General features: G+C 43.9%; 1 protein-coding gene across 1 annotated transcript; it reads right to left on the bottom strand.

The window, feature by feature from the left end:
- Positions 1-2,464: 2,464 nt before the first annotated feature.
- LOC134380991 (peroxisomal membrane protein 2-like) lies at positions 2,465-81,580 on the bottom strand. The gene is made up of 2 exons (XM_063101091.1): positions 81,272-81,580; positions 2,465-3,040 (listed from the first exon to the last, which is right to left on the bottom strand). Exons 1-2 carry the CDS (start codon positions 81,578-81,580, stop codon positions 2,468-2,470), a joined length of 882 nt encoding a protein of 293 aa, XP_062957161.1. The 3' UTR covers positions 2,465-2,467.
- Between the last annotated feature and the right edge of the window lie 62,599 nt (positions 81,581-144,179).

A 144,179-nucleotide genomic window follows, 5' to 3' on the forward strand; every position in this document is an offset into this window, starting at 1 on the left:
CCCCCACCAGATGACTAAACTGTTGATGAGTTTGGGAACCAAGGATCTAGGGCACACTTGAATCAGGGGAGCAGAGAGGTGGGGCGGGGGTAGACAGTGTGCCAGAGGCTGATGTGGGGGAGGTGGGGACCAGCTTTGCAGAGGCCATTAAGGATGTGGGCACAGTGTTGAGGGTCCGTAACAGTGCTTAGACCTGAAAAAACTCAATGGCTTCTCCTGCAGATTGGATGCCCCCCCACCGCCAACCTCACTGAGGCTTAAATCCCCACTGTAACTGTTGAGGGTGGGAAATCCTGTTATGGTAATTGAAAGGTGAGCCTTGAAGAGGTGATTGGATTGTAGGACCATGCAGTAGAGAATGGATTAAAAGTGGTGGTCATGGGTGGTTTGGAGAGCTTTAAAAAGAGAGTGAATGAGGAGGTTAGTCTCTGCACTCTCTGCTCTGCCATTTCGCAATGTGATAACCCTGTCGTCACTGAAGTCACCACCAAAGAAAGCCTTCACCAAATGTGTACTTTGGACTTCCTAGCCTCTGAAACTGTAAGCAATAAATTTCCTTTTCTTTATAAATCACTCAGTTCCATGTATTTTGTTATAAGCAACAGAAATGGACTAATATAGCTTCTAAATGTGAAAATTGCAACATTGAAAGTAATGCATATTAAATACATTGCAATGTTGTGAACTAGTCAGGTGCAACTTGACTCTGAGAGCCTTACAGTCCAGTTATACCTGTAACATGGGAACATTTTACTGAGTTTATATGATGTAAGGTGGAGCCTTCAAAAGTTGAAATACCAGCTGGGAGTTGGATTGGGGGGTATGTGGACAAAGGCCTTAAAACCCCACGGTGGGCAGATGTCCAATCCGAAGAGCCCCAATCCTAAAACAGGGCCTGTTTGTCAACAGGCTTTTTGAAAATAGCTCCTATTTTGGGGGAGGAACCCTGGCAGGAGTGGGTTGGAGCCAAGACCTGCTGAGAGGGGTGGGTGGGTGGATGGCTGGGTCTGCCTGGTCCTCGATGGAGCTTGCTACTCGGAATGAGGTTCCTGGACCAGTGCAGAATCCCAGGCCCCCCAAACCCACCAAATGGGACTCTGCATTTCAATAAGGTTCACAGCACAGGAAAGCTTGAGAAATACCAGGATAGGAGACCCAGAAGAGCCCAAGATTCTCTCATAACTAAGGAAAACAATCCAGATCAGAGATAAATTCTATCTCTCCCCCTGCTCTCTCTCTCTCCCTCCCTTCCTCTCTCTCTGTTATCCTTATAAACTTATGAGTTTGTATTTATACTACAGTTTTACAATCAATTGTAGTCACTTTTATTTTTGATGTTCAAATTATCTCTAATATGGCCAGTGACAGCCCTACGGGCTAACCCCTGTGAGATCATACATTATTATTTTTTTCACTTAATACATTTTAGTTTTTATTTTAAACTTTTATTATTGAAAAGATTCAGTTCTTTTCCCTTGTTTATATTTGATAACGAACTTCTCTGTACCTCTCACCAGCTTCAACAACTATCAACTCATTATCAAGCTGGGTTATTTTGAAGCAAATATCTTCTAATATTCAGCCTGTGTTGAAATTTCCTTATCTCAAATGAGTTTTTCAAATAGTTGGTTCATTTGAATCAAGGTCAAAACAAGTACATCATAGATTTGTAACCTAGCCTTGAAAGTCAGTGGAAAACTCTGTGAACTTAGACACCTTACTTGCCAGCTTGCACGTATAAGAGCCCAACTTAAGTAAGCCACCGAAGTTCGCAGGAAATCTAAGCAACTCAAAGCAACTTTCATGGCATCTTTCAGTTTGGCCCAGGATAAATCTTCACTCACTCTGCGTATGTGGGCAGAAGCCTGTTCACCAAAGTCGGGAGCTCCTTGACTCAAACCTCACTTCGTTAAAAGCAGAAATGGGTTCTGCTCTTCCTCATGTCCTGTGAAGCTGCAGAGTCTGTGGTCTTGGCAGAAAAGACAGGTCACTCAATGACAGGGAGACAGAGCGTGAAGAACCCAGAGCTGTTTGTCCTCTCAAAAGTGCATCGGATGGGGATTTCAAGCCAACAAAGATTTGCTGTGATAAAAGGGCCTCCAGAAGACAGTCTCATTTAAAACACGTTTGGATGACTTTTATTTATTTATTAATTTTTTTATTTTTGAAGCTACATTATAGTTTATTGTGATGCTAATTCGGTCCAAAGTGAGAAATGAAATCGTATGTACTATATTTTAAGTTTCTAGGGCAGCACCATCTGAAGTCAGCTACTGCCTTTTTAAAACACAAGAATCTGACCTTAAGAGATTTACGTTCCTCCATCCATTATTTTACGGCATCTTGAATCACATGATTTAGAGTTAAATGAAGTCCTGACTGGGCTGGTTCTGCTCGCTCACTCTGGGCAGGTGGGGGTCCGCAGACCCATGTCCATAGTGCTTCAGATGCTCTCCCCGGGCCGTCTTCACTTCCCCAGAGAGGCCAGGTAGACATACCAGAACAGAGCCACCCGGTTGCCAAAAAGCACCCGGAACTGCACGGGGACGTAGTTGACGTTAATGAATTGCACGGGCGTCCAGACCCTCCAGTTCATCCACAGCGCCGGCCAGAAGCCGCTCCGCATCCTGGCGGCGACGGCAGACGTGTCCTTCCCCTCCAGAAAGTTCATGATGAGGAAGAACAGCAACAGGAAGGCCGGTGCAAAGAGCAGACGGTCCAAGAGGAGCCTCTTGATCCCTGCCGAGGGAACCGCAGAAGGGATCCAGCTTTCCATGAGGAGGTAGAAGAAACGGCTCAGCGGCCCTGTGAAGAAGAACCCATAAATCGCATATCTGAGAGGCCCACTGATGTCTAGATTTTCAGAGTTTTCTTTTTTCCGTTTCTTCTCAATTGTCTGGGCCAGTAAGTTCCCAAGTGCTAACAAAATGCCACTGGTGGTTGCCTTGGTGAGCACCGGGTAGAGCCGCAGAAGGAGCAGGTACTGCGCTAGCGCCCGCCGCGGGAGCCTCCGCCGCGCCGCCCCGGGTGCCGACCCCACCTCGGGTTGGATGACTTTTAGTTGTCAGGCATTCAATTTCCTTAGTCATACGGCCTGAAAGATGTGCAAACTGTACCTGGGGAAAACTCCAGGAGACGTGTCCAGTGGATTCTTAAGCCCATCATTATCCTGTTCTCTTTGGCTTTTCTGAGGAATGTCAACTTTGGAATGCAGTGAAGGACCACTGGAAATGGGAATCAGTAGGTCCCTGAAGGACGGGGAAGACAGGAGACTCCCCAGGGAAAGGAGGGGCTTTGATGAGGAATTTATGGTTAGTGGTTGGGGAAGAGGAGGATAATTCCAGGCTAATGTCCTTGGAGTTAGGTGCCTTAGAGGAAGAGGTCTTAGAGAGCAAAGATCATTGTATTAGCTACCTATTGCTATGTAACAACTCATTGCAAAACGTAGAGGCTTAAAATAAATTACTTATTATCACACAGGCTCTGTGGGTCTGGAATCTAGGAGTAGCTTAGCTGTGTGGTTCCAGCTCAGTACTTCTAACAAGGCTGTTGTCCAGCTGTTGGCTGGGGCTGAAGTCATGTGAAGGCTGGTCTGGGGCTCGAGGCTCTGTTTCCCAGCTCACGCACATGACTCTTGCCTGGCTGTTGGCCAGAGACCTCATTCACTTTGTGGGGCTCTCTCTGGGCCACCTGAGTGTTCCTACAACATGGCTGCTAAATTACCCCAGAGCAAGTGATCAGGGAGTGCTATGGGTCAAATGTGTCCCCCCACATTTCATGTATTGGAAACAATCTCCATTCTAACTGTGCTAAGAAGTTCTAACCCAATGATGGTAATTGAAAGGTGGGGCTTTAAGAGGTGATTAGATTGTAAGAAACATGCCCTTGTGAATGAATTGATCCATTCATGGACCACTGGACATGGTCCCGATGGCTAGCTCTCTCTTGCTCAGCCCATTCTCACTGTGTAATATTCTGGTTGCCACAAGACACTGTAGAAAGGCCCCACTCAGAAGAAAGTCCTCACCAGATGTGTTCCCTGGACTTTGGACTTTCCAGCCTCCAAAACTATAAGAAATAAATTTTGTTTCTTTATAAATTACCCAGTTTCAGGTACTCTGTTATAAGCAACAGAAACAGACTAATCTGGGGGTGGGGGGTGGGGGCAAAGAGAGAGAGAGAGAGAGAAAGGGAAGAGAGAGAGAGAGAAAGAGAGAGAGCGCACGTCAAGATGGAAGCTGTGGTAATTTTGGAAGTGACATATCATCACTTCTGCTGAAATCTATTGGTCACACAGACCAATGCTGGCACAACGTGGGAGGGGACCTCACAACGAATGCCAGCAGGTGGTACCATTAGGGGTCATCCTGGAGCTTGGCTACAACAATCATTTAATCAAGTAGTTCTCAACTCTGACTGCATTTGGGAGAGATTTAAAAAAATACTTGTGCCCACACACTGCCTAGACCAACTAAATCAGAATCGGATATAGTGAAGTCATTAATCATTTTGCTCCTGGGTCTTTATAATAATTTTGCTCCTGGGATGCTTCTGTGAATGTAGGAGACAGAGAGAAAGAGATGTGAAAAGAAGATTTTAGGAAATGTCGCTGTGAATTTTGAAAATAATTTTTCTTTAGTGTTTGTCTGGAAGGACTATAGTAAACATTTCCATTGCCTTTAATTATTTGGATCTGGACTGATGTTTCCTCAAATGCAGCACTGAATCAAGACAGGGCCATGTGGTAGCACCACTTTTTATGCCACATTTATAAAAAAATGAATGTCATGAGTCTACCCTCAGGGACCTCACAATTTGGAGGGTTGGGGCAGTTCCACAAACAACTTCTACAAAGCTCATGGTAGAGGGAGGCTGGAGTGTGGTGGGAGGTGGTGTGATATAGATAATACGTTGCATGATCAATACTTCTCAGCAGCACTAAACTTCCCAACTCCCTCCTTGTGTCATAAAGTTGTGTACTATAGGTGCGGCCCCAGCATCCATTTTTAGGCTTGACATAAGTTGTTTGAAATCCAGTTGTAAACCCACCACACCAACCTGACAAAGTGGCACTTTGAGATACAGCCTGCTAGTTCTTCATCTCATTGACCCCAAACCCAACACACCCCACAGCTGCTGACCACGAGAAAACCAGAGTCATGTAAATAAGTCCCCTCTTTGCACATTTTTTCTTTAAACCCCTTGACAACCCCACCCACACCCCCTGTCATGGGAAAGCCTAAGGGATAATGCCCTGGACCTCAACAAAGGCCCATACCTGAAGGTCCTCTCTCTTTCCTCCTCCTCCTGCTGCTCCTCCTCCTCTCTCTCTCCTCCCTCCACTCCCCACCCACTGGTCGAGTTCCCTCCTGTCCCTGGGCTTCCCTGCAGCCCTCGTGGTCCCCCCTCTTCTCTCGTGGATCTGTGAGTAATAAACTGCTTCTCTTATTTCTTATGTTTTGTTGATCTGCCTCCTCTGTGGCTCACCTGACCCATACACCTGAACCTAACTCTCTTCCTGGTCATGGCTCTCCTGGAGAATGGCTGTCTATACCTGTAGGAACAAACTGGACACAAGTCAGACAAGAGCCATGGTTCCTGCCAGTATAAACACGTTTCCTGTGAGAGGGACACCTGGTCACAGGCCGAAGACTTAGGCATTAGGCCATCTATCAGGATGAAGTATCCCGTGAGAGGGACACTGTGAACCCACAGGGCCACCTCTCCTGCAGCCCGATCAGGGCAGGGCTAGAGAGAGTTCTCAAGACCAGATCAGAGGAAATCCACAACACCTTGTAAGGACTGGAGACAGATTTAGGCTGAGGAGTACGACTCAGCTTCTGTGGCTTTGGAATTTCTACAGAGCAAACTCTGGATCTTCAGAACACCTCCCCCACATCCTCCTGGTTGGCTTACTTTCCTCCAGGGGGTGGTCACTCTGGGAATCCATGCCAGGCTTTGGACTTGTTCTTCTGGAGGTGCAGACATGGGTAGCCACAATGGCAGAGCTGATCACATCTCAACCTGCCATCTTGGACCTGCTCCCTAGAACAGACCTCACAGCCTGGGGAAAGCTGGTGTTGGCTGGGGAGGCTGGTCAGGGAGGAGGGAAAGCTGGAAGCCAGGAGGCTAAGCCCCTTGGGTCATCCTGTGTCCAGAAGCTGAAGACTGGAGCCTCTATGCCTGTGCTCTTAGTCTGTCTGCCAAGCGCCTCTCAGGAGGTGGCAGGGGCGGGGGATTGAATGCCATGAGTGAGAGTTCTTTGTTCGGGGTAGGTAGAGGCCCAAATGAGCAAGAACCTTTTGTGCCTCATGAATGAAGGAGGGAAGGCTTCTGAAAGCCTGGGATTTGGGCCCAACTCTCGGCAAACATCCCAGGGTTTTTCCTAGGACTCCCATGGGATACCATGGGTTCAGCATGAGTCTCCAGACATAGATGGGTGTATACTTATTACTCTCTCCTTAAGGAAGGAAGGTGGGTGTTGGGAAATATGAATAAGCTGTGCAATATGTTCCTGAAACCATAGGGATTGGGACATGTATAGGAAAAATCCTATGATTTTACATTGTACCGGTAGAAAGGGGCGGGCCACGTGGGGTCTTATAAAGTGTGAGCTGCTGTTCACTCCCTCCCTCCTCCTGGGAGATGAAGCCTCTGGGTGACCCGACTAATCATCATAAGGTAGTGGTGATTTCTCACTATGTCCAAGGTAAACTGAGGCAGGACATTCTGGTTATGGGAACAGAGGAGCGAAAAGGTCTCCACTGGGTCAGAGCAGCCACTAGGCTGCTGGTGGGTTGGGTCTCCCTAGAGTGGCCATGGCTTTTGACTGGAAAGAAGCAGAGATAGTTTTTGCTCTCTGGTTTCTGCCTTGCAGGTGGACCAGCCACGTGTGGGCCCCCTGGGGGGGGCTGTGCTGCTGCCCGTGAGTGGGGCCTTTGGGTGTCAAGATTCCTGGTCAAGGATCAAGTCAGATGGTTGACGGGGGAAGAACATGGACCCGAGTCCAAATAATTGGCTTCTGAACTTGCTGTGTGAACTAGAACATGCCTGAAAGCGTTTGTATAGTGAAATAATGGCAAATTTATTTACAGCCAGGCTGTATTCCACCACCTCTTCCAAGTGCTTTAGAGACATTAGCTCATTTAATTTTTCAACAGTGAGCAAGGTGGGTAGCATTATAATCCGCCTTTATAGAGTTCCCCCTTTACAGGAAACTGACGCATAGAGAGTTTACCTCAGGTCAAGTGGCAGAGCTGGGCTTTGAACCCTGGAGGTTTGGTTACAGCCTATGCTTTGCTTTTATTCAGGTAACATTCACATAACACAAAATTAGCTATTCACATTTTAAAGTGAACAATTCAGTGGCAATTAGCCCACTTAGTCCATTCACAGTGTTGTGCAATCATCATTTCTATCTAGTTTCAAGACATTTGTTTCTCCCCAAAAGGAGACGCGGTACCCATTAGCAGTCGCTCCTCGTTGCTCCATACCCTGTCCCCCCATCCAGCAACCATTGATCTGCTCTGTCTCTATAAATTTACCTACTCTAGATATTTCGTATAATGGAATCATACAATCTGTGACCTTTTATGTCTGGCTTCTTTCACTTGGCATCATGTTTTCAGGGTTTATCTGTGTTGTAGCGTGGGTCAGTATTTCATTCCCTTTTGTGGCTGAATAATATTCCACTGTATGGATAGACCACATTTGGTTTATCTACTCATGCCCTGATGGATATTTGGGTTGTTTCTACCTTTTGGCTATTGTGAACAATGCTGCTATGAACATCAGTGTACAAGTATCTGATCAGGTTCCTGTTTTTAATTCTTTTGGGTATGTCTAGGAATGGAATTTCTGGGTCACATGGCAACTCTACGTGTAACTTTTTGAGGGACTGCCAAACCATTTTCCTCATTGGCTGTACCGTTTTGCATTCCCATAAGTAATGTAAGAAGGTTCCAGTTTCTCCGCATCCTCACCAACATTTGTTATTTTCTTTCTAAATAGCCAACCTAGTGCATGTGAAGTGATATTTCATTGTGGTTTTGTTTGCGTTGTTTCCCTGATGACTAATGATGTTGAGCATCTATCTTTAGTTGTGCTCTTAGACTCTGCTGTACTGCCTTTCTGGAGATGGGGGAGACTGAATAGCACAAGTGAAAGTACTTTGCGAAAGGCAAGGACCCCCCCCCTTTTTTTTTTTGCAACTGGCCGGTACAGGGATCCAAACTCTTGATCTTGCTGTTATAACACCGTGCTCTGACCAACTGAGGTAACTGGCCATCTCCGGCAGGAAACTTTCGAGCCTCATTAATGAATAATGGAAACCTTGTGAAATCTGCAGCAAGCCTTCTTATTGTGATAGCGCCTGAGCTTTCTGCTGGCTAAGCTGGGCCACATCACAGCCGATGAAATGAAAGCACAGACATAATTCACCCAGGGAACGGCTTGCCTTTACCTTTTAAAAATTTTTTAAATAACCTGCAATATCCTGGATTCTGTTCTATGTGACTCTTCCTGTCCAGTAAAGATAAAATCACTCTGGAATTACAAACACCTGCCATGTCACCTGTTCTAGTATTTCTCAATAGCATTTCTACCCCCGGCCTTAGAATTGGTTGAGTCGTTTCTTAAAAACACTGACTCCCCAGTCTCCACTCCAGGCCTTGCTGAATCTGCACCTCTAGGGTGGGGGCTGGGAGTCTACCTTTTAACAAGCCCTCCTGATGGTGTTAGTGCCACTGAAATGGCAGAACCATGGGTTCAGGGGCTGTTAGTCACTCACACCTGCATGGGGCTCAGTCTAGCAGATTGTCCAGTACAAATTTGGGTTGACAGCAGACCCCTTGAGGGACTGGGGCGAGGGGAAGCAGTTATCCAAACCTGGATAGGGAGGAATGGGGGTCCAGAGCCACTACAGCCCTGGGGAGGGAGGGATTGGAGCAGGTGAAGAATGCCGCAGGCACATAAACGTCCTTTCCTGTATCTTTTCTTTTCTTTTTTGGCAGCTGGCTGGTACAGGGATCGAACCCTGGACCTTGGTGTTACCAGCACCACACTCTAACCAACTGAATTAACCAGCTAGCTCCCCCTCCTGTATCTGAAGGATGCTGGCTTCTATGCGCTGGGACTCGATGTCAGTTATAATATTAGTGAAGTAGACTAACCCGGGAAATAATCATAGAATCCATTTCGTCCTCAAAGCCGCATTTCAAGCACCAAACCTAAAACGAGCTCTGGGAACATGACCCTTCCATTCTGCAGTACTGCCAGTCCCAGTAATTGCATGTAGGATTATTTTCACCTGACACTTAAAGGATGTTCTAAATCCAGCCAGTGGCTGGGGACCACTAATGACCCAGCAGAGGTTTCTACTGTCTCTTCTGTCCCTCCTTGCTGCTCAGCACTCTTTATTCCCGTCAAGAGCCAGTGGGCAAAACAACTGAGTGACAAGGAAGAGCTAAAAATGATCAGCTGCAGGGAGCAGCAATCACAGTTTTACTATCTGCTTTTTCTATCTGGAGATAATCAGAGACCTGACTCGAAAAGCTATGGGAAGGTGGCACTTTTGGCTGTGCCTGGAGTTCCAGTAACTGCACAGGGACTGGTGTCACTTGTGTGTCAGGTGATGCTGTCCTTGCTGCTGCATGGTGCTGTGGAAAGGAGGCTGGACTTGGAGGCAGGATACCTGGGTTTGGTCATGGCTCTTGTAAATCCTTGCTTTTTTTCTAGGCCTCAGTTTCCTCCTTTGTAAAACAAGAGGGGCGAATGATTTTTCAAGGGCCTTTCTGGCTCGATCATTCTGGGAGTCTGTCATCCTTGTCACTTTAGTGTTTTGCGACATGGGTAATTCTGCACGTTAACCAGAAGCAGGGTGAGCTTTCCTAGTGGTCTGACTCCTGCTGCTTGCTAATTAGGCAGGGTACAGTGCACACTCCCACAGCATATCAGTCATGGCAAGGTGCAGTACTTTAATCTTGAGCAGATGAGCTCATTCAGAACCACAGCCAAGACACTGATGGAAAAACAGCTCCCACTGGGGGTCAAACCATACTCATCCCAAATCGACATGCCAGAGTGCCCTCCACTGATAATCTGCTGGACCCATAACAAACAAAAGTGCTTGGAATGAGAATAGGCATCTCAGGGCACCAACTGAAATCTAATGCTTTATCAACTCCTGCTATAGAAATGAGGTCTGTCCCCAATGCTAGCATGGCATGATGGCGGTGTTTTTCTAGACAGAGAAAGAAAACCCCAAAGCACCTGTTTTACTAAACTGTTCTTGCGCATGTGTAAGTACAAATGAAAAATGCTGACCCTGCTACTTTTTGACATTGCTTTTTAATTATGGCCATCAATAAATCATTTATCCTTGAACAAGACTTGAGAATGGCCTTAAGGCAGAGGAGTGATTCCTTAGGAACTAGGCCAACAGCATGGACTTTCTCTCTCCCCATCACTTCTCTTAATCTGCTGTCAGAAACAGAAATGTTTTCTCTTTGAGTAGCTGGAAGCAGATGACTGCACTTGAATTCCATCTGGAAACTCTATTAACACACAGTTTTACCCTCGCCTGCCTTAATGGTGACTGTCACAGAACTTGGATCTGTCCCTTTCTTTGCATCTTTTCTCACTTTGTTCCTTTTACCAGTGTACTAGTCTGCTTCTGTTGCTTATAACAGAATACCTGAAACTGGTTAATTTATGAAGAAATGAAATTTATTTCTTACAGTTTGGAGGCTGGGAAGTCCATAGTCCAGGGGGCACATCTGGTGAGGGCCTGCCTCTTCAGCAACTCAGGATATCACATGGCGAGAATGGGCTGAGCAAGAGAGAGCTAAACTTCTCACTCGCTCACCTTACAAAGCCATCAGAACCACACCCATTGTTTCATGAATGGATCATTAGGGCACAGTCCTCACAATCTAATCACCTCTTTAAGGCCCCACCTTTTAATTACCATAATAGGATTTCCCACACTCTTAACACTATTACAGTGGGGGTCAAGTTTTCAATACATGAACTTTTGGGGTATATATTTAACCCATAGAAACCAGTGCAGTGGGGCTGAATAGTGGCTTCCCCCAAAGGTATGTCCCTATCCTTATCCCCAGAATCCATGCATATTGCCTAGTTAGGAAAAGCAGTCTTCTGCAGATATAATCTCAAGGGGAGATTATTCTGGATCATCTGGTGGGCTCTAAATCCAAAAATGAGTGTCCTTACCAGAGGCAGAAGAGGAGAAGACACAGACAGAAGAGGAGGAGGCCATGTGACCACAGAGGCAGAGATTGGAGTGATATGGCCATAAGCTAAGGAATTCGGGAAGCCACTAAAAGCTGGAAGAGGCAAGGAATGGATATTCTCCCCTAGAACCTCTGGAAGGAGCATGGCCCTCCTGACACCTTGATTTTGGACTTCTGGCCTCCAGACTTTCTGTTGTTTTAAGCCACTCAGCTTGTGATACTTTCCAGGGGTCACAGGAAACTAATACACCGGTGCAGTCAATTGAACATTGCTGACCTCATGTCTGTATTCCTTGGCAGCCCTGTAAGGCCTAGGGCTGGTACGAAAAGCCTTCCTCCTTTCTCAAGTGTTCCCCAGCTTTTCCTCTCACTGAAGGCCTTGAATCAGGAGCCATCATGATTTTTTGTTCAGTTGTTGTGGGGTTTTGGGCTGACCCTTCCTCTTGTGTGATCCATGGACTAGCAGCATCGCATCCACTGAGAGCCTGTTGGAACTGCAGACTCCACTGCCTCACCCAGACCTGCTGAACCAGAGTCTGCATTTGAACAGGATGCCCAAGTGATTCCTGTGCACGTTCAAATTTGAGAAGCACTAGTAGGAGAAACTCTAGGGTGGTAATTTAATCTTTTCCCCAGCTGCCAGAATCCCGGTTTCTTTATGTTAAATCTGTTAAATGTGGCAATGGCAGTGATGTTAGGCAAAAACAAAACAAAACAAAATCCTTAGTTTAGTAATGCATACTGATGTGTTACGGATGGAATGACACGGTGTCTTGCATTTGCTTTAAAATATTATAAAATGGGCCGACCCCGTGGCGCACTCGGGAGAGTGCGGCGCTGGGAGCGCAGCAGTGCTCCCGCCCGCGGGTTCGGATCCTATATAAGGATGGCCGGTGCGCTGCTCACTGGCTGAGCGCAGTGTGGCCAGTCACAAAAAGACAAAAAAAAAAAAAAAAAAAAAATATATATATATATATATATATTATAAAATAAATTGCAAGAAAGAAAAGAAAAAGGGTGTCAGGTGGGAACAATGAAACTAGATTGGCAAGATGTCGACAAGTTCTTGCAGCTGGTGATGGGCACATGGGGGTTGGTAGTGCAATTCTCTCCATCTTTGTGCATGCTGGAAATTTCCATAATGAAAAGTTGGGAAATATCCTGGTTTCCCAGACTTCCTTATTTTGTATATTTTTTTCATGACTTCGTTTCTTCCATCCACCCCTTGAAAATGACTGGTCTTTGAGAAATGTCTTTTTTGTCTCAATCTAATGGGTTTTTTTTGCTCAGTTTGCCTGTGTTTGGGGCTCTGTTGACTTTCAGGGTGTTTTGAGCAGTTGTTGCTGGGGGAGCAGGATGAAAGGGGATAGCTCTCCAGCATCTTCTCACTAGGTTTCCAAGAACATCTGCTGGGCTTCCACTGTTCCCAGCAGCAGGAATTTAATTTCCTTTCTCTTTCCCTCCCTGTCTTTGTCATTGGACAGAGTGTCTCATGCAGGAGCTTTAGGATCTCTGATTGACACGCAATTTGCATGTTATATATCTAGTCAAGGGGTTCTCAATCAGGGGACTATTTTGCCCCCCTAGGAGATTCTGGAGACATTTTTGGTTGTCACACCTGGAGGAGGAGGTGGTGCTCCTGGCATCTAGTGGGTGAAGGCCAGGGAGGCTGCTAAATATCCTACAATGCACAGGACAGCCCCGCTAAGGCAAAGCATGATCTGGCCCCAAATGTCAACAGTATTAAGGTTGAGAGACCCTAATCTAGTCTTAAAGGTCATCCAAGCACGTTTGGCCAACTTCCTTCCCTTTGTCTCATGGAGGAGAGGTAGGCTCATGACTGATGACAACGTCTGTGGGAAATTTTTACCCCTCACAGTTTGATTTTGGGATAGAATGAAAGTGATGTCATTTGTGCAAGTTGTATATTGCACACAAAAACCCACATGGTATTTGTAAAAATGACACCCCCGGAATTGTACCGTGCAGAGTCTACATGGCTATAAGTCGTTTCTCTGGTTTGAGGGTTTCCCTGGGGGGTTCTGGAACTGGGAGAGACTTTATTTCTGGCCACCAGAGGCCCTGAGCATGACTGTCCTACTGAGAAAGAAGAAAATGTTGAACAGAGAGGAACTCACTTTTACTGCTAGTTATGGAGCATCCACTTTTAACCCCTAGGCCATATCCATTTGGCTAAATCTAAAATTGTGAAACTGTATTATCATGGTTTACACTTTTGGTAGATTTTGTCTGAAGCACGGCGGTGATAACTTCTTATTTTCAATTGATTTATTGGGGGAGAAAACATAGGCCACTGCACTGAGACTTTCTATCCACACACCATTTGCTTGACGGGATTTTCTTAGTTTCAGTAGCATAACTTATTCTTATTGGTCCTCAATCACTTTGCAATAAAAACTGAGATTGCAAAAATGTTCATTGTCATTATCAGTGATGGAGCAGTAAGTATAGGCTCCCGGAGAGAGAGGGAATCAAGTGATTTAAACTAACAGAATGAGCTGCTAACCCTCAGAGAATTGCTTTTCATTTCAGCAAGATCTGAGACAGAGTTCAGGGAGACTGGAGGGACTGTGTTGGAAGATGGCTGTTTGCACGTGTGGTCACCAAGACCACTGAAAGCCCATGCACTGTGGACGGCCTCATGGATGGAGTTTTGATTTCTTGGGACTGAGTGCTGGGTTGCTGGCCTGCAAACCCCATCCCCCACCATCAGGGCCCAGGCTGGTGTGCTGGACACACAGGTGCAGTGGGAACACTCTGCAGTCTCCACCAGTCCTTCTTCCATCACTCCTTCTCTGATAACAGTCCCTGATTTTCCAGTGGGGAGTCACTAGTGCCCCATTCTCAGTCCACTGGTTCGTGTGGAACTGGCCACTCCCCACCCTGACCTGGGGGTGGACATACGGTCCCAGCTGGGTGTTCAGCATCACTCCACCACCCTGGCCACTGAGATAGGATCTGAGAAACAAATTAGCCCAATGAGAGTCAATCTTGGGGATTTATGATCACTCTTAAGAGAGAGAAATGGAAGTAGAAGGAGAGTGAGAGGAAGAGGAGGTCAGAGAGGACAAAGAGGGAGAGAGATCATTCCGATGACATAATTTGAGGACCTGGATGTAGCCATGCCTGAAGCTATCAATTGAGTGCTATAGTACTGTTATGGGTTGAGTTGCTTCTCCCCAAAAGGGTATGTTGAAATCCTAAACCACAGTACCTGACAATGTGACCTTATTTGGAAATAGTTCATTGCAGATGTCATTAGTTCATATGAAGTCATACTGGAGTAGAGTGGGCCCCAATCTGATGACGGGTATCCTTATAAGAAGAGTCGAGGACACACTGAGTCACAGAGATGCAGGGAAGAGGACCATGGATTGGCCGGAGGATTGGAGTGATGAGTCTACAAGCCGAGGGACACCAAAGGTTGCTGGCAAGAAGCTAGGAAGAGGCGAGGAAAGATCCTTCTACAGCTTCAGAGGGAGTGTGGCCCTGCAGACACCTTCGTCTCAGATTTCCAGCCTCCAAAACTGTGAGACAATAAATTTCTCTCGTTTTAAGCCACCCAGTTTGTAGTGCTTTGTTATGGCAGCCCTAGGAAATGAATTTAAGTACTTTTAGGTGAATTCTCCTCTTCTTTCTCCTCTCTCCTTCTTCTTCTAAATCATCATCAGCAGCAGCATTTTTGCTTAAGCACTGGAAAGGGTCTAATACTGACATTGTGACTATCTTTGAAGTGGGGAGCCCAGCCCCCATGGGCACCCACCCCTCCTCTTGCATCAGTCTCTGGGGCCCATGGATTGGACCATAATTCTGGGGGTTTTCTGGAGATCCGAGCCGGGGCACCATTCCATTACCTGTTGCCTTTAAACAAAGGCTGATGCTCACCCCATGGGCCCTTGATGGGTCAAGGACATATTTGTGGAAGGCAGGGTTCCAATACAGCCCCTAGATTCCTGGCCCCATATATGTGCTTTGTGTAATCTCCTCTCCCCTGGAGTGTGGATGGGACCTGTGGCTTGCTTCTAACCAATAGAATACAGAAAAATTAGAGGGGTTTTGCAGAGGTAATAAGTTTCCTACTCAGTTTGCTCTGAGTTAATCAAAAGGGAGATTATCCACGGTGGGCCTGACATAATCAGGTGAGATCCTCAAAGAGAGTCTGGAGGAGGGAGACTGTCCTGCTGGTTTCAAAGAAGACAGCAGCCATGAGTTCCACAGCTTCACAGAAATAAATTCTGCGAAAAACCAGGACCTCAAGCCTGAACTGAGAACCCAGCCCCAGCCGACACCTTGATTACAGCCTCATGAAACCCTGAGTAGGACCCAGCTAAAGCTATGCCTGACTCCTGACCCACAGAAACAGAGAGCTAACACATGGGTGCCTTAAGCTTCTAAGTTTTTGGTGATTTGTTATACAGCATAGAAAATTCATACATCATTTCATTTTAAGGAACTTCCAGGGGCTGTAGCCATCCCCCCCCACCTGCCAAGTATGTGTGTGGCAAGGGGGGATGCAGCCATGCCTGAAGTTATCTGGGTGGGGAATATGGAGCCAAGTGGGGAGAAGAAAACTGTCTTAGAGGAAGCAAAGCCCTTCAGATGAGGGAGGAGAAACTGGATCAATGTGCAGACTTGCCCAGTCCCTCTGGTGCCCACAGCCAGGTCTTGCCTTGCATTTGGGAATTATGATCCTAGACAGAGACCCCACTTCTGCCTTCTTGCTGGCTTTGCTTCCTGCTTGAGGCCATCTGGCCCCTGGCCCCTTGTACTCTATCACTCCACTTCCTCACCACTGTCCCTTCTTTTACACTGTGAAGAGGTGTTCGTAAGAGCACCAGTTAATAAGTCATTGAGCCAAGAGGGCACCCTTTATCACACTTTGTGTCGGAATCTGATGAGGACTTTGGGTGCTGGCAGTACCAATTTTTATCCATTATTTTTTCTATTACAGATGATTTTTTTCCACACTGGAGTCAGACAGAGGTCGGCTTGAGCCCAGCTCATGAAGACAAATGCCAGCGGTTTTGCAGGGTCCCAGGATGTCCTCTGTTTCATTAACACAACATATTTGGGATATATATCCATTGCCTGGAAGTTGTCAGGTGGGCAAAACTCAGAGGGGTTTGGAATGATGACTTAATTAGAATCAAAGACAGCAGAGGGCCACAGGCATGCTGGAGGGCAGGGATTGATCACTCAGTTTCTGGAACCTTCCAGGGCTGAGTTCAAATACTCCTTCTGCCCCTCAGCAGCTGTGCGGCCTCAGACTCTGATTTTTCACCTGTAAAGAGGGAAATTGTGCTGACTTGATATCCATGTTAAGAGGATAGAAGGATATGATGGTTGTGGTACCTGATGAGCATTTTGTTAAGCCAGGTACTAGGTTGCACACAGTGAGATAACATGGGTTATCTTAAGGCAGTATTTCTCAGATGAGGGTGAGTTTGCCCTCCAGCGGGCATTTGACAGTGTCTGGAGACATATTTGGTTGTCACAATGGGAGGAGGGGGTGCTACTGGCATCTAGTGGATAGAGGGTGGGGATGTGACTAAACATCCCACAGTGCACAGGACAGCCCTGCACAGCAGAGAATAATCCGGCCCCAAAAGTCAATAGTGCTGAGATGAAGAAATCTGTTTTAATGTTGAAGCAGGGTGAATGTTTACCAGCTCAATAAATGGTATATCTGGTTATAAATAAGGACAAAGGAGCATGTTTCCACAATGGGTGAATGAAAAAGATTATTTTATATTATAACATTTTGTTGTGTGCAGGCAACACATCTACATGGCCCAAGATTCAAAAGATACACAAGACTGTACAGTCCAAAGTCTCCCTCCCACTCTATCTTCTGGATACCCAAGTCCCCTCCCTGGAGGAAGCAGTGTTACCAATTTCTTGTTTATTTATCCAGGGGTCCTCTATGCATCTATAAGTAATTGTATGCATGTATGCACATATATACATTATATGCATGTGTATGCATTCTACACACGTTCTTTGCATCTTGTTTTTGTTACTTAAGCCATCTTGGAGAGCATTTTGTATCAGGACACAAACAACTTCCTCATTACTTCTTTTAAAGATGACAGACTGCCATATTTTATTTAACCACTCCCCTCTGGGTGATTATTTAGGTTGCTTCTATTTTTGTTTGCTGTTACAAACGCTAACGCAATGAATAGCTTTGCATGTACATCATTTTCCACTGAGCAAATATTTCTGTAGGACCAAGTCCTACAAGTGGAATTGTCAAATAAGAAAGTTTGTGCATTTGTATTTTTATCGGATGTTGCCAAATTACTGTCCATTGAAGCTTTACCCGTTTCCATCCCCATTAGCAGTGAACGTAGCAGAGCAGTTGGGTGATTTTATAATTTCTAAAATTTGCTCTCACTGTTTATATCTTCTCATCAAGAACCTTCTGGGAATAAATAAAAGGTTGTTGTGTTTTATAATATCTTGGGCCCAGCTTATTCTCAGCAGTCAGGAATCCAGAATCTGCCCGTGGGAGATCTTTTAAGTGTTATGAAGTTAATGCCTCTGGGAAGTGGCATTCAGTTTCTCTAGAAAAGGGCTATTTAGTTCCTGCTTCCTGGTGCTAATAGCTCCCAAATGACTTTCTTATCAAAGAGTTTACTTGTAGGAAAATGTGGCTCAGCAAATCTCCCTCTGAGTGGTTTTTGGCTTTATTTTTTAAGTTTCTGATTCGAGGACCTTTTTGAGAGTCTGATGGAAGTGATAAAACCCTCTCCCAAGAAAAAGGCACCTGCAATTGTCATATAATTTCAGAAGTTCCAGGAGCCATTTTTGGACCCCCAAGAAGTGGCTGTCTGGATAGGGGTGAGGCTCAGGCTGCCCAGCACCCTTTTCTGCCTTGTCTTGCTCTGTTTGGGGGGCACTGCCGTGGTTTGAAGGCTCAGAATCCTGCAGAACCAGTTCTGTGTGGCCAGAGACTCTCCACTTCCAGGTCTGGCTTCTCCATTTCCTGGCTGAGCAACTGGCCAGTTATTCAGCCTTCTCTGAACCTTAGTTTTCTTATCTGTAGAATGGGCCAATACCTGCTTTGCAGCATTGAGTAATAGAGATAATGATGGAGAAGCACCTAGCACAGTGCTGGGCTTGAAGACCATTGTGAGAAATGAATGCTACTGCTTTTGTTATACTAGAGTCCTTTGCTTTCTGGCAGCCTCCTTTTCAGGCTGGAATCCCTCTACTTGAGTGGCAACTGGGATTCTAAAATGACCATGTTCTTGTTGCAGAGACTTCACACATGCTGTTCCTTCTACCTGGAACACTATTCCCTTCTCTGGTCTCCCGAGATCTCTTTCAGCTCAATTCACCTTCTTGAGAGCCCTTCCCCGCCTCCCCAATTTAAAGTCAATTTGCCTCTGCCGTCTTCTCCTGGTGCCTCCTGAGTTGTAATGAGATGTGTGAGTGTGTTTGGCTGTCTAATGTCTGTCTCCCCACTGGACTACACACTCCCAGTGAGCTGTGGGGACCAACACAAGCAAAGGCCCTGGGGCCAGTGGGAGCTTGGCAGGGGGCACAGGCAGGAGGCCTTTGTGATCTGGAGGGATCACAGGTGAGGAGAGATGAGAGAGGCCAGTAGGAGGCGGGTCAGGGGTCCCAGGAAGACAAAATCTGAATTCTCTTCCAAGAGCATTGAGACATTATTGAAGGGCATGATGCAGGAGAATTACCCTACCTAATTGAGTACTTTAAACTGTAATGTTTGATTATTTTTATAAAATTATTTCAAAATTGTTCTATTTACTTTAAGAACAGATCACCGGCCACTGTGTAGAAGGCAGGGTGGAGGCAGGGGATGGGTTTGCAGAGCAGGGAGACCTATCAGGAGGCTGCAGCCCTGGTCCCAACTCTGCCTGCACGCTGGAGCTGTGTGGCTGGTGGCATCCAAGTAACATCCCTGAGCATCCTGGTATATTCTAGGGGGACACTTTGTCTAAGGGTTGACCCTAGGTTGCATGAGCTGCCTCAGCGCCCCCAGAGCTGACTGAGCGATCCCCCTATTCCAGGGAATGACAGACATCAGGGCTCCAATCAGCATCAGCCTGGGAGAACAAACTAGATTGGTGCTTTCCTTTGCTTATTATAGGGAGAATAAATTATTATTATTGCTATAGGATTATTAAAATAGCCACCATGCATTGAGTGACCATGAGGGCCAGGCACTGTATGTACATGATCCCATTTAATATTTTTTTTTGAAATCCTAGAAATTTATTAGTTGACAATTACCCATAAGAATTTTTATAAAAATGATTGTGGTAAAGTACATATGACAGTTACCATTTTATCAATTTGAAAGTGTACAATTCAGTGACATCTAGTACATTCACAATGTTGTGAAACTATCACCTCTGTCTAGTTCCAGAAACTTTTCATCACCTTAAATGGAAATCCCATACCCATTCAGCAGTAACTCCCCTTTACCCCCTCCCCAGTCCCTGGACACCACTTCTCTACTTTCTGTCTCTATGGATTTGCCTATTCTGGACATTTCATCTAAATGGAATCATACAGTTTGTGACCTTTTGTGTCTGCTACTTTCAATGGGCATCATGTTTTCAACGTTTATCCATGTTGGAGTGTGTGTCAGTACTTCATTCCTTTTTATGGCTGCATAATATTCCATTGTATGGGTAGATCACATCTTGATAATCCATTCATCTGTTGGTGGGTATTTATCTCCAGTCCTTTATTCACACCATTCCCTCTGCCTAAAATGACTGTTCCCATTTCTATTTAGTGGCATTATCCTGCAAAGGCAACCTTGCCTGTAGGTCTTCTCCTGAATTCTCAGGAAATGCTTCCTTGCTTGTGTTCCCATGGCTCTAGCTCCTGGATCCTTGCAGAGCCATCTGCAGACCAGCAGCATCAGCATCAGCATCAGCATCACCCAGGAGCTAGCTAAAGATGCGGAACTTCAGCCAAAAGGAGCCAAATCAGACTCTGCATTTAACAAAAATCCAGCTGATTCTCATGCATCTTGAAATTTGAAAAGCCCTGGGTAGCCCTCCTTTTAATCTGTTCTGAAGTGGCTAAGCGTCATTCTGCTCAGTTGGAGCTCTGCTGGGCCAGGGTGTCTTGGAGTGTGGAGAAGCGGGTAAGAGTGAATCCCAGATCTACCATACACTAGCTGTCTGACCTTGGGCAAGTTACTTAACCCTTCTGTACCACAGTCTTCCCCTCTGTAAGAAGGGGTTGAGGATAGATTCCACTTCATGGGGATTAATTGAGTTAAGGACTAAGTGTTCTGTAAGTGTTAACTTTCATTATTGTTATTATCAGTCATTTTCAAATTTACAGGGTCTACTCCATTTGTTGCATGCAGGAAATGCCCAAAAGTGTTTGTAATGTAAACATGTGACAACATATTAGGGAAGATGTCTTTTGGTTGTGAGTAATAGGAACTCGATTTAAACATAGGAAGTCTGAATTGGGGTGGAACTGGCTTTAAATCTAGGGTTAAAATCTAGGGTTTAATCTAGGGCTCCAATCATATTACAAATTTTATTTCTCTCTCCATTTTTGGCTCTGCTTGCCTCTGCATGTCCTTCATCCTCAGGCAGCCTCTTTTTTTTGTGGGAGGCTTCTGGCAGTTCTAGACAGAGGAAAGGGTGAGTGTATTTCCTGAAAGCACAAGCAGAAGTCCCAGGGAAGACTCTGATTGGACAATCTGAGTCAGGTGCCCATCCCTGAATCTGTCATGAGATTGGAATCTGGCCAGGTGATTGAAATGTTCCATTTGGTGAGGCCTGGGTCATGTGTTCATATCTGAGTAGAGGGAGTCAACCCTACCAAAACCATGTGACCCCACCAAAACCACAGAATTGGTTTATAAAGTCCCAGAGATGTCAGGCAGACAAAAACATGTGTCCTTTATATGAGTAGTGAAGAAGGATTTTCAGGCATCCTACTGAATGATTATATATCATTAATATGGTTAATGTTTAATTAGTGTAATTTTAGGTAATGGCATATTTTTGTAAGTAACAACTTAGCATTTCTTATTTTTTTCAGATTATAAAGATAATACACATTCAGGATAATACATTTCAGGAAAATTTTTGTGGAAGATATAGAAAATCATGAAGAAAAAATCTGCCCAAATCTCACTATGGGGATTATACCAAATTGAGTTCTTTTCTCTTATTAGAGATGTGGTATTTCCCTATTCCGATAGTCTTAAAAACCATGGTTTTTAATGTCTTCACACTGGCATTTATTTTTGAGTTTTCAAGAATTCAGACATTCTGTCAATTTAGACCAGCTGCCTCCTTAAGGAAGTTTGGACTTGATCAAGAGGAAAGATACACCTGGAGCCTGAGAACCTGGGTTTGATATAGTCGTAATTCAGGAGTCAGCAAACTATCGCCTGTAAATCAAATCCTGCCTATGATCGGTTTTTATATGGCCCTAGAGATACAAATGGTTTTTATGTATTTAAAAATTGTGGAAACAGTAAAAGAATATGTGACCAAATGCAGATGTGCTCTGCAAAGCCTAAAATATTTATGATCTTGCACATCACATAAAAAGTTTGCCTACCTCTGATCTATATGTGGGTACATGGATGACATTTACCGTCGCACTTTAGAAAGACCCGTGAATTGTGTAAAGGTGTCATCAATAGCTTTCCAGTGACAGGAGGTGACAGTCTGCCCAGGTGTTCAGGTGAAGTTTTTGGAAAGTTTCATCTTGATGTGGGTGGGTGGACTGAAGACAGGATACAAGGCCAAAATGAGATGATCCCATTCCCACCTTGCTGAAATTGCCTGAGAATTCTGTTCCAGGTATTGCTTAGGTTGAATCTTTGGGGTGAGGAGGTGAAGTGTCGGGGGAGTCCATTTTGTATTTGTATAACTTGGCTTCTCCTGTTAATTAGTGTGGTGTTCTGCTATATGAGGCAGTTTCATAAAATTTTGTGATGAGTTTGCAGCTCAGCAGGTGAAAGCGTTGTGAAGCCTGCCAGGCCTAGGTTCACATCTCGGCTCCGCGTCTTACTATCTGTGACGCCTTTAGGGCAAGCGTCATAACCCCTCTCGGGCTCTGTTATGTATTTCATGGGATTTCGAAGCTTGGATGAGGCGGTTTCAAGGCTCAAATGAGGCAGTGCACATTGGCAGGAACATTTACTGTTCATTGCATTTCCATGTGCCTCCCACATTTCCCAGCCCCCTGGTAGTTAGATGAGCCCTTGGCCAGGAGGGTCCAATGCTTTGTGAGTGGAAGTCACATACATCACTTCCAGCCTCAAGCTTTCAAGGACTGGGTGCATAATGGTTCCATTCTCACATCTCATTCTCACATCTCATTGCTGCAGTACCTGTGGAAGCCTTGTGTTGAAATGGAAGAACTTCCGTCATCCTGGGTCTTTGAGTGACCACATGGAGCGTGGTCCCTTGCCAACTCATGGTGGACATGGAATGCGAGAAATCAACCTCAGTGCTGAGCATAAACTTCCATCCTAACTAATGCAGCATGTAAAGCACTTATATTGGTCCCTAGTAATGGTAAGTGCTCAACAGATGTTAGTTACTTTTGGTAGGATGATAAATTGCCACAGGAAGTTTTGTGATCTGATTGTATGATGTCAATTGCTATTCTGCAATTGGACAAATTAACCTTGGCATTCCTTCCAGCACATGGGGGGTGGGGGGGAACAGATGACTGAAGGACAATAAAGCTTCATTATCTTTAGTTTGTGTCCCTGGATATCCTTGGGGGCAATGAACCATGTTTGCAGCTCTGAGGAAGCCAGGCCCAAAGGAGAATAGCTGGTCATACCAGGATTTGGACTGTCCAAGGCCAGACATTCCCTGGTCTGGAGAGAACCTTGTCTTTGGTGGGGATATTCTCCAAGGGAACATGAATGCTTTTACTAAGTGGTTTGGCCCTCTGAGAATTGCATACTAATCTGCTAGGCCCCTTTATGGACCATCCATATGTATCACTATATTCCAGTAACACAGTAAAAACAGCCAGCAGTCATGCAGCAATTTTACATGACCACTAAAACTTCCCCCAAATGAAACATTTGGTGTAATCAGCAGGGTTTAGTGGAGATGGCTGAGAGAGTTCATTATTTTCATTATAGCCACTGCAATGCTTATGGTCACAACACTGGGATGAGTCTTGCTCTCTCTTTGGTGAGTTGTGATTTGGAAGGAATAAATCCATCATTCATTTAACAAATATTTATTGAGCACATTGGATGATGATGAGGAGGAAATACTGGGGAAGAAAGAAAATCTCTTTCTGCCACTATTTTTTTAAGCTATCCTAGTACTCAGCTGTGTGGCACACAGGCTCAAGGGTTCCAGAGTTCTAGAAGCATCTCCCAACCATGCCACCTTGATCCAGATTTTACCTTGTAAGTCCAGTAGGGCCATCTCTGACTCTTAACCTTCTTGTGAATGGCTGATATGTCAGTCATGAGGAACTGTTATGGAAGTACAATGCATTTTGTGAAACTTAAAGTTGATCAAAAAATAACATTAAACTTTCAGAAATCTGTATATTTATGACATAGTCACTGGGGTGGAGGTGAGAAAATTCCAAAACACATTTGAGGACTTATCTCAGAAAAAGGTAATAGTCAAAACTCTTGGTTGCAAGTGACAGAAACTCCTCTTTCTACTGTAGGTAAGAAAAGGGATCATGTTTTAATCTGGTCCTCTCCACCTCCCAGCCCCAAACAGATCTTGAAACAAGGATGGAATTCCAAGTGGTTAATCTGGGAGGTGATCCCAGGGAGCACCAACAGGGGAATGGGGAAGTGATTCAAGAAAGGGGAGGAGGCCACTCAGGGGCCTTCAATGAGCAGATTAATATTCTGGGCAACTACGTCTCAGTCCCACTGGGGACCTTTGGGAGATGAGGTAGAATATACTTCAAAGTTGTTTCATTCAAGGGGCAAAGACAGTGAACCATTTCTGCTCTAATTCCCATTCGTCACTGGCTGAGGACAGCTCTGAGGGCATCAACTCTCTGGCTTTTCTGACATAACCCATGTCTGACTTTGAGAAAGTCCTCAGGGAGACAGTCGTGGGTGCATGCAGCTGGAAGCATGTACTAGAATGAAAGGTACCAAGGGGCTATGAGCAGGACATCTGCTAAAGGCCTTTTTGGGGATGATTTCCTGTGTTACTGAAGTCATTCTGAAGAAAGGCAGGGGTTCAGCTGGGTATCAGGAATCAGGGATCAACACACCATCAGATCTCTCTCTCCATTTCTGTGTCTGCCTATGTCTACATATCAGCTTAATTTTCTCTCACTCAGGACTGGTTTTCCCCATAAAGTGAGGAATGTGGCCACAAAAGCTCCTGTATGTATTTCTCACTCCACAGTGCCTGTCATCCCAGACAATGACAATCTTCCAGTTCCACTTTGGAAACAAACACAAGAGAAGAATTCTGATTGGCCTGTTTGGGTCAGATGCTTATCCCTGAACCAATCAACTGTGGCCAGTGGGGGGGTCATGTAAAAACATGGCAGCCCCCACTAGATCCTCATGGCTGAAGTAGGAAGAGGTACAAGTCTCCACAGAAGGGAGGGGGTGGTAGGCTGAAGAAACAATAGATGTCTATGATAAAAAGAAAGGATTAGGAGATGCATCCTGTTAAAGCTGTTAATTATTGGGGATAAAAAATTGAATATAAAGTTTTAGTGTGGTTTTCTCAACATGATTTAGCAGAAAGGAAAAAACCTACCATGAGGTAAATATTTCCTATGCACAGGCTGCTGCTATGGATTCAAATTTTTGTGTTTCAAAGATCGATTACAAAGTTTCTCAATAGACATAAACTCAGTTAGTATATGCTTATGATGAGGCTGAAGTTAAGCAGGAAGAGAAGAGAACATTTAGGACACTACTTTCTTCCATTGAGCACTGTCAAGTTTAGGTTCTGGCTGGAAGTGGGTGCACCTCAAGGGAGGGGCTGCATGTAAAGTGGTGTGTGTGTGTGTGTGTGTGTGTATGTGTGTGTGTGTGTGTGCGTGCGTGCATGCATGTGTGTGTGTGCGTGTGTCCAAAGATGAGAGCAACATCCTGCAAATGCCCATTAGCAATGTGATTGCACCAATCTTTTTATTAAGAGGGGGAGTTTATTTCCCCTGCTTGCATCTGGGCTGGCCTATGACTTGCTTAGACCAATGGAATGCTGCCAAAATGATGGTGTTTGACTTCTGGTCTCAGGCCTGGAGAGCCATTGTAGTTGCCATATTTTTTCCCTCTTGGAAGCTAGCACCAAGTAAGCCTTGACTATCATCTTCCAGGGGCTCTGGAGCATGAGGCCACCTGGAGGAAAAGTGGGTGGCCAGCACCAACTGCTAGGACATTGTGGACTTTTCAGTCTCGCAGGCCCTCCAGCTGCATGTGGCCTCATGAATGAGGCCAGGTGAAACCAGTAGAGGAAGTGACCAGCCAACTTACAGGATCATGAGAAATAATCTATTGTGTGGCTTAAAGCCTTTAAGTTTTGGGTGCAATAGATAACTGAAATAGCCCGCGAGGTGAGCATGTGGGGTGTGCATTTTCCACCTGCTGAAGCCTCAGGAGTTCCCAGGATCCAATCCAGAGATGACTCATATCCTCAATGGCCTTCTTGTTTGGAACTTTTATGAAATTTTCACAGAATCAGACCACCTCAGGGGGATCCCAAAACTCAGAAATTATTTTTTTCCCCTTGGATTGAGCCTTAGAAATTCCTAAGAAGGATCTGAGATGAAAGAAAAATTAAAAAACTGTGTTCATATAGCTTCAGTTCAGCAAGATTCATGTTGAATGTTAGATTAAGTGCTAGCATTTAGCCAGGTCATGTTTTCAAGACTCACGGGGCCTCAGGGTTGATGGGATCAAAAGGGCCTTCCAGTATCTGTGACATTCTCAGAAGGGTTGGTCCAAATGGAATGTACCCAGGTCTCTTTGAGCTAGTCCGCTATTTCTTTGAGACAAATGCCTCCCCCTCACATCTCTTCTAAATCTCTACAAATACAACCCCAGAAACATTGACAAAATATTGCATTTCCTGAAGATTCCAGGATAACATAGAAGAAGAGAATACTACATGGCCCCAAAACTTCCATCTTTCCTAGAATTGCTAATCCAGTGGCCGTGTCACTCCGTCCCTCCTCCTCATAATTTCCCCTTTCAGCTCTCTCTAGCAGCAGCCCTTTCTCCAACTTCACCCTGCCTTTCAAAACCCCTTCGGCTTGCCTGCTTCTTTAGCAAAATCTTTAGATAAGCATGCGTGACTTAGGGGGACCTCAGTCTACCTGCCACGTGAAAATATTTCCAGCTACATGATCTTTGCTATTCCAAGGCAGCCAGTCTGGTGTGGATTCTGTGCCTGTTGGATAGCTCATCCTTACATTCAGCAGAATTCTTGTCCTGTAACTTCAATCCAATGCTCCTAGTTTGCTGTCTTTGGCTGTGCTAAACAAGTTGAATTCCTCTTTCGTAGCAATAGATGTTTGAATATAGCCATGTGTCCCTCTCTGCTCCTCTCTCCCTTTCTCCTCTCTCTTTCCTTCCTTTCCTTTTCCAGAGAAGGACTTCACAAACTTTTCCCATGAAAGTCCCAAGAGTAAATATTTTAGACCCTTCAGGCCAAATGGTCTCATATAGCAACTACTCAGCTCTGTCCTGGAGCATGAAAGCAGCTGTAAACAGTATGTAAATGAATGAGTGTGGCTGTTTTTCAATAAAACTTTATTTACAAAATATGTGCAGGCAGGTTGGATTTGGCTCATGCGACCTAGTTTCCCAATCCCTGCTCCAGAATATTCTCTTCAGCCTGAGCATCTCTAGTTCTTTTGACCATTGCTTATTTGATGTGGCTTTCATTTTTTTTCCCCATTGTGGTAACCGTTTTCTGAATACCTCTTAGTTTGCCCATCTATTTCAATATGTGGCTTCTAAAACCAGATGCACTGCTCTGTAAATACAATGGCATAACACTCTCTCGTGCCACATTTTGAGCAAGACAAAGAGAACAAGGGCAATCGGCACCCTCGCAAACTCTGGCCTCATGAGAATTTGATGAATCTTCTCTGTGAAGGTTGTAAACCTGTGAATCCATGGGTCAGAGGGAAAGAAATCAGAAACAAGATCTGTCAAGCTTGAGTTTAATATTTGATGCACAGAGATCTCCGGCTTTTCTGATTGGAATTAGAGGGGGGAAGAGCTGGCCACAGAAAACAACTTTTATCCCCAGGTGAGTACGCAGCAGATGATTCTGTGAGCAGAACTTCCTGAGAACTGAGATGGGAAAAGAGCTTGTGTTAGGAGGGTGAGAAGGTCAGTAATTAAGGCTATGACTGTGCTGTGAGAGGCGAGAGGAGAAAATGAGACTGCCAGGCATGAATAATGAGAAATCTTTGATGGAATTAGCAGTGCAGAACAGATACCAAATGCTTCCTCATTCCTCTTGTAGTCAAAAGTTTTTGCTTCCACTGGATGGAGAAAAAGAGAATTTCATTTCACTAAGGAAGGGGGGGATTTTAGAAAAGTTCTCAGAAGAAAGAGAGACATGTGGGGGTTCATTGGAGGTCTCCAGGGACTGAGCCGTCTCTCAGAATAGCACAAGGATTGGGAGGTAGGAGAAGGCATCAGACCAGGCACACAGGACACTTTTTGCTGCTCTTTTTAGATGTGCTTGATGGGTGAGCCTGTCCATTTCCCTAATTTTAGGTGCCATTCCTCAGCTGATGAGTACTGAAATTTTATCTACAGCTTAGACTTCTCCTTTGGACACCAGACTTACATACGCAACTTTTTTCTTGATTTTTCCACTTGTCAACTCATGGACATATTAACCTTACCACGTCCAAAGCCAGACTCATAATTTTCATCCCCCTTCTCATGTGCCCTGTCCATGCCTTACCCATTCCATAAATGGCACCACCACCTACCCAGCTGTTCCAGGCAGTAACCCAGGTGTCGCTCTTTTTTTTAAAAAAGATGACCGGTAAGGGGATCTTAACCCTTGGCTTGGTGTTGTCAGCACCACGCTCAGCCAGTGAGTGAACCAGCCATCCCTATATAAGATCCGAACCCATAGCCCTGGTGTTATCAGCACCACACTCTCCCAAGTGAGCCACAGGCCGGCCCTCCAGGTGTCGCTCTTACTCCTCTCTTGCCCTCTCCTGCCATCAGCAAGTCCTGTGATTCTAAACTTTATCTCAAGTTGTCCATTCTGTCTGTCTTCACTGTCATCATCTTGGCCCAGGACCCTACCACATCTCAGCTGGGCTTTGGCAGCACCTCCTAAGGGGTCTTAACTGGTCTTTCTGCACCTGCTCACAACCTCCACCAATCAATTTGTCACCTGACAGCTAAAGTGATCTTAAGGTGTAACTTGAGTCTCATCCCTGCTTTCGTTTCCCTTTACACCTAGAATACAATCAAGACCCTGAGTCTTCTGCCTGTTGCTGCCCACCTCTCCAACCTCTTTCTACCTTCCCCCCATTTGTCTACTCTGCTTCAGCTACCCTGGCCTCCTCTTGGTTCCTCAAGCCCACCAAGCCCTTTCCTACCTTTTGTACCTGCTGTTCTAGCCTGGAATGATTTTTTTCTGATCCTCCCCAAACAAGCCACTTATCATCCTTTAGGTCTCAGCTTAAATGTTGCCTCCATAGAGGTGTCTTTTCTGACCCTTTTATAAAGGGAACCCTCCCCATTATTCTCCCCCTCACCCTCTTGCTGTTCTCTTCATGGATTTTTTTTTGTTTGTCTCCCTCAATAGCCTGTAAGCTCCTCGAGGGCAGAGCCATGCCTCTGCAAGGCTTGTCACTGTGTCACCAGCCCCCAGCACAGTTCCTGACACACATAGTTCCTCAGTACATAAATCCAGAAGGAGTGGATAAATAAATGGAGAGTCACTTCTCTGAACTATAGACAATGAGCTTAAACACCTTGTGTTTTTCTTAGTCAGACATATGCGTAATTAGGTGTACAATAAATAATGATGATGACAGCATCTGTGTCTTGCCTGATGTTCATCACCAATCACTAAATTAGTCCATTGTGCCTGTTTTGACAGTTCTGTTTTCAACCTAATGATTTGTTTCTTTTAACTTACGGCTGTTGGCTTTGTTTGAGTTTGTTAGCCTGACAAAGTGGCAGATTATTTTGGTGCTTGCTCCTCTTTATAATGTCATGACTTTAAAAGAAATGCTTTTGCTTTTGGTAAGAAACCCTAGCTTGGACAGTCTCTTAGTCAGGATAATTTGGGTTATGCTGCAGTAACAACAACCCCCAAATCTCTGTGGTTTCATGGTGACGAGGTTTATTCTTGGTCATGTTACATGTCCAGTGGGTGTTGGGGTGTGTGGGGTGTCTGTTCATTGTGGTCACTTGGGGGTCCAAGATGACAAAACCTCCATCTCTACATGTTTCCTTGATCACAATTGCAGGGGGTAGGAAATGTGCAGAATCACACTAAGTGTACACAGAAGACCTCATTTAAATGCAGCTACTTATTTGTGTCTTGAAGCTCACTGTAATCCATGAATCTCCCAGAAGATATGTGCATTTCCAGGTTGTTCCTCAGCACAATTTTGTTTCAGAATGTCAGACTTAAGACTTTCATTAGAGACAGAGTGGTGCGATAGTTAATGACAGAGCTCTGGAGTTAGTGTGCTTGGCTTCAAGCCCTGTTTCCATTGCTTCTTTGGCAAGTTTCTTCACATTTTCATGCTTCGGTTTTTTCACCAATAAAACAAAGTCATGATCATTATCATCATCATCACTATTGGGTTAACCAGGTGCTTGATACATAAGGGTTCAGAAATACTATTTATTATTATTAATTTTGGGGGGTAGTTACTAAGCATCAGAATCAGGAGTTCAATAACTTTTCTTTTCTTTTTTTTTGGGTAGCTGGCCAGTACAGGGACTGAACCCTGGACCTTGGTGTTATCAGCACCACACTCTAATCAACTGAGCTAACCTACCAACACAAGAGTTTAATAGTTTTTAACAATTGGTTGGGATCTATCACTGAAGGAACAGTCTTCTGAAGATGAGGCTCAGGGAGAACAGCCAAATTTAGTGGGTGTTTTAAAGACCATGGACATTAGTTGTATGGACTTGGGGCTGAGTTCTAGCTTGGGCCACCAGATAGCAAGATGGCCTCTGCTAAATTTCACCACTTCCCCAGGCGTTAGACTAACCTCTAACAAATGGGGTGAGTAGCATCCATCTTTCAGGGCTGAGGGAAAGATGAGTAAGTAAGAGGGAATGGAAGTAACTTCCATAGATACTTGAAAGTATTAGTTTATTTCTATATTAGTTTTCTATTGCTGAGGAGCAAATTACTGCAAATTTAGCAGCTTAAAACAACACCCTTTATTATGTCACTGTTTCCACGGGTCAAGGGTCTGCGCAGGGCTCAGCTGGGTCCTCTGCTCAGGCTCTCACAAGGCTGCAATTAGGATGTCAGTCAGAGATGGGCTCTCATCTGAGGCTCAGGGTTCTCTTCCAAGTTCATTTGGTTCATTGGCCAAATTGAGTTTCTTGTGGTTGTTGGACTGAGGTCCTCAGCTCTCCGTAGGCAGTGCATAGCATGGCTGTTTGCTTCTCCTTGGAGACCAAGGGGTGAATCTCTGAAATTTCACCTTCTGTGAAGGTCTCACCTGATTAGTCTGGGCCCACCCAGGACAACTTACCTTTCGACAAACTCAAAGTCAACTGATTAGGGACCTTAATAAAATCTGCAAAATCCCATCCCCTTTGCCATGTAACCTAATCACAGGCTACCCACACTCAAGGGGAGGGGATTAGACAGGGAGTAGACATGAGGGGGTGGGAATCGTGGAATTCTGCCTATCACAACTTCTTTCCTTGAGGAAGAGCAGGTCTGGGGGTGGGGGGTGAATTATCACAGAGGAGCACATCCCAAAGGTTGTGAGTGCCTGGTGCTGGGCTAGATACAGGAGACTGGGAGGTAAATGTGGAAAACTTTGTCCAATTTTTGCCTCTGTTGGGGCTGTGCTTTCCCGACCAGCAGGACCTAAGTAATACCAGCTTGTTTGGATTCTTTGTCTCTCTTTCTCCCTAGAGGTCCCTGTGGTCCCTGCCCTCCCACTCCCTGCCTGAGACCCACCAGCTGTGAGTCAGCATCACCAGGTCCTCTGATCAGAGATGCAGGTGAGCAGTTGGTAGAGTGAATCATAGAACAGAGAAATACCTGAAATGCTTCTTCCAGTGGCTCTGCAGACTGCAGGCAGGCAAAGGAAAACAAACCTCCAATAAAATAAACTCCAGGGAGAGAAAACAAATTTTAAGGGATGACATTGTTTTTTTAAGACTCTGCCAGCTGTTAGAGGCTCTTTGAAACAAAATGAATGCTGTCTCGGTCCTGCAGAAGGAAGCCCAGGGAATCGGGGGTGACTTGTCAGGAGCCCAATCACTGGCCACTTGTGCAGAAAAATAGTCGATTCTTGCTTACAGGGCCATGGGTACACTTGATAACAAGCAAGATAGAAAGGCCAGCAACCCTGAGTATTCTAGGTTCTTCTCAGCAAAGCCTTGAGCATAGCTCCCAGGGAGCATGCCAGAGGGTCACTCTGAGGTCCCTTTCAGAGGGCCTGTGATAGATGTCCACAGCTTTCCCAATGGGGCTACAGTGAAGAAAATACCCAGAGAGGTCATGCCCTCTGTGAGGAAGCTTACTCTGTAGGATGACATTGCTCCCAGCACCTGTCAACACCTCCCCTACAGCATGGATGGCAACTGCTTGTTTGTACAAAGATGTGAGACATGGTAGAGAAAGGGCCTCCTTGGTCAACAAAAAGATTGGCAGGATACAGTGACATGGAGTGTTGGTTTGGATTAGGAAGATTCTTAGCGTCGATAGATATATTAGCCCATTCCTGTTACTTATAACAGAATACCTGAAACTGGGTAATTTATAAAGAAATGAAATTAATTTCTTACACTTTGGAGGCTGGGAAGTCCAAGGTCCAATGAATGCATCTGGTGAGGGCCTTTTCCAAGGTGGAAACTCTCTACAGGGACCCTGGAGACCAGGGTGTGACACTGCAAAAATGGGCTGAGCAGGAGAGACCTAACCTGCTCTGCTCACTTTCTCTCCTTTTAAAGCCATCAGAATCACACCTGTTACTCCATGAGTGGATTAAATCCATTCATGAGGGCACAGTCCTCACAATCTAATCACCTCTTGAAGAACCCACCTTTCAAATACCATCATTGGATTTCTCACCCTCTTAACACTGTTACAATGGAGATCAAGTTTCCAGTATATGAACTTTTGGGGAACACATTCAACCCATAGCAATGGAATTTCAAACAGGGAGTGGGTATTCCAGCCAGCCTGGGTTTGGAATGATATTGATAGACCTGGGGTAGTCATGGGATACATATGAGAAGGGGCCCTTTGTCCTCAATGGATGTTAAAGGGCTGCTTGTGAGGTGAACTAGAATTCAGAGTTGGTAAACAATGGTAAGAGACCACATGCCATCGAGTGCTATTGATAAATGTTAATGGGACAGGAGCAAGTACTGAACTGGTGTGGTATTGATTAAGGAGGAAATAAAATGCAGTCTTGACGTATAAGGCACTGACTGCATTCTGCTTAAAGGCTGTCCCACCGCAGCATACATCCTTGTAAATATGGGGTGTGAAGTATGCTATTCTCTCCTCTCCTTCTTCCTCTTCCCTCTCTTCTATTTATTCTTTTGCTCACTCATTTATTTACTTATTCAATAAATATTTTAGTGCCGGGGCCAGCCCGTGGCTCACTCGGGAGAGTGTGGTGCTGATAACACCAAGGCCACGGGTTCGGATCCCTATATAGGGATGTCTGGTTAGCTCACTTGGGAGAGTGTGGTGCTGACAACACCAAGTCAAGGGTTAAGATCCCCTTACCAGTCATCTTTAGAAAAACAAAAATTTGGTGCCTACCACATATCCACACAGAGCTAAGCACCAGGGTTAAAGGGGTGGAGAATTAGACACAGTTGTTTCTCGTTTGGAGATTACATATGGTGGTAGGAGAGATGCTTTAAAAGGCAATTTCAAGATATGGGGTATAACTTGGGAAAAGACAGGGTCTCCTAGTGGAGGGCAGGGGGAGGGAGAAGGCTTTGGAGGTGAGGAAGTGATGGCTGAGACTGAAGGATGAGTAGGAAAGAGGCAGAATATCACTGAAGAGCTAAAAAGTACCCTTGAGCAGGGATGGGGATGCAGCTTCCAGGGTTGCAGTGTGGGCAGTGGAGGAGGGGCAGGGAGAAGGGTGAGAAGTGAGGCTGGAGGTGAGCAATGTAAGTGCTGGATTGTGTCTTCCCAAAAGATGTGTTGAAGGCCTAACCCCTGCACCTGTGCATGTGACCTTATTCAAAAATAGGCTCTTTGCAATAGCAATCAAATTAAGGTGGGATCATACTGGATTGGGAAGGGGGGGCCCTAAGTCCAACGATTGGTGTTTTCATAAGGCAAAGAAGAGGGAGCTTTAGACAGAGAGACACAGGAGGCACAGGGAGAAGACCATGTGCAATGGAGGCGGAGACAGGAGTGACGCAGCTACAAGCTGAGGATTGTTGGCATCTACCTGAAGCTGGAAGCGGCAAGAGAGGATTCTTCCCCGGAGCCTCCGGAGAAAGCACAGCCCCACAGACTCCTTGATTTTGGACTTTTGCCTCTAGAGCTCTGAAAGAAGAAATTTCTGATGTCCTAAGCCACCCAGTTTGTGGTACTTTGTTACGGCAGCCTCAGGAAACCAACGCAGGGGGTAGATGTGGGAGGGAGGTACCTGCTCCCTCAGTTTCCCAGAGGAGGAAATCCGTGTGAACTGCAGGCATGTGGCAATAACTGTGGTTGTCCCCAGGGGCTGGATGGGGGCTGGGGCACACAAAGGCCCCAGCTGGGGGGACAGCCACCATCAGCCTCAGCTGGCTGTGCTGTGTATTCTGATTTTTCACTAGAAGTTGGAAATCATATATATTTTTTAAAAAATGTGAAAAATCCTCATTTTTCATTATTGGCAACTCATCAGCTAAAATTTAAAAGCACCATGCAGGCAAAACCAAACGTGTCTACAGCCTTGATCTGGACTGTGGCCTGACGGCTGGAGACCTCCTGAGAGCAGTTTAAAAGTTCATGAAATCACCTGTGCAAACTGCCAAACATGATTCTGTTTTGGGACGGTATAAAAAATGAGCACTTTCCCATGTGTACTGAAAAAGTATATACTAAAGGAAAGCTCTGAGCGCTGATTTCTTGCAGAGACCAAGAATAACCAGCAGGGTGCATCTGAGGTCTGGAATCTCTGTCCCCTGACCCCCAACCAAACTTTCCAAGGCAGGTGTCTCTATACATGGAGAGGACTTTGGGTCCTATTCTGAGGACAGTGGGGACCTCAGATTTTTTTCCCCATCTCCTTCTGTTTTCATTGCCTCAGCCCTAGTGGAGCTCCGTCATCTCTCACTGAAATACTCCAACAACTTTGATGGGTTTCTGTTCTTCCTTTCCTCCAACCTATTCTCTATACTTTAGTTGTAGTAGTGTTTTTAAAGTGCAAATCTGATCATGTCACTCCCTGATTAAAATACTGCAGTGATTCATTGTTCCCAGGAGAAAGTCTCAACTAATTAATATGGCATGTGAGGCCCAGCCATTACAACTATTGCAACCCCTGAATAAGCTCCCCTCTTTGTTCTTTTGTATATTCAGCCATTCCTAGAGCTTTAGCATGATTGTTCTCCTGGCCTACCTTCTTCACCTTGCTAACCACAACCTATTCTTCACATCTCATCTTAGACTTGGTTATGTGGGACTTCAGAATTTAATGTGTGCATACAAATTGTGTAAGAGGATCTTATTAACATGCAGATTCTGATTCAGTGGGTCTGGGGTGGGGCCTGAGATTTCTCATTTCTGATGAGCTCCTGAGTTGGTGCTGACAATGCTGGCCTCATTTTGAGGACCTCACTTTGAAGCAGTGTTTTCGAGAATCTGTGATACCACGGTACACATCAGAAGAGAAATTCCCCAGCTTTGACATTCCTGGATCCTAACCTGTCTGCCCAGTGTCTGGGGATGGAGGGGAGGAGCTAAGCAAGCAAGGTTAGCACCACAGCGACCTTCACCTTAAGAAACAGAGAGTAGAGAGCATCATTCAAGGTGGGGGAACTATTTGGGAGAGGTTCCTCTTGCTTCTCCAGTGGGTGGAGAGGGAAAGGGACAAACTTGACCAAGAGGAAAAAAAGGCACTTGAAGAGCCAGCTACTCTCTCTCCCTGACCACATTCTGAGTTCTGCCTGGTGCAACCCTGCTGTCTCTCTTCACCCAGGCCTGTGGCGTCTGACCTCTCTTCTCATGCAAATGTTTTTCTTTGCGCTCCTGGAAAAACTGGACCCATAAATTGAATCCACCTTCAGGCAGTTGAACGTGTGTGGCCAGCACTTACTCAGCAGATAATCACCAGCCTCATTAACCTCGGCTCCTTCTCAAGAGTTTTTTTTTTTTCTTTTTTTGAGGGGGGTTGTGGTTGTGGTGGTGTTAAAGCTTATGAATTACTCTTTGATGATTTCTTGAGTATGTTAGGAGCAGAGTCCTTCATTTCATTGAGTAAATGTAGTTGGTGTTCCAAGCCCTCCTCGTTGGTATGTGTATTGTGGGAATGTGCTCATCATTGCATGTGTATTGTGTGTGTTCATGCCCTCGCACACATTTTAAATGCTGATTAGTTCCATAACCTCTCCCTGAAGGTGTCTCTTACCCATCAAATATTGCCAGGAGATCCGCAGAACCAATGCCTTGGATTTTATTTATTTTTATTTAAATTTTTTTATCGAAACATACTGATGGTACATATTTGTGGGGTACAGATATAAATAGAACTAATTAATATATAATTTTAGATACATAATAAATATATCTAATGACCTAATTAGATATATTAGATAATTCACATATTAGGGTAATTCACATATTCATCATTGCAAAATCATTTCTCTGTGATGTGAACATTTGATCTCTTCTCTTCAGATCACTTGATGACATGCAGTAAATCATTGTTATTTATAGGTGCCTGGTTCTACTGTACACCCATAGAACTTATTTTTCCAATCTAGCTGTAATTTTGCGTCTGTTAACCAGCCTGTCATTTCCCCCCTCCCCCCTTCCCTTTCCAACTCTAGTAACCACAGTTCTTCTCTCTCCTTTTAACAGTTCAACTTATTATTACATCTTGGGTTTTATTCGAAGCATGTTTCTCAGAATGTGTCCTTTGTCTACCTGCATTAAATCACCTGGAGAGCTTCACATGCAGATTACTGAGCCCCACCAGGGACTTGCTTCATTGGACTGTCTGGGGCTGGAGCCCAGGGGTCTGCATTTTTATCAACTCTCCCTGGTGACCCTGATGCACAGGAATGTGGAGAATCATTGCTGTGGGTAAGGCTCAGAGGGTTCTTTCTGCATGGAAGCTGAGTAAATCCACGTATTTTGGGGGTGTTGTCTTGTTTATAGAATACACTTGTATTTCATATTACAAAGTACTTGTGTTTCTCAGGGACCACTGGGTTGACTTTTTAAATGATCATTGTGGTCCGGTGTAGTTATATTGCTTGTTCACCTTGTATTCTGTCTTCAGCCCTGGTTTCCATTTGGGGGACCTTTGCCTGAGCTTCACTCTGTGGAACCTCCCTGTGTTCCCCAGTGGGATTGAGCCCCGGTTGCCCAGAGCAGGGACCTGCTCATCCTGCCTCTGGTATTGGCTTCTGGTATTGGCTCCTGTCACTGTCTCACTGCTCTGCTCCCTTACCACTGCCTCTGAGGATCACCTCCCAAACCCACTACTGGTACCTGTTAGGTCAGCAAGAAAAACGGATTGAAAGACTCTGAGCCAAACGCTTACCACCTCAGGGAGCTTATTTCCAGCAAACTTGGAGGGAAGACTGAAAGATCAGTTCCCACCCCTATGCAGACTAATAGAGGTTTTATAGGGTTTGAATTAGGGGAAGGGGTTTGGTAGCTATTTTGCATTTAGCACTTTGTAACAGTTCTGTGGGTTTCCTGTTCTGCACAAGATTCTGTTTTGCACAAAATCTGGTTTTTCTCAGAAAGCACTTTGCTTAAGAGAAAGGGGGGGGGGTCAGGGGACAGGGTGAGGAAGCAGTTACTATGGCTGTGCTTATGCTAAACTGATTGTGAGGTCTAATAGTACCCAGACCCTTATCTCAGGGCTCTTCTTCTGGGACATAATGTAACTTACTTTGAGCTCATCATCTCATTGAGTCTTCATGGCAGCTTTACCCATCCTCAGCCCCATTTTACAGATGAGAAAACTGAGCCTTGGAGAGCTGAAGCCACTTGGCCAAGCTTAGGAGCTGAGAAAGGACTTGAACCCAAGTCTGGTGAAATAAATGTCCATTTTCTTAGTCTCTACTTTATATGGCAGAGTTTATGGGTAAGTGGTTGGTGATGTGGGGTGTGTGTTGGATTTGGACAAGCTTCCGATCTTCTCTCCTCCTCTTCCCCAACTCCTCCTAGCTGAGGGGGGCATTCATGGTGCACCTCTTTAAGTCGACGATCTGGCAGAGAAAGATAGGACGCTGACCTCAGGTGTGGCTGTCCTGCCATGCTGGGCTGACGTGCACACCTCCAGGCCTGGCTGGCTTATGAACAAGCCTGTTGACAACAACCTGAGCTAAACTTGGCCAGGTGAACCCCAGCCAAGACAAATCCTTTCTGATGGAGTCTCCCCGCCCCTAACCCCACAACCCTAGCCTAAGCAAGGCCCCCCTGAAAGCCGACCTCTGGGTCCCAGTGAAATGCTTCTTTCCTGGACTTTTCCTGGCGGGAAGGCCTTCCAGGGCTTTTGTGTTGATTGATTTTAAGTCTGTGATCTTGTTTGTGGCTGCCTTTGTGTTATAATTTTGCACTTGTACTCACAGGCTATTCTGCCAAGGGTAGAAATTCTATTTTGAAATAATAAACAATAAACTGCTCAGGAATGGTGATGGCTTCCAGAGTTCCTTAGGGCCAGTCTCTCACTTGTTCATTTGGTGAATTCAGAGAGTTCTTGGGCTCCACAGGTCAGAGAAAGGGAAGCCAAACACTTACCCACAAATATTAATTGAGGGATTAATGTGCCCAGGTCTGTGGATGTGTAATTGCAAATGTCAGATGTGCTATTACAAAAAGAAACAGTCACATGAGAGAGAACAACAGAGGGCCAGATTTTATAACCATTTTTTGGTTTGTTGTACAGTCTTTTGGATTGTTCTCTGTACTTACATTCATATAAAACACCCATGCACACATACATGAATAAATGGGATTATATGGCATGTATCATTATTCAACTTGCTGTTCCTTTTACTTGCAAATATATTATAAACTTCTTTCTAAGATAGTACATATGAACTACCTCATTTATTTTTCATTTTTTTAAATTTATTTTTTGACAGTTTTTTAATTGAAACATAATTGATTATATATATTTGTGGGGTACAGAACTGTATATCAATACATGTGTACAATATGTGGTGATCAAATCAGGATAATTAGTATACTCATGTTTACAAACGCAATCTATCTTTGTGACCCTTCATTAATTTCCACTAACACCTCTTCCTCTCCCCCTTTCCTACCTTTCATAACCGCAGTTCTGTTCTCTCTTTCTTTGTTTTTTTTGAAATGAACTGCTTCATTAAAAAAAAAAAGCTGTTTATGATGGAAACTTTCAAATATATAAAAAGTAGGGAGAATTGTGTAATGAATCCCTCTCACCAGCTTCAACAATGATCAACTCTTGGCTAAACTGATTTCATCTACATCCACCCCCCATCTGCTGGCCCCCTTCCCCCATTATTTTGAAGAAAGTCCCAAACATCATATCACTGCATGTATAAATATCTCAGTATACCTCATTCCTTTTTAACTATTTTTTAATATTCCCCTGGTAAATATACCATAATTTATTTATCCTGTTCCTACTGATGGGCATTTCAGCTGCATTTAATATGGTGATGACAGATTTTCTAGTTGTAAATGTGGAATTAAACGAAAGGTTTTTTTTTGTCTCCTCTGAGGAGACTCTTATACTGTGGACACAAACTCTCTGGACCTGAGTGAGATGAAAACATGTTTGTTGCTGTCTCCTGCCCTTCCCAGACCCAGTGGGAAGGAAGGGAGGGGACTCTGGGCCAGGCAGGAGGGGGGTGGGTTTGCTGACTATGGGCTGGGGATGGGGTGGTCATCCCCACAGCCTGAGCAGCACCAAGAAAGACTGTGAGTCAGGCCATCTGGCCAGGGAGGCACAGTCATTATACCATGGGTTCCAGCAAGTGTAAGGGCCATGGAACAGACTAGAGTGAAGTGTCTTAGCTTCATAAGCTTAGTTGCTGTGATAAATTACTACAACGTGATGGCTTAAAACAACAGAAATGTATTCTCTCACAGTTCTGGAGGGCAGGAGCCTGCAATCAAGGTGTTGGCAGGGCCACCTTCCCTCCAATAGCTCTAGGGGAGAATTCTTCCTGCCTCTTCCAGCTTCTGGTGACTCCTGGTTTTCCTGGGCTTGTGGCCGCGTCTCTCCAACCTCTGCCTCCATCTTTACATGGTCTTCTCCCCTGTGTCACTGTGTGTACTTTTCTGTCTCTTATAAGGACACCAGACATTGGATTTAGGACTTACCTAATCCAATATGATCTCCATCCTTAACCATTTACATCTACAAAGACACTATTTCCAAATAAGTTCACATTCTGAGGTTCCAGGTGGACATGAATTTTTGGAGGACACTATTCAGCACTTATAGTGAGTGTCCTGGTACTTCCAGTTGCCCCAGTCAAAAGGCCAGGTCCTCCCTCCTTTTCTGAGGTTGAATGAGCATAACTGTGGCAGCAGGAGCAGTTAGAGTGCGCTCACCGCAAGCAACTGAGAACCCAGCTCTGGGCGGGTGAGTGGGATGGTCTACAAGAAGCCTGGAGGCAAGAAGCCTGGAGGTTGATGTTTCTGGGGCTGGTTCGGTAGCTCCATGTATCAGGGCTCTGAGTTGGAGATTCTGCAGTTCTCTGCTCTTTTCCTTATGGCTGCAAAATAGCTGCTGAGACCAAAAAGGGAATCTTTACACAGCTCCATCCAAAGGCGTGAAACATGAGTTAAAGGGACTGGGGCTGGCCAGGTGTGTGTGTGTGAAAGAGAGAGAGAGAGAGAGAGAGAGAAGAGAGAGAGAGAGAGAGAGAGAGAGAGAGAGAGAGAGAGAGAGAGAGAGAGAGAGAGAGAGAGAGAGAGAGAAACACACAGAGAGTGTTCTTCCTATGAAGGAGGAGACATCTTTCCCAGATGTTCCCAGGAGACCTCATTGATCAAGATTGGGTTTCATGGCCACCCTGGCTGCAAAGTAGGCTGGCAAAGCAAGCATCTGTTCTGTTCAGCCTCTGTAGAGGGAGGTGAGAGTCAGGAAAGAGCTCAAGAGCTGCCTTGACCACCGGTGGACAAATGGCCCTCCTACTCTTCCCAGTAAATCACCAAATAATCCATTATGTTCTCCTATCACTACATTCAACCTCCCGTGCCGCAAAGTCATATTATCTTGTTTATCACTGAAGACCTTTGTGCATCAACAATGTTAGGGTTAGTCTCATCACAAGGCCACATTTGCTTGGAGGGCTCTTTCTGGAGAAACCTTATTAAATCAGTAGTTTTAGTCCAGTGCCACTCCCCACCTCCTTGCCCTGCTCCCAACCCCTTGCACAGTTACAACAATGCACAGATGAACATCCCTGTCCATTAACACTTGCGCCTCCCTGACTATGCTTCGGTAGCATAGATTTCCAGATATGGGATTGCTATGTTATATACTCCATGCATGCTTGTTGGGAGCTTTCTCCAGGGTCAAGTGAAGATCTCACTTGCTCGTCTTCAAGCTGACCATAGCCCACAGTTTTCAGGGAAAACTAGGCAGGAATATGCGTTTATCTCACTTCCCCCTGTAATCCGTTGTCTCTGCCTGCCATGCCTCCCCCGTTTTGCCAGGGAGGTTCTCTGATGACTCTGGGGCTGCTGTATACATTATTCATACATCTTTTTATATCACCTACTGTGGCACCAGTTGGGGACAACAAATACTACAAACATGGCCCCAATAAAAAAGAATGTGTAATCAGTCTTTAAAAATTCCTTCTTGTCTGCCGAGTGCGGCACGTGGGGGTGGGAGGGAGCAGCTGGCAAGTCCTGCTAATTTCGAGGCTGCTTCACTCCGAAAATGACAGTGGCTTCACCAGCAGCCGCTCCCCAAGCCCCGGAAAGGGCAGACCTCAGGAGCCCTGGCAGATTTTATGGGGATGGAGTGCGTGTCTGATGCCACAAGGGAGAGACAAAAAATTATTTGAACGCATTATTCCACCTCAATAAATGGGCGTGTTATTTCTGGCTCCATCTCTCAGAAGCTGACAGTAGTGAAACTTGGTTATTTCTTGTTTATTTTTTTCCTCCCGTTTTGTTTTATTTTTTTTAAACTGAGGTTTAACATTTACACAGTACAGTGTACTCAGCTTAACTGTGCGATTAGACAATTTCTTTTAAATGTCTGTTGTTGTGGGTTGAATTGTGTCCCCCTCAAAGATTTGTTGGGGTTCTAACTCCCAGTACTTCAGATTATAACTTATTTGGAAATAGATTTATTGCAGATGTAATTAGTTAAGATGAGATCATACTGGAGTAGGGTGGGCCCTAAGTCCGGTATGACTGGTGTCCTTATAAGAAGAGGAAATCAGGACACAGACACACACAGGGAGAATGCCATGTGAAGATGAAGGCAGAGATTGAAATGATGCATCTGGAAGACAAGAAACCGTATAGATTGCCAGGAACCACTAGGAGCTGGAAGAGGTGAGGGAGAATTTCTCCCCTAGGGCCATCAGACTGGATATCAGAGCCAGCAGAATTGCCAATGCCTTGATTTCAGAACTTTAGCCTACAGAACTGTGAAACCGTAAATTTCTTTTTTTTTTTTTTTGAAACCGTAAATTTCTGTTGTCTTGAAGTCCTAAGGATGGTGAGTAGACAGGATGAGAGGTAGTCTCTAGAAGCCCAATGCCTAAATTTAGATCTGAGCACATAGTGTGTGCCATATGTACATGGTACATGCATAGTACATAGATACATATGTACATACATACATACATACATACATAGTGTGTGCCACTATGGCTTTATAGACATAATCTCATCTCATCTTCACTCAGCCCAGTGAGGCAGGTGCTACCACCAGCCCTTCTGTACAGATGAAGAAGGTAAGAGTCTTTTCCATCAGAAAGTAGATCAGTGATTTCCAGGGGCTAGGGAGGGATTGCTAATAGGTTTGGGGTTTCTTTTGGGAGTAAAGTAAATATTCTGGAATTAGATAGTGGTGATGGTTGCACAACTCTGTGAATATTCTAACCCCCCCCCAAATGTACATTTTAAAAGGGTGAATTTCACTATATGTGACATATCTCAATTTTAAAAACCATGAGATACCACTTCATACCCGCAAGGGTGACTATAATCAGAAAAACGGACAATAACAAGTGTTGGTGAGGATGTGGAGAAATTAGAACCTTGTCTATTGCAGGGGGAGTGTAAAATGGTGTAGCTCCTGTGGAAAACAGCTTGGCTGTTCTTCAAAAAGTTAGACATTGAGTTACCATATGACCCAGCAATTCTGCTCCTAGGTGTATATACCTGAAAGAAGTGAAAACATCCATCCTTAGGAAACTTGCACACTCATGTTCATAGCAGCATTATTGATAATAGCCAACAAGTGGGAACACCTCAAAATGTCCATCAGCTGATGAATGGATACATAAAATGTGGTCTATTCATATAATGGAACATTATTCAGCCATAAAAATGAATGAAGTACTGATACATGTTACAATGTGGACGAACCTTGAAAACAAGGTTTTCAAGAAGGCAGACACAAAAGGTCACATATTGTGTGATTCCATCTACATAAAATGTTCAGAATAAGCAAATCCATAGAGACGGAAAGTAGATCAGTGTTTTCCTGGGACTGGGGGAAGGAGGACTGGGGACTAACTGCTATTGGGTTTGGAGTTTCTTTTTTGCATCAAGAAAATGCTCTGGAATTAGATAATGGTGATGGTTGCACAACTTAGTGAATACACTGAAAACCACTAAACTGCACACTTTAACAGGGTAAGTATTATCATATGCTAGCCATAACAGCAACAATAATAATATTAAAAAAGACTCTCATCTGTGATGATACAAGGAGTATTATTGTCCACCTCCAGGGCCCAAGCTCTGGATCTCACCCTGCCCAGACCCTTCTCCGTTCATGAGATATCCTTGTCCACGTCCTTCCTAAGAAATCCCAAATTACCAGTTTTATATGCTTCATAGGGGAATGCACATTGACTGAAGAGATGGTGTGGCAGAGTGGTTGAATTGCTGGTTAGAATCCCCATCTACTGCTCATTGGCTGTGCCTCAGTTCACCCATTTGGCAGATGTGGTAGTAAATAATAGTACCGACTTTGCAGGGTTGCAATGAGGAGTAAATGAGTTAATACACATGATGTCTTTTGAAGTGTGTCCGGCTGATAGCAGGTGCTCAGCATATGTTCTCCTGACTCTCATTTGCCGGGGACCTCAGCCTGGACCCTGGCTTGTCTCTGAGTTTGGGCATGTCTGCAACTGCCTTGTCTTGGTTGTCTAAGAGGTATGTGGTAAGATCAGGCTGATACAGTGGTCCAGGCACAAAGGTGAGGGAAGAAAACAGCCCCTTGGATTGATGACACTAAGTCTAACCTTTGTTCCTTGTGTTATTGCTATTTGGAATTCTTTTTGTTTTTCAAATTTATTTTTTACAAATCAACATACAAAATTGTATGTATTTATTGTGTACTATATGATGTTTCGAAATATGTATATATTGTGGAATAGTTAAATCTAGCTAATTGACAAATGCATTATTACCTCACATGGTCATCATTTTTTTGGTGAGAACATTTAACATCCACTCTCTCTCTTAGCTTTTTCAAGAATGTAATACATTGTCATTAACTGTAGTCACCATGCTGTTCAATAGATCTCTTGAACTTACCTCCTAACTATAAATATGAATTTTTTATAGCCCTGATTTTGGGCATAATGTAAGTAAAGCTTAAAAAGATCTGGTGGTACAGGGGCCACATAGTAATCATAGCAAGTTTCAGTATTCAAATTAGAATTTGAGTGAACTTGGATAATCAAAGACTTTTGAATTTTACTCCCTGTTCTCTGCTAGGTCTCCTCAAGGCTGAATAGCTTTGAAATGGTCATATATTTGCATAATGGCTTCCATAAAGCTAATCACTTTAGGTCTGGAAGCATTTTTGCCTGGGGCTATTACAGTCCTCTGCTCCCTAGCTGATATATAAAATGGGGTAATTGAGGATTTTAAAAGTAAAGCGAGGGGTGTTAAAGAATCTATCCCGGCCTATTTAGAGCATGGAAGGACAGACCAGTCTTCAGAGCAAGACAGCAGGTTGGGAGAGGGGGTGGAATACAGAGGAGACTGGAGAAGGTATATAATGTAGGCATTTATGTTATTTGTGAGAAATTTCCTCTCTGAGTCAGTCTTGAAAGGGGGCGCTGACTGACTCCCTTTGGGTTGGTCAATGCTGTGTAGCCAGTGAAGTCTGGTAAGATTTCCCTACCATTTCTGTCTTTCCATTAAGTTTCCCAGGAGCCCAACCACTGGGTAGTAGTCTTGGTAGGGATAACTCTGTTTCCCTGCTACTTGGTTTATACATTTAAAATAGATGAACCTTGAAAATCTGTATGTCATGGTAATGGAGGAGGATTGTTTTAACAGAAATTTTATTGTTTTCACTAGCCAATACTTTAAAGTGGTACAAAACTCAAAAGGTGCAAAGAGGCACGCATTGAAATGACATCCTTCCATGCCTCTACCTCCAAACAAGCTCCCATCCCCACAGGCCACCAGTGTTGCCAGTTTTTGTCTTCTATATCTATGTATCTATATGAGTATATCTATGTATCTACATGTGCATCTGTATTTGTAGCTGTATCTGTATTTACCCATCTTCTATAAATGATAGCTTACTGTAAACTCTGTTTTGTACTTAGCTTTTTCCATTTAAATTGTGTATTAGTTTCTTGTTGCTGCCATAACAAATTACCACAAATTTAATGGCTTAAAACATCACAAATTAATTTCTTTTTTTACAGTTCTGGAGGCCAGAAGTCTGAAATGGGTCTCACTAGGCTAAAATCAAGACAATTTTTTGCCTTCTCTAGTTACTAGAGACTGCCTTCATTCCTTGGCTCATGGCTCCTTTCTCCCTGTTTGAAGCCAGCAGAGTAACATCTTCAAGTCTCTCTTTGACTCTGACCCTCCTTCTTCCCTATTTAAGGACCCTGGTGATTACATTGAGTTTGCTTGGATAATGCAGGATGATCTCTTCATCTCAATATCCTTAACTTGATCTCATTTGCAAAGTCGCTTTCACCATGTAAGATGATACAGTCACAGGTTCCAGGGATTAGAATGTGGACCTCGGACGGAGGGGGGGTGCGGGCATGATTCTGCCCACAACAACTTACCTTGGAGATATCCTATGTCAGGACATAGAGTGTCCTTTCTCTTTTATCAGTGGCAAACATACTACCTAATTGTTGGATGTGCCATAATTTACTTAATCAATCCCCTCCTGTCGAACATTTAGCTTGTTTCCAGCCTTTTGCTCTTACCATGAGTGCCACAAGGAACAATGCCTTATTTGGACCTTTGGTAGCATATCTGTAGGATGAATTTCAAGAAATGGAATTGCTGAATCAAAAGGTATGTATATTTGTCATTTTATTAGATGTCACCAAATTGTTCTAAGGACAGTTGAATTTTTTTTTTTTTTACTGTAGGAAATTTCAAAGATATAAAAAATAGAGAAAATAGTTTCATGTGTGCTGTGTACTCATCCCTCAACTTCAACAATAACAACTACCAACTCGTGGCCATCTTTTTCCATCTACATCCCATATGGGCTCTCTGTACTGTCTCTGTTATTGAGGGGCAAACCCCAGACATCATATATTCCAAGGGAGAGATTTAAAAATCTTAAACACAGTAGCATCTGTTAATGAGTGCTATGGTTTAATGTGTTCCCCAAAGTTCCAAGTACTGGAAACTCAACCCCCACTGTGACAGTGTTAAGAGGGTGGAAAATCCTATTATGGTAATTGAGAGGTGGGGCCTTTATTTTTATTTATTTATTTATTTAAAATTTTAATTTATTATTAGCATATTCATTTTTACAAATCATGAGATTTCTTTATGCCCTTCACACAACCTATCATTTCCCAAATCCCCTCCCTCCCTCCCCCCAACTCTAGTATCCTTAAGTTTGTTCTCTTCCTCTGAAAGTTCAACATTTTGTTGTTGTCCTTTCTTTCTTTCCTTCATTCCTTCCTTCTTTCCTTCTTCCCTCCCTCTCCCTCCATCCCTCCCTCACTTCCTAGCTGCCAGTTAAGAGTGAGAACATGTGGTATTTCTGTTTCTTTGTGTGGTTTATTTCACTTACCACAATTTTCTCCAGACTCATCAATGTTGCTGCAAATGGCAGAATTTCATTCTTTTTTATGGCTGAGTAGTATTCCATTGTGTGTATATGTCACATTTTCTTTATCTAGCCATCGGTCAGTGGACACTTAGGTTGGTTCCATATCTTGGCTATTGTAAATAGAGCTGTGGTGATATGAGAGTGCAGGTATTCCTTCCACATGATGATTTCCATTCCTTTGGGTATATACCCAGTAGTGTGATTGCTGGATCATATGGTAGCTCTATCTGTAGTTGTTTGAGAAACCTCTGTACTGTTTTCTATGACGGCTGTGCTAATTTACAGTCCCACCAACAGTGTAGAAGAGTTCACCTGAAAGGTGGGGCCTTTAAGAGGTGATTAGATTGTGAGGACCGTGCCCTAGTGAATGGATTAATCCACTGATGGTTTAATGGTGATCATGGGTATGGTTATGATGTCTTTGTAAGGAGAGTGAGTGAGAAGCGTGGCTCTCTCTTGCTCAGCCTTTTCTCTAGGTGATACCTTGCATCTCTGGAGAGTCACCACCAAGAAAAACATGTGTTTCCTGAACTTTGGACTTCTCAGCCTCTGAAACTATAAGCAAGAGATATTGTTTCTTTACAAATTACCCAGTTTCAGGTATTTTGTTATAAGTCACAGAAAATGGACTAATACAATGAGATTCTTATGGCAAGACTGAACCAAGAGGGGAATCCTTCCCAGGATGTCACACCAGAACACCTGCACTCCTAGGACAGTGACCCTCCACGTGGGAGAGCCTGAGCGTTTGCTGTCTATCATCATATGCGAGGTTGTTGTAGAGATAGTGGCTCATCCCACCCTGCCACCTGGTTCCTTTTTACCCAGGGTAATCTCAGAAATCAGCATCATACTGCAGATTTGTGGAGATGATGTTCTGGAAGGTTGGATAGTTAGGAATGGGCTGAATCAGCGAGCTGTTTTGGAACTCTGGTACTGAGCGAGAGCCTGAAGCAATAAAAGAGTACTTTGCGACCTGCTGAATCTGCACATTATTAGCAAGTGAGAGCCCTCTCTGTAACATACCAGAACTTTGATATCTTGCCTTATCAAATTTTCACACCACCTTTCTGAGAGTAATAAAATAGCAGCGAGAGGGGACGGGCTTTATCGGGAGACTGGCTCTGTGGGAGGAGAGGTGGTGTTTTTCCACCACTCATATCTTGACAAAGGATTTGTTCTCTATTAGTGAATTTGAGAGTGCGGCGTTTACAACAGTGTAACCTGGAATGGTGATTTGCTCTGCTTGTCAAAGTCACCATAGTTTGCTGGCCTTTTAAGTCATGGAATCTATGGAGACATCCCAGGGAGGCAGGGGAGGCTGAGGTGGTGTTGTGCCCAATTTCAAGATAGCAAGAAAAAAAAAAAGCACTTTGGAAGTTCCAACACCCCCGAGCCCCCAACCTAGCGGTGGTCTCACCAGTGATTCCCGAGGGCTGCACCATGACAGAGCCTCCAAAATCCAGCTGCTCTCCCTGCCTTTGCCTTCACGCTCACTGCACCCTGCTCCAGGCCACGTTGTTTCTCCCCTGAGTTGCTACAGCACCTTCTGACTGGACTTCTTGCTTCCATCCTCCCCCCTCATACAGCAGCCAGGACAGGTCACTCTGATGCTCAAACACTGCCGGAGGCTCCCATCTCACTGTGGAGAAGACAAAGCGCCCATCTCCTCCCTCATCTGCTGCTGGCTCTTCCTCCAACTAACCAAGCCTCAGGGCATCTACCCTTGCTGTCCTCTCCACCTGGAAGGCTCTTCCCTAAGAGAGCTGCAGGACTTGATCTTGTCTCTTCAGTGTCACCTTGAAGGGAAGCCCTCCCTGGCCACCAGGCCGAGACTGCAATGCACCCCTCACACCTCCACTCCCCTTCCTTGCTTTAATTTTCACCTTAGCACTCACAACTAACCATCTAACTAACTATACATAGATAGTATATGTAATGTGTTAATATATAGTTATACACATTACATTACTACGTATTAATTGGTTACAATGACATATTAACATTAAATACATGATATATTAGTAACATATGTTAATATGTTAACTTGTTTTCCTTTTCTTCCCTCTGTCTCCCTCATCTAGACCATAGGCTCTGTAAGACCCATGACTTTTGTCTGTCTGGCTCACTGCTGTATCCTCGGCATGTGAAGCCATGCCCGGCACACATGGGATCTTAATTACCATATGTTGAGCACGTGAATGACTACTTTTAAGGCTAGAGTGATAATACTTGCATTGAAACATTCCATTTCAGGTTGAACCCTGTGATGGGATTTGGTGTTACAGAAGAGGGAGGAGAGGGAGGTTGAGGTTCTCTGGAGACCAAGATGGATCAGAAAATGCTCTAGAGGTTGGCTCTGCTCATTCCCAGAGCCCCAAAGGGTTGATAGGAGGAGGGGAGCTGAAGACACATTCCCCCCAACCATGACAGAGCAGGGGCAGGTGGAGGGGTGCAAGGGCCCCCCCCTCAGTGGGAGGAGATGAAGTTGCAGTCTTGCTCCTTCTGGAACCACAGTTTATCTCCCATCTGTGGTTTCACACATGCAGCGCCTTTGGTTGTAACATCAACCATGGAGTTTACAAAAACACCTCATTCCAGACATTCTAGAATTCAACTCCACTTTACAATTGAACTCTCAGCCAGATGTGGGACTTCTGGGCACTGGGTGCACCTGCAGTGGGACAGGTGGGCTGCATAAGGCATCTCCACAGGAGCGTCTCATTCGAGGATTTCTTAGCCTAATTCTGTATCATCCCAGCTGGTTGTGCTTTTAGCTTTTTAGCAACTTTAAAATCAGTTTGGATGTTGCCTTAAAGGAGATTTAGGTATTTCTCTAAGTTTTTTTTTGGTAATATATTATTTTCTTTTTAATCATGCAATATATCAAACATATAGAAAAGAGCAGAAAATAAGAAAAGAATAAAACAGACCCTCCCCGACCCCCAGTTAACGATGCAATTATGCAAAATCTGCTTCAGACTGTTTTGAGTTTTTTATGAAGCAATATTGCAAATACAGCCAAACAACTGCTTTCCAGCACATTTCCCTACTTCCTTGTCTCCCTCCCCTGGGAACCACCATTCACAGCTACTTCCTGCACACATCTTTCTGAGGGTGTCACACAGGGATAAGCATGTGGTGGTAGCTTCTAGAAAGGGTCTGGAGTTAGGAAACTAGGCCTCAGATGTCTGGGACAGTATACCCAGGAATGAGTTTGTACTTTGCCCCTTGGTATATGACAAGACAAGTGCTGTTTGCTTACAGGTGGACATTAATTTCACCTCCTGATGTAGCCAAAAAGCTGTATGGAGTTGTCTGTAGATACCGTATGTAATTTTGTATCTACCGACCCCCTTCTCCCAGTCTCCCCATCCTTGCTAGTTTCTAGTAACCACTATTCCACTCTCTACTTCTATGAGATCCACTTTTTTAGCTTCTGCATAGGAGAGAAGAACGTTTGGTATTTCTCTTTCTGTGCTTGTTTTAATCATGAAATATTTCAAACATATAGAAAATAACATAAAATAAGAAAAGAATGAAACAGATCTCCCGACCCCCAATTTACAATGTAATTATGCAATATCTGCTTAAGACTGTTCTGACCTCGCTTATTTCACTTATAATTTTCTCCAAGCTCATCCATGTTGCTGCAAATGGCAGAATTTCATTCTTTTTTAAATGGCTGAGTAGTATTCCATCAGGTAGTGGTTAGATTCCATTATTCACTCCCATACATATACCAGCTGGTAGCAATTGGGGAGCTTGAAGTCTCATGCTTGACTTTCAAATTACACTTTCAAGCACATATTCTCAAGTATACCCTGTTTGATATTTCCTCGATATATCATCGAAAGTTCTTTGGATGCAGAAAAATAGAAAAAAAATCTGGATATCTTAAGCAAGGGGGACTTTATTGGAAGGATGTTGGGGAAACTTGTTCAAATAAGATCCTACTGAAGAACCAGACTTAGAGCAGACAGGAGTCAGGCAGCTCCAGAGGACCTTGACAGCAGTGCGGTGTAAAGATTGGCTGTGGGAATCAGACTGCCTGGATTCAAGTCCTGACTCCACCACATACCAGCTACTGGGCTAGGGCAGGTTATTTAACATCTTTCTGAGTCAGTTTCTCCATTTTAAAAATGGAGATAATATTACTTTTCTCAGTGTTATTGGGAGGAGTGAGTTCATATATAAAAAGCAATTGGAAGGGCTTGGTAAACTTCAGCCATGAACCCATGTGCCTCTGCTGGAATGAAAGACCTCCAATCGCTTTATCCTTAAACCCCTTTGCTCAAGATCAAACTTCCAGGAGGGTGCCTAATTGGCGGAGCTGTGTTCTTGGGGGGCAAGGTGAGAAGGGAGCTGTGGTAAGAGCCTCCAGGGACCTCTCCCCCTTCCATAGTTTAGGGAGCAGGGACATGGATTATTTACCATAACCAGTCTGGATAAAGGCAAGTGAGATACTCTGAGGGAGGGGAAATAGAGCCAGAGGAGCTAAAGAGAGACAAATACTCAGTCCAGTCTCATCATTTTCTTCTACACATGTGTGTACATTATCTTACATTCTTATCACTGTTTTCCTTCTGTCCATTGCAGTCTGCTGCCAAAAGTTAAAGTAAAATGAAAGCATTGAGATGGCTTGGTGATTGGCTTTTTGGTTTCTGTCTGGATGCTCGGCATAGTGAAGAAACCCCCAAGAAACTTCCTCCATCATTGTGCAAATTTGCAAGTGTGTGCATGCTCCTTAATAACACACGGTTGTGTGGAAGCATAATTGAGTTCAGTGTTTAGCTCTCTGGAAGGAAGAGGTATGTTCTTATTAATTACAGTGTGCAATAAAAGCAGAGGTGGGATAAGCAACTACTGCTTTCTAGAATGAAGTAACGAAAGCAAAAGCCAAGTAGCTAAAACTTATCCAACTGAAAAAAATGTATATAAAGTTTACATATGTATAAAGTTTTGTTGTCATTCAGTTATAAATATTTAGTAATTTCTATTATGATTTCCCTTTTAACTCACAGATTATGATGAAGGATATTTTTTATTTTCCAAACATATGCTTGTGTTTAGCTATCTTCTAGCTGTCAACTTCTAATTTTGTTGCATTATGATCAGACAATGTCAATTATATAGTGGATTTTGTTGAGACTTCCTTATGGCCTAAGCTGTGGTCAGTTTTTTTTGCACATGTGCCATGCATGCTTAAAAGGAATGTGGATTGTCTGTTTTATAGGAGAGAGTTTTTATTTTAAGTATATAACCAAGGTTAGCAGCATAATTGAAGTCTAGCTTCTTTTTCTGTCTGCTAATCTCTTAGAACCTTAGTATGTTAGTCAGAGTAACACCAGACAATGTTGCTGTGACAAATAAACCCTGAAATCTCAGTGGTTTAACACTCATATCACAGTCTGGTGCAGGGCAGGGGCTCTCCTTGAGGGCCCTCATCCAACAGGGCTTCAGAGATTGTGAAAGTTTGCATCTTGTAATTCTGCTGTCTCAGTTTTTGACTTGTAGCTATGTGAATGGGAAGAGAGGAAGCATGGAGATCTCACACTGGCTTTTGAGTACCTTGGACCAGAAGTGATGTGATTTCTTACCTTCCACCTGGTCCCAACCTATCTGCAAAGGAGGCTGGAAAATGTGGTCTTCCTGCATATCCAGGAAGAGGAATGATGTGCTGAACACAGTGTTGTCTCTGGCACACTGAGCGTGTGCTGAACATTTCTTACTCTTTTTGGGTATTTGTTTTTCAATATAACTTTCTCAGTTTTTGCTTGTATAGTTCCAGGCTATGTTGTTTGGTGTATTCAGCTTGATGATTATTGTATCTTCTCAGCAAAGTAGTCAAGATTCCTATATGTGTGAATAAAAAAGTGTTTTATAGATAGATGACATCAGGGAATGTTAATACTTTCACAGAGCCCTAAAGTCCCTTCTATTTCTCTGTTTTACAGACAAGGATAACTGAGTCCTAGAAAGGGGTCATTGGTCTCACTAATTTGTGGCAGAATTGAGACCAACATGGTGGTAACTTGGACTTTTCCCCAGCATGTTGTTTTCCCTCTATCTTCACTCTACTGATTTCAGTTGCTTCCTATAAACCTTCCAGTGCTAAGTACATAAAGATAGTGATTAATCTGAACTTCTCAAGAAAGTCCTTTCCTTGTTGGGAATGAGAAATCTCAGAAGACAAAAACCATCAAGTAGTAGTGTTTCAGGGAATGACTTCCAAATTAGTCCCTTTACCTTTTCTTTTTTCCTCTTCTTCTTCTTTTTTTTTTGGTCACAAAGCATAGTTGCAGGAAACACACTTAACTTGAGATGAAACATGTATTAGAGGAAGGTTCTGTCTATAGCATTATCTATTACTCTAACAAGCATGAAAAAGGAGAGAGGGGACGCTCTTTCTCTAGCTATTATTACCTCCACTATAGAGTTGACATACACAAGCTCATTATTGTGTTATGTTTTATTCAACAAAATAACTTTAATGTTGTAGCTTAAATTGAATTCGCTAAAACATCTTTATCTCCAACATAATGTGCCTCAAGTGTCTTCTTGGTGCCTGCATTTTCTCTAGAATTATAGTGCTGAAACTATGGAAATGGCGAAATTATAGGCAATCTGCAAAACAATGTGGCTATAACGTGGTAATGGGCCTTCCACATAATTAAAGGAACATTTCCTCATCAGAGATGTTCTATCAGAGACCCAAAGGCTATCATTGTACAAATCATCCATTTAGGAAAACCTTTATTCCCAGTAGCCCATAAAAATCTGGTTATGTAAACAGACTTGCTTATTCAGTAACATTAATGGCTCCTCACAGTTAAAAAATAATCAAGGTGATTGACCTATCATCTGCCTTCTCAGTGACTGAGTGTCACTTTTGATGGTTGGGAGCCTTTAGACTCTGTGAAAATTGTTCACAGCTGGCATAAAGACACAGGGAAGGGGCTTTCAAAAACCAACAACCTGTGTATTCCCAGCCTGTTAATCAATAGAAAATCACTACAACTGGATTAAGGTCTTGTACCTAGTAGAAAGGCTCTAGCAGACAATGGAATTGGATTCTTACCCTTGATATGACACCTCTTGAGTCAGATCAGATTCATGTGTCATAGATGCTTGCTGAAAAATTGCTCTAGATTTCTGTGCAATAGCTGAACTTGTGTTAAAAAAGTTAAAAAAAACCCTAGCATTAAATGTTTTAATTGATACCTTCTCAGCAGTTACTTTGTTTTGAGTATGATCTTTAGATATGGTCCTGAATGACTCATACTGAGGAAACCTCCAATCCGGGTTGTATTGGATGATGTCTGATGGTTGGTTTGTTTTAAACATGAATCTCTTCCCTTTCTGTCCCCTACATTCTATTCTCATTCTTCTGCACCTTCTTCAGGGGGGATTCACGTATTCCCAAGGCCCTTAAATCTTTATTTCCATTGCATAACTCTCTATATGACTCTGGGATGATATACTCAACTGTCCACTGGTCACCTCCGCTAGGATGTCCCTTGGGCACTGACATAAGCTTACTCTTCCTCTCCCGATTTCCTCTTCTGCCTGGGTTCACCGGCTCAGACTCACAGAGCCACCCATGCATGCTTCCAAAAAAACCCTGGAGTCACCCTGCATTCCTCTCTTCCTCAATCGAGTTAGTCTATCCTCTCGTCTCCACCCGCATTGCCCCAGCCTTGGTCCCCCCTGCCATCATATTTCACTTGGCCTATTGTGGCCTCTTTCCTGGTCTCTTTGCCTCCCTTCCATCCTCCAGCCAGACTGCTCTGTTTATAGCACAAAGGGGATCATCACTCCCCTGCTTAAAGACATTTACTGTGTCCCTTTGTCTACAGGATAAACATGGTTGACGAGAATTTATATGATTTGGCTCTCACTTCCCTCTACATTCTTCACTTTTTACTCTTAAGTTATGTGAACTTCTTTCAGCTTCTTGGTCTTCACACGTGCTCTCCTTTCTGCTGGGAACAATCTCCCACCCCACTCCTCAGTCACCTGCTTAACTCCTGTCATCTTCTAGTCTTCAACTTAGGGGTCCTCTGATGGGGGAAGTATTTCTGATCTCCTGATACTTCTATGAGCACTCATGACCCACGTGTACTGCTATCACAGCTCTTAGCACTCTGAGTTGCAAACGATTTTTTCTGTTTCCCTCATCAAATACAATGTTCACTGACGAGAGGACATGTAGTTGTTTGTCATTGTATCGTCGTCATCTGACATTTGACTCAATGCTCTGAAGTCTGCTCTAGGACTGTGCACAAAAGCTAAGACATTATTAAACATCCTTTACAATCTCTTCTGAGTTGGCTTGGAGAAAATCCAGTAGGTGTTTCTCAAAGGATGAAACAGAAGGTGAGCTTAAACCCGGAGTTCTTCAACTTCAATCTGTATTCGAATCCCCTAGGAAGCTTATTAAAGATGCAGACTCGGGGGGCTCACTTTTAAAGAGTCAGTGAGTATCTCCATCTTCAAAATATATCCAGAATCCAGCCTGTCTTCAGCACCGCCTGGTCTGAGCCACCATCGACTCCTGCCTGAAGGATCTCCTTGCTGGTCTCCCTGTTTCTGCTCTTGCTCTCCTATAGTCTATTCTGCACAGAGTAGCAGGGTGATCCTCTGAAAACAGAAGTCAGGTCACATCAGTCCTCTGCCCAGGGCTCTCCCATGTCTCCCAACTCACGCAGAGTTTAAGCCAGAGTCCCAGCTGCAACCCATAAGGCCCGACGTGACCTCGCCCCTAGTTGGCTCCTTTCTGTTTTTGTCTCCTGCTACCCTCTCCTTCACTCCCTCTGCTCCAGTCACAATGTCCTAACTGTTCCGTGTTTATGCCGGGCCTGCTCCTGCCTCAGGGCCTTTGCTCTTGTGGTTTCCTCCACCTGGAACACTGTTCCCCAGACATCCACATGGCTCCATCTCTCTGCTCCGATGTCACCTCTCAGGGAGCCCTACTCCAGCCTCCCTGTCTAAAACCTCAGTACCCACAGCTCCTCCCACCCCTCCCACCACCTCCCTGCTTCATTGTATCCTTTACTTTGATCTTTAACGCATAAACATTTAATTTTTTTTATCTGTTTATTTTCTTTTCCTCCCAGTAGAATGTCAGCTCTATGGGAGCAGGATTTTTGTCTGTTTTATTCTCTGCTGTATCTCCAGCACCCAGAACAGTGCTTGGCACATGATACACATCTTATAAATATTTGTTAAGTGAATAACCAAACCCAGAATCTGCATTTTTTTATTGTGCTAAAATACACATAACCTACAACTTACCATTTAAACTATTTGAAAGTGTACAATTCAGTGTCATTAAGCACAGTGTTGTGCAACCATCACCACGGTCAAGTTTCAGAACATTTTCATCATCCCCCAAAGAAAACCCAGACTCATTAAATAGTCACTCCCTTTCCCTTCCCCCACCTCTGGCAACTGCTAAACTGCTTTCTGTCTCTACAGATTTGCCTATTCTGGACATTTTTTATAAATGGAATCACACAGTATGTGGCCTTGTGTCTGACTTCTCTTAGTCAGCTTAATGTTCTCCAAGTTCATCCGTGTACAGGAACCTGCATCTTTAAGCAGCTCCTCTTGTAGGGATTTTTATGCAGACAGTCTGAGCACCTCCTTCCACATCCCACCTGTCTGTCTCTCCTTCTCTATATCTCTCTCCTTCTCTCTGCCCTATGGGTGACCTGGGGACAAGACCTCTGCCTTAGGCATCCCTGTGACTCCCCTTTGCTTTTCACCACAGCAGCCTTAAGTTGCGCCTTGATCTGAATCCTCGGGCCTCTGTCCACGCTGCTTCTCACAGACAGGTGTGGCTGCCACTGAGACACCTCTCCCTCACCTGCTTTACTTTTCCTCTACGGACATCAATCAACCTTTGTTTCCTATTCCCCCATCTCCCCAAACAGGGGGTTGCTCCTGTTTGCATCCCACCTGCAGAATGAATTCAAGCACAGGCTTTGGGGGAAGAAAGAATGATTTTGAGCCTCCAGCTCCACCACTCACTACTTATGTGAGCTTGGGTTAGTTACTAAACCTCCGTGAGATCTGTTTCTGCTTCTGTAAAGTGTGAACAGCAAATCTGCCCACCTCACAGGACTTCCAGGAGGATCAGTTTCCAAGTTCCCAACAACTAAACCAGGGTTTAATCCACAGCTGGGGAAAAAGATTTCATCTCCACACAGAGACTCCAAGATGCGCAACTGAAATCCACTGGAAACCCGTTTTCTCATCTAAGTTTAACGTCACCTGGGGGCTTGTGAGGCAGGACTGGTGACCATTTAGCAGCGATGCTTTGAAATATCAACTGAGTCCAAAGTGGTTGACAGATAGCACCTCACAGCACATATTAACACAGAAAGAGAAACCCATCCCTTGGGGAAAATGCGGGAGGCCGGTAGCCACCCCAGAATGGAGGGCTTTTCCTGGGAGTTCTCGCATAGATGGGAACAGCCAGGTGTTGCTTTCGGTGCCTAGCAGAACCGCGTTCCTCGCTGCACTTTGCCACTCTGCAGCAAATGTTTATTCCTGCTGCACTGATTAAAAGTGCTTACAGAAGGGGTTTGCAGGAGAGGTGACAGTATGAGTTATAGCTCTGTCGGATGCCCGTGGAGCCGGCCGCTCTGCACGGCTGTGCGAGGGTGTTTTGAAAAGTGGCTCAGCCCACCAGGAGTGACTGAGTGTAAATGTTGCTGCCACATCGTCTTGCAGCCTGATTGGGGCCATATTTGCAGAGCTCCCAAACCAGGACAGTTGTGCAGACTGGAAAACACGCTGACCTTCCTACCTCCTCTGCGGCACTCCACTGACCTCTCCCCCGACCTCTCTATCCAGAAGTGCTTTTAGCAACAGAGTTACCCGATGTCTCTTCTTGCAACTGGCTCTCAGCAGGAGGTCGGAGGAAATCCTTGATGAAACCAATTTACATGACTGTGTGGAGGACTCTAGCTAGCCCTTGAGGTGTTTGCATTTTTAAATTGGTAACTAGTAATCTCAAATGAGTTTCTAATTAGTAGAGCTTCAGGCATTGTAAGGAAATGAAGTGAAAAGATGTAAATATTGCAGGGGGAAGACACCCGCCCCCCTGCCCACCCCAAGTGTGGCTTTTCTTTTCCTAGCTTCCTTTGTTTGAATCCAGTGGTTTTCCTTCTAAACTCTCAGTGGGGTCCCTGGGGGTGGCTTGTTGGGGGTGTTTTTTCTTTTTTTTTTTCTTTTTCTTTTTCTTTTATTTATTTATTTTTTTCCCTTTTATTTATTTATTTATTTAAATTTTATTTTGTCGATATACATTGTAGCTGATTATTGCTCCCCATCACCAAAACCTCCCTCCCTTCTCCCTCCCCCCCTCCCCCCCAACAATGTCCTTTCTGTTTGCTTGTTGTATCAACTTCAAATAATTGTGGTTGTTATATCTTCTTCCCCCCCCCCCGGTTTGTGTGTGTGTGTGTGTGTATGTGTGTGTGTGAATTTATATATTAATTTTTAGCTCCCTCCAATAAGTGAGAACATGTGGTATTTCTCTTTCTGTGCCTGACTTGTTTCACTTAATATAATTCTCTCAAGGTCCATCCATGTTGTTGCAAATGGCAGTATTTCATTCGTTTTTATAGCTGAGTAGTATTCCATTGTGTAGATGTACCACATTTTCCGTATCCACTCATCTGATGATGGGCATTTGGGCTGGTTCCAACTCTTGGCTATTGTAAAGAGTGCTGCGATGAACATTGGGGAACAGGTATACCTTCGACTTGATGATTTCCATTCCTCTGGGTATATTCCCAACAGTGGGATGGCTGGGTCGTATGGTAGATCTATTTGCAATTGTTTAAGGAACCTCCATACCATTTTCCATAGAGGCTGCACCATTTTGCAGTCCCACCAACAATGTATGAGAGTTCCTTTTTCTCCGCAGCCTCGCCAGCATTTATCGTTCATAGTCTTTTGGATTTTAGCCATCCTAACTGGGGTTAGATGGTATCTCAATGTGGTTTTGATTTGCATTTCCCAGATGCTGAGTGATGTTGAGCATTTTTTCATATGTCTGTTGGCCATGTGGATATCTTCCTTAGAGAAATGCCTACTTAGCTCTTTTGCCCATTTTTTAATTGGGTTGCTTGTTTTCTTCTTGTAAAGTTGTTTGAGTTCCTTATATATTCTGGATATTAATCCTTTGTCAGATGTATATTTTGCAAATATTTTCTCCCACTCTGTTGGTTGTCTTTTAACTCTGTTAATTGTTTCTTTTGCTGTGCAGAAGCTTTTTAGTTTGATATAATCCCATTTGTTTATTTTTCCTTTGGTTGCCCGTGCTTTTGGGGTCGTATTCATGAAGTCTGTGCCCAGTCCTATTTCCTGAAGTGTTTCTCCTATGTTTTCTTTAAGAAGTTTTATTGTCTCAGGGTGTATATTTAAATCCTTAATCCATTTTGAGTTGATTTTAGTATACGGTGAGAGGTATGGATCTAGTTTCATTCTCCTGCATATCGATATCCAGTTATCCCAGCACCACTTGCTGAAGAGGCAGTCCCTTCCCCAGTGAATAGGCTTGGTGCCTTTGTCAAAGATCAGATGGCAGTAAGTGTGTGGGTTGATTTCTGGATTCTCTATTCTATTCCATTGGTCAGTGTGTCTGTTTTTATGCCAGTACCATACTGTTTTGGTTATTATAGCTTTGTAGTATAGCTTAAAGTCAGGTAGTGTGATGCCTCCAGCTTTATTTTTTTTGCTGAGCATTGCTTTGGCTATTCGTGGTCTTTTATTGTTCCATATAAATGTCTGAATAGTTTTTTCCATTTCTGAGAAAAATGTCTTTGGAATTTTGATGGGGATTGCATTGAATTTTTATATCACTTTGGGTAGTATAGACATTTTCACTATGTTGATTCTTCCAATCCAAGAGCATGGAATATGGAAGTGAAAAGATGTAAATATTGCAGGGGGAAGACACCCGCCCCCCTGCCCACCCCAAGTGTGGCTTTTCTTTTCCTAGCTTCCTTTGTTTGAATCCAGTGGTTTTCCTTCTAAACTCTCAGTGGGGTCCCTGGGGGTGGCTTGTTGGGGGTGTTTTTTCTTTTTTAAATTAATTTATTTAAGAATTTTAATTGACACATTGTAATTATACACACTAAGGGGTACAAGCTGATATATATAGTATACTAACTGGGTTAGGGTGGTTAATGTATCAATCACTTTAGGCATTTATCATTACTTCCTAGTGAAAACACTCAAAAGCCTCTCCTCTTGCTATTATGTAACATACAAAACTTAACTGTTAACAATAGTCACCCTACTTTGCAATCAGAACTTAGTCCTCCTATCTTACTGAATTTTTGTACCCACTGGCCAGTCTCTCCCTGTTTTCTTGCCCCTGGGAGAGGTTTTCTGAACTTGGGTTTGTAAGTTAGGGCAGGCTGGTGAAATCATGCACTATATTGTTTGCTGTGCCAGATCATATTCTCCAAAGATGGCCACGATATCATCTCCCATCTTATGGATTCTTCTAGAAGCTTGTCACACCCCCATTGAGAGGTGGAGTACAAACTCCTTCCCTTTGAATCTGAGCGGGCTGGAGATGATCCACAAAGAGGATACAGTGACAGTAGCTCTATATGACTCTGGAGGCTGTGTCAGGAAAGGCTGTGCAGCTTCCTCCTGGTTCTCTTTGGATGCTCACTCTTTGAACCCAGCCATCGTGCTGAGAGCAAGACCAAGCAGCCTGGGGCAAGACCCATGTGGAGAGGAACGGAGGCCTGTGCTGAGCTCTCTGCTGACACCAGCATCCACTCTCCAGCCACGAGAAAGTTTCACCTTGAGGTTGGTCCCCTCCAGCCCCTAGTGAAGACACCCCAGCAGATGCTGTGAAGAACAGATACGAACCCTTCCTGTTGAACCCTGCCTGAGGTGCAGATTTGTTAGCAGAACACATGATGTATTTTTTAAGCCACAAATTCTGGGGTGATTTGCTAGGCAGCCATAGAGAATCAGAACCTCTACTATGCATAAAACCTCTGCTCTGTGGAGCAATTGCCAGGACTCTGGAGTCAGTATACTTGGATTCAAATCTTGTCTCCACCCTGCACTCTCTAGGTGGCTTATGGCAAATTCCTTAGACTCCTTGTTTCTCAGATTCCTACCTGGAAAATAGGGATGATAATAACAACATCTGCCTCTGGGTACTATGAGGATATACATCATTTGGATGGGTGATTCCATCTTATGGATGTGAATTCCTTTATAAATATTCGTGGAATTCCAATTACATGCCAGGCTATGATAGGCACTGGGGAGAGAGTAGTAAACAAAACAGCCTTGGTCACTCCCTGCTGGAGCTTACAGTCTAATGGACCTTAAACAAAGAAACAACAAGTTAAACAAATGGTGACCAATTATGATGGCTTTTCTGAAGAAGTGACATTTAGACTGAGACCTGAATGAAGTGTGCACTTTAGCCAGATGAAAGGCCCAGGGAAAAGCATATGCAAAGGCCCTGAGTTATGGAAGAAAGAACTTGGGCTGGGAATCTGGGCTTCATTTGATACATCACTATCTTGTGTCTTTCCTCAAGCATCTGTAAGTGAGACAGAATAGGGCTAGGCCTGTGAACCAAACTGTCTCTATTTTCCCTGCAGAGGACACTTTGTTACTTTTCCACTCCTCAATCATGAGACCCCCAGGTTGCATGATTACCCCATGATCCACTCTGATAAAATAAACTGAGATAAGAGGGGAACAGATATTCACTGAGTTGCAAAAACCCTCCCCAAGACTTGTTTACCATAATTGTAAAAATTAAGTTACAGATAAACCTTAAGACCCCTTTAGGAATTCTCACACTCTCACAAAACTTCAATGTGACCATTACAGTGACGCTCCTGGGGTGATGGTAATGAATATCACCATCATGGACCTACTGAGGAGGTGCAAGGACCAAAGCCCTAACTGAGCATGTGCCCATGGCACAACCAGGGAGAACAGAATATACCCCCACCAGAGGCACAGAATGATGATGCTAACCTGTACCCCTTAACTCCTTTCCCTATAAAAGACCCTGAACAGCTCCTCTCAGGGGGCTAGCTTTCCTGTAGCTACCCACATTATACATAAGTCTATCTTCTCTTTCAATAAAGTGTTGCTTTACTGCTGGGTGCATTGTTTATTTCTATGACTTTGGAACCCAAGAGCCTAATTTGGTAATACAAGTGCTTCTTCCTGGCAAGTATCTAGATGGTTTCTGGTTCCTTTTTATAGAATTTTGCCAATGTCCACTCTCTGAAATATCCTCAGGGCTGCCAGCTAGGAAAACACAACACAATGAACACAATGAAGTGTCTATTAGTCAGGATTCTTGGCTGCAAGCAGCAGCAACTAACCCTGTCTATGAATCAAGTAGGGGTTTCACTGGAAGGTTCTTGAGGCTTACAGAATCCACAGGCAGCTGCAGAGCCAGGCTTGGGGAGTGAGCAGGCACATGGGAGGGTTGGAGCCAGCCAGCTGGAGCCATCCATTGGAACAGAACTGATCCTGTCTTTGCAACCCTCTTTCAAGAGTCAAATTCTAGTAGTGAGCATCTGATCCACTGAGCCCAGGTCTTGTGTGACCTCCTATGGTACTAGGAAAGATCTGGTCCCTTTGGTTTCATGGGGAACCTTGTGGAAGGGATTGGCAGCAGTAAATGGGCTTTGGGATTTGCCCCCTGCCAAGAACTTCTTCCCAAAGACAGATCAGGCTGCTAATGGGAGTGTTGGCTATAGACCGACAAATGTCCACTCTTACATACTTCTTGGAATGCCTTTCATGAACAATGAGAGGGTGGCTGTTTCCCAACCACTCTGGCTTCCTTGAGAGAAGCAGTGACTCCAGAATCCATTTTTGCTCTGTTCTCACCTTCTTCTGATTGGAGGCTCCACTGAGGTCTGAGATCTCTGGCTGACCAGGGGGTGAGTGCCAGCCTCGTTCCCAGGCAGTGGCACTGCATGAAGATGCTCTCATATGACATCACTGCTTTGGATTCCATCCTAATTCACTTGTGGCTTTCATAGCCTTGGCTTCCTGACACGAGCGTACAGCATTTGTCATTTATGGGACTCAGTGCAGCTTCAGAGCTGTCCTTCCTCATTTCTCCTCTGCTCTGTACTTTCATTTTATTGGAAATAAGCCACAATGTGTTCTCCTCTGTGCTCAGCACACAGACCTTGGCTCTTGACTTGAGATGGACAATTGTGACCCTTTGTCAATGTCTGAGTGGGTTTGACCAGGAGACATTCTGGCCTCTGAGGGGTGGGCTGACTGGGCAGCAGTGGGGCTGAGGAAACTGAGTCAGCTTTAATGAGGGGATGGTAAACCCCAGCATTCTCAATTACCATGTGCAGAGGGGCTTGAAGAATGTGGGCAAGTCTTAGGCTGGTGATGATATCCAAGGTGGTCACATCATGGGGGTGGAACCAGCAGCCACAATTTTGAAATAGTGCTGATCCTTGAATCAATTTCGATGGTATGAGAATTGGGGAAAAGTTTCCATCAGTGTCTGAAGGTGTGGGTGTGGATGACAGAGACCAGTCTCTTGGGGGAAGTGAGACTCTGTGCAGAGGAGCACCCCAGCATCATGGCTTTGGAGTCAGAAGGAACTCACTTGGAATCCTGGCTGTGCCATTGATTGCGTGAACATGACAATTTCTCTGAATCTTAGTTTTATCTGTAATATGGAGATAAAAATAGAATTCATACTTCTTAGGGCTATCACAAGAATTAAATGCTATGATGCTTGTTAATTTCTTAGCACAGCTCCTGGCACTTGGAAACAGCTCCAAAAGTGTTAACTGTTGTTGACAAAGACTGGGAAGGCTGTGGCTTGGTGGGCACGAAAATGGGTCCCTGGGCTTTTCCCAAGACCACTACAAATGATTCTACAGCAGCAAGGTGCTTCTAGGAACCACAGCTGGTGCACCTGAGCTTGCTTGCCCAAATGGAGTTGATAACTTCAATGCCTAGCCTGAGGCTGCAAACTCCCTCTAAAACTCCCTGAGGCTGCAGTCACTAATCATCTTCACAGGCTGTCCCCTTGGACTCCCTCCCCTCAATTCTTCTTTCAAACTCCCCTCATCTGGAATCCTCAGATCCTTTTCCTCTGCCTGGAGTCTTTGGATACCCAGCTTGCCTTCCTGACTCCCGAGATGCTGCTGCTTTTTAGGTAGCCCATTAGTCACGCCCATGTTCCCAGACACTCAATGCCTGGCAGTCTGAGAGAGGTGTTCATGTGCTCCCAACTGCCTCGTTTCCTGGGTAAGGGTTGGCTTAGGGATAGGAGGGGTGGAGTCTTCCCTGTGTCTGCAGCTGAGGTAGAAGGACAGGAAGGGACCAACAACCTTTGTTCTTGGTTGGTGAGATTCTTGGTCTCTTGACTTGTAGAGTGTTCTTTGCAAAGTCTGGTTCTTGGGCAGAGGAGAGTTATAGGAGAGAAGGGAGGTCTGTTGGATACATTGGGTGTAGAGGATTAATTAAAATATGTGAACATTGACTTCAGTAAAGGCCAGAGTGATGGGCATCTTCATCTCTTCATGGGCTATTCTTCCAAGGTTCCGCATTCAACTCATTGAAATAGAAAAGGGAAGTGTATTGGTTGATATAACCAGACCATGAGACAGTTGGCTCTTACCCATTTTCTCCCTCCCTCTCATCTGTATATCTTGGCTTCTTTCCTCCTACTATAGAAGAAATTTTTGTACACGGTGAGGCTCTTGGCAGAAGTCTCTTGGCCATTCATCCTTATGGCCTTGTCACCAGGAAGAAAATTGACTTCCCTCTTCCAGCTCCAGCTTAAAAACTCCCAGGAAAGCATTGAGACTGGCCCTCTTGGGTTAATCATCTGCCCATAGACCAGGAGTTTGAGATAGTATGACTGACCCAACTTGAGAGTCCTTCGAGGGTTGGGTGCACCTGTTACCAGAAGAAGTGGGGGAGGGGATACAGAAAAGGCTGCCAGTAGAAATCCCTGTAGATCGAGTTCACACAGTGGGTTATTCTGACAAAGCTATTTCCAATGCACTATTTCTTAGCTGCCTCAACTCCTCTTCGGAATAAGGCAGGGTACCAATACATTTATCAATAAAATATACGATTCTGTTATGGCAGAAATGAGTGTGAAGTTAAAGCAAAGAAAAACCCCTAAAGAGTTACCAGTAACCAGGAAATGACTAATAAATCAGTTTTGCCTTATTCTTGATTATTTGTGTTTTTGAAGGCATGGGTGGACATGAGATCAGGGTGAGGGTGACTTTATAGGCTCTCAGCCTGAAGAAAATTTGAAAATAGAAACACAGTACTTCAAATCACTGTGGGAGCATTTTCACAAACCTTATATATGCAGAGGATATGGGTGGCATGCCCACATGAGGAAATGATTTTGAGACCTGGAAAGATCTGCAGACCAAATGAAGTGGCTTACATGGGATGTCCCAAGTTATAAGTACAGTCAAAATATTACATTTGAGGTCCCTATGTAGACATATTTTGGAAATATATTTATTTTATTATCTGCACAGTTCTATGTTGCCCTAGAGAATGGCCTGTATGGCCTATAGCTTAATAATATACAAGGTGGGTAGTGTTTGCAGGAGGATGAGGTAACATATCTACATAGGCGGTGCCACATGTTTAATTAACTATTGATTTGTAGGATTTGTGTACTGAAGTTAATCAGGTACAAGATAACTTCACTTGGCTTCCTTTGAACTCAAGTATATAAATCTAATGTGGGGTGACTGTATATTAGAAATGGAACTTTTTCTTTTTTGTCTAGAAGTAATCAATGCAGCCTCGAAGCTGAAATAAAAAGCACCATTCAACCTTATTCCATTTGTAAGAATCAGTGTTTTATTTTCTTCTTGGGTTATGGAGCAAAGGGGACATATTTCTCTTTCGTGGAAAAATCTCACTATATATGATGAACAACAACTCTTACTGTGGAAGGATCACATGCAATATTTTTCTAACAAGGAGTCAGCTTGCATTCCCAGAGATAGCTGGAGCTGAAGTACAAGGATTTGTCAGGGAAGAAATATCGTTGAGCTTCCTACTAACTCAGGAATATCTTTGGGTTAAATGTGAAGGTCTAGTGACAAGGCTGAGAGAAATACACCAAGTGAGATTTCAACCTTGCTGAAAGATTACCGCTTCTTGATGCCAGATGTATAAAGCCCTGATTGCATTTGTCGTGAGTATGGGATCCAAGAGTGAATTTTAACCACATGGTTCTTTATCTGGCAGCCTCCCAAGGGATCCTGGAGTTCACATCCTTCTTTACTAAATCAAAACAAACAAACAAGCAAGGAGCTCACCTAGATGTCCTCTTGGAATTTGGAAATGGCTGTGGTTCTTCAAGCCGGGGCAGAGAAAATCTAAGGAGAGGGCACCCAAGGTATCAAAGAATTCTTTTCCTTGCTGCTCCCCTGGAAGTTTTGTGTTCCTATACTCAATTATGATTTCCTGGATTCTTCAGATTCTTCTTGTAGGTACACAGGACAGGTCAACACCTTGTTCTTTGGCAAACCACTCTATCCCACTTTCAGAATAATCTTGTTTAGTTTATGTGGTTCAGGGTGGTCCTGCGACTCAGGTTTGTCCAATCAGAGGGCTAAATCCTGCTGGTCACACTGATTGGTTCAGGAATGAGCATATCATAAGAATGGGGACAATCATGGTTTTCCATAAGTCTTTTCTCAGAGGTTTTGGGGAAGATGCTTTTTCTTAAGCTGGCACTAAGAACTGTGTATAGGACACAGGCTTGGAGCTGTGAGTTGCCATTTTGTGTTCACCTGGGTAAAGCTTGTCCGATAATAAAGCACAACAGAGCTTAGGGATAAAAAGAGAGACATACAGACAGCCCTCATGGCATTATTAGAACCTAGATCCAGCCAAGCCTGAAGCAAAGATCATCCCCACAAACTTCCTGGGTATATAAGTCAATCTCATTTTAATGCAAGCTAGTTTGAGTTGTGTTTCTGCTGTTTGCAAGTCAAAAAGTCTTAATAAATGCATTGGCTAAGTCTGGAAAGCTTCAAAAGTATTACTCAATCCAGAGAACAAGGGTGGTCTCAACACATGGCACTGAATTGTTTTCTTTAAGACAGAAATACCCGATAGCTCCCAGTTAGAACATTGCTCACCAAAACTAACAGAGTGGTGAAAGGGAAATGGTAAAAGTATCTCAAAGACCTCACCTTATTGGGAGGAGGGAGGCAGGCAAAGAAGTGAAAGCTTTTTGGTGAGGGCAAGAGTTGGCATCTTGTTTCCACAGAACGATAGAGAAACATACTTATGAACACTTGGGAGGGGAAAGCCAAGTCCTAAACAAAAAAGGGAGCGAATAAAAATTTGATTCAGCCAGGGCAAAATAAAAAAAGTAGAAAATAAAGGGAAATAAATCACAAGCATGAAGTATTATCACAAAATCAAAATCAAGTATATCATTTACACTAAATATAAAGGGATTGTGCTTTTCTCATTAGAAGACAGCAACTGTCAGCCGAGGTTAAAAAAAATAGAAACCAGTGATGTGTTTTTGTATCCAATAACTGCCTAACAAACCACCCCCAAACTCAGTGTCTTGAAACAATAAGCATTTATTATTGTTCATGAATCTGTTGGTCAGCGGGGTTGTTCTTCTGATCTTGACTGGGTTCATTCATGCATCTGTGGTCAGCTGTGGGTTGGATAGGTCATTCTGCTTAGCTTGGCAGGTCTCTGTCTTATTTTGGAGGTTGGGTGGTTGTAGGCTGGTCTAAAATGGCCTTTGCTGGGACAACTTAGCTTTCCTTCATGTGGTCTCTAATTTCCAGAAAGCTGATGGGGTTTCTTCTCATGACAGACACAGAGTCTAATAGAGAAAGCAGATGTGCACCAGGTCTCTTGAGGACCCTGCTTTTGTTGCTTGGCACACCATCTCACTAGCTCCACTCTATTAGTCAAAGCAAGTGACAAGGCCAGTCCAGATTCACACAGACACAGTATCTTGATGGAAAGATATGCAAAGTTACATTGCACATGGTGTGAACACAGGAAAGAGAGCAGAACTGGGGCCATCGTTGCAACCAATCTACCACAGCTATTTACTAGAACCACAATAAAACAAAGCAATAAGGAAAGGTTGAAAATAAAGGGACAGGCAAAGAGATTCCATAGAAACAGCCCCTGTGGCAGATGATATTGTTCAAAGAGGACCACAAAAATATCTTCAAGCCATGTGCTCCTCTTAGAGATGATGCTAGATCTCCCAGGGAGAGGTGGGGTCTATGTTTCCTCCCCTTGAATCCGGGCACATAAATATAGTGGGAATGGTATTTCATGATTTCTGAGGTTAGGTCATAAAAGGCAGTACAGCTTTCTCCTTCCTCTCTCTCATTTCTCCTTTCGTAAAAAGGATGCTTGATCATGGAACATAGTCACCATGTCATGAAGAAGCCCAAGCAGCCCTTGGAGGGGACCACATGGAGAGGAACTGAGGCTCACAGCCCACAACTGTGCTGAGCTCCAGCCAACAGCCAGCACCCACTAGCCACCCAGGTGAATAAGTCATCTTGAAAGTACATTTTCCATGAACCATGTTGAGGCTCCAGGGAGCAGTGATGAACTGCCCTGCTGAGCCCTGTCAAACTGCAGATTTGTGAGCAAAATAAATGATGGTTGTTGTATTAAGCCACTAAGTTTTGGGGTGGTTTGTTATGCAATAATAACTCTCAGGCAGCTGATACAGGCCCTGAAGGAAAAGTGGGGTTCATCCATGTAGCAGCATGTGTCAGAATTCCATTCTTTTTAAAAGACTGAGTAATATTTCCTTGTATGTGTATATATCACATTTCATTAATTTTTTATTTTTGTCTCTTACATTTTTAGAAATTGTTATTCCAGATGCTGAGTTCAAAAGGTGAGAGATACAATGAGGTATCAGAACCAGCCCAGAAAAAAGATCTAGTTTATACTCTCAGTGTATGTTCAATGTCAGCACTTTTGACTCTTTTAGTTTCTCTTTATTTGTTACCAGGATTGCTCCTTAGAGCTGTGCTCTGATCTCCAATGTGTCTCTTTTTGCCAAGACTTTGTCACAGGTAGAGTGGATAAGAGTATAGGTTGCTGTTTCTTAGCTGTGAAACCCAAGATTTCTAAGCCTCAGTTTCTTTATCTGCAAACTGTGGATAACAACTGTGGTGTGCATGTGTGTGTGCATATGTGTGTATGTGTGTGTACTTAGAAGCACAAATGAAGTCACGCTCTATACAACATTCTGCGACTTCTTTTCTTCATGAACAGCATGTCTTGAAGGTCTTTCTATGTTGGTGCATAAAACTTTGCTGCATTTTTCAGTAGCTGCATATATTCTATTTTAGGGCTATGCCATAAATTGATTAGCCAGTCTCCCATCATGGACATGTATGTTGTTTTGGGTTGTTTGCTTTCCCAAATGACACTGCAAAGAATTCCCTTGAACACCATTTTGACTCACTCATGTGAGTGTATCTGTAGGATAAATCCTTAGAAGTATGATTGCTGGAGCAGAGAGTATGTACATTTAATACATTGAAAGATGTTACCAAATTAGACAGTTTAATTTGCAAGTGTGTCTTATTGGGAAAAAATCTGTTAGTTTAAGTTCACCCTGTAAATATTATATTTGAGTAGATAGTTCATTAAATTGATTTGTATTTTGTCGCTTTCCCAAAAGGGCTCAAGGAAGCTTATAGCAAGAGGCAAACCAAATAAATCTGAAAATAAGAAACATACAGAGAAGAGCCAATATAGTAATAGTAACAGCTAGCGCTCATTTTGAGCACTTACTCTGTATGTGCCAGACACTGTTCCAAGTGCTTCATATGTATGAAGTCAACGAAACCTCACAGTCTTACCAGGAAGAATTATTAACACCTCCATCTTGTAGATGGGGAAACTGAGGCACAGAAGTGTTGGGTGACTTTTTCACTGTCCCACAGTGAGTGGCAGAGCTGGGATTTGAATGCAGACAGGCTGGATTCAAAGTCTGCCTGTTTAGCCATTATGATGTTTACCTCTTCAACATCAGGAGTTAGAGGGGGGAGGAAGAAGCTGGACAAATAAGTTATTATTATTGCTGTGACTCATTTATTCAACCCTTGATTCATTCAGCCATCAGTCTATTCATTCAATAGCTCCATAGATAGTTATCAAGGGTGGCTCTTTGCCAAGAGCCCTGGGGATAATAGTGAACAAAAGTATATGTGGTCCACACCTCTGCTTCATTACCGAGGTCAAACCTGAGTGCATCTCACTGGATGGAAGGCCAGCCATATCTGGTGAACTGCAGGTCCCTCTTACTGGTGTGTTTATTCTTTGGTGAGACAGTGAGGACCCCTGAGCCCTGGGTCCTCAGCTTTTGTCTCCATCTTGCACTATCGGCCAGAGCTTTTGACTTGATCTTTGCAACTCATCAGGTTCCCCTTGGAGGGGCAGGTGGGACATGTCTGCAGGCAGCCCTACAAGCCACATTCTCTGGATACTGGACTGAGCTATAACATCCTCACTGCTGGGGTGTGGTGGCCTTGGCTGAGCCAGGAGGGGCCTCAGGGAAGTCCCATTGATCCCAGAGGGAGAAGTGGCAGCCCCAGCCTTCTGCTTCCTGTCCTCTGGTGGGAAAAGTGCTGGCCAGGTGGACTCTTGCCTTGCTTGAACACTGATCAACAAGGCTTGGATAAATCCAAGTTTCCAGCCTCAGTTTTTCCATCTGTAAAATGGTAAAAATTAGAGCTATTTCTACTTTGTCTCTTTGAAATGTGTATGACACACTCACAACAAAACAAACAAAATTTCCATTCATTCAACAAATATTTTTGTAGTACCCATGTGTGCCAGGCATTGAACTTGGCCCCAGGATTTTCATGAACAGGATGACCAGTCTCTCTGCTCATGAAGTGCACAGGCTGGTGGGGAGAGAGATGTGAATCAGATAGTCACAACGCAAATAATAGCAAACATTTATTGAGTGCTTGCTACATGCCAGGCATGTCTCTAGGCACTTTATAGTGCGATGGCTCAGTTCATTCTCACTGCAGCTCCAAGAGGTGGGTGCTCTTATAACACCCATTTTACAGATGAGAAAACTGAGGCACAGAATAATTAAGTTCTTGTCCAAGGTCAACAGCTAATAAGAGGAGGAGCAGGGATTCCACAGTCCTCTGGCTCCCAAATCTGCATCTCTAAAGATACTATCCTGCATCTCTAAAGATATCATCTTGCTTCTATGCTATAAAGTGTTACGAAGAAAAAGAGCAGGATAGTTTGAGAGCATAATGGTAAAGACCTAGTTCATACTGGGGTGTTTGGGAAACATCCCTCAGAGTAAGTGGAATTTGAGAAGAGATGTGAAGGATGAAGGAGCCAAAATGAAAAAGATGGGTGTGTGTGCAGGAGTTGGAGAGAGGCAGAGGGAACAGTATATGCAAAGGCCCTGGGGTAGGGAAGATATCAGGGCATTTGCAGAATGGAAAGCCGCTGTGGTGGGGATCATTGAATTGCAGGTGCCCTTGAGACTTGGTACAGTGCCTAGAACACTGGCAAAACTCAATAAAGACTAACTCTTGCTGTGTGCTTTTGAGAGATGAGGAACCAGGGAAACAAGATTTCAGGAAGGGCTTACTTCTCCAAGACTCTGGTTGAGCACAGCAGGTATCATCTCGAGGCATTAGAATTAGGAACAAATAAATCCCATTTGATTGTCTCTGGCCTGCTTCAGGTATGAGTCCTGTAGATGTGGGTCCCTTTTGCTGGAGAATCCTGGGAGGGCTTTCGGTTCCCACCTTTCAAGGAAGCCTCCTTTGTCAAATTCATGGCATGTTTCCTTTTTCTCCATCAGTCTTGAAATGGGAAGAAGGCTGCTCCAAACTGCTTTCAAAGCTGAGCAAATAAAGCTTTTTTACAATTGGTTCCATTGTAGAAAGAGCATTAGACTGATGTATTCAAATCAATTCTGGGTAAAAGCCATAAAAGAGAGCTTAAGAATGAGCTCTGTTTCCCCAGGAAACCCAGCTGATGGATTAGCACCTGGAGGGGGCAGGCACATGACTGGCTGTGGAGGGGAGTTGGTGGCAACTTGCATTCTGGGCAGGTTCAGCAAGCAGTTTGAGGGGACTGAAGATGGTCATGGTTCCCATCAGTGGCTGGGAACACCCCTGCTCCTAAAGCTCCTGGGTGTGGATGAAAGGGTCTAGTGCTTTCCTCAGCTCTCAAAGGGAAGGAGGTCTTGTCATAAAGCACCTTTTGGGAACATAAGCTGATGTCATAGCTGGAAGGATCATCAGATAACTTGGTTGGAGCCACTCCTTTTTGGCAGGAGGAGGGTGGGTGGCTAAATTTCAGAGAGCTGGAACAGCTTGCCCAAGGTCACCCCCAAGTTAGCGGAAGAGCCAGAATTCAAATTCTAGTCTCCCAACCCTTGTCCAGTGCTGTTTGCATCATGACACCCAAGTCCCAGTTTAAAAAAAGAAAACAAAAACTACTCTGGCACTCAGGTCTACCATCCAACTAAAAACATTTATGCTTTAATTAAGTTTTCATTGGTACTCTGCACCCACACGGAGAACTCATCAGCATTGTTTTTATAAATTCCTTGTTGAGATTGGAAGATGGGGAAAAAGTAATCTCTAAGCTTTCTAAATCCTAGTTCATTTAACTTCTCCACATAGGCCTAGTCTCTCCCCTTTAAGTCATGTAGCTCTTGCCATTTTTATTGTCATGCACGTCTGTTGCTTACTAGCTGTGTGACTCTGATCAAGTTACTCAACCTTTCTGAATGTCAGTATTCTCATCTATGTAAAAGGAATAGTGTCTACCCTATAGAGTTGTCATGATTGGATGGCATGATGCGTAGAAAGAAATTAGCAGTACCTGGCCTGATCATTGCTCAAAAATGTTAGGTCTTTTTTATTATTTGCACAGGGGAAAAATGAATGAGCCTCTTCCCAACTGGATATATGTCTGCTGTTCCTTATTCTGCTTTCAGACTGGCCTGTCTCCCATCCTACTGCTAGGGTTGTTCATGAATACCTCCCCCTCTCTCTAACCCTCCCTACCTCACCTACAGAATATTTGAACACACAGAGCATATCTGCACACTTGGATGTACATAACACAGGCTCTCCCTTCTCAGTTGCAAGTAAGTGTAAGAGAGAGTAGCAAAATTTGGGTGGCAAGAAAGAAAGAATCTAAGTCCTTAATTTTTAGCCTACTTATTGCCCAATGTTTTCCCTTCTCTGGACTGGGATAGAAGACATCATGTTTGGAGTTAGTGCATCTCAGGACTGGTGTGCGCAGTGCACAGACCTCGAAATTTAACCCATTTGATTCCTTGTCCCTTTTCCGGAGGCTCAGTGCCCAAATCAATCAGACATCAGAGCTGAGACAAGGTATCTCCCGGTGCTGCTTGTGACTGGGACCTGCACAAGCTGTGTTCTCTCAGCCAGCTGGACTGTATCCCTGTATTTATCATAGAAACTTCCCTCCTTGGGTAGAACTTTGACATGACTGCAGGTGTGTTCAAGCAGCATTAGACAGTGGGGAGGAGAAGGAGAGGGAAGGGAGGAGGATACAAGATGGAGGAAAAGGGGGGCAGAGAGAAGGGGGCAAGAGGGAGTGAGAGGGATGGATGGGGAGAGAGGGTGATCAGAAATCCATAGTCACCCACTCTGTGACAGGAAAAGGGGAAACGTGCTCTGTTCATGGTGCTGAATCACAAGTCCAGCTGCAAGGGATTGAAAGGTGGTAACCCAGCCAGCAAGAAAGGGGTATGTGGCTAGAGTTATTACTGTGTGATAAAAGATTATGTATTGATAAATACAGGATCCCTCTTAGGAAGAAGAGAAGAAGTAGGAGGGATGGAGGGATGGAGGGGGAGAGAGACAGAGAGAGAGAGAGAGAGAGAGAGAGAGAGAGAGAGAGAGAGAGAGGAAAAAGATGTTTGCACGCAGATAGCAATGGAATGATAACTTGGGGAGATAACACACATCTTTTTTGTTAACATTTCCGCTCACCTCCCCAGGATCCTTATAGTGTGTGTGTGTGTGTGTGTGTAGGAACAGGAATTATTATTGCCATGTGAATTTTACCCGGTGTTGGGGGCGTTGCTTGGAACACCGTCTTACTCATGCTCATAAGACAGTATTGTAGCATAGCTGGGCACAGACAAGGCAGCCGTGCCCTCTAGGACTCGCTAGCCTTGCTCAAAGTACTGGATGCTGCCAGCTCTGGGGGGAAAGATGAAAGACACTTCTCTTCTGCCTTAGGATGATTTGGTTCCTTGCTCAGGCCAATGGGTTGGGGAATTTTCTATTCTGCGAGACCCCAGCCCCCGTGGTTGCCTATTTGGTTTTCTCTAGTATAATCTTCTGGAGGTAACTGGGGTTCATCACCTGCCTGGGACTGCACTGCCTTCCACTAAGCTCAGGGATTTCCATGCAGGAATATAAAATGTTGAGCAGGTGGTTGTCTCGTGCTTCAGAGCTCAGGCTCAGGAGCCCAAAATACTGGCATTAAAATCTTATTCTTGTTACTTATTGTGGTCTTGAGGGAAGTTTTTTCTTGTTTTGTTACTAATATCAATGCGGAGGCTCTTGGGTGGTGACTTGTATCTGAAGATGAGAGAAATAAGAAGACTCTTTGCTAATGTCAATCCTGGAATCCTTACAGAACATACTGTGGCCCTTGCTAAGCAGTCAAGTCAGCTTTGTCTTAGAGTGGTCTCCAGAAAGTTCTGGAAGGTGGCATCCTTGAGTGGATACAAGCATGGGATCGTGGCAGACAGTTGGGATGCAAGACCTAACTCCATCCCTCACTAGCTGGGTGAGCTTGGACCAGTTGTTCAAGTTCTCAGAGCTTCAGCTTCTTCATCTGTAAAATGAGGATGATGATGATGATAGTAAAAATTGTTGTAATAATCACCTCAATGGGTTGTAAAGAAGATTAAATGAGCTAATATACATATAATGCTTAGAACAGTGCCCACCATACAGCAAACCCTCAGAAACAGCAGCTGCTATTATTTTGCTAATATTATTACCAGGGCTCTTATCAAATGGGCGGCATTCAGAGTTAACTTGTGCTTTAGATCCTCTGTCTTCTTATCTGAAAAATGAGGCTGACAATAGTTACCTCATTCGTATGAGAAAGAAATGAGAGAGTTCACATAAGGTGCCCACACTATGTAGGCATCTAAAAAATGACTCCCCCCCTTTCTCTTTTCCTTGGTCATATTGGAGATCAAAGTATATTAAATATTAGAATACATGTACAGTTTGGTGGTTCTTGCCTTTTTGGGGGTTTTAGACCCCCTTGTAATTTTGAATGCAGAATCATATCTTCCTCTCAGAAAAATGGAAATATGTACATATAATTTCAGAGGGTTCAATAGTTCAATGAACTATTATGGGTTTTTTATCCCATTGCCTACAAAACTCATCTTAATCTCCCATCACACATTATATTACATAGAATTTTCTGGAAAAAAATATGAGCCACAAAAATGAGCTCTTAAGCTTCCAGCTCCAGTGATGGTGAGATACTGAGTGTCCGAGGGCCTCAGAGGTCTTGGCTCTGGGAGTGTCCAGAAGTTTTTGGGCTCAGGACCTCTGCCTGCTCTCGGACAAACTGCTCTCACTCCCATGGCTGCCCCTGGCCCTGTCTGAGGCTGTCTTATGGCTGAAGACAGGATGGTATTGGGATTGGGGGGCCCCTGCCTTCCCCCTCCCCTGGTGCTGTCTGTCACGCACACAGGCTGTGTGGGTGCAGCCTTTAATGCTCTGTTCTCTAAACTCTGCAATTTATGGTGCAGTCATACCAGGAGAAGGCAGGGATTAGTCTTTGTTGTAAGAGCTGTTGTATGTATGAAAAGGCTCTTGCAGCAATCAGCACTCCCTGGCAGAAAACAATGGGACACAGTGCATACCCATGTAGTCAGAATGAGATGAGGGGAGTTTTGGATAATCAAGACAAATATCCATGTGCCCGAGATGCCTCTTAGAAGAGCTGGCAGGAATGGTTTACATAAAGGCTGACGTCTGATGTTTGAGTGGTTGTCCTGGCAGGTCCCCGCTCACTAAGTTGATTTGGAGCTAAAGAGGGAATAATTGGGAGCTGGGGTCTGGAGAGACCCTCAGAAACCCCTCTGTGTGAATTATTTACGTAGATGAAGAGCTGGATTGCAATGATCCTTAGCGAAGAAGGAAAATGCGAGATTCCAGTCACATCCCAGAATTAAAGATGAGATGGGCAGAAAGTGACATTTTCAAACCTGGAATCTGGTGACCTGTCAGAATGTCATTTGCTTCTTGATAATTGACAACAAAACTAAAAATTAAGAATAAACTTCCAATGGGATTATGTCTTCCTGGTCAGACTGATGGGAAGGTTGTTGATAGCTCTGGCAGGTGCTATGGGTCCTTGTGTAATTTACAGGTGGTGGACACATAGGTTCTCAGGTATTCCAAATGAAGCCAAGAAGCTATAAGCAAAGATATGTGGGCATCTGTGGGTATGGTTTGGAAGGAGAAAGCCATCCTGTCCCCTGTAACTACTGATGGAAAGTAAGATGAGATTTGTGGGGTTCTCATCAATGAGGCAGAGAAGCAGAAATCCTGACTTCTCAGCTCAGTATATTGGGGCATGGCTGACATTGGGGGTCCTGGCTGACAGATAATGGCCATGCTGTAGATGGTTTTTAATGTGTTTGGGGCATCACTACCCCCTGTTGGGATTTCTCATTAAAGAGGAAGCAAAAATATCTCGAGCTCAGGGGATCTGCCTTTATGGGGTGTGCCCACATAGCTAGGACAGGTGGGAGCTTGGGGAGAGTAATGGTGTCATCCTGATGGAGCCCTGGAGACTCAACTAAGAACCTTAGGCAGGAGTTCATGGGAAGAGGGTGGTCCTAATTGCTAGACTCTTCCCCACACTTCCCAAATGGCTAGAAGTTTGCAAGAAGGATTTCAGCAGGGAAGCTGTGGCGTGTATGTTCCAAGACCCAGCTTAAGATATCAGACTCATGGTGGCCTGGCTGCAGAGCGGGCTGCGGCTCTTTCCCCTGGGCCCTTGCCCCTGACTTTCTGATGCTGGCCCACAGTCCATCATCATTCATGCTCCCTCTTCCTTCTGGAAGCCTCAAGACCCTCCAACCTCAGGGCCAGGCTTGCCTTCCTTATAAGAAAAGCAAATGAATTAATGATATTTAAAAATAGAACAACTCTTTTTTTGAGCCCTTATTATGTCAGGCTAAGAGCCATACATGTATAATTTTGTTCAATTCTCACAACAATCCCACAAAGTGCTGTCATTATCCCCAGTTTAAAGTTGAAAAAACTGAAGCTCCCAGAGGTCAGTTTACCTGCCTGAGTTTATGCGGCTAAGAAGGGAGGAGGCAGCACCCCAGATGAGCTCTGTCTGAACAGCCCCGTCTGTGCTGACCTAACTTCTAAGCCCCACTGTGGAAGGGTAAGAATCTGGACATCTCTGAGACCTGCAAAAAGAATCTCCCTATCGTCCCCTGCCACGTTCCCAGCGCCGTCCTGCTTAACTTTGCTTGGCCACAGCTGGCTTAGGTTTCACAGCAGATGTTGCTGGTGCCCTTACCATGTCTGTGCATGCATGCCCCCACTTGCCCTCACCTTAGCTTTTTATGGCCACCGGTGCCTACTTTGCTGGAAGCACTTGGAAATTAAGACCTTCCAGGGAGTAGCTGTCTGTCACTACGGGTGAGACTTCATGAATGAATACCTCAGCTCCTGCACGCCTAGGGTGGGATGAGTCTGACGTGTACCTTCCACACTTTCTTGCAGTTGAATTAAGCTCTAGATGCCCACAGTGGTAGCTTGGATGACAACAAACCCTTTATCAGCTGCTTTCCCTTCTCCATCTCCATCCCGTATCTCCAATCTGTCACCTGTTCCCTGGAATCACCTTAAAAAATAAACCACTTGCATTTGAATTCTTGTCTTGGGGTCTGCTTTTGGGGAGACATGGACACTCATTGGGATCTGGTGCATCAGCTTTGTGGGTGTGTCGGTTAGGGTGGTGGTCTGAAGACCTCACCAACACAGAACATGTGTCTTCCTTTAAATTGTCCATAATCTCTCTCATGGTTTCCATCACTTCTGCTTGTTGTTTTATTACTTGTTTATTAGTTACTTATTTATTACGTTTACACCTGAGATGGTGAGAATTCTGTTATCAGACTGATAGAAACAGAATCCGCATCTTCTTTCTCTAGACTCTTTTACTTTTGGCTGTTGGCCCAGATGTCACCCAATTTCCAGGCTCCCAAGAATTTACAGACGTTTTCCTAGGTGGGAGTAAAAGGAATCCTCTTTGTTCTGGCTTTTCTCCAGCCTTGACCGTCAGATCTAGTTGTGCTGCCTGGAAGTTGAGGAGTGGTCCCTGGGGCATCTAGCCCCAATGGCTTGGTAAACTCATGCCCTTTCTGTTGATGTCATGCCATTTGTAATAACACGGCCACTTTACTTGTCTGGAATGGAAACATTTGGCAACATTTGTTGCAACAGCCATCCATTCAGCAGTCAAGTGCTCCAGCTAAGGGCTTGGCACCATGGAAAGCAATAGAGATTCGAGAGCGAATGAGCTTAGCACAAAGGATTTTCAGGACGGTGAGACTATTCTGTATGACACTGTAATGGTAGATACATGCCATTATACACTTATTCAAACCCATTGAATATACAACACCGAGAGTAACCCTAATGCAAACTATGAACTTTTGTTAATAACAGTGTATCACTATTGGCTCACCAATTATAACAAATGTGCCACACTAAATCAACATGTTAGCAACATGGGAAACTGGGGTAGGAGCAGTTGAGGGGGTGTATGGGAACTTTACACATCCTGCTCATTTTTCTGTAAACTGAAAACTGCTCTAAACAATACAGTCTATTAATTAAACCACCACAACAAAAATGAACAAGCCCGTAGACTGAGCCCTTATAGAATTCACTGTCAAGAGAAAGAGGAGAGAGATAAGCAGCTGATTTCAGAGGTGTGATGCTCACTGGACAGAGGCTGGCCAAATTAAACCTGAGAAAAAGTAGCATTTACAATACACACCAGAGAGCCTATGACTAGTTGGTGGCCCTATGTTCCTTTATTGTCCCTAATTTCCCTGCCTAGTTTCACATGTTACAAAAGATGGGGTTGACAGTATGACCTTGGGCACTGGAGTTGGGTGGAGATAGTAGGAACCCTGAATTATGCTTTCTTCCCGGAGATGTCAGAATGTTTCATGGTTAAGAGCAGAGCCTCTAATTTGAGTCCCAGCATCACCGCTGTGTAATAGCCAGAGGATGGGTTCAGGGACCCACTGGACCCACTGTGAGACAGACTTGAGTTTATACTCCATCAGTCACCTGGCCTCTATAAGCCCCTATTCTGACTGGTGGGCCCCAGAGATGTTTGTGTTGGATCCCCTGTAATTAGTGTCAGTCCACAGCCCATGTGCAGTGACTCTGGAAAGGTCAGATTATTCCCTTTTCCCCAGTGCACAGTTATCTTGGTAATAGGGCATAGATCCCTTTGAGGCAGGCTGGGAGAAAGATTAACAGTATACGTTTTTTGGCACTGGAGCAGAATCCTTCTTTGAGGGGATTTGACCTCCTCTTCAGTCAATGGGTTGTGGGTCTGTAAACTGGATCAAGTCTGGGAACTGACTGAGGGGCTGTGACTTTTTATGATACAGGTTAGACTTCTGCTCACTTGACCTGGAACTCTTCTGCTTATACAGATCAAGTAAGAATCCAGTAGGCTTCGTATCTATTTCACCTCCAGGAAGACCGTGATTAAGTAGCCATCACTATAGGTGTGTGTGAGTCAGACTATTCTGATTGCTGCATTGACTCCGCTGTCCATTACAGTAATCACGTCACTGTCACTTGGCCCCAGCCACCACAGTGTACATTGGGCATGTCACGTATCCTCTTTATGCCTCAGTTTTCTCCTCTGTACAATGGGGATAACAATGGTACCCCTATCTCCTACAGGGCTGTTGTGAGGTTTAGATGAATTAACTTGTGGAAAGTAATAGAAGAGACTCGTGAAGCCCACAGGTAATTATTAAAATTATTTGTGCTGGGGAGAGGCAAGAGACGGAAGAGAGAGGAAGGTGCTGGAGCAGATCCATGTCCTCACCCAACAAATGTTTCTTGAGCACCTACTATGCACCACCTCCTGCAACAGCTGTTAAGGAAAAAACAGTGAGTCCAGCAGGGCAGTGACTGCCTTTAGGAGCTTCGTGGAGGAAACAATTATGCAACAGGTTCCCAGCTCTTCGTGGGGGTAGCCCAGGAGTACAGACGCACAGGATCTTGGGGCAGAATCATAGAAGGGATGCAGCCTCCCTGGCTCTCTTGCCCCTGGGGTGGGCCAGGAGCCTGCTGGTGCTCACTCAGCCTGCCCTGGGATCTGGGCATGACACTTCAATGTCCAGAAGATTCCTCCTGGTTCAGCTCACCACACAGACCAGGAAGGAGCCCCGTACTGATGCCAGGGTGCATGCTGGGCTTATTCAGAGCTAACAATGAATCACTCCGAAATATTTCTCAAAGTCTCCTACCTTTGCCCATCTGCTGTGACCATCCCCTGGCTGGGGGCCTGCTGGGGTCCTCTATCTTGTCTCACCCTGCTGGTCTGTCTGCTCACCACGACTCTCTCTCCTCGTTTAACGTGCTCCAGCCCCACAGCCCTTTTTGCTGGCTCTTCCCCAGCCTATGGGCCTTTGCACAAGCTGTTCCCTCTGCCTGAACGCCCTTCACCTGGCTGAGAACAACTCTTTGGTGCATCTCCTCTCAGTTGCCACTTCCAGCATGATGTTCCTGCTAGTGTCCCTCTCCCAGCCCCGTGACCTGCTGAGGCTCCCGTTTCTTTAGGCTCCCATGCACCCGGGACTTCTCCTTTGAAGCCCTTTGCCCTGTTGATGAGGTTCATCCTCAGTTCCTTTCTGCAGGCACCGAGCTCCACGGGGGAGAGAAAATGCCTGTCATGCCCACCTTTATATCTCCCTCCCCTATCACCATGCCCAGTCCATAGTGACACTTGGTAAATATCTGTTGATAGCTGATGCAAAGACGGTGCCCTTGCGTGAAGAAAGTCATCCTCCAGGCTGAATTTCCGCTGTGTTTTGAACAGCCTCAGTTTTCGGCCACCTCCAAATCATTCAAGATGCAGAATAGAACCAAAGACCAAGGTGCATGCACGTTGCTGATGTCCCTCCTCCCCGGTCGCCCCTTCTCTCCTCCCTTCCTTGGGCAGGGAGGCCATAGAGGTGCGACCTGGCCGGGGAGCAGGGCTTTGCCAGAGCGGGCCTGGCCCTGGGCGTGTGGGGGGAGAGCGCCCGCCTCGTCCGGCAGGTGAGTCCCGCGCAGGCCTCGTCCCGGGCTGGCCGCGGAGCGCGCGAGCAGCCAGCAGAGGGCGGCAGAGAGACAGGAGTGGTCCACGGAGCATCCCCAGCTCGCTAAGCCCAGCCGCGAGCCGAGCCGCGCGGACCCACCGAGCCCGCGCTCACCAGCCCCGGCTCCCGCGGAGAGGCCGCTGGCATCGGGAGTGCAGGCAGAGCCCCGCTGGAACCATGGCCAGTCCATCAGGCAGCCCCGAAGACACGGGCAAGCTCAGAGGCAGGGATGGCCGGCCGAGGAGGGAGGAAGACGATGCCCCTCCAGAGGAGAAGAGGTTGAGGCTGGGGCTGGAAGCAGGAATTGCAGAGACGGAGGAAGCAGAAGACGCGCCACGTCTGGGCACGGAGGACACCGGCACCCAGACAGGTGGCGAAGGCAGAGGTGTAAGTGCGGGGGCGGGGGCGGGGGCGGGGGCGGGCGGGGATGCTTGGCGGCCGCTGTCAGGTGGAAGTTGACAATTGGGCAGCAACTCCTGCGGGCGCGGTGTGACAGCTTGTGGGGACCTCCTGAGAAACTAGATGCTCTGGTGTTGGTGGCAAACGCCTTCTTGTTTATGTGGCATTGACTTCCTGATTCTCCCACGACGTCGCTGGCCGGGGGACCCGCTGCACTCTGCGGTTGGCCAAAAAGGGGAGGGGGAACTCTGGGTCCTGGAGGTCTCCAGAAGGGGGGGAGATTGGGGTGTCTCTGAGCAGCACTCACCAAGCACCCCCATCCTGAGCAGAGCTGTGTGGGGTGCCTCTCTGGGACTTTGCTGGCTGTGTGTGCCTCTCATCTGGGAAGGGGCTTGGGGGGTGTGGGAAGCCCTGGGCACCAGGCTCGGCCAAACCCTTCTGTGCTCAGCGTATGGGCTGGCAGTGGCTCTCCAAGCCCCTCACCTGCCCTGCATCTTCTGCTGTCGCTTCCCCGGGAGTGAGAGTTGAAAGGAGGCAGATGGCTTCCACCCCAGAAATCACTCCCCTCTCCCCATCCCTACAAAGAAGGGACAGCGAGGCAAAGTTCTCATCCCTCATGCCCAGCTCTGGTCCCTGTCAGCCGTGTGAACGTGTGTCTGTGGGGACGAGGGTCACTAGGTGTGTGAGGGCAGGGAGCTCCGTCATCAGCTTGACCTCCTGGGATCCGCTTTCTGCTCCCACCTGGATTCTTCCAGTTGTGAATTCGCTGACCTTCCATTTGGGGAGCACATGTATTTGGAAGATAGATGAAGGCTGGCTGGACAGCTGTCCCCCTTAGCAAGAGCTGCCACCTTGATAGTTTTTAATGGACAATGGGGTTGACCTTTTTCTTCCTTCCAAATGTCTTGATTCTAGACCATTTGCTCAGCTGAGCTTGTCTTAAAAACTTGACTAGTCGCTGATAAGCCCCACGCGAGAGAGTTCCTCTGCCTTTTGAGTCCATTTAGGCAGCGGCGGGCAGCCCTCCCTTCACCAGTCTGTGTCGAAGCCCATCTGGCCAGCTGTGGGTTGCTCCCAGATGCTGTTTTGGATCCCTTCTCACAGTGACACCCTCATCTCCCCACGGGTGTCACTGCATTCAGAGCTTGGGACACCTGGACACTGAAACCAGGTGAATTCTCCTTGAAATCCCAGGAGAAGGACAATACTTAGGGAAGGTTTTTTTGGGACACATCATGGAAAGGATGACAAGGAGTAGTGTCACAGTGTGGCGAGAGGAGAGGTCCTGGTCCGAAACACAGTTATGGTAGCTGTGAAATGCCACGAATCTTTTATTGTTGGAAGCCCCTCCTTTCTTGCTTTGCCTCCCTCTTTTACGTGGCACTTGGTCACAGACCAGGATACCAGAATGGAGTGACCCAGTGCAGTGGACTGGTTAGGGATGTCGTCTGGAACCAGGCTGCTGAGGTCTACATCTCAGCTCTGCCCCTCCTCAGCTGAGTGACCTGGGGCAAGTCACTTAACCTCTCTGAGCCTTGGTGTTCTCACGGGCAACATGAATACGTTGACAGGCCCTACTTCATGGGGTTACTATTCCAGAAATTAAGTAAGGTGTGTCCATAGGAAGCACTTAGCATTGCTCCTGGCACATGGTCAGTGCTCAGTAAGTGTGATTTAGGACTGACGTTCGCTCCACGGAGCTTGCTTGGTGTATTTCATTCTGCGGTGCATTACAAGAGACAAGGGTCTTTGGCCAGAATTTCCATGTTAAGTGCTTTCTGAAGATTAAAAGAATTACATGTAGACAAAACTGATAAAAGGTAGAAACCCCACTAGACTTTTTTGCCCACAAAGGGAAATGGGAATCCCCCCTTGAAAGATTAGTGACTGGACAGAAACTATGGGCCTCTCTTTTTTGGGATGCCTGGAACTTCCTGGTCCGGGGGCCCCTCGAAAAGATGAAATCCTGGTTTTCAAGTTTAAAGGTTGGCCATAACCCAGAGTGGCCCATAGCATCCATCAGACAAAATTCTCTTCCTTTTTAGTTTTGATAGGAATATTCTATGTGAAGAACCCAGGAAGCAGTTTCAGGCTGGTGTGAGGAGCAGCCGATATTTCTTTGAGGAGCGAGCCTATTGCTTCTCTCACAGGCCACGTGTGAGTGGATCGAGAACACAGCGCCCTTTCATGCGATTTGTCTGTGTAGACCATTAGCTTGGTGAAAATGTCAAAACCATCCTTGCTCTTTAATAGCAGATTATTTTGAACTTTTCTCTGCAGAAGCTGCATGAGACTTACTGTCCATGCTGTATCCAGACATTTTTAAGGATAAAATATCCTTTCTCATTACCGGGCCTGATGCTCTGGGTAGTTGAGGCTTAAATGTAACTGGTTGGCCCTCAGAGTGGCTCCCAGGCTCTGCTTTTGTCTTCGGGGTCAGGGGGCTGCTTTCTTTGGTGGTTGCTGAAGGATGCTTTTAGGAGGTAAAGTGGAACTGCAGGATCACCTGCTGGAGGTGTGGCTGAAGGAGGGCATGTGGTTATGAGGGCCTCCAGGAGGGACCAGAAGTTTCACAGGCTGCTTGTGCAACCTTCAGCACCAGCACTGTTGAGAAGGTTTAGAAAAACTGGTCCTCCCAGATCGCTTTCAAGGGATCCCAGGGTGAGTCCAATCCTCCCTTCCTGAGAGGTAGAAAAAAAATCTCTTCTAAGTAACTGGCTATCAGCCTCAATCATTTGCTCAGCTTTTCCCAAGACCAGGCAGCTCAGCAGAGATTTCCAGGTTGTGGAGAGAATTGAGCATTTAATGGTAATAATGCAACAGAATCTCTGAAATTCCCTGATGGGCTCTTTAGGCCGGAGCACCTGGGGCTGGAACTAGAGTGGGAAGGTTGTTGCCAGCATGGGGTTCCCTTAGAGGTTAATCCAGATTGCAGGTCTTTTCCCTTCTTGCTGGTGATGGTCTACACCTGGGTTTCTCAACCTTGGCACTGTTAACATTTGGGGCCCGATCATGCTTTGTGGTGGCAGGGGAGCCATCCTGTGTATGGTAGGATGTTTACCAGCACCCCTGGTCTCTAACCACGAGATGCCAGTGCCAGCCCCCATCTATGACAACCAAGAATGTCTCCAGACATTGTCAAATGTCTCCTGGTGGGGGGCGGGGGGAGCATGGGCAAGATAACCCCTGTGACAATGTTTAAGCATATGAGTATTGAATTTGGATCCTTGCTGTACCACTTATGAACTATGTGGCATTGAGAAATTTATGCTATTCTACGGATCTCAGTTTCCCCATGTATAAAGTGGAGATACAGTCATCCCTCAGTATCTGTGGGGAATTGGTTACAGGATCCTGTTATGCTCGAGTCCCTGATATAGAATGGCATAGTATATGCATACGACCTATGCACATCCTCTTGTATACTTTAAATCATCTCTAGATTACTAATAATACTTAATATAATGTACATGCTATATAAATAATTGTTATACTGTATTTTTTATTTGTATTTTTTATTGTCATATTGTTATTTTTTGTTGTTTTTTTCCCCAAATATGTTCAATCCGTTGTTGGTTGAACACTCTAATGTGGAACCCACAGACACAGAGGGCTGACTGTCATGAGATACCATCTCACAGGAAGGTTATTTAGTTGTTTGGGTTATGCAGACTCTGCCTTCTATTCATCTCCCTATCCATCAGTGAAGTGCAGAGGGGATTATCATCCACCTAAACCTCAGAGTGGATTCTGGTATCCTCTGGCCTTTACTGCCAGTGACTCATTGATTTTCCCCAATTTCCCCCTTGGTTCTCTGGGCCTAGGATTCCAGGAGACAGGATGTGGGGAGGCCAGAGCAGGTGGCACTCAGAGTTCACTCCCAGGCTGGAGACCTCCAGAGCCTGCTGCCTGGAGAGGGCATTTGGACCCACATCTGGGCTTCTGGATTCCCACTTGAGCACAGCTGGACTCCACAGACTGAAGCTCTCTCTGCCGAGACATAGATATTTCCCTGGAAACAATGTCTTAAGCTGACATGAAGACATGGCCACCCATTGGAACATGGTCTGTCTGCTGCAGCTCTCCTATATTTTATGAGGCAAGCTTCTGAGGAATGCAGTGAGTACGTGGAAGATGGTGGGAAGTTCACTCACCCTGCAAGGGCCCAAGCATGGTGCAGATTGGTAAAGGATCCTCCTAGGAGGAAGAAGATACAGGGGACATTGCTTTTAGCTGGAACAGAGAGGTACAGGGTACATATTGGACTCTGCAAATCCCTTCAGACAGGCAAGCCTCCCTGGACTTGGAGAAGTTATGGAGCATGAGCTGTGTTGCCCTGGGCTTTAATTATTTCAGAAATATTTAACCACAATGCTGGAGCTTGATTTGTGCTTCTCAGCTGGGAAGACATGGACTGTAGGCAACTGTCTGCTTAATTCTTTTAATTTCAGGAAGGTCATTGTTTTCCTTTTGTGTCCTCTGGAACATGACATGGAGCTCAAGGGGCAGGAAAGAGACTGGTTTGGAGGCTGGGACAAGGGGTCCTTTCCAGAGATGCTGGTGTCTTGGACGATGGCAGTTGTGGGGGTGCATCTGGATGCCTGAACCAAGGATTGTTTATGAGATACACTTCGAAGGACTTATGGATCCACTGGATATTGGAAATAAGAAAGAGGCAAGGTCAAGATTGACCCCCAGAATGGCAGGCAAGAACAGGAATTTCATTTTGGATTCCTTAGTGGCAATGCCTGGCAGAATAGATGGGTCTGGGGCCAAGAAGGCAAGTTTGGGTTGGAAATTCAGATTTGGGGGTCAGCACATGTAGATGGGAGCTGTGGCTCTGGGAATGACTGAGGTGGAAGAGAGTGGAGTGGTAGAAGAGGTTTTGCAATAAGCCTGGGGAAACCTTAATGATGAGAGAAGCAGAATCCACAAGAGTGGATGGAGAAGCAACAGCCAGAGGGCACTTGCTTGCACAGACAGGAAACTGAGAGGGTTGAGGGCCATTGTGTTGAAGGGAGCCCATTGGATTTAAAGTGTCATGCTCATCGGCAGTGGCTAGAATTTTTTTTCATTTTTGAATAGTAATTTTTATGGTATAGTTTCAAAACATTTTACAGATACATTGGAAAAATCAATAATGATTTGATAACTTGATTAAAATTTAATCAAAGCAGATATTCACCAGATCTTTGAAGTGAGCCATTTCTGAGTTCAACGTTCCATTGTGGACAGGTCAGGAGATTATTTTGGCCACAATATATTTGAACAATGACCATTTATAGAAATAAAATGTATTTTAATGTTTGAATTAAATTAAACAATTTTTATATTCTAAATTTATTTTTAATAGCAATTATTTTTGTAAAGAGAACATATGTTTTTAGATTTTTTTTCATTTTGTTATTTATTTCATGGACAGATACAAATTGTATATATGCATACGTGAGTGTACAGCATGATGTTTTGAAATACGTAAATAAGGATACTTCAAAAAGATCGTGAAAAAATAGAATTAAAAGATAATATGAATCTTTCTATGAGATTTTTGAAGTCCCCTCATACATTGTGGAATGGCTAAGTTGAGCTTATTAACATATGCATTATCTAACATACTTATTTTTTGTGGCGAGAACACTTAAAATCTATTCTCTTAGTGATTTTTAAGTATTCAATACATTGTTATTAACTATAATCACCATGATGGGAAATAAATCTCTTGGACATATTCTTCCTGTTTAACTGAAATGTTGTATCCTTTGACCAACATCTCCCCATCCCTCCCCCACCCCTGCCGCCCAGTAACCACCATTCTACTCTGTGCTTTCATGGGTTCCACTTCTTTAGATTGCACATGTAAGTGAGATCATGCAGTATTTGTCTTTCTGTGCCTGGCTTATTTCACATAACCTAATGTCCTCCGTTAAAATGTTCATCCATTTTATCTCAAATGACAGCACGTCCTTCTTTTGAACGGCTGAATAGTATTCCATTGTGTATAGATCATACATTGTTGCTGGAAGTGTAATGGAAGTCAGTTTGAAGGGGGGTACAAAGATTCCCCCTAAGTCTGAGCACTCTGGCACCCATGCAGGCTGTGTGCATTGAAGCACAGGAGGCTCATGGTCTTGCAAAACTACACTCTGTGTGTGCAATTCCAAAGCCCCTGTCCTCCACAATGCCCTGCTGTCACTTTACTATGTTTCCTTGGAAGAGAACCCAGCCTTGGTGGAGAGCCCTGCCCTGGCTGTGTTCTTTGGCAAGGACCCCAAAAGATGGTGCCGTTGGGAGACCCTCACCTCTGTACACTAGCCATTTGCCTTTCTCATTCCTTCTCCAAGTATTTGAGCAGCTCCTGTGTGCCAGGCATGGGCTAGGTGCTGGTCTATGAGATGGATCAGTCCCTCCAGTCCTGGAAATCATACTGTAGTGGAGGAGACAGACAATGGCCCAAGGACCCCTGCTTGTTTACGTAAATAAAGTTTTATTGGAACACAGCCACTCTCATTCATTAACCTGAGGGTCTCAAGTTAAGAAGACTTTGCACCACTCTGGTATCCCATAGCAGCATGAATAGAGCTGCCCTGGAAATGTACATAGCTTTGGGGTGGAGTTGCAGCGAGTTAGTCTCGACTTTGCAAGTCTTCGGTGTTAGGGGCAGAACCTGGGGTTTGGAGAGGGCTTTCCTTACCACTGTGGCTGGGCACTGGGCTAGCACGCTGTCTGATTTTTGTACGGGGGAGAGAAAAGAAGGACAGAATGGTGACTTGCTGCTCCTCCTATGCATCTCCCTGACATGGGTCTCCCAGCAAGTGTTTGGGGTCCCACCTTGCATAGCTGCCAAAATCCTGTGACATCAACCTTCTTGGTGCTGTGACTCTGGGTTACAGAGCTTCTAAATTACTGGGAAGGGAGAGAAAAGAAGGATGACTTTTGCAAGCACAAGAACTCGGGTTATTGAAATTAACATCTCCCCCGAAGTTTTATAACGTCTGGGCATGCATATTTAAGCGTCTGCCTCAAAAGCTCTTGCTAATAACCAGATGGTGCATTTAATTTCCTTTATTTGTTCTCTGAGCAGCACACAGCTTCCTGCATATCCCTCCTTGCAGGCAACTGCATGTGGAGAGGACAGCACTTGTGACCATCAGCATAGTTCCCTGAGGGGACACTGAGAGCCCTGTATTTGTGGGGCTGATCTGAGAGGAGGCAGCCCTAGCAGGAAGGTGTCAGGCTACTCACAGTCTACCACAGGGCTCCTGCCTTTGCTTCACCAAAGTATCTCAGCTCTCTCTGGCTCCCCAGACCTCACCAGCTCAGGAGCAGGGGTCCCTGGTGGGTTAGGGGTCTGAGGGAGCAGGGCCGGGGGAATCTACTGGGCATGAGGCTCCAAAGAGATGATACAGTCAGACAGGAAAGAGAGGAGGAGGAGAGAGGAGAGAGCTATGGAGCACAAGCCAGGACCTTGGGGGCACAAAGGAGGCTGGATTTCCAAAAAGCAAAGAACCAAGGTCAGACACCTTCAGGGTGCTCTAGGTGTGGCTGCGTTTTGTGAGTTTTCCTCATTTCCCTTCTCCTTGTGTGTCAGGGTGTCATAGAAACAAGCTCGCAGGGGGCTCTGTGCAGTGCCCTGCTCTGATGGTTTTTGGGACAAGCAGGCACTGCCCTGGTCTCCTTGGCTCCGTGTCCCCTTCCCTCTCGCTGCCACCCTTGCTGTACGCTGTCCCTGCCTCCCCTCTCAGACCACCTTCCTGGAGAATCCTGGGCAGGACACGTGTCTTTCCTCCTCTCTGGCTGAGGGAGACTCTGTGGCTTGGAAAGATGTGGGTGCCTGGGAGGGAAAGTCTATTACTGTTCATTCCTTTCCCTTTTCTTTTTCTGGACTCTGTGTTCTATGTTATCCTGATGGAGTCAGAAGCCCCTGCTGTCTGCCTCTTCTGCCCTGGACTCTTGGAATTGGACTGGATGAGAGAGTCTGTGTGGTCTGAGTATAATTTTTTAGTTTTTATTCTGCTTATTAAAAATATAAATTAGCATTTTCTTATTTGTGAAGAATTTAAACAATACAGCTGTCTACGAAACAAAAAGCAGAACTCCTTTATTCGTTCCTCTTTGATCTTGCTTCTCAGAGCTCATACTGGGAAGGGTGGATGGGGGGATACCCTTCCACATCTTTTTCTGTGTTTGCAAGCACATATATTTGCATCTAAGTAGTTTATTTTTAATCTTTTTATACACAATAAAAATGAGATAATGCTATATTCATTGTTTGGAAAATCCTCCTTCTCACCCGATGGTGTTTCTTTGACATGATCTTCCTCTTTTAGCAGTAATTTGGATGCACCAACCCTGCACCGACCAGTCTTTGAATGGTTTCCACCTTTCTTCTATGGCCGATGGCGTTGTGATTAACATCCTCGCACATGTCTGTGCTCTGTGCCTGAGTTTCTGTGAGATGTTCCCAGAAGTGGGCTATCCAGGTCAGAGGCGATCTGTGCTGAAATTGCATCCTGGCTAAATTTCACCCACGGACCATTGTGGTGCCATTCTTCATAGGCATCATCTTCTGCAGCCTGAAGGGCACGGTCAGCCATGGCATGGCCTGCTTCACCTTCTTTCCTTCTGGCCATTTTGTCCTCTGGTGTCCCTGAGGGCACAGCCACCTCCACTGGCTCCTTCTGGTGGGGATTCCAAGGCCTGTGTTTGCCTCCTCCAGGCCTCAGTTTCCCCAAAGATAAAATGGGGGTAATATAATAACAATGTTTCCCTCCTAAGGCTGTCATGAGGGTTCAATGAGATCACTCGTGAGAACAGGTGCACAGCGCCTGTGTGAATTCAGTGAAGCCTGCAGTGTCTCTAGTGTTGCCCCTTAGTATCTGCTATGTTTATTAGTGATCAGGTGACAGGGATGGAAATTGGAGCCAAGGCAGAGGGGGCAGAGGAATGGGATGGGGCTCCCGATACGTCCCCAACTGGTGACTATAAGACGAACCTCCAGCCTTAGGGTCCCCTGCCCCTTGCCGACGTCCAGAGGGCTCTGCTGTGTCTTCCAGGTTGGAGACCAGAAGCTGAGTCTGGCTGGGCCTGGGAAGGTGCTGGTCAGTGTCCTGCTTCATCAGGGCATCTCTAACCCCAGCTTGGACCTGGACCTCAAGTGATTCCCTGATGCCAGGCCCAGCTCGTTCTGAGGCCAGAGACCAAAGACAGGGAAGTATGGAAGGGTGGGGACCCTCATCATGAGTCTCTGCAATGCATATGAGTTTGTGTGTGTGCATGTGTGTGTGCATATGCATGAGTGTGTGTGTGCATGTGGGTGCAACTTTCTCTGCAAGTTTCCAAGCCCAAGGTTGTGTTTGTGCAGGACTAGAGTTGCCAGATAAAATACAGGAGGTTCAGTTAAACCTGAATTTCTGATTAGCAATTTTTTTTTGTATAAGTATATCCCATGCACTATTTGCAACATCCTTACCCTAAAAATGATTTGTTGTTTATCTGAAATTCAAGTGTAACTGGTGTCCTGTCTTTTCACTCACGACAGCTGGCAGTCCTGTGTGGGGGTTATCAGTGTGCTTCCTGGATCGCCACGTGAGAGACTCTCTCTGAATGTGTGCAGTGCCAGGATAGGGGTGGGCTGAGAAGATGTGACCCTGTTGCACTGCCTTAGTTGTGCCTGGAAGGGGCTGTGGGGTTGGAGGTTCTGGCCCCTGGGGCCTAGGTAGCATTGTCCAGCACCTCTCTACCCTGCCACCTCTGTGGGCTTCTCTCCCAACTCTCTCCAAACTTGGGGCAAGAGCTGTCCCATCTACTTCATTTGGAGCCTGGCTGCCCAGCCAGACGAGATGGCAAACAGTGCACAGATGGCTGCAAAGCTTTCCCCAGCTCTTTCTGCAAGAGGCCTGTGTATAAAGCAGAACCCTCATCCTCCCCACCTCCCCTTTCAGAAAACCCTGGGACAGCCACCACCAAGTTGCTACTTTAGATACTCTCCCCTCCTGGCAATTACCCTGTGTTTTGCCAAACAAAGTCCTTCATTTCCACTGTAAACTTGTTCACACACATGGCTGATTGTCTCCGATATATCAGTGTGTCTGATGCATCAGGGTGCGGGGCTCTCCTCTCAGGCACTTGGGAAGAGCTGCTGAATCGCCACCTGAAAGACTCTCAGTAGAAACTGAGGGCAGCTTTGGAAGAAAGCTGTTTCTTCTGTGTCATTCTGGATACTTGATCATGACTTAAATCATCCAGGGCCCTGCCCTGGGTATCCTGAGCTCAAGGTTGCCTTTATGTCCAGCTGGCTTGGGGGCTGTCAGGAAGGACATTGGACTTGGCCTCTGAGTCCATGGCAGCCTTTCATGGGAAGTAATACCAAGGAGCCACATCCTATGTTTTTTGAATAATTACTATTTAGTTATTTACTGAACTTGTTACAGATGGGGTCTCGGTTCTTTGCAGCTCCTCTGTGAGGGAGGTGCTAAGATTATCTGCATGTCCACTTGCTTTTTCTAGTCTCTTTCAGGAGCCTCTACTTTCTATGGTCTTTCCTGCTACTGGGCCTTTGCACATCCTGCTCTTCCTGCCTGGAACATTTTTCCCTCTCCCCACCCATGCACCCAGTAAAGGTCTTACCCACCCACCGAATCACCACACCCTCAGGGACACCTGGTCACACTGACTCAGTCACAGCCACCCCCTGTCATCTGTTCTCATAATGCCAGGTGCCTCTCTGTTGTAAACTTAGTCCAGCTACCTGTTTCTTTGGGTGTGATTCTTTGGTGAATGTGTGCTCCCTTCTAGACCATAGTCACCATGAGGGCAAGGGCCATACTTATTCATGATTCTCATTGTGTCTCTTTAGCATATGCTCAACTAGAATTTGACTAATGAATGAAGGCATACCAATTTTATAGGTGAGGAAACAGAGGCTCAGGAAATTTACACGACTTGCTCAGTATTCTATAGTGACTCAGAGGTAGGGCTGGATTGGAAGCCACCTGGTTGGTCTCTGGGTGCACACTCTAACCTCTTCACTATGGTAGCTCTCCGACAGCAGGAATGAGAGACAACCTCTGGAATATGTGTAGCCAGAATCCCAGGAGTTATCCCAGAAGGTGGTGTCTGGAGAATATCTGCCTGTGGCCTTCCTACTGTGTTATATAAAATTCCCGGTCTTTATGACTTGCCTTTAGCAAAGGCCTTAGCAATATTTGAAGCATGGTTATCAGTGTGGGAGGATAGATGTTTACAATAAAAAAAAAGTCTATAACATATTTAACTTGTGGTCTGCTATGGTCCCTTGATCTTCTTCAGCTTCGGTTATGTAAAATCCACACTGCCTGTCTTGATAGCTGCTCAGTTTCTTTTCTGCCTTCAAGATTGCTTAGGGACTGGCTCCGTGGCTCACTCAGGAAGTGTGCCACTGGTAGCGCCGAGGCTGCGGGTTCGGATCCTATATAGGGATGGCTGGTGCACTCACTGGCTGAGCGTGGTGCAGACCACACCGTGCGGAGGCTTGCGATCCCCTTACTAGTCAAAAAAAAAAAAAAAAAAAAAAAAAAGATTGCTTAGGAATTTCCCCCATAACTGGGGCCTGCTCCTATCCCCATCCCTCACTCAGCTTGACTTGGATTTTGTCAATAACTCTTCCAACTTTTGGTGAAGGCTGGATTAAAGAAAAGCCTTGAAAAAGAGGATGTGTGATGAAAGGTGAAGCTACCTGATGGGCAGGCAGTCACGAGTCAACTCAAAGTCTGGGAAAAGGGCTGACATGGAGGACTGGAGGGTCTTAGAGCTGAGAGTCAGGCCTGGGTAGAGCAGAGAGGCTGAGACTGCTGGGGTGGACTGTGAGTGTCTGATGAGTCCCTCCTTCACCCCATGGTGGGGGAAGACTTGATGAACATGCTTAATTTGATGGAGGAATTAGAGAATCCCTTGGGAGAACTTGCCCAGTATGGCAGTAACACAACATAGCCAAGTTATTGATTATTGATTGCCCAACTGTCATTGGCTCAACACCTTCAGGCAGAGCTGTAATTTGTATTAATTATCAATGCAAGTTTTGACTTTCCTAGTCGATACAAGGGGTGGTCAGAGAATGGTGACTGAGGCTGGCTGCTACCCAAAATGATGGGTATTACATGTGCAAGCTGCTTTGTCTACTTACTGGCAGGTGGAGAGACATCCTAAAGAACTCATTCAGTTCTCTGCAGAGCCCTGAATAAATGGAAAACAATGCTGCTGAAGTCCATCTGTCCATCCATCTATCCACTCATCCATCCATCCATCCATCTATCCATCCATCCACTTGTACTTCCATTCATGTATTCAGCAAAGACTCATTAACCACCTACTAGATTTTGGGGAAGCACCAACTCTAGTGGTGAAGGACACAGGCTCTGGAATCAGATTGAGCTTTACCACCTGCTAGCTCGCTCCCAGGAAAGTTCTAGAATTTCTCTGTGCCTCAGTTTCTCCTCTGAAAATTGTCTATTAGTTGCTCCTACTACTGCATTTATAGTGAGGGTTAAAAAAGATGCCACGTTAAAAGTGCATAATCAACACAACAGATATTAGGCTTCCATTTATTATTATTCTTAGTAGGTGCTGCAGATAACATGGTGAACATATGAAAGACACGGATTGGAGCAAATAGTGACATACAGGGTGATAAGTTCTGCAGTAGGGGAAAGCCAGAGAGTCACTGGGAAGGCCTGGCACAATCTTGGAGGATCAAGAAAATGTTCCTTGAGAAATTGCTGTTCCAGCTGAGATTTGTAGGGTGGGTAGATGTTGGGGTCTCCCCTGGAGGTCCCAGACAGGATGTGGCTGAGTTAGCCAGGGCCTTGCAAGACTGGGTCCTGGTCGCCACTGGCAGAGGTGAGTGATCCAGCTGTCCTGTCCCCTTGGGCTGGACATCCACCAGATCTTGGAGCGGCTAGATGAGGAAGGAGACTGGCAATGACGGTGGTCTCCACCCATCAACACACTCCCTGTGTAGAGTCTGGTAAGCCTGTGCCTCAGTCTCCTCGTCTGGTAAGTGGGGTTAGAAATACCATGCCTGCTTCTCTCCCAGGACAGTGAGGAAGATGAGATTACATGGCAAATGAGGGCTCTTTGAAAATAAAAACATTCTATTTGAAAGCAAATTGTCCTTCTGTGCCTGTGATATTTTCTAATCTGTGAAATTATTGTCAACCCTGAAACTGTCTATTCGAGGAAAAAAATAACAATGATGTTAACCCTTTCTCCATATCTCCCCTGGGGGAAGCAATTTGTCAAAGATTGTTGTTGCTATTTTATACACAGTGAAAACTAAAAAAGGTGCAAAAATGGGACCAGGACCCAGGACTCTTGAGTCCCTGTTTGCGTAGTCTTAAATGGGGGAATCTCTGAGTTCTTTCTCTAGTGTTGCTCTGTAAGAAACAGTCCTGATCTAAATATTTGCAGGGGTTGGTTAGAGCATGGTGCTAATAACAGCAAGGTCCAGGGTTTGATTCCTGCACAGGCCAGGAGAAAAAAAATTCACAGGGGGACCTTAGACAATATCTACAACAGAAGCAGATAATGGGTGGATTCAGTGATCACTACCACTAAGACAGCTCCAGCGCTGAAGCAAGTGGAAACATCTCTGGAGTCAGAAACTCAGATTTTGCCAGTTACATGCTGTGAGAACTTGGGTAGCTTGCCTACCCTCTCTGGGCCTCAATGACCTTGTGAAATAGGATGCATTGTAATAAAACAACTCCCAGCCTCTTCCCTCTGCACAAGAATGGTTTCTTCCCACCATTTTCTTTACTCCGCATCTCTCCCCAAGAGATGAACACCTATGGATTCAAAAGGAATGACTTCCTGGGCCTTTGTAGAGCCCATTTACTAGTTGGTGAGGTTGCTGTGCATTAAAGATATGGTTCATCTCCCATTCCTTTCTTCCATGATGTAAGGTGGATGGGTCAGCCGAGCCAGGAGAATCCCCACAGTCCGCCTCTCCCTGCCCCCACTCCTGGTGTGCTGCACTTTGTCTTAAGTTCCTGTACTCTGCATCCAGCCAGGAGATAGTAGTATCTCAAGATTTAATAACTGAGATTCCATTTTATCCTGGATGTCTAAGCCCTGTGGTCCATCATGGCTTTACTTGGAAGTACCCCTCTGTGGTCCCATAATAAAAGGGCACTCCATCCCCCACCTGGCTCCCTCCTGTAGGTAGAAGCGGGGTAACCATCAGGGCAGGGTTTGAGTGTAGGGAAGACCAAGTTTAGGGGCATGTTATAGAAGGAGGTGACTGTGGGGTCCAGGCTGATCAGGAAGGTAAAGGAGGAAAGAGACACGAGGCTGTGAGAGCAGGTTTAGAAGGGAGGAGGGGGAAGGAGAGGCGAAAGATAGGGGGGTTGGCTGCAGGGGGAGTTTTAGATGTTGGGACCAGACAGCAATTGGGACTTTACAATGATGAAGATCAAAGAGAGGGCATTAGAATCTCACTACAAAGTCCTGTGTTTGATGCTGGGATGTAAAGATGCTCCAGGTGAACGTCTGCTCACGATGATGAGAACGTCAGCATCCCGGTCCTGCCAGATCTTTCTTAAGAAGATTGTGTGCTCTGTTCTTGGGTCCTCTTTCATCACCTGGCTTAAAGCAGTGGTCTTTAAGTGCTGTTCCTTGGACCATGGCAGTTCTGTATAAAATGTTCATGGGTCAAGGATGAAATGAAAAATAATGAGAAAATGTTACAGAAATGTGCACATTGATGAAAGACCGCCAACTGTCCTCTTTTGCAGATTGTTCTTTATTCTGAAGTCATGTCAATTCTATTAAAATTTTCTTTTGCATTTGCATATTTTTCCTTTTATAAAATGCTATGGGGTAGAAATTTCTATGCTGATGTCCAATTCTCCTCTCTTTCTTGGTGCATGGGAGGATTATACCTTCTTCTTACACTTCAGTGGTGGTGAGAGTGGGGAGAAGGGGGTAGGACTAGTTCTGTCCAAGGGTCTGGGGGCAGAAGTTCAGTGTGCAACTTCAAGGCTGGGGCATTTACTTCCTAGTGCATGGCTGTCCAGTGTTCTCTCTCTGATGCCCTGACTGGTGATATTCCCGGTGATGCAACCTCCATCAGCCTGAGTGCCAGGGTCCCAGGGTTAGTTTGATGTGGAAACAGAGCACTCTCCCTGCTTCTCTGCTCCTTGACATGCAATGCTCAGGGAGCATGAGAGAGAAAACAACTTCTGTTGCTTGAAGTCACTAAGATTTAGGGGGTGTTTATTGTTGCTGCAAAACCTAATCTATCCTGATTGATCATGGTGGAATTTTTGTGTCGTGTGTGTGTGCACTCGTGTGTGTGAAATTGGTAGCTTAAAAAAGTCATTTCTTACCCACAAGAAAAAAGAATGGCAACCTTGTGTGGGTTCCCAAATTGAAAAAAAAATGTATTTTACCAGGTTATGAAATAGAAAAATCTGGGAATCAGCAGCTTAGAGAACTGCAGTGTGGAAGGTATACAAAGACCAGGCTGTTTTGTCAACTTCTCATACCCCTTTATAGAAGCTTAGTCAAGACTTGGAGTATTTCAGTCTTTCCTATTCCACATTTTATAGACTATTGAAGAGACATTGATAAAACACTGTGGCTTGCATGGTGTAGCCACAAACCACCACGACTCAGTTCTAGAGGTTCAGAATGAGCTTCCTGCTACTGTGATATCTCAACCCTTTATATATATTATGTCCTACTCACATTAAAACGTGGCCAATGCTTTTGCTTTATTTCCCCCCAAATTAAACACCTTAATCATGCAAACATGCAGAATTGGATTTAGTGTGACTGATTCACAACTGTCAGTAAGGATGTAATTAGATTATATTTTTCTCAAGTTCCACTAAAAGAAAATTGACAATAAAATACTGATCAATATGTGCAACTCAGGAGGTACAGCCTGCTCTGAGATGCAGGAGTGTTTTTTTAAAAAAATCTATATTCTGGAGTATAGAAAAGAAATCCATCTCTCTTTCCTAGAGGGGGAAGACTTTGAGAGCTGGGCTTAACGAAAGCTTGACTGTCAGAGGCTGAATTAAGCAAATAGATGCCTCCCTGGAATGAATGTTGTATTTCTGCTTTTTGGGGGACTGTGCTTTTATGATGAAGGGAGTGTGTACCTGTGGGTGGATGTCTGCACGTAAATGATAGTGTGTACCCGTGTGTATATATGAGTGTGTGTGTGAAAAATTCCCATGTGAACCTCAGCTTCTTGGGGATCTCAGGGTGCTGAGCCCAGGGGATGCTATTTTGAAAAAAATATTACTCAAAAATGAGACAGAAAGAATTGAAACAAAATCCTGGCCCTAAAGACACCAGGCTTATGGACATTCTGGATTTTCTTTGTTTTGTGTTCTACCTGCTTCCAAATGACATTTCTGCTTCCTATGAAATAATCAGAATCAAAGCATTAAACGTGATCACAAGCACAAAAATGCAGACACTCTATGGTTCTCTGTACATCAGGGTTTCTCAGCTGCGACACTACTGATATTTTGGGTTGGAAATTTCTCTGTTGTGGGCAGGGGGTGGGGGTTGGGCCCTACCCTGTGCACTGCAGGATGTTGAGCAGTAACCCTGGACTCTACCCACTAGACACCGGTAACACACCTCCCCCAAGTTGTGACAACCAAAAATGTCTCCAGATATTGCCAAATGTCCCCTGGGGGCAAACTTGCCCCTGTTTGAGAAATGCTGCTTCAATAAAGTACAATATCAGGTGAAATAAGCTGAGGCTGTTGGTAGTCAGGAGGAAGGAGAGACAGGAAATGGCCTAGGGATGTTCCAGTAGGGGCCGTAAGGCTCTGTTTCTTGAACCAGGTGGTATTTACATAAGTGTGCTCAGTTTATAAAAATAATCATTGCACTGGCCTCTTGTGTGTGCACGTTTCTTTATGTAAGTTAAAATTCAATAAAGTGTTTAGAAAAATTGGTCATAAGAGGAATGGTTTGCAGAAGGATTGGCACAAAAGTTGATCATCTTCATTTAAATGACTCTCAAATGAACATGAGGGGCTGTCAAGGTGAGCCTTTCAGGGCGTCAGAGCCAAGGGTAGGAGTGTATTGTCTACATCTGTGCACACACGAGGGGGTTTTTTAGTCGCTTGGCAGGATAAGGCTTCCGTCTGAGGACAGGGCAGTGACTCCAGTGGAAGGCCAAAGCATTGAGCCATCTCAGTGGATTTTGTGAGAATCTTGTGCATGACCCCTGCCCTCAGCGTACGCCTGTGTCTGTATAAACATTAATTCTGCAGCAAGGGCCACACATAGGGGTTGGGCTGGAATGAAGATATCATGGCAAGACTGAGAAATTTGGCCACAGTTTCTGGGAGGTACCCACAATTTCTGGAATCTTGACTCAACTTCTGGAGTTCCCAGTTGCCATCTGCCTCCTGCTCATTCAGTGAACATGTACAGAACCACTGTGTGCCTAGGGCTCGCCAGGTGGGAAGGATAGAAAGATGTCTGAGGCATGGGCTCCATCAAAGGAGACTGTACCTTAACACAAATCGGGTAAGAGCCCAAGGTCTGACTGGGCAAGCACCTTGAGAGACCTCATCCGAAGCCTAATCTGAGAATGAAGAACACTTTTTTAAATGACCCATGAAAACGTATTGTGCTTCATACACACACACACAATTTGTGTTAACTCTGCAGTATAACTATGTTTGTATTCTCAGCATTTTTTTTTTGGAGAGAGATTTGTTTCTCAGCAAATCATCTCTAGAATATGTTGAACTGGAAATTTTCTTGGAACCAACAGAAAGTATAGGAAAGTGAGGCCTTCTGCAGGAGTTAGGTTGTAAAGTCAGAGGGTAAAGTAAAAAAAGTCTACTACAGTCAAGATCACACTTGAAAATACCCTCCTCCACCCTTCATAAAATGTACAGCAGTCAGTCTTACCACGGCCAGTCTTACCAGGTCCAAACCAGCACCTCTTCCCCCAGGGCTGGAACAGAGGGTGTTTTTTGGTGAGCAGCTGATGGAATCGTTTAGGGGCCATATGTGCTAGGAACCACCCAGTGTGCAGTTATTGCAATCTCTCTCTCTCTTTCCCTCTCTTTGTTCTTGTCAAATACCCATAGTTTGTTTTCCATAGATTAAAAGAGCCCAGGTTGGGTCTACACCTGAGTGCAATTGGGTATGAAGTGGTGTCTTATGGTGGTTTTGATTTGCATTCCTCTGATGACAAGTGATGGTGAGCATCTTTTCCTGTGCTTATTGGCCACTTGTATATCTTCCTTGGAGATATGTTTATTCAAAAATGAAAACATGTGTCCACACAAGCATTTGTGCATGAATGGTTACAGCAGTGTCATTCATAATAGCCAAAAGGTAGAAATAACCCAAATGACTATCAACGGATGAAAGGATAAACAAGGGCCGGCCCCGTGGTGCACTCGGGTGAGTGCGGGGCTGGGAGCGCAGCAGTGCTCCCGCCGCGGGTTTGGATCCTATATAAGAATGGCCGGTGCGCTCACTGGCTGAGTGCGGTGTGGCCGGTCACAAAAAGACAAAAAAAAAAAAAAAAAAGAAAAGAAAGGATAAACAAAATGTGGTCTATCTACACAACAGAATATTACTTGGCTATGAAAAGAAGTGAAGTATTCATACATGCTACAATGTGGATGAACCTTGAAAACATGCTAAATGAAAGAAATCAGACACAAAAGGTCACATTCTATATGATTTCATTCATGTGAAAGTCCAGAAGAGGGAAATCTATAGAGGTTAAAGTAGATTAGTGTTTGCTTAGGACTGGTGGGGGCATGACAGGATAGAGGGTGATAGCTAAAGGGGATGGGGTTTATTTTTGAGGTGATAGAATGTTCTAAAATTGACTGTCATGATGTTCACATATATCTGCGAATATTAAAAATCATTGCAATGTAAAAAAAAAAAAAGTGCCCAAGTTGCAATTTTATTGATCACGCAATTGGCTCTAAAAATACAGATTCCTGGGCCCTGTCTCCTTTGATTCTGACTAAGTAAGTCTTGACTAGGGCTGGGTATCCCTGAGCGATCCTGCTGTTCAGCTTGGTTTGACATCTACTGTTCATAGGATCTCAGACACTGGCCATGAACCTCTGAGATCTAGGGCCCTGGTGATGATGACTCACATTGTGGGGAGCTCGCTGTGTATCAGTTACTGTGCCGAACATCTTTCCTTTCATATCTCCTCTTACTCTCACTATAACATCCTAGAAGGTAGATGGCATGACCTTGCTTTAGAGATGAGGAACTGAAGTTTTAGAGGAGTTTAAGTAACTTGTTCAAAACGTACTCCTCCTGTCTATCTGAAACTTTGTATTCGTTGACCAACTATTCCCCATTCCCCTCCTCACCCTTACCTATCCCCTGGTAACCAGCATTCTTCTCTCTACTTCTATGAGTTCAACTTTTTAAGATTCTACATATAAGTGAGATCATGCAGTATATATCTTTCCGTGCCTGGCTTATTTCACTTAACATAATGTCCTCCAGGTTTATCCATGTTGTTGCAAATGACAAGATTTTCTTTCTTTTTTTAAGGCTGAATAATATTCCACTGTGTATATATACCTCATTTTCTTTACCCATTCATCCTTGATGGACACTCAGGTTGATTCTATATCTTGGCTATTGTGAGTAATGCTGCAATGAACATGAGAGTGCAGATACCCCTTAGACATATTGAGTTCACTTCCTTTGGATATACTAGGGTACTTCAAAAAGTTCATGGAAAAATGGAATAAAAAGATAATGAAAATCTTTCCATGAACTTTTTGAAGACCCCTCATATATCCAGAGGTATGATTGCTGGATCATACATTTGGAGATCTACTGCACAGCAGGGTGACTATAGTCCATAATAATCTATTGTGTATTTCAAAATAAGAGCATAAATTTGAAGTGTCTCACCATAGAAATGATTGGTAAACAAGGTGATAAATATGTTGATAATTGAATTGAATCATTCCACATTGTCTACATATATCAAAGCATCACATCGTACCCCATATATATACAGTTATGACTTTCAATTAAAAATAAGTACCTCGTGAAAACCTCCAGTTGGAAGTGGTGGATCTGGGAGATGCACAGAGGCCATCTCCTCAACAGCCAGTGCTCTGAGGCCCACAAATTTCTATGAATGCCTGAAGACCTGCCTGAGATTTCTGCTGAGACTGGGGTGCAGAACCACTGCAGCCTCCTGGGCACATGAGTCCACAACTGCTGCCTCTGTCCCCCACTCTGATGACCTGAAGTGTGACCCCTGCTTTGATTTTCATAATCATAAACCACTCACAGAAAGCACTCGTGAGTTTTGTTGACTTCACTTGAGATTTGGTGCCATGGAGGGATCACTTTGCTCCCTGCTTGGTGTTGGCCAACTCATTGGCTTTTCCCACTTGGCTTCGCTCCTCCATTTTTCTACTTACCTCCTCCCTCATGGATTGCTCTGGGAACTCTGAGTTCTTGTCGCTATATTTTGCAGCGTACCTTCAGTCTTCTCTGTAACTCGTCCCAAAAGTATGTGGTCGAGCTTGCTGCAAGATGTTTGATGTGCAAAAGATCCCAGAAAGAGGATTCGCCCTCTGGAAGGTGGTGGTAGTTACGGATTGATGTGGATATTATTTCATTTTTCCTATAAAATATACTATTTAAACTATCAAACTCTTGGCACCTGGCTGCAGTCCTCGGCTGGCGACAGTGTGGTGGATACAGCTCTTTTGCAACCCCAGGGAGAAATGCTGTACACTTAGAGAAAGAGAAACTGGCTTTCTTTCAGAGGCAGAGGGAGGCTTCTGGAGCCAATGCCAGTTTGTTTGGAGGCAAAATGGCTGTTGTATTAAAATTGCCCTGACTTGGGCTGGTGCCCTGTGTGTTCAGAGCACAAAGCTGTGATTGCTTAATTTTTTTTGGTGGTTGGTTTTCCATCCTGTTGCTTGGCAGGTTTCTGCTAATAGCTTCAACCTCAAGAGTTCAGTTCTATAAACACTAACAGCACCTGCTGTGTGCCAGCCTCAACAATGCCTACTATGTGACAGCACTGGGGATATGATAGTTAACAAGATAAACATAGAAAGTGAACAAGAGAGTCTAGTTCTCATTCTCAGTCCACCCAAAAGAGATGCCATCATTGGGCTTCCAAGGATCTCAGACATCCTTACATCATCTCCCTGAAGAGGGAAGGCAGAAAGCTTTGCTGTCTGAGGTCCACAGAGGAGGTTTAGCTGGGTCATCCTCAAGGTTTGGAATGATGGAGAGCAGCTGGCATCTGTGTTTAGAGATGAGAAGGTGGGAGTGGCTGGATCTTAGAAGAAGCTGAGATTGAGATTTTGGGGAGGTTCCATGTGGAGTGGAGACCTGCTACAATCAGAGTCCCTGTGGCCAAGCCTGTGGTCAGTAGAATGACTCTGTGAGAGTCTTCTTGTAACAGATGGCCCCAAAAGGTTGACAGATCAGGAGCAGATGCCATGATGGCGACCTCCAGGGACCTATTTCCTGCCTGGCTTCCCAACAGCAAGCAAGCCCAGAATTCTTACATAAGCCCACAGAGAAGGGAAAGAAGCCCTGATAATGACAAGATCGAATTCTCCACCTGCCAGGTGTTCAGGGCCTCAGAGCAGATTTCACTGGAGGTACAAAAATAGGAATGTGACATTTCTTACACCTGGGTGTGGTGGAGAAAAATTCATTCCCTCTGGTTTGGAGGGAAGAAGAATGCCAGCAGACATGACTCTAAGTTTCCATTCTAAAACCTGGCGTCTAGGCCTGCAGCTTCTATGGGGTCCGCAGACCAAAACTTGGTAAGGACCACATTCTCAGGGCTGGTGCTCTCCCCGGTTTCCTCTCTTTGGCCCAGAGAGGAAGGAAGTTCCAGCATCACTTCTGTCCCCTTTGGGATGAGTTAGGATAGGAGATTCCATGTCTCTCTATCCTTTTCATTCTCCTCCTGGTGACAGGAAATGTTGGTCTGCTTGGTGAGACTGAGGAAATGCTGACTCTCTCAGGCCATGTTCATGTATTAGTGGGTGGGTTACTTTGCCCTGACTATGCAGCAGGGGCCACCTCTTCTGTCCTAGCACAGGCTCAGGCATTCTGGGGCAAGAAGGACAGGCAAGATCTGCCTCTGGTAGGGACAGCTAGGTCACCTTGTCTTTTGCTCCCTCCTTCTGCCTGTGACTGAATGGCCTCATCAGGGTCTTGTAGGGGCTCCAAGAGGAGAAGCTTCTACTCAGCAGCAAGTGATGGACCATTCACCTTGAAAAATGGGGATTTATCATCTCACATACTAACACCAGAGACAGCTGATTCCAACTTTGGCTGAATTAATAGCTTGAGATGTTGGGTTTCTTATTTGCCTTTTCTGTGGTGTTCTTGCTTTCCTCTCTTGGTCACAGAACCTGCTACTGTCCAAATGACAAGCCCTCATGTAACAAATCCAAAGGCAGCAAGGAGGGGGCACAGTTTGGCCCTGTGCATTTCTATATCAAAGTCTTGCCCAGAAAACCCTAGCAGACGTTGTACCACTCATCCACATCAGCCCTGAGTGAGGGGAAAGGGAGATTCTCTCAATAAAACAGTCAGAATGGAGTCACTGACTAGTCCTGAAACAATCACTGGCAAGAGGGGGTTTGTTTAACACGACTAGTTTAGGATGTAAAAGAATGGCAAACTTTTTCCATAAAGGGCCAGATGGTAATATTTTAGGCTTTTTGTTCCAGACCACCTCTGTTGCAATGACTTGACTATGTTATGCTAGCATAAAAGCAGCCATAAACAATGCATAAATGAATGGCCATGGCTGTGTTCCAATAAAACTTTATTTATAAAAAGTCAGAGGGCCAGATTTGGCTCTTGGTCTGTGGTTTGCTGACCCTGCTTAGATCAATCATGATTCATTCCCTGGGGGTGGGCCAATATCTGAATAAATTAGGGGTTCTGTTAACAAGGAGGAAGAATGGAAGGGTTTCTGGGTAGGAAACTGGTAGAGTCAGGGCCAAACTAGGTCTCCAACCTACTCTGTTACAAGTAAAGGCAATTGGAAGATTCCCATTTAGCTCTTTTTCTGTTCAAAATTGGTTAAAACATACAGAAATAAGGGACAGTGAACCTTGTATTAGTGAACTATCATCACAAAATGCTGTGTAACAAGCCACCCCAAATCTCAGTGGCTTAATATGGCAATCATTTATTTTCATGGTCAGCTGAGGGTTTGTTGATCTAGTTGGTGCACATCTGGGAAGCTCTTCTCTGCTCCTGGTGTCTCTTATCTTCTGGGAGCAGTGAGCTGCCCGGATATGTTCTCGTGGTGGAGACAGAAGTGAGCACACACAATTGAGCACACACTTTCTAAGCTTTGGGTCATGAAGACCAACATTCCATTGGCTAAAGCAAACACATGACTATACCGAACATGAAGGGCTGGGGAAATATACTCTGAGTCTTCAGTGGGAGGAATTGTAGAGTCACATGGTGAAGGGTTCAGATACATGGAGGGATGAATAGCTGAGTCCATTAATGCACCATAATCAACCACAATCCCTACCCACCAATACAATTAAATAAATATTTGTTTAATGCACCTGTGCCTGAATGCTTTTGGCTGCAGCCCAGGCGATAGGGACGTGACTGGAGAGGGATGATAGCAGTCATCGTTGTCCTGCAGGTCTGCATGGAGTTGTGTGTGACCAACCCCACACTGACCATGGCTGACTTGCCTTGGTCATTACCCAAGGGGTAATGACTGGCTGATATCATTCCTAGGTAATTTTGACAAAGCTTGTATCAGGAACCCAGGAAGCAAATCAATTGTAGGTTTCAATTTTGCAGGGAGTTAGAATGGTTGAACATATACATTCTTTTACGTGCTGATAATTATTTTCTTACCACAAAGAAGTCTGGCTATAGAAAGCTGCTATTAGAGTCAGTTGTCCCATGAACTCATGAGCTGTGTGTATGGTGGGGGAGACCCACTTGGTAGAGCTGCTTCCTTTATAAAAACATTAGCCAACACTCCAAATAAAGGGAAGAAATTAAATAGGCTTTACCATACAGGTACTCTGCCTTTCCAAAGTGGACCATACATTGTGAAATAAAACAGTCATGTTATAAAAAACACCTTTTTGTGCTAAACTGGTTCTGGCTTCAGCAAAGATACTATTTGCCTGAAGAGTGGAGGAGCAACCCATGATATTGCATATGGTAGCCCCACATCTTGTTCCCGTAGCAAATTCAAGTTGCTGAGAAAGACCAGGTGGATGTATGTGAATGCTGAATTTTTGAAACTATTTTTGGAGGAATGGAGGTTGGTGTGGATTCATTTACTCAGTGTTCAGCAAATATTCGTGGGATACCTGTGACATCCTAGGCACTGTAGTGGGGCTGAGGATACAGTCATCAGCAAAGGTAAGCATGGTTCCTGCCCTCAGGCAGTGGCCAGTTTAGACCCACACTGTCCAGTCAGGTAGCCACTAGCAACCTGTGGCTATTGAGTCCTTGAAAGGCAGTGAGTACAAACTGACATGTCCTGGAAGCATCAAATACACACTGGAATTTGAAGACATAACATAAAAAAGAATGTATTTTGTCGACATTTAGAAAAATAGTTTATACACGTTGAAATAGCATTTTGGATTTATTTGGTTAAATAAATGATATTATTAAAATTACCTTTTTTTTTTTTACTTTAAAGAAGTGGCTACTACAAAATGTAAAAGTTATATGTGACTTGCCATATATTTATATTGAATATTGTCTAGAGGAGTTAAGAGCATTAAGTTCAGAGTTACTCAGATCATTGATACACTTGTCAAGTGCTCTCAAAGAGAAAAAAAGGATGTGAACAGAACATACAGAGGAGAGGGGGAATCTCAGTCTTGGAGGGTCAAAAAAGGTTTTCTTCAACAGCCTGTCAGTTCCTCAAAAGGTAAACAGAGTTACCATAGGAACGAGAAATTCCACTCCTAGGTATATACCCAAGAGAAATGAAAACATACATCCACACAAAAACTAGCACTCAAATGCTCATAGCAGCATTATTCATAATAACCAAAAAGTGGAAACAACCCAAATGTTTATCAAGTGATGAATGGACAAATAGAATTGGCCTATTTATGTAATGGAATGTTATTCTGCCATAAAAAGGATTGAAGCACTGATACATGCTGCAATGTGGATAGCCTTGAAATCATTATTCTGAGTGAAAGAAACTAGTCAACAAAACCAACACAGTGCATAATTCCATTTATATGAAATGTCCAGAATAAGCAAATTCATGGAGATAGAAAGTAGATTAGTGGTTGCCAGGGGCTGGGGTGAGGAGGAAATGGGAAGTGATTACTAATGAGGATGGGGTTTCTTTTTGGGGTGACAAAAATGTTCTAAAATTGATCACAGTGATAGTTGCCCAACTGTGAATACACAAAAACCATTAATATAGGTAAATGATATGGTACATGAGTTGTATTTTCATAAGGCTGTAATATTAAAATAAAGTCTTTCTTCATGAGGTGACACTTGTTATAAGACATAACATAAAAAAGGCGTGGGCATGTGTTAACCAGGTAGGGAAGTGAGGGAACAGTATTTCAGGGCGAGGAACAGCACATGTGAAGGCCCTGAGGTTCAAGGGTGTGGAGCACACTCGCGGGACCTCAAAGCGATTTGTGTGGCTGCAGCTTGGAGGGCAAGTGAGAATATGGGAAGATGAAGCCGGAGAAAGAGAGGGGCTGGATCCTGTGGGTCTCAGGCAAAGGCGTTGGAGCTTTACACCAGCGGTGCCACCTTGGGTGTCCCACTTCACTGCTCAATGTCCCAGCTTCCCCACTGGTGACATGAAGGGCTGATGTAAGGATGCGAAGAGAAAAAGCCTGCTCAGTGAAGGTGGGCTTTTGTAATTGGTAACCCACAGGGCAAAGAAGAGCTGTTGAAAGTGAGTGACCCATTTGAATGCGCCTTCTGAAGCTATTCCACTGGTCACGGTGCGGAGTACAGATTGTGGCAAGGCAAGGGGAAGACAGAGCCTAGTCAGGAGGCTTTGGAAGTCCAACAGCCAGAGACAATGGTGGCTTGGTTTACAGTGATGTCAGGACGGTGGCAGGGTAGTGAATGAATTTGAGAGAGACTTAGGAGGTAAAGCCAATAGGACGTGGCCACTGAATACAGATTGGGTGGGCTGGAGGTATGGAGGCCAAGGGCGTATGAATGAGTACAAGCATGGAAAAGCCAAGTGCTTTTTCTGTACTCTTACTCAGCAGCAGTCATCAACACAGCAGACCGACGTCTGTGTTCACATGTGTGGGGACATCTCCCCACTGGCAAGCCAGCCAGCAATTCTTCAGCAGACACCCAGCGTGTGTCTCTCCTCTAATTCAATTCAATTCCTACACTGTCTACCTGGAGGTAGCATCAGATCCCACAGGGTGAGGGCTTGGTCAAAAGACTGCTCCCCACTTCAGATGCCAGTTGCAAGTCCAGTTCTCTGGGACTTCTGGCCAACCAGCTCTAAATCAGGGTTGCCAAAGCCTCCTCCTTGGGTTTGATTAATTTACTTGAGAGGCTCATAGCACTCAAGGAAACACGTACTTACGTTTACCAGTTTATTGTAAAGGATATTATAAAGGATACAGATGAAGAGATGCACGAAACAAGGCATGGGAGACGGGGTGTGCTGTTTCCATGCTCTCCCCAGGTGAACCCCTCCAGGAACCTGCATGCATTCAGCTACCCTTAAGCTCTCTGAAACCTGTGCTCTTGGATTTCTATGGAAGCTTCATTATGTAGGCGTGACTGACTAAACCATAGGTCACTGGTGATCAATTTAACCTTCAGCCCCTCTCCCCTCCATAGAGGGTGGGGGGTGAGACTAAAAGTCTTGCCTTGTCTTTCCTGTGACCGGCCCCCTTCCTGAATATACCTACAGGCTGCCAGCCATCATTAGCATACGAGAAGACTCTTACCACTTTGGAGATTCTAAGGATTTTAGGAGTTGTATGTCAGGAGAGGGAGATTAAGACCAAATATTCATTTTCACAATATCACAAAGGGTGGGAACAAAAAGCTTTTAACTCACTGCCAAATGGGTCCTCCAGTCTGAGATAACTTGAGGTCCCTCTGTGAAGAGGAGTGTTTGTGTTGATGATGATGATGTCTAGACTTTGAAATGCCATTTGCAGTACATTTTTGTACAGCCAACCGCTCCCTCGCCTTCCATGTCCAGAACTTATTAATTTTTTTGTCCTAATTTATCGTGGAGGGATGTTCATTTGCTTTCGTGAGAAATACGGAATGCCACCAAGAGAGCTTATTAAAATAACCCGAATTGCTGTGGGGGAGTTAAATTTGTTTAGATTTACACGGGTGTTATTATTTTGTTCCAAACCCATTTATGGCCTGTGGCTGAAGGACAGTCAACTCTCAGCTTGCTTTTGTTTGAAAGACCACAGCAATGCATCCATTTGGTGTAGCCACCTGCACCCCCTATGTGCAGAGAAGGCGATGCTAAGGAGAGCTTCCGTGGATTCCCCCCAAATCATTTGCTGGAAATGTTGCGAGGAGCTGCATTGCTGATTTTCTCAGTTTTGATATTGCTGCAGAAAGCCTCTACCAAGTCTCAGCCATGTTATTAAGCTACAGCTCCAGTGTGGGCTGTGATTTGTTTTTCCTGTGAGTGACACAACCATCTTTTCCATTAAAACTCGATGCAAATAGATGCTGGAGCGTCAACACTGTGTCATCTCTCCTGACTGGGAGAGAAGTCAGCCGAGGTGATTCTTGTTTGGTATTCATACCAGAGTTGTTTTCGAAAGCACGTTCCTCTGAAATTAACTCTGGGGTGCCCCACTTTGACGTGGGGCAGAGCTTTGGGTTTTCTGGAGGTGGGAAGTCAAACGTCAAATGAAATTTGGAAAGTTAAATTGGGCCCATGGCTGAGATCAATTCATGATCTTGTGACTGGTCTCTTAAGCGCCAAGTGCTGAGATTGGGATTGCTGTGATCACGCCTGGTCCCCATTCCTGCTGGCATCCACAAACAGTCATCTTCAATGAAATGTCCCTTCCTCCCCCGGCTACCTTATTTTGCCCACTGCTTAGATCAGTGGGTCTCAACCTTGGAATCCTCTGGGGAGATTAAAAAATACAAATGAGCTCTTTCATTTACAATGTTTTCGAGGTTCACCCACATTGTAGGGTATATCAGTACTTTGTGGGCTGTGCTTAGTCCTTGCAGGCTGCCAGACTCAGGGCTTCTGGTTCTTGGCCAGAGGGTCTGCCCTCAGCTCCTTGCCACTTGGGTCTCCCCATGCGACAGCTCAAATACGGCTGCTTGCATCTCCAAATCAAGGCAGGTTTACATCTCATCGAACATAATCTCATACATCCCGCTACCTTTGTCATATTCTATTGGTTAGAAGCAAGTTATAGGTCCCACCCACACTCACGGGAAGGGAATTATACAAGGGCAATGAATACCAGGAGGTGGGGAATCTGTTTGCCATAGTTTTCTCTATATAAAATGGGGATAATTATGCTTCCTACCTTGTAGAACTATAGTGAAGACTAAATGAGAGAATGTGTGAAAAACACTTAGAGGAGAGTAAGGGTTTAATAACTGTGGACTTCATTGTGATTTATGATTTCTTAGTGCTGTCACTGCTACCATTGCTAATACTGTTATCAGGTCAATACTGCTCATTGGTCTCTTGGCTATGAAAGCCACCTCCCTCTATGGCCCCAGGGATCCTCCTGAGCTCCCCCTACGTTGATCTCACAGATACCTCCTTCATCTCACCTTGGAGTTCTAACCCTGGGCCTCAAATACTTTCTCCAGTTTGACTTGTTTTAAGCATGGCCTAAAGTAGCTGGGTGTAGATTTTTATAAAAAGCAGCATCTTCACCCAAATTTGAGATATCTTTGAGAGACGATGTCCCTGGCCTCTGATGACTTCTGTCTCTTCCGCACTTAAGATTCTTTGCTAGAAGTGCAGGAGACAGCTTCCCTTCCTGTCCTAAGCGTCTGCATCTCCACTGCATTCCAATTTCCCACTTGAGAGATATTTATATACCCAGAACTCCCTGAGTCCATTTAATTAAAAAATATGTTGATGCTCTGGGCCAGATTTTGTATTGCTTGGTTCCGAGGATGAAAAAAAATCAGTATGACACATCCCTTGTTCTCAAGGAGCTCACAGTACAATGAAGGGATTTAGACTTGAGGTCAGTGTTCTTTAGTTTGGGACCAAGAATTAGAATTGAATAATACCACTGTTAAGTTGCCATTGAATTTACTTTTTTTTTTTTGTAATCACAGCACTTAACAATAAGTCCTTTAAAAAATGTATTTGTGTAAAAAATTGATTAGCTGCCCTTTGAAAAGAAGGCATCCACATTTAAGCATCCATTGATAGCTGCTAGATCTACTGATGGTTTAAGAAAATCTGAAAGTCTGGATTTTTATGCGAAAATTTCTAATCCTTGTATGTTGGATCAAATATAATACCACGTGGTTTAAACAAAACCCATTATAGGCAGCTGGTCTGTAACCTCAGTAGTGAGAGATGTAATGACAGTGTATATAATTTTGAAGTAATAATAAGATCAATTCTTGGGGGAGTGCTCGGGTAAATAAGTCTCAAAATGACGGCGTTTGGATATTTAGAGTGCCCCCATATAAAGATTTTTTTTACGGACATTTGTGGAGAGTTTGGCCCTACACAACATTGATGAAGACTACATAGTATCCCAGGGGTTGGCTTGTTGAAACTCAGAAAGGAAAAGAGGCAGACAGAAAATGAAAATGATACTGAGAATGTTTAAAAATTCAATATCCTGCAGCGCGCAGACTGAACGGAGTTTGAGAAAGCTGGAGTTATTATGTGTTCTTTGTGATTTATAAAAGACATATAATGAAATGCACAGACCTTAAGCATTCAATCTGATGAGTTCTGACAATTCTGGACATCTATGTAAACATCACGCCAAATTTAGGATGTTCCCACTGTTCTGGAAAATTCTCTTGAAACCCAGTCACAGAACCCTTTCGCCTCTGGGGCAACCACTGTTCTAATTTCTATTGATTAAATTTGTCAGTTCTTGGGCTTCATAAAAACTCCTTTGTGCCCTTTTCACTCAATGAAATGTTTTAGAGATCCATCCACGTTCAGTGGTTCTTCCTTTTTTAACTTTTTATTGACGAGTTGTAATCCACAATTTGTTTATTTATCTACCAGTTGATGGGCATTTGATTCCAGTTTTTAGTTATTATGAATAATGATTTGCAAATCTTTGTGTGAACATATATTCTCATTGTGTAAGGTAAACAGGAGTAGAATTGCTGCTGGGTCACAGGGTGTGTTTACCTTTATAACAAACTGTCGAACAGTTTTCCAGAGTGGTTGTACCATTCTCATGGACAGTGTATGACAGTTTTCATTGTCCCACGTCCTCACTGGCATTTGCTATTGCCATTATTTCTTTATTTTATTTTATTTTTAAAAATTTTAATTTATCAATATACAATGTAGTTGATTTTTGTGTCCCTTTACCAATTCCTCCTTTCCTCCCTTCCTCTCTCCCTATTGTCATTATTTTTGATTACAGCTATTTCAGTCAGTGTAAAATGATATTTCATCATGGTTTTAATTTGCATTCCCCCAATGACTAATGATGTTGAGCAGCTTTTCATGTGCATATTGGCTATTTGCATATCTCCTTTTACAAAGTTTATGTTCAGACCTTTGTCCATTAAATGTTTTTTCTTATTATTGCTTTGTAGGGGCTCTTAGATATTCTGGATAACTGTCCACTGTTAGATACAAGTATTGCAAATATTTTCTTTTATAAAAATTTTTTTATTTATTTTATTTATTTATTTATTTATTTATTTTTAATTTTTTTAAAAATTTTATTTTGTCGATATACATTGTAGCTGATTATTGATCCCCATCACCAAAACCTCCCTCCCTTCCCCCTCCCCCCTCCCCCCCAACAATGTCCTTTCTGTTTGCTTGTCGTATCAACTTCAAATAATTGTGGTTGTTATATCTTCTTCCCCCCCCCCCCGGTTTGTGTGTGTGTGTGTGTGTGTGTGTGTGTGTGTGAATTTATATATTAATTTTTAGCTCCCACCAATAAGTGAGAACATGTGGTATTTCTCTTTCTGTGCCTGACTTGTTTCACTTAATATAATTCTCTCAAGGTCCATCCATGTTGTTGCAAATGGCAGTATTTCATTCGTTTTTATAGCTGAGTAGTATTCCATTGTGTAGATGTACCACATTTTCCGTATCCACTCATCTGATGATGGGCATTTGGGCTGGTTCCAACTCTTGGCTATTGTAAAGAGTGCTGCGATGAACATTGGGGAACAGGTATACCTTCGACTTGATGATTTCCATTCCTCTGGGTATATTCCCAAAAGTGGGATAGCTGGGTCGTATGGTAGATCTATCTGCAATTGTTTGAGGAACCTCCATACCATTTTCCATAGAGGCTGCACCATTTTGCAGTCCCACCAACAATGTATGAGAGTTCCTTTTTCTCCGCAGCCTCGCCAGCATTTATCATTCAGAGTCTTTTGGATTTTAGCCATCCTAACTGGGGTTAGATGGTATCTCAATGTGGTTTTGATTTGCATTTCCTGGATGCTGAGTGATGTTGAGCATTTTTTCATATGTCTGTTGGCCATTTGTTTATCTTCCTTAGAGAAATGCCTACCTAGCTCTTTTGTCCATTTTTTAATTGGGTTGCTTGTTTTCTTCTTGTAAAGTTGTTTGAGTTCCTTATATATTCTGGATATTAATCCTTTGTCAGATGTATATTTTGCAAATATTTTCTCCCACTCTGTTGGTTGTCTTTTAATTCTTTTAATTGTTTCTTTTGCTGTGCAGAAGCTCTTTAGTTTGATATAATCCCATTTGTTTATTTTTCCTTTGGTTGCCCGTGCTTTTGGGGTTGTATTCATGAAGTCTGTGCCCAGTCCTATTTCCTGAAGTGTTTCTCCTATGTTTTCTTTGGGAATTTTTATTGTTTCAGGGTGTATATTTAAATCCTTAATCCATTTTGAGTTGATTTTAGTATACGGTGAGAGGTATGGATCTAGTTTCATTCTCCTGCATATGGATATCCAGTTATCCCAGCACCATTTACTGAAGAGGCAGTCCCTTCCCCAGTGAATAGGCTTGGTGCCTTTGTCAAAGATCAGATGGCAGTAAGTGTGTGGGTTGATTTCTGGATTCTCTATTCTATTCTATTGGTCAGTGTGTCTGTTTTTATGCCAGTACCATACTGTTTTGGTTATTATAGCTTTGTAGTATAGCTTAAAGTCAGGTAGTGTTATGCCTCCAGCTTTATTTTTTTTTGCTCAGCATTGCTTTGGCTATGCGTGGTCTTTTATTGTTCCATATAAATGTCTGAATAGTTTTTTCCATTTCTGAGAAAAATGTCTTTGGAATTTTGATGGGGATTGCATTGAATTTTTATATCACTTTGGGTAGTATGGACATTTTCACTATGTTGATTCTTCCAATCCAAGAGCATGGAATATCTTTCCATCTTCTTGTATCCTCTCTAATTTCTCTCAGCAGTGGTTTGTAGTTCTCATTATAGAGATTTTTCACCTCCTAGGTTAACTCAATTCCTAAGTATTTTATTTTTTTGGTGGCTATTGTAAATGGGCAGGCTTTCTTGATTTCTCGTTCTGCATGTTCACTATTGGAGAAAAGAAATGCTACTGATTTTTGTGTGTTGATTTTGTATCCTGCTACTGTGCTGAAATCATTTATCAATTCCAAGAGTTTTTTTGTAGAGGTTTTAGGCTGTTCGATATATAGGATCATGTCATCTGCAAACAGGGACAGTTTGACTTCATCTTTTCCAATCTGGATGCCCTTTATTTCCTTCTCTTCTCTGATTGCTCTGGCTAGTACTTCCAACACTATGTTGAATAGGAGTGGTGAGAGTGGGCATCCTTGTCTAGTTCCTGTTCTTAAAGGAAAAGCTTTCAGCTTTTCCCCATTCAGGATGATATTGGCAGTGGGTTTGGCATATATGGCTTTAATTATGTTGAGATACTTTCCCTCTATACCTAACTTATAGAGGGTCGTTGTCATGAATGAGTGCTGAACTTTATCAAATGCTTTTTCAGCATCTATAGAGATGATCATATGGTCTTTGTGTTTGAGTTTATTAATATGGTGTATCACATTTATTGATTTGTGTATGTTGAACCATCCTTGCATCCCTGGGATGAATCCCACTTGATCGTGATGAAAAATTTTTCGTATGTGTTGCTGTATTCTGTTTGCTAGTATTTTAGTGAGGATTTTTGCATCTATATTCATCAAGGATATCGGCCTGTAGTTTTCTTTTTTGGTTATATCTTTACCTGGTTTTGGTATCAGGATGATGTTTGCTTCATAGAATGAGTTTGGGAGATTTGTGTCCGTTTCAATCTTTTGGAATAGTTTGTAAAGAATCGGTGTCAATTCCTCTTTGAATGTTTGGTAAAATTCTGCTGTGAATCCATCTGGTCCTGGGCTTTTCTTTGTTGGGAGCCTTCTGATAACAGCTTCAATCTCCTTTATTGTTATTGGTCTGTTCAAATTTTCTACGTCTTCACGGTTCATTTTTGGGAGCTTGTGTGTGTCCAGAAATTTATCCATTTCCTCCAGATTTTCAAATTTGTTGGTGTATAGTTGTTTATAGTAGTCTCGAATGATTCCTTGTATTTCAGATGAATCAGTTGTAATATCGCCTTTTTCATTTCTAATTTTTGTTATTTGAGTCTTCTCTCTTCTTTTTTTTGTTAGCCATGCTAATGGTTTGTCAATTTTATTTATCTTTTCAAAAAACCAACTTTTTGATTCGTTGATCTTTTGAATTGTTTTTAGGTTTTCAATTTCATTCAGTTCTGCTCTGATCTTAATGATTTCTTTCCATCTGCTAACTTTAGGTTTGGATTGTTCTTGTTTTTCTAGTTCTTTAAGGTGAAGTGTTAGGTTGTTCACTTGCCATCTTTCTATTCTTCTGAAGTGAGCATTTAATGCAATAAATTTTCCCCTCAATACTGCTTTTGCAGTATCCCACAGGTTTTGGTATGATGTATCATTGTTTTCATTAGATTCAATAAATATTTTGATTCCCTGCTTGATTTCTTCTTGGACCCATATGTCATTATGTAGAATGCTGTTTAATTTCCATGTGTTTGTATAGTTTCCAGAGTTTCGTTTGTTATTAATTTCTAGTTTTAATCCATTGTGGTCTGAGAAGATACATGGGATAATTCCAATTTTTTTGAATTTATTGAGACTTGATTTGTGACCTAATATGTGATCTATCCTGGAGAATGATCCATGTGCTGATGAGAAGAATGAATATTCTGAGGTTGTTGGGTGGAATGTTCTGTAGATATCTGCCAATTCCAATTGGTCTAGAGTCTTGTTTAGATCTTGTCTTTCTCTACTGATTCTTTGCCTAGATGATCTGTCTAATATTGACAATGGGGTGTTCAGGTCCCCTGCTATTATGGTATTAGTGTCTATTTCCTTCTTTAGGTCTAATAGAGTTTGTTTTATAAATCTGGCTGCTCCAACATTGGGTGCGTACATATTTATGATTGTTATGTCTTCTTGATGGATCAGACCTTTTATCATTAAGTAGTGTCCCTCATTGTCTCTTTTTATGGTTTTTAGTTTAAAGTCTATTTTGTCAGATATAAGAATAGCTACTCCAGCTCGTTTTTCTTTTCTGTTTGCATGGTAAATCTTTTTCCATCCTTTCACTCTTAGTCTGTGTGAATCTTTATGGGTGAGGTGGGTCTCTTGTAGGCAGCATATAGTTGGGTCCTGCTTTTTGATCCAGTCAGCCAGTCTGTGTCTTTTAATTGGGGAATTTAAGCCTTTTACATTAAGAGTTGTTATTGAAAGGTGTTGATTTATTCCTAGCATTTTATTGGTTGTTTGGTTGTCTTAGGTTTCTTTTGTTCCTTGCTTTCTGATTTCCTGTTTGGTTTCTTTGTTTGGTGGTTCCTTAGGTTGTAGATAGTGTTTTTGTTAGCTTGTTTTCTCTTCATGAATGCCATTTTTATTATACTAGCGGGTTTAGATTTTTCTTGGGTTTTTATGGCAGTGGTAGTTATTTTTCAGGAACCAAACCCAGTACTCCCTTGAGGATTTCTTGTAAGGGTGGTCGTGTGGTAGTGAACTCCCGCAGTTTTTGTTTGTCTGAGAAATATACTATTTGCCCCTCATTTCGGAAGGATAGCCTTGCAGGGTAGAGTATTCTTGGCTGGCAATCTTTGTCTTTTAGTATTTTGAAAATATTATCCCATTCCTTTCTAGCTTTTAGGGTTTGTGATGAAAAGTCTGATGTTAACCTGATTGGGGCTCCCTTATAGGTGATTTGACGCTTCTCTCTTGCAGCTTTTAAGATTCTCTCTTTAACTCTGAGTTTTGCCAATTTGACTATGACATGTCTTGGAGAAGGTCTTTTTGGGTTGAATACATTTGGAGATCGTTGAGCTTCCTGGATCTGAAGATCTGTGATTTTTCCTATACCTGGGAAGTTTTCTGCCACTATTTTGTTGAATATGTTTTCAATGGAATCTCCATTTTCCTCCCCTTCTGGAATACCCATGACTCGGATATTTGAGCGCTTATGGTTGTCTGATATCTCTCTCAGATTTTCTTCAATGTCCTTGATTCTTTTTTCTTTCTTTTTGTCTGCTTGTGTTATTTTAAACAGCCCATCTTCAAGTTCAGAGGTTCTCTCTTCAACTTCGACAAGCCTGCTGGTTAAACTCTCCGTTGTGTTTTTTATTTCGTTGAATAACTTCTTCAGTTCAGCAAGTTCTGCTACATCTTTTTTCAGGACATTGATTTCCTTGTACATTTCCTCTTTCAGATCCTGTATACTTTTCCTCATTTCATCATGATGTCTAGCTGAGTTTTCTTGTATCTCATTCAGTTTCCTTAGAATTATCACTCGAAATTCCTTGTCAGTCATTTCAAGGGCTTCTTGTTCTATAGAATCTAGAGTTTGAGATTTATTAACTTTTGGTGGTGTACTTTCTTGATTTTTTGTATTTTTGTTATCTTTTTTTGGTGTTTATTCATTGTGGCAGGGGGTTGTACAGACCACCGGTTTGAGACTAATGACTAACTAGGATGTTGCTGTGGTTGCCAATTTGGTATGGCTCCCTCCGTGACTGCTCAGTTGGCCTCTAGTGCTTGTGTGTGTGGTTGCCTCGGGTCTTGGGCTTCTCCGGGGAGCCACCTTTCTGGTCAACTTGGACTCTGCTGGGCTGGTGGATCACGTTCCACAGGGTGTGTGATCTCTGTTGAGCTTTCACTTCCTGTGCAGGACTTCTCCCCGTTCTGTGTGCTCTGGCCCAGGCTGTTTGATCGTGCAGTGGTGACCCCACCGGGTGTGTGGTTTCTGTCGAGTCTCCGCCTTCCTGGCCGCACGTCTCCCCCCTCTGTGTGCACTGTGCTGGGCCGGGGCGTGTCTTCTGCACCCCTCGTCTATCAGCTGGGCCTTCAAGACCCTGCTCGGCACCGCCTCGCCCAGGAAGTCTACCAGGTTTCTGCTAGGCACAGACGACTGGTCTCTCTGGGTGCCTTTGTAGCACTGTGTAGATCTTTCTCGGGTCTTGTTCACCTTTGTATCCCCCCGGCATAAACCGAGCCTAGCGCCCGCCTGCAGCCTGCTCTCCGGCAGGTTCAAGCGGACCTGGGAACTCTCCTACCACACTATTCCCAACCAGAAATTCGTTAGGCTTTTTTCCAAACTGGTGGCCGCAGAGATGGTATGTGCCTCCCAGTAACAGGAAGCTTACCGGGGGCCGGAGTCCAGGGTGTGGTGGAATGACAGTCGGCCCGCCCGTACTTCCTTGCCCTCCCAACACTGGCCGGGGATGCCCCACGCCACCAGCCCCGCCAGAGAACTGGGGAGGGAGTGGGAGAGGAGGCCGGTCCGCAGGCTCCGGAAAGCCCTGCGCCAGGCCAAGCAAGTGGGAGGGCTCAGTGATGGCCGAGCAGGGCGGAGCTGCGCAAATATTTTCTTTCAGTTCATGGCTTCCCCAATTGTTTTCTTATGGTATCATCTGATGAGCAGACATTTAAAATTTTTATGAAGCCCAACTTATCATTTTATTTTCCTTTTTTGTTCAGTGCCTTTTGTGTTCTAAGAAATTTTGTTAGGGTTAGGGTTATGAGGATATTCCCCTGTTTTGTTTTGGTTTTTTTTGATACACATTTTATGCTTTTAACTTTGTGTTTAGGCCTCTGATCCACTTAGAAGTAATTTTTGTGTATGATGCAAAGTAGAGGTAAAAGTTTCTTTTATTCCCATTTGGATGTCTAGTTGTTCCACCAACAGTTATTAAGAAGACTTTCCTTTCCTCATTGAATTGATTTGGTGTCTTTGTCAAAAATCAATTGACCATATATGTGTCGGTCTATTTCTGAACTTTCTAATTTGTTCTCTTGATCTATTGTCCATCCTTATGCCAATACCACACTATTTTGGTTACTACAGCTTTATATTAAGTCTTGAAATCAGGGTAAGTCTTCCAGCTTTGCTCTCCTTTTTCAATATTGTTTTGACTACTGTAGGTTGCTTGCATTTCCATATAAATTTTAAAATCATATTGAGTTTCACAGAAAACTCTGTTGAGATTTTATATGGGATAACATTGAGTCTATAGATCAATTTTGGGAAGATGGATGTTGTAACAATATCATATCTTCCAATCCATGAACATGTTATGCTATCCATTTATTTAGGTCTTCTTGAAGTAATTTTCATCTAGATGTTCTGTAAATCACTCTTTTAGATTTATTCTTATTATTTGATGTATTTTGATCCTATTTTAAGTGGTATTGTTTAAAAATTTTATTTTCCAATTGTTCATTGCTAGTATATAAAAATTAATTTGACTTTTATATATGGACACTATCTAGAAAGACTGCTAACTCATTTTATAATCTGGCAAGCTTTTTGTGGATTTTATAGGGTTTTCTATGTGCACAATCATGTCACTTGCAAATAATGATAGTTTTACTTTTTCCTTGTCATTTTTATGCCTTTTATTTATTTTCCTGCCTTATTGCACTAACTAGAAATTCAAGTAAAATTTTGAATAGAAGTGTTGGTAATTGATATCCTTGCCTTATTCTTGATCTGAGGGGAAAAGTATTCATTATTTTAACACTAAATATGGTATTAGCTATAGATTTTTTATAGATGCTCTTTGTGAAATTGAGAAAGTTTTCTTCCATTCCTAGTATGGAGAGGCTTTTTAAAATATAATGAATGTTAATTTTTTCAGATATTTTCCTGCATTTATTGAGAAAATTGTAAGACTTTTCTCCTTTTTTCTTAATGTGTTAAATCACTCTAATTGCTTTTTAAATGATGAGCCAATCTTGCATTCCTGAGATTAATCTCATTTGATCATGTTGTATTATCTTTTTAATATATTGTTATATTCCTTTTTTTTTTAATGCAATATACATTAGCTTTTATTATTCTTTTCTTTTTAAAAATTAAAAAAATTTTTGGCCACAAAACAAGTCTTAGTTCATTTAAAAAGACTAAGATCATAGAAAATATGTTCTCTGGCCACAATAACGGAAGGAAATTTAGAAGATTCACAAATGTGTGGAAATTAAACATCCCTCTCCTAGATAAACAATGGATAAAAAGAAAAATCAGGGAAATTAGAGAGTACTTTAAGGTGAAAATCAAAGTGCAGCATAAAATTTATAGGATGCAGGGCTCATGCAGTACTTAGAGGAAAATTTATATTGGTAAACAACTATATTAAAAATAAGAAAAATCTCAAATCAGTAATGTAAACTTCTACCTTAAGACAATAGAAAAAGAAGAGCAAACTAGACCAAAAGCAAATATAAATAGGAAATAACAGAGATGCAACAGAAATATATGAATTAGGGAATTAAAAAACAATAGGGAAAATCAACAAAACCAAAAGTTGATTCTTTAAAAAGATCAAAAGAATTTGCAACTGTTTATCTGGACTGAACAAGAAAAAAAGAGAGAAGACTGAAATTACTAAAATCAGAAATATGCATTCATACGTTGTCACATGGCTTTTCGTGGTAATGAAATTCAGTTTTTTTCTCTTTCTCATATGCATTTTTGTTCTACCAGTGGGTTTTGTTCTTTCTTGTGTATTTGTGATAGTGATTATGGTTTTTTGGATTCCAGATGCAGGACTTCCTTGAGGATTTCTTGTAGGGCTGATTATATGGTGCTGAACTCCTGAATTTTTTGTTTGTCTGGAAGATACACTATTTTTCCTCATTTCTGAAGGATAGGCTTGCTGGTTATAGTATTCTTGGCTGGCAGTTTTTTTCTTTTAGTATTTTGAATGTGTCATCCCATTTTCTTCTGGCCTGTACAGTTTCTGTTGAGAAGTCTGCTGTTAATCTGTTAGTCTGATGGGGGCTCCATTATAGGTAACTTGATGCTTTTCTTTTGCTTCTTTTAAGATTCTCTGTCTTTGAGCTTTGCCAGTTTGACTGTAATGTGTATTGGAGAGGATCTTGTTGGGTTGAATCCGTTTGGGGATCTTTGAGCCTCCTGGATCTGAAGGTCCATGTCTCTCTCTATACCTAGGAAATTTTCCATTATTAGTTCATTAAATAGGTTTTACATGCCTTTTCCTTTCTCCTCCCCTTCTGGAACACCCATGATTAGAGTGTTTGTGTGCTTAAGGTTGTCTTCTAGCTTTCTTAGTTTTTCTTCATTTTTTATAATTCTTTTTCTCTTTCTTTTTGCCTGCCTGGGTTATTTTATTTTGAAAAGACTATCTTCAAGATCAGAAATTCTTTCTTCTGCTCATTCCAGCCTGCTGCTTAAGCTATCAGTTGTGTTTTTTATTTCATTGAGTGAATCAGTTCTATTAGTTCTGCTACATACTTTTTAAAGGTATTAATCTCTTTGCGAACTTCCTTATTCATATCCTGGATTTTTTTCTTGTTTCATTATGTGTCGACCCAGTTTTCTTGTATCTCAGTGAATTTCCTTAAGATTGTTGCTTGGAATTCCTTTTCAGTTATTTCAAAGGTTTCATGCTCTATAGGGTCTGGTGTTTGAGAACTGCTTTATGTTTTGGTGGTGTCATATTTTCTTGGGTTTCATATTTCTGCTGTCTCTACATTGCTGACTGGTCATCTGGTAGAGCAGTTGCTTCTTCTATTATCGTGTAATGGGCTTTGAGGAGAGAGATGTCCTCTTCTTTTTCTGGTCTCTGTTGGTGACTCTCCTGTGTCAATGCAGTTGAGTGTCTGGTGGGCTGCCTGCATGGTGGCTGTGGTTGCTGCTACAGTGTTGAACCATTTTTTCAGCAGCTGTGACTGTGGCAGTGGTGGTGGCTGTGGTAGGCCACCCTCATGGAAATGGTGTTTTCAGCACACTCTCTTGCCTGGTTCTGGGTGGGGTGTGCTGCCCTCAGCTTCTGTCTAGGACTCTGGACATGCTCTCTTGCCTGCTTCCAGGTGGAGGGAGCTGCTCTCCACTCTAGCCTAGGATCCTGGGCATGCTCTCTTGCCTGCTTCTATTGCTGTATTTGATTTGCAAATATTTTATTAGGAATTTTTGCTTCAATTTTCCTGAAGACTATTGAGATATTGATGTATATTTTTTTTGTGTGGCTATATGCTGGCCTTATAAAATGAGTTGAAAGTGTCCCATCTCTATTATTTTCTGAAGGTGTTTGGGTATAATTATATTATTTTATTTCTTAAATGTGTGATAAAGTTTACCAGTGAAGACATCTGGGACTGAACTTTTCTTTGTGGGAATATATTAAATTATGAATTCAATTTATTTGAAACTATAGGGCTATTCATATTTTATATTTCTTCTTTTTCTCAGTTTTGGTACTTTGTGTCATTCAGGAAATCTGTCCATTTCATTAAGGTTGTTGAGTTTACTGACAAAATGTCATTCATTTCTGCTCCTATTCTCCTTTGTGTATCTATATGATCTGTAGTGATGTTCCCTCTTTTTTTTCTGATATTGGCAATTTGTATTTTCTCTCTCTCTTTTCTCTTGATCACTCTTGCTAGGTTTCTTTGTGGTAGACAGCCCCTAAAATGGCTCCAATTGTCTCTGCTTCTTGGTATTCACATCTTTGTGTAATCCTTTCCCCTTGAGTTTGAGCTGAAACTAGTGATTTACTTCTAATGAACAGAATAAGCAAAAGTGATGGGATGCAAGTTCTGAGATCAGTTTACAAAAAGACTCTGGCTTCTATCTTGTATTTCCTTTCTTTCTCTCTTGCTTGTTTGTTCTGATGAAAGACAAGTACCATCATGGAGAAGCTCAGATAGCAAGGAACTTAGGGAAGCCTTCAGCCAATAATCAGTGAGAAACTGAGGCCCTCAGTCTAATATAGCCTGAAAGTGTTTACGGCCTGCCAACAGCTCGATAAGTGAGTTTGGATACAGAGCTCTCCTCCCCAGTAGATCCTTGAGGTCACTGCAGCTCCCACTGATACCTTGATTGCAGCTGTATGAGAAAAACACAATTCAGAGGCACCCTCATGGACTGTGCCTGCATTCCTTATCCACAGAAACTGAGATAAGAAACGTTTGCTGCTTTAAGTTACTAGATTTTGGGGTAATTTGTTGTGCAGCAGTAGATAACTAATATAGTGTTTATTGACTTTATTCATTATTTTAAGGAACCAACTTTTAGTTTTACTGATTCTTCCTATTGCTCATATGTTTTCTGTTTCATTGATTTCTTTCTTATTTTTATTTTCTTTCTTATATTTACTTTGGGCTTATTTTACTCTTCTTTATCTAAATTCTTAAGCTGGCAGTTTAGATTGTTTATTTTAAACCTTTCTTATTTTCTAATGTAAGCATTTAAAGCAATAAATATCCAGGCTACTCCTGTTTTATCTTTATATCATAAACTTCAATATATTGTATTTTGGTTATCATACAGTTCAAAATACTTTCTAATTTCCTTTGTGATTTCATTTTTGACCCATGGGGTATTTAGAAGTGTGGTGTTAAATTTCTAGTGTTTTATAATTTTCTATATAATTTATTTTTCTCAATTTCTAATTAAATATTATTGTTGTCAGAAAATTTCTCTGATTTCAGTCTTTTCTATGTTTAATGAGGCTAACTTTAGAGAGCAGCAGCATGTGGTCTATATTGGTGAATGTTCCATGGCCACTTGAAAAGAATGTATATTTGGAAGTTTTTTGGTCTGTGGTATTATAAATATCAAGTAGGTCAAGTTGGTTGATAGTGTTATTCAAATTTTATATATCCCTAATGATTTTTTTTAGTTGCTTTACCAATTATTGGAATGGGGTGTCAACGTCTTCCACTATGATTGGTGGATCTATTTCTCTTTTTAGTCCTTTCAATTATTCTTCATATCTTTTGAATCTCTGTAACTAGGTGCAGCATATGTATTTAGAACCATTTTGTTTTATTTATGAGACCCTATTATCTTTATAAAATGACCATTTTTATGTCTAGTAATACTTCTTATCTTGATGTCTAGTTTATTTGATATTATTAATGCTACACCAACTCTCTAATGCTTAGTGTTTGCATGGTGTATCTTTTCCCATCTTTTTTTTAGTTTAATCTGTATGTGTCTTTACATTTAAATTGTATTTCTCATAAATAACATGTAGTTGATGTTGCTTTTTTGGTTCAATCTGTCAATCTATGCCTTGTGCATGAAGAGTTTAGGCTATTTACATTTAGTATAATTACAGATATGGTCAGGTATGGGTCTATCTTGGTTTTTATTTTCTATTTGTATCCTCTGTTCTTTGTCCTCCATTTCTCCTTCACCACCTTCTTTTGGGTTAATAACTTTTTTAGCAGTCTCTACGTGCTTCTTTTGGTGTGTTCTTTTGGTTGATAAAGAAAACTTCAAGTTAGAAAATCATCTCTATTTATGGTTCAGTAATAAAGCTGCCTTACGCATAGACTCAGAGAGGCTGCTGCTTTTGACAGGAGAGGATGCTCCACTAGTTCCATTATCGTCACTAGTTTCCTGATCATCATGGTGTTGATGGGTCCCTACAGCACAGACACACTAGATAGTGTTCCTCTTCTCCCTGGGATTTGCTGTCAGGCTGTAGCACATGAGCTGCATTGGCAGATGATTATTTGTAGACAGGCCACACAAACCTCAGTCTGTGGTAAATGTTGGTCTTTTAGAGTTTACATTTCAGTTCCACAGTCAAACTGTCTCTCTCCTGGGGCTTCCAGATGTCTGCTAGCTGTCACCTTGCTTTTCATCACAGCTGTTTCTCTCCATTTGTTAGGAGACAGGGAACATTCTGAAGCCTTGGAGAAAGCTGTTTGTGGAAGTCACAGATGCCAGTGTTTTAGATACACTTCAGACAAACTGTTGACTTTGAGGGGCTTGGTTCTAAACAATGCTCTGGTCCCCTCCCCTCTGTCCTACCATGGTATCTATATTTTAGGGAAAAGGAGCCATGCCTTATAGGTGTTGAATTATCATTCACTCCACTCCTCTCCATTTTTTGCCTTGTTTATGACTTAGATTAATTCTGAATCTCCTGTAGCCAGATTCCTATGAAAATTCCAATAAAGCAAAAATGATTAAAATTGGATTGCCCATAGAAGCTGAGATGCCATTTTCCCCCTGGAGCTAGGTTCAGCATCTAAATAAGGGAGGAAGCCCAAACCCTGCACATCAGCCTTTCAAACAAGGCACAGTGAGAATTCTTCAGTTTGGATCCATAAATACACAACAGGAAATCTTTTTTCCCACTAGTTCAGAATTTAGTTTATTCCTCCCTCCCTCCCTCCCTCCTTCCTTCCTTCCTTCCTTTTACTAAAACACAATTGATTGTATATATCTTTGGGGTACAGCATTGCATATCAATACCTGTGTGCAATATGTCATGCTCAAATCAAGATAATTAATATATTCAACAATATACAATGTAATCATTTTTTGGTGGCCCTTTATCAATTTCTCACTACCCTCCCCTCTCAAACAGGAAATCTTAAATGGTACTTTTCTCTATAGTTTAAAAAAAATCTAATATGAGATTGCAGCTTTGATCATACCTTAATTTTTCATTTCCATTTGAACTTTAATTTTACTTAAATTTTCTTCTGACAGATCTCCAAAGGAATATTTAAGTGACATGGCATAATGCTGGTAGAGTATTCATATATCAGCCCTTAGGCTACCAAGGAAGGTTTCATCATCTCAGAGTGAGTTTTATTGGAATCTATAGCTCACAAAATATTGCTTTCTGACAGCCCCTGTGCAGTGGAATTTAAAGGCTTAAGTTTTGGGAGAATTTACACATTGGTAGAATCCTCTATTACACCTTTTAGGGACATTAAATCAGTATGCTCCCCAGTGGCAGTCCTGTGGAAAGGTGTTAAGTAATCCTGCGTTAATCTCCAGATAGGTGTGTGGGGTTTGGAACAGCCCTCGTTCCTCCCACTTTCTGAACTTGATTGTGGCAGTGTGAATGGAAAGCAGCAACTGTGTCCTTTGGTCCACTGTACTATAGGGGATATTGGTCTGTCTCAGTGATGTGAACGTGGACGCAAAATCCTATCCCAGAGCTGCGAAGAGCTGATTGTGCTTTGTTCATTTATTCATTCATTAAACAAATATTTATTAAGTACCTACTATTGCCAGACACTCTTTTAAGTCCTAGGGACATAGTGGTGAATAAATGAGACATTGTTGTTTTCTTCCTGGAGCTCGTGGGCTAGCAGGGAAGACAGAAGTTAAACTCTTAAACACACAAATAAATCTATCATGACTGTTGATAACAGCTATGAAGAAAATAATTTCTGTGGAAGAGGAATTTTCTTTATTATTTATTTATTTATTTATATTTTTTAGGACACTATTTTGTTTTATTTATTTATTTATTTATTTACCATGATTTTTCTTTTTTTTTTAAATTTTATTTTGTCGATATACAATGTGGTTGATTATTGTTGCCCCTTACCAAAACCTCCCTCCCTCCTCCCTCTCCTCCCTCCCCCACAACAATGTTCTTTCTGTTTGCTTGTCGTATCAACTTCAAGTAATTGTAGTTGTTATATCTGGAAGAGGAATTTTAGCTGAGACTTGGAGGACTGGTGGAAGTTAGCCAGATAAAAGGATTTTCTGAAACAATATAGAGAAACGTTTTCATGTGCATTTCTCCTATTTTCAGTGAGTTTGAACCTTTTGAGATTCTTGGCAATTTGGATCTTGTTTCATGAAATTCACTTATTCTTGTCCTTTACCTATTTTTTCAATCTTCGTCTTTTGCTTATTACTTTTGGGGAGTTTTGCTTTTCACAGGCAGTGTTTAGTCCACCTGCAGTTTGTGTGGCATAATGTGTTCCTGGTGGGTTTGCAAGTGGGTTGGGACTGAGTGATGATTGCCCTGAAAGGAGAAGTCTGAACCAGTAGCCCCACGGAATGCTGGCTTGGTCAAATCAGTCTGGAACCAAGTGGGATATGACATGTTTTGGAGTCTGTGTGGGGCTTGTTTTACCTGCTACACTTAGCTGTAGAAGCTGGGGCTCATATTAAAGACAGGTCAACCTTTCCTATTCTGCACCTGGCACCACATGGGCTTTTATTGTGATCAGTAAAATCTTGGTACAGATTCTTCCCATGGAGTCTCTAAAAACACCTGCTTTCTGTCTTCTGAAGGGGGTTGCTTACTTCTACTAGGGTGACTGATGGCAGGGGAGGGGGAACTAGAGGTGAACGATGGGGTGCATTTTTCTCCTCAACTCTGTGTCTTTTGACGTTTCTCTTAACTTCTTTAAAGACCATGTTTTACTCTATTGATTAGCAAAACAAAGTGGCTTTCAGAAGCCCGGTGTTGGGATCTGTGAGATTTTATTGAAAGCTACTTCTCCTGTTTTCCTGCCCTTGCAAGAGATTTCTTGTGAAATTCTTTTCTTGAGAAAATGAAGGCCATGGGAGAAGAAATGAGAAATCCCATAGATGCAGATGCAAGGCGCCACATAGACAGACACTTTTGGATTCATCAGGAAAGTTTATGCTCAGGGAAGGCAAATTCCTATGATACTATCTCCTACTGCTGTGCCCTGTGCATACATCACTAACCAATCCAGCCCCCACTTTAGCCAAGTTTTTAGGGTCCTTATCCACGTGGCACTCATATATACGGAAATATATTTGCCGTCCATTCCCAGAATTCTTTCCCTCTCACTTTTCTCCTTAAGATAGGTACTCCTGTGTCACTTCAGCCTAGAATTTTCCAAGAAACACTAATCTGACAAAACAGTCCTCAGAACAAATAAATTTAGGAAATGCTATACACTCAGATCATTAAATAAGCTCTGTGTTCCTGGAGTGAAGAAGTGTGCATAACTTTCAAAAATAGCACCTATAAGCATCCTAAAAAATATGGAATATGCTGTCAGGAATAGTGCTCTATTTATTCATCAATTGAACACATATTTATTGGGTACCTACTCTGCACCAGGTCATATTCTAGGTGATAGATACTTTCAAGAAAAATAAAGAAGGAAATATGGAAAGTAGGATCCAGGGTTGAGAGGGTTTCAATGTCAAAAGGGTGGTTGGGATAAAAGGACGAGATTGGAATATGAAAGAGATGAGGGACTGAGACATGCTGATGCCCAAGGAAAGAGCATCCTGGGCAGAGGGAGGAGCAGGTGCAAAGGCCCTGAGGTGGGGGAGTGCTGCTTGTGTTCAGGAAGAGCAATGAGGCCAGTGTAGCTACTGTGGAAACACTAAGGGGAGAGACTCAGGTGAGAAGGATCTGAAGGCTGCAGAGGAACTTGTAAGCCATTGAAAGAACTTTGGCTTGGAGAGTTTGAATAGATGTGTGATATGATTTGACTTCCACTTTGGGGTTAAGAACAGTACGGGGTGGTAGGTTTGTAAACAGGGAAATCTATCAGAAGGCTACTGCAGGAGTCCAGGATAGAGAGATGATGGTGGCTTAGACCAGTGGAGATGGTGAACAGTGGTAAAATTCTGAATTAATTGTGAAGGTAGATTTTGGAGGTGGGATTTCCTGACAGATTAGTTGTGGAGTGATGTGGTAATACAAGAAGAATCAAGGATGCCTCTATGGTTTGGGGCCAGAGCAATCAAGGATAGAGTGTCATCACCTAAGGAAGACTTACGGAGATTTTCTGTTTTATGGAATGTAGATAGGATTGGGAGGATACCAAAGGTTCATTTGGGACATGTTATGTTTGAGATGCCTATTAAACATACAGATGGAGGTGTTGAGAAGCAGAACATGGACTCTGGAGTCAAACTGGTAGGTTTCAAATACAGGCTCCAGTACCTTTTATCTGTGTGGATTTGGGTAAATTACTTAACCTCTCTGTGCCTTATTTTTCTCATCTATAAAATGGGGATAATAATAGTCCCTACCTGATAGGGCTATTGTGAAGTATAATTGAATTAGTGTATGTAGACTATCTAGAACAATGCCTGGCATGCAGTAATGATAAATAATGTTTGCCGCTGCTGCTGTTGTTCCTGTATAGACAAGTCTGGCTCATGCCCTCTCTTGGTGATAGACAGCCATTTCAGGTTCTAAACTAGGAGTTGTATTTAAGTTTTAGAATGATGAGTAAAGAAGGTTTAGAACCTTTGATGATTTGGATACAAGCTCCTGTCAGCATTCCAGACACTCACATTTCAAGGGGAGGGGTCCTGAAGAATTCTGACTGTTGGAGATTTATCGTAAAATCTTCAGTTAGATGCACGGTAATGCTCGGCAGAGAAAGGTAAGGCTATTTCCAGAAGAGCATGTCTTTTTACCCTTCCCCATCCCACCCATATCCCTCATGCTCTGTATCTGCTGCAGTCTCCGACTTCTCTGCCCCACCCTCTGCAAGACCGTAAGGCAAGGTATCAGATCACCACTGGGTCGGAACAGGCTTTAACCTCCTCCACATTCTTAGCTAACAGTAGAGTCTTCAAGAGTAATTTGGTGTAAAGCAAGAAGAATCCTTTCTAGAAGCAGCAGCCACTGAGAGTGAGGCTGATTTTTCCTTCCCCACAGCTGGCGTCTCAGCAAAACTTTGGCAATCTTGGTTGGCTGGTTGATGCAGAAATATGAAATTAGTATTTTCACTTCCATTTCTCAGTGGGGGGGGGAACCCCCTGCCTCTTTCTTCTTGGGTCTTGGCGATGGAGTTGGTTACTTGCTTATTAAATTTCAGTTGGTGTAGCCCCAGGCGAGTCACTATTGTTACTTTGTCTGGCAGGGTCTGGGTGTCATTTGACAAGTCCTATTTCTGCTCAGACCAGGAGAATCTTCTGGCTCTCAGGTTGCAGACTGTTTCTTCCTTCTTTTGAATCTGCATCACACCCACCTGCCTGGTATCTTCTGGACTCCTGATTTTCTCCTGACATCATCACTTACCCCACTTAAAAAAAATCACAAAAGTAACACATGCTTATGGTAAAATTAAAGTTAAAACAGCAGAGAAGTACATAGAAGAAAAAATGATTGAGGGTGTCACCCTCAACCCTGTTAATAGTATGAGGTGCTTTATTCTAGACATTTTGATGCATCTACCAATACATACCTGTTCTCACACATAGGGAATTATGCACACACATGCACATATTCACATGCCTAAGGGTCTAAAATATTTGTAATTTAAAATGGTCGTGCTTGTGGTTAAAAAATAAAATAGTACTGAAAAGCTTATAATGAAGATAAAAAATCTTCTACCTTTGTTCACTCCCAGGAGACAACAACTTTTAGTTCTGTTAGCTTCAAGCCCCCCATGGTGGTTACCACCAAGGCTCAGACAATACGTATGTATCTCTGGTTCTTGGTTGATCAGTTTTAGTCATTATCAATTTATATTTCTGGTTGTGATAGATGAGATTTAACCTCATTTTGATCCCATACCTTTCCTTCCCACAATCTCAATAAATTGTTATTTTTACTATATTTAGTAAAATCAATAAATAGAGTTACTTTTTTTTGGCTAGATAAATATTGTTCTTTTCAGAGCCAATAGTACTAAGTTGACATTTTCTTTCTTTTTTTCTTCTGGAGTTTATAGTTGCTTTTCTTTTTTCTTTCAACTATTTGCCTTTTTTTGTCTCTTAAATCTTTTACAAGATTTTTTTAAATTTTAAGTATACAGTCCAGTTCCCTTCCCTCTTATTTTTTCTCCCAGACACCTCTCCCACTGCTCCATTTTGTACTGTATAACTGTAGTCCTGAGACTTCCCTGCTGGATGCAGGGCATTTTTAGCCCTGTGTTTCTCTCCCACCTCCACTGGGCTTGGCGTTTTCAGGTTGTACGGCTCTCTGGGGTTCTTGAAGGCAGATTGGCTTCCTCCCTGGCTGTCACTCTCCTTTCTCATGCTGTCTTGGCTGGAGTTTCCTACACCCTACTTCCTGTCACAACTTCCTTAACCATGCTCCATGCTCCAGGAATTTATTAAAATTTATCTTTAACAGATGATTATCCTCTTTTCTCTTAATTCTTGCAGGTTCATGGCTTTTTGAATTCCTTCACAATCATCATAATGGGCTTTTAAGGAGGAGAGAAATGCATTTATCTCCTATTTAGGAGAAGTCCCATTTAGATTTTTTTTAAAAGTCTCTCTTGATTTTTTCTGTCTCTCTGTGTGTGTCTCTGTCTCTTGGTGTTATTGTTTTTCACTTAAATATATCTAGTGATTGATAACAGTACTCATGGATGAAGTAGCTCTTCTCTCAGACAAAACTAGATAAAACTTAGAGCTTATACCCCACAGTAAGTAACATCAGGGTTAATTCATTCTGAAGTTTACCTGGGGGTTCATAATGCCTTGTCATGTTTAAGTGTTTGAGCTGTCTACAATTTGGTAATGTTATTTAATGCTTTTAGATGATGATTATCTATGGGGTATGACTTTATAAAGTAATAAAATGTAAGAGGAGCAATTTTATGAAATTACCGTGTGCCGTATGTGTATAGATACATACAGCCATATAAAACCATGGCTCATCTGATCCCTGAAGACTTTGTTTACTTGCCTGACATTTTTAGATGTATCATGGGCATTTTTCCTTAAGCTATTTCAAATTTAAACTGGAGCCAGAGCTTCTTTTTCTGGTCCTTTGATTTAGAGCAAGCTGCTGTTTCCTCTCTTCTTACTTTGAGCTGATAGGGAGGCTGAAAACCTTTGTGGCTTTAGGCATGGATGTGCTGTTCCTATTTTTCTGTTAAGATTCAGTTCTGATTCTCCCTCCTCCCCCTAGAATCCTTCCTGATCTGCCTAGGCATGGGCAGCAGAATGTAGAGGCGAAAAGAGTGGGCTTTGGAATTAGGAAGACTCATGCTAGAATCCTAGCTTCAACATTTTCCAGATGCAGTGAACTTGGGCACATTATTCAGCATCTCTGAGTCTCTGTTTCCTTACCTGTATATTGGGGGGTGGGGGGTGGGGGAATAATCGTCCCTGTCAGTGTTATCTTGGGTGTGCTAAAGATTCATGCAAAGACCACGTCCACATACCAGTGTAAGGCTGGAATCAATTCTCAATTTATGAGCAATGTGAACAGGAGAGTTGGTGCTCAGCTGGGGTAACACTGTTTCTAAATAGCAGGATCTTGTTAGACCTGAGAAATTAATTTTTTGCTGTGCCATCATCTATTTTTTCTTTCCTTTAAAAAAAATCTGGGTATATTAGTCTGTTTCTGTTGCTTATAACAGGATACCTGAAACTGGGTAATTTATAAAGAAATGAAAATTATTTCTTACAGTTTTGGAAGCTGGGACGTCCAAGATCCAGGGAACACATCTGGTGAGGGCCTTCTTCTGGATTGTGATTCTCTATGGCAAATCAGGGTATCACATCATGAGAGAAAATGGTATGAACGAGAGAGAGATAACCTGCTCACTTGCCCTCCTTATAAAGTCATCAGAACCATGCCCATGACTCCATGCATGGATCAATCCATTCATGAGGACACAGGCCTCACAACCTAATCACCTCTTAAAGGCCCCACCTTTGAAATACCGTAATTGGGTTTCTCACCCTCTTAGCACTGTCACAATGACGGTCAAGCTTCATCCCAGTTGTTCCTGGGAAGTAGTCCTGACATTGTTCCTCCTTTAGACTTCTGTAGTCACCTGCTCCTTGCCACAGTGCTGTAATAATCTGTGGACACGTCTGACCTCCCTAACAAAACTTGAGCCCTGACAAGGCAGGGACTATATTCTATTAACTTCTGAATTTCCCAGTTCTTATGACAGTACCTAATACCTAGAAGGGGCTCAGGAAGTGTTGAGCAGCTACATGAATGAATGCCCCTATGCATTACACAAAAGGTCAGTTTGTTGCTTCGTTATGTAAAAAATGGCCAAGTGGACTTTGCCAATATGAAATGCATATTTAGGATACTCTGATCAAATACAGGCCATATGTTGTGAGTGAAACTTATTGGGGGGGGGAAAGAAGATCTTTGAGGCACCACTCAGAACACAGGCAGTTATCTTCCAGGGCTGTTGAAACTTAGGATATATTTTCTCCAAATTGGGAAGACCTGTCATAAATTATAAATGAAATGGGATACATTAGAGTCACGTAAGGGACTGCGGGACACCCCAGGGAGAGATGGCTGTCCTCTGCAATGGCTGACACTGAGCTTCCACGAGGGGCTTATGTGAGACTTAATAAGATCCCTTGGACAGAGAAAACCAAAGGGTGTTTTCAGATACAAGCCTGGAACAGACCGGTACAAGGGCAGACACAGAAAATTGCAGGATCTGATTTGCAATCTTGCTGCTTCTCACATGGGTGACTCCGTTTAGCATGCTCCAGCGTGAGGAGCAGCAGGCATTTATTTACTTAATGATGTTTAGTGACTTTCCCCCCGCAAACGAACCAGGGAGGATGGCTGGCCTGATGACAGGATGTGCTTCCACTTTGGGCCAGGTGACATGCTGGCTGCTTCTCATGAGCTGTTTGAGTTCGTCTTCACAGCCACCCCGAAAGGTAGATACCCTTGTACCCACTTCAGAGATGGGCGAATGAAGGCCTGGGCGTGATGCTAATTGCTCAGTGCCGTGCACGACCTGTTGAACATGGGCCTCTTGCTCCGTTTACTGCAATACATGCTTCCCCTCCCTGTCCTTAGGGCCTCTAGGATCCCCCCCTCCCTGCAGTCCCCTGTGATGGCCCCAAGTCATGGCAGTGGATGAGGGGAGCAATGGCCAGGTGGCAAGGCTGCCTTGGGCATGACTGTCCCCATAATGAAGTGATTCCATGCATGAGTGCCATTCCTTTTACGTGGGGAGATTATTCTGGAAATGAATCTTGGTGGGACTCATTCACCAGGTTCTTTCCTGTAGATCCAACAGGGTTGTCTAAATGCAGACTTCTTGATCTGGGGCCCATAGTTTCCCAGGAGTTTCATGGGTGGGTTTTGGAGGCTGGAGGTGGGTAGCAATGGTCTGAGCTTCCCTGAAATGTACGGGGCATGTAGTATGTCCTTTTTTTGGATAAGGTTATGGCTCCCATCAGATTCTCAAAGAGGGTCTAAACAACACCACCCCCACTAATAATAATGATGATGGTGGTGATGACAATGTATAACGGGAGCTAATGATCACAAAGTGCTTTCCGAGTTTTATCTCATTAAGTCTTCCTGTTAATCTGGTGAGGCAGGTGCCATATTATCCTCATTTACATACAGGGAAACTGAGACCTGGAGAGATGAAGTCACTTGGCTGAGGTCACCCTGTTGGTACCTCCTGGACATGGGGTCTAAGCTTAGGCAATCTGACTTCAGAACACACATCTTCCTGACCCAAGGGGAAATCAGCCTTTGGGTGGATATGTGGCTGTTGTTTGTTAGGGAAATGTGGGGTGCTGCAAGTTGGGGTCCTCCCAGAAGGACCATGAGGGGTGGGGAGAAGCAGTAGAGCCCCCACCCCATGGCATGTGCAGGGTGCCATGAGCGGAACCTTCCCTTCTCCTGGGAGAATCAGCACCAGAGCTGACCTCTCCACGGGGCACAGCAGACACTGTGGCCAGCCCACAAAAAAGCTTTAATCTCTTTGAAAATCATATAAAATTGAAAAAAGAAAAAGGGCCTGTAAGTTGAAGAAAAAATTTAAATATATAACAGCAATATATTTTTCTTTATATCAACACAGTCTAAAAGTAGAATTTTAAACTTTTTTTTTAATGAATAAAAGGAGCTCACCAAGGTGAAAGTGTCCAGAGGCCACAAAAGTCACAACATGACCCTGGAAAGGGCATTGTGGGCCTCTGTGAGGAGGAACTGGTTTATCTGCCCTGGACATTTATTTTGGTTCTTGAGCCTCATTAATTGTGATGGAACCATTTGGAAAATGTACAAAATGAAATGCACAGACAGAGTCATCTGCAGGGTCAGGGGGCTAACGGGGTGATGGCTCTAGGGGGCCAAGGGGGAGATACTGGATAGGAAAAGCCAACAAGGCTTTTCCGCTATGGGAAAGGGAGAAGGCCACCGTCTGTGCAGGTGAAATGTCTCATCAGAATTAGCATTTCCATGTTTAATTCCACCACTTGTTGTCCCACCGGCCACGTAATCACCAGTGATTAAACGGAGACAGAAAGATGTGCTTAGAATCCGTATCTTCCAGGGTCTGTCAATAGTGTGAAAAGGTACTGCTGTGATTTTTCTCAGTTCCCATGAGTCGAAATGACTGGAGTTTCCTGGAGCAGCTCCCCAGGAATGGTGTCTGTGTCGCTGCATCCTGAGCTGCCTCTGCAGGTGTTTTGTGCGGGGACGACTCCCCTCCACCTCAGGGGCCTGGCGGCGGTAGGGGACAAGAGTCCCAATTGTGCCTGACATTTATTTAGCAGCAGCCCCGTTTGTTAAGTGCAGTAAGTGCTTTCGCAGGCAATTAATTTAAGGCCTTTTTAATTTGCTTGGCTGGCTAGTGCTCTCTGTAAGGACACCAGGAAGGTCATCGTGTGAGTCTCTGTCCTCCGTTGTTCCTTTTCGTAGGTTGGGCAGAGGGTGAACCCTTCTCCCTTTCTATGGAGAACACAGGGTGGGCACCCTGGGGTGTCTAACACTCTATGCTGTCACAACATCTAGAACCTTCAGCAGCACCCTGAAGCCAGAGCATAAAGAAGGCTCATCATACATACTCATGGGCCCAAGTTTGGAGAGTCATCCGGTGGAGAAAAGGCAGACTTTTGTGACAAATGCCACCTGGCCCTATGGTCTCAAGTCCTACCCTCTTTAGGTTCCCCCTCCTCTAGCCATCAGAGACCCCATCTGCTCTAGTCTTCTTGCTGCCTCTGCTCCAGCCTTTTAGCCTCTGGACTGAATCACACTCCCTGCTACCACAGGACCTTTGCACCTGCTGCCTGCTTGCTAGAATTCTCTCACTTTTCCCTTTTTATACAGGTGACTCCTACTCATTCTTTACATCTCAAATCAAGCGTAACTTCCTCGAGGATGCTTTTTCTGACCTGTCAGTCTAGGGTGAGATCTATGCCTTCTTAGGGAACCTTGTCCATTCCCGCCAGACACTTCCCTCAATTTGGTGCTCGACCTTCAGTAGTGTGACGGCCAAATCTGTTTATGTTTAACTGTTCATATCTCTAGTACCCCACATACTGCCTGGGATGTGGGAAGTCCCTATGAATGGGTAGAGATAGTTGGCATGGAGCCATTTCGGGTCAGAGCCTTCCAAAGGTTCTCTATCACTACGGGGATCTCTTCACTCCAACCCTAAACGTGCTTGGATTCTGACTTCGCCATATGCCACTAACTGGGTGGCCTTGGGCAATTTACTTAACTGCTTTTCTCAGCCTCATTTTTTCTCATCTGCAAAAACTGGAGTAGCAATACCTTCTGTGATGGTTGATTTTGGGTGTCAACTTGATTAATTAAGGCACACCCAGATAGCTGGTAAAGCATTGTTTATTCTCAGGGCTTCAGTAGGCACCGAGCCCATCCATCTTCTGCTGAAAGGGATGCCCATGTGGTTTGGCATTTGATTAGAAGGAGTGGGCTGCCCCAGGTGTGTCTGGGAGGGTATTGCTGGAGGACACTGGCACATGAGTTGGTGGACTGAAAGGTGTGGAAAGTCCCCCTTTAGTGTGGGTGGGCACCATCCAATTGGCTGGGGGCCCAGAAGGAACAAAAAGGCAGAGAGATGGGGAATTCTTGTTCTCTGTGCTGGAAGAGCCGGGGAGCTCCTATTCTCTTGCCCTTGGATGTCAGAACTCCAGGTTCTCTGGATTTTGGACTCCAACACTTGCACCAGCAGCCCCCCAGGAGCTTGGGCCTTTGGCATCAGACTGAGAGCTATACCATTGGCTTCCCTCATTCTGAGGCTTTTGGACTTGGACTGAGCTACACTACCAGCTCCTCTGGTTCTCTAGGAAGCTTGCAGATGGCCTGTCATTGGACTTCTCAGCCTCCATGACCCAATTCCCCTAATAAGTCCCTTCTCCTATTTCTCTCTCTCTATCCTGTTGGTTCTGACTCTCTGGAGAACCCTGAATGTACCACCTATCCCTGCAGGTTTGTTGCGAGGATTAAATGAAAATGAGTTCCTGGTGCGGCGCCTGGAACTTCATTGTTGCTCAAGAAATGACTGTTTTCTTTCCTCTTGCCTCTTTATCAGGCATCATATTACTTCTTTTCTAAAAAAGCTTTTAAAAATTGTAGTAAGTATATATAACATTAAATTTTCCATGTGAGTCATTTTTAAGTGTACAAGTCAGTGGCATTAAATACTTGCACACTGTTGTGCATCCATCAAGATTTTTGTCATCATCCTAGACAGAAACTCTGTACCCATTAAACGATAACTCCCCACTTCCCCTGCTCCCGGCACCTGGTAACCTCTATTCTACTTTCTGTCTCTAAATATTGCTTTATAAGAGGCAGGGTAAGGCAGGTCTGGGAAGGGAGCTTTTGGCCTTCAACACGGATATGAAAGAGTAGAGTCGTGCTCTGAGAAATCACGTGGATGTCTGCAGGTTTGGGTTCCAGCTAAGACACTTCAACCAGGCTATGTTCACCTACTGATATTTAATCCAGCCAGCATAATTAATCCCCCTCAGTTTGGCCTCTCATATTTGCCCACTCAGGATCATCAAGCCTTTCTCCCTTCACTTGGTGGATTGGTTGGAATTATTGAGTTGGAAATAAAAACCTATTTATGTTGACTTAAACCACAAAGGAGACTTTATCATAAGGAGACCAGGGCTCCTTCTTGAGATAGACAGAATTCTAAGATGGTCACCCAAGATTCTCTCCCCTGATGTACGGGCATCTTCTCCCAGTTATTCAAACACTAATCTATGTACTGATGTAAAGAGATTTTGCAGATTTAATTAAGATCCCAAATCAGCTGATAGGGAGATTTTCCAGGTGGGCCCCAATGAAGCACACGAGCCCTTTTAAAGCATTTTCTCTAGTTATAGAAGGGTAAGTTGGACATTTGAAGCATAAGGACTTGACCCACTATTGCTGGCTTGTGATGGAGGGGTCCACATGGCAAAGGTTGTGAGGGACCTGAAGAGGCTGAGAGTGGCCCCCAGCTGGCAGTTGACAAGGAGCCAGGCAACTGCTTCCAAATTATTCACTGCCCTTGGAGTTTTTTCTTGAGTGTCTTTGGTTCACAGTCCTATACCAATGGGCTTATTTCTTTTTTCTCCAGCCACAGCCACTCCAGGGCTGTTTTTATCCCTAGAAGATTATCTTGCATCTGGGAGTCTGAGGAACCCTCTCAAACACACCCCTATTTTGAGCATCAGTTCAGTGTCAGGCTTTGTGCTGGATGCTGGGGGCAGAGGGACGGGTGATCCATGGACCTTGTCCTTGATAAGTTCCCAGCCTGGTGGGGGAAGTTCAAAGACAGAGGCATTGTATTGCATAGGGAAAGTCACACTAGCTGCTGTAATAACAACTCATAAATATTGGTAACTTACACAATAGAAGTTTATTTGTTGTCCACATGGCAGTTCACGGTGGGTGGTTGGTGGTGGGTGGTGGGTGATGGGTGGATGGCTTCCTACGTACTCATTCAGAGATCCAGGAGCCTTCCATCCTTTGCTTACATCATGCTCTGGGCCTTGGTGTTCTCCCCTGGATTTTCTGTATCCACCCAGCAGAGAGGGGAAGAGAGAGCCTGGGGGATAGCATGGAAAGTTTTCATGGGTCATCTCTGCGAGGGGCATACATTACTTCTTTCCACCTTCTGTCATCCAGGAGGCAGTCACATGGCTCCACTTTACTGCAAGGGAGGCTGGGAAATGTAGTTCAGCCATGTGCCCAGGAGGAAAAGCAAGTGGGGTTTGGGGAATACATGGCAGTGTTCTCTCTTTGCCATAGGTGTGCCATATGTGTACACAGGTGCAGAGGAGTGCCACATGTGTGCACAGATGCTTATGTACACAGGTGTGCACGTGAACATAGGTTTATTGGGAGACAGAGGAAAATAACTTAGCCAATTCTGGGGGTTCAGAGAAGAGTTTCTAGAGGACATGGTGCCTGAACTGTGTCTTGAAGGAAGAAGTAAGGCTTAATGAGCTGAAAATGGGTGGGGCTGTGATTCTAGGCAAAGGCACAGAGTTGGGAAGTGTGTTGGTATGGATGGGGAGCTTCCAACATTTAGGCAGGGAGCAGGAGAGATTGTTCCAAGCAGCTTAGTGCTTTGCTGTCGTTTACAAAAATCCCAGAATAGAAAACAGGAGGTTTGAGAACAAGTCCCTCCAAAGGTTCTATTTTATTTTTCTGGGACGTATTTTAGAAGACTCAAAGGTTTCCATAAAACCCATCACATCTCACAGACACCAGACCGGCCATCCTTTCTCTGCAGAGTCTGTGAAACACATCTTGAGAGAGGTCCCCCCAACACACCTTTGTACTAAATCCATCTAAGAAGAGGATGTAAAAATGATGTTTTTGAGTAGGTGTAGCCAGGGAGCTTCCTTGTGTGGCTGATTATCAGGAGGTGGCTTGGAGTCTGCGGGGGAGTCTCCTGGCCTCCCTTCACATTAGGACCACAGCCTGAAGCCCCAAGCTCTGGACAGAGAGGACCGGGGGCTCGAGGGAGTCAGCAGGAAGCCCCAGGCATGATGGGGCTCTGTGATGCGTGTGTGTACAGCTGAGCCCACCGTTCATTACATTCTCTCTCCCTGGTCCTGCCCCAGACACCACCTGCCTCTGGCTTAATACCACTGTTGACAGCCCTCTGCTGTGGCAGGGAGTTGGAACAGCTCCTTGGGGACGTTCTGTCTGTGTCAGATGTTTTGATTTTCCAAGTGTTGCTTCTGATGCTGGTCTTGAGTCTTTCTTGGGTCTCAGGGAAACCGTACTGTACTTGTTTGCATCCAGGCATTGGGGACTGAATGCATTTTGGGTGGACCCAGGTTCTCAACCTCAGCACTATTGCCATTTGGGGTTGGGTCATTCTTTGTTGTAGGCAGGGCTGTCCTGTGCATTGAAGGGTGTTGCATGGCATCCCTGGCCTCTCTGCACTAGAAGCCAGTAACACCTCCAACCCCAAATGGCTCTAGACACTGTCCCCTAGGGGGTGTGGGTGGAGGAGTCCAATTGCCACTGGTTCATACTCACTGGGCTGAAATCATGAGAAATAATAGGTTGCATTTTCCTAAGTTACTGGTTTTTGATCAGGTTTGCTCTGCAATAGATAACAGAAGGGGTGGTCGTCATAGTCCATCCTCCTCCTTCCCCACCTGGTGGTGTTTCAGGATAAATGGAAACCTGGATCACTGGCAACAGGAGAGAATGTGCATGATGTGCTGCTTCTGTGATTCTGTGTGATGACCAGAGTTGGGGAGGGCATTCTGGGCCTGTCTGCCTCCAGGGGGACCTGACACCTTGCTATGCTTCCTTATAGGGATACTAATCACTAAGCACCCACTGTGCCCTCCCTGTATTTAGCCATCCTGATACATCCTCTTGTCTTACCTTCACAGCTACCATCTGTGGTGGGTCCTAGGATATCCCCATTTTACATCTGAAGACGCTGAGGCTTAGAGAGGGTAAGCCCATTGCCCAAGGCCTCAAAACAAATGGGACCTGCACCCCAGCATGTCTGATTCCAAAGCTCAAGTTCTTAGTCATACGTTCCAGGTCTTGTTTGGCTCTTAACAAAGAGCCTTTTGGGTTTCTTCCAGCTCTGGGAGCTTCTGAGAAAAAAATATAACAAGAATAAAATCAGAAGCAGCAGTAAAAAGCCCAAGAAGGGTTAGATGGTTGAAGGATTTTTCAGATTGCCCATCAGATACATTCCTAACTCAACCGTGTGTGCTCCTGGGGCTGGGGGCAGCACGTGTGTGCACACCTGGGGGGTTGGGGTAGGACAAGCCCTTTCATTTGGGTGCTGAGCTGGGCTCGCTGGGAGGGGCCAGAGGCTCACTTTTAGCATCTGTGGCCATGAGTTTCTCATGATGACATCAATCCTGTCTTGGGAGACATTTCTAAGCCCTCAGTGAGACTAGGTCTCCAAGGCAGCTTGGACTGATCCGTATTGCTCAAGCAGAGAGGCTTCCTGCTCATCGGGAGGTCTCGCACAAGTCCTTTGTTCTCTTAGAGCTTAGGTGAGATGGGACACTTGAGCCTCTAAATCTTCCCCATCCTTAAAGGGTCAGTTCACATCCTGCAGTGCCTGGACGCCTTCCCCAACTGTATCACTTATTAGCTGTGTGAACTTGGATGAGTCATTTTCTTTTTCTGACCCTTGGTTTACAATCTGAAAAGTGGGATATTCACAGTGCCCCCCTCATTTTACTTATTTTGAGGGTTAAATGTGATAATGTATGTAGAGCACTTAGCAGAGTAGTAATCGCCCACCCTTGCTAGCTGTGGGTATCAGCTGTTATTGTCCCAGCCAAAATAGGTCGTGTGCTTCCCTCAACTTCTTCTGTTTTCTGAGTCTCAGGTCCTTGGGATCTGGAGTTGTGCAGAAAGGTGTGGGCTTTGCAGTCAGACAGACTTGACTCCCCACCTGCTTGCTGTGTATCCTTGGGCAAGTTACTCTACCTCTCTGTGCCTCTGTTTCCTCCACCTGTGAAATGCAACAGGCACATCTACCTTATAAGGATCAAATGGTTGAATGTTTTCAAGATGCTTAGAGCAATCATGGCATATGACAAACTGTTATATATATACATATATATATTAAAAATGCATTTTCTTGGTGACTCAGTATGTACATACGTGTGAAATGGGCAGATGTATAGTGTATGACTTTCACACAGTACCTACCTTTATCATATGCGATGCAAATTATTCCCTTCTTTTTTTTTTCTTCCCTGTCCTGTTTTTTCCATTTGACCAAAAAGGGTTGCTGGTCATGACCCAGCGAACTGATTTCACGATGCATGAATGGGTCATGGCCTGCAGTTTGAAAAGCACTGCTGGAGTGACTCTTCCTCCCCGCCTTGCTTTATCAATTGTCCCGGTCCCCTGGCATTTGAAATGTCTGGCCCTGCACCAGCAGCCTCGCCTTGTTCTCTCTGCCCCACCAGGCTCAGCAGACGCATTGTTCTGTGCACCTTCCGGAGCATCAGATTAATTAGACATTTCAGAGGAGATGGACTTTTAAAGCAATAGCTTCATTAGCATGAACTGCTGGATGCTCTGAAAAAGTAAAACTCAGTTATTTGTATGTTAATAAGCCCATCTCGGCTTCAAAAGCCAGCCGGTAAGCTTCACCATTTTTTGAACTGATCGTCAACATAATCTTTTCTTGAACAATTGTTCACAACAGGCCTTGCTGATGGATCTCCGAAAGTCTGCCCATCACCAGGGTTCTGAGTGTCCTGGTAACATAGAGGGGGCATAAATGTGTGGGGAATGTTGTGGTGTCAGGGACAATGGGATCTGTGCCTGGGCTGGGTTTATCCGAACGCCTTCCTTAGGCCCTGAGTTCTATAATGCTGATAGATACTGTGTTATTTTTCATTGATCTGCCACATTACAGGTGTATGGCCTTTAATGGTTCTCAATGTAATTTTACTTACACTGTCTCACAGGAGAGGCACATATGTGCCTTTCACTGTTGAGTGTCCTTGGCAAGGGTCTGCCAGCCCTTCTGCCCAGCACCTGCCTCCTCTGCATCACCTGGGAGCTCCGCAGACATGCAGAGTCCTGGCCCCGCCCCAGACCTCATCAGACCCTACAGGCGATTTACACCCCCAAGTCTGAGAAGCACGCTTGTGTACAACACCCTCTCCTTCTCTCTCCCCTCCACAGTCTCTCCTCCTCCACTTCTCCTTTTTCCCCCTCCCCTCCCCCATTCTTCTCTCCTCCCTCTTTCCCTGTTCTTCCTCTGTTTCCCCAGCTACTTGTAACAGCCACGTGTTCACCAGCATGACTGACACGTGACAACACGATACTCTTTTAATCCTTTGTAGCTGCACTTGCTTCCCCCCATCCTAAAATGAAAGTAGTAACTTAGAACTCATTGTTTTTGGCTTTTTAAAAAAATTATTTTATTATAGTGAAACATATATAACAAAAGGTTTGCCATGATAACCATTTCAAAACAGAATTCCGTGGAATTAGTTACATTCTCAATGCTGTGTGACCATCGCTTCTATTTCCAAAACTTTTTCATTATCTGAAACATAAACTCTGCACCCATTAAACAACAACATCCCATTATTCTCCTCCCACTCCCCTGTTTCTGGTAACCTCTAATCTACTCCTGTCTCTACATTTTTTTCTTTTTAATTTATTATTTCTTAATTGATCCATGTTCATTGCATATATTTATGGAGTACAATGTGATATTTGGGTACATTTATACACTTTGTATCTGCACTTACTTTTATCTGACAAGCTCCTCTTCCAGCACAGTAGTGTGAAAATTAAATTTAGTTCAATCCGGTAAATTTTCCACCACATTTGTTTTTAATTTCATTTTTAAATTAACATAAAGTCAAATGGACTTTTTTGGATATATGGTTCTGTGAATTTTAACACATGTATAAACTTGTGTATCCACTGAAAACAGGATACAGAACAGCCCCATCATCCCCCAAAACTCATCTGTGATAGCCCTTGGTAGTCACACCATCTGGGCTGGCTGGTTAGCTCAGTTGGCCAGAGTGTGGTGTTATACCATCAAGGTCAAGGGTTCAGATCCCCACATTGTCCAGTTGCCAAACACAACCCCCCCCAAAAACCCAAAAAAACAGAATAAAGAGGCAGTGCAGTTGTACCCTCCCCCCACCTATAACCCACCACTGTCTTCTGCACATTTAGTTCTGTCTTTTCAAGAAAGCCCCACAAGTGAAATCATGCAGTATGTAACCTTTACAAACTAACCTCCTTCCCTTAGCACAATGCTTTTGAGA

This window comes from Cynocephalus volans, chromosome 6 (assembly GCF_027409185.1).
Source record: "Cynocephalus volans isolate mCynVol1 chromosome 6, mCynVol1.pri, whole genome shotgun sequence".
Classification (NCBI taxonomy): domain Eukaryota; kingdom Metazoa; phylum Chordata; class Mammalia; order Dermoptera; family Cynocephalidae; genus Cynocephalus; species Cynocephalus volans.

Excerpts from the sequence above, each read along its gene's own strand:
- LOC134380991 (XM_063101091.1), bottom strand. The coding sequence starts at position 81,580 with ATGGACTGGCCATGGTTCCAGCGGGGCTCTGCCTGCACTCCCGATGCC. Across the intron at positions 3,041-81,271 it reads AAGCCCTGCTCCCCGGCCAG|GTGGGGTCGGCACCCGGGGC; the intron begins GTCGCACCTCTA and ends ATCCAACCCGAG.